Below are 144,179 nucleotides of genomic sequence, written 5' to 3' on the forward strand. Positions count from 1 at the left end.
CTACAATAATTGTTATTTTTCATTTTTTATGCTATATATTGTTTTTCAATTTTTATGCTATTTCTAGATGGTGATATTATACTCGTTTTTATATATAGGTCCTACATCTACAATAATTGTTGTTTTTCATTTTTTTATGCTATTTATTGTTTTTCATTTTTTTATGCTATTTCTAAATGGTGATATTTAGTTAACTTATAGGCCCCACATCTACAATAATTGTTGTTTTTCATCTTTTATGCTATTTATTGTATTTCAGTTTTTATGCTATTTCTAAATGGTGATATTTAGTTTTTTTTTTTTTTGCTATATTTAGTTAATTATATATATATATATATATATATATATATTGTCTATATTTAAATGATGATATTTCTAAATGGTGATATTTATTTTATTTGATATTTAGTTAAATTATTAGATGTTTCATATATATATATATATATATAGTTGCTATTTCACCATTTAGTATCATAGAGTATTTCGTGATATTTAGTTGTTATATCACCATTTATTTGGTGTTTCTAAATGGTGATATTCACCATTTAGTATGGAAGGGGTGGGGAGGGAAGGCTGGGTAGGTGGGCGGAGTGGGTGAGGGGAGGGTGGGTTAGGGGAGGGCGAGGAGGTGAGGGGTTGGGGAAGGTGGGTTAGCGGAGAGGTGGAGAAGGGCGTGGGGAGGGCGAGTGAGGGGAGGGTTGGTTGAGTGAAGATGATCGGCGTGGGGGTGGAAGGGGGCCAGATGCGGGTGAGAATGGGGAGGTTGGCACCCCCCCCCCCCCCCACCGCCTGCCCGCCCGCCCGCACACGTGCACCCCTCTTTCCCACACCCACCCGGCCCGCCCGCCAACCCTGCCCGCCCTCACCCGCCCGGCTGCCCACCCCACCCCGCTGTCCCTCACCCGACCTCCTGTCCGCCCGCCCGCCCGCCCTCTCGTTAGGGGTGGCTGGGCGATTCTGATTATACAAATAAGAAATTTATGATATATTTTTGTTGTTAATTTAAGTTAATATGTTTTTGTTATTTACTAATTTATGTGTTTCTATTTTTCAGGAAAATGGCATCAAAGAAAATTTCTGTGAATCTTTCTGGACCAAAGACTCTTAAAGGTGCATCTTCAAGAAACATTGGTGAATGAACTCCACCTGAGCTCATGGCTACAAATCTTTCAAGTGCCTCAAGTGATAAGAAGATGATTTCTGACTTCAAAAATTCAAAAGAGGTGAAATTTCCATCAAGAATCTGGTATGTGAAAGAAAAAGAAAGCACAAATGTGAATATATATCTATATATTGATATACCGAATGATAATGGAATTTTTGAGGTGATGGGAAGAGTCATAGATATGTGTTCGATACCGGACACTGAAGTTGTTTACATACTTACAAAAGCTCCCAAGTCACATGAAAGGATTAAATACCGACTATCATATTCATTGTATGACACGAGAGAGGTATCTACAAAGTTGTATAAACAAATGGTAAATGATATGACACAAAACATCGTAAGTATTGTTATTTATATTTGTATTTTGCGTTCTTGAAAGTGTTTCGCTATATTTTTTTAACTTTGTTTTTATTGACATATGATATTTTGTTTGGCAGAATTTTGTTGAAAGTTGTTCAATTAGGTTGGGAGGCATTCATTTCATAGAGCATGATATCGTGAAAGTTGTCAGCAAATTTTACTCAGTGTTAGAAGAAGATATGGAAAACAAGCAAAATTTAGTAACTGATGATGCTACAAAACTACATCCAAAGAATCAGAAAAAAAAGGCCTCTGGTGGATAAATTTAGCAAGGGTAAATAAGTTACTTTTGGGGACGATGAAGTTGAAACTGACAGTGAAGCATATGTTGCCATTACTGAATATGACATTGGAACTGAGAAGAGCCGTAAAAGACCAAAATTAAAAATGCCCAAGAATAAATCTGCTGAGAATGTTATGACGAAGAAAAGTAAAGTTGAAGATTTTGAAGTAGTCATTACCAGCAGTCAAGAACCTAGTGAAACTTCAAAAGAAAGCAGAGAAATCATTGCACCAGGAGCTGATTTAGATCATGGCATTATCAAAACAAAACAAAATGCCATTCGACATAATTTGACAAAAAGAAACTTAATTGATGGTGGTCATACATTTCAACTTAATGTTAGACAAACCTATAAGGCAAGTGAAGGACAATGTCAATATCAAGTCAGAAAGCCACATCATCTGCATGTTCACAACTTGAAGACATTGATGAGGTACAATCCATATGCTCATGTGGTTAGTTATGTGCTTCTTGTTGATCCACTTCAAGTTCCCAACAAAGAAGCATTTGATAAGTCGAAATGTTTTGAATAAAATTATTATGTGCTTGGGGGGAACCATTCTGAAGAAGCTCAAAGACAATTGATGGAGGAATATCCTAATAACCCACGTTTTGAAACAATGAAATGTATCATTTATGCTGGTTTATCAGATACAGAAACAAAGTTAGTGGCATGGGATCATAATTCAGATAATGAATATAGGATGTCTATACTTTCATCTAAAGGGTTAGATTTATTCATAGTGAATTTCAAGAAAAATGTGGTGGGGATAGGATAAATGTTACTGCAGATTTCCGAAAAGAATGTTGTATGGAAATAGGCTATCAAATTGAAAAGAAAACAAATTCAAAAGGTGGAAAAGACAACAAAAATAATGATTTATTCAGAGGTGTTGATAACATTTTCCAACTGGAATTTAGAACTAGAGATGTTTGGAAGTTGATTGATGAGATTTTTAGCATGTGGGAAGACATTGCCATTAAGAACCAAAGGGTCAAAAATTCTAAGCCATTGATATGTAGTAATAGTAAATCAGCTTCTGAAATGAAGCAGCTTCCAGACGATATGACTATCACACCTTGGAGGGCGATGCAAGGAGTGAAAGATGAAAAAATTGTCAAAACAATATTATCTCGTGTGAGGTCAGGGGAATTATCATTAGAGGAAATGTCTAAAGAATTTCAAAAGTAAGTTTGTTGAATTATTTTTATTTATTTCTAGATTATATTTATCTTTTAAATAAAACATGTTGTTCTTGGTAGTATTTGTTATACAAATCATTATATTAACTTTTTGTTACTTTATCTATGCAGTCACAAAGTTTACATGAAAATTCAAGAACAAATGGTTAGATTGTTGAATGAAGATAGTTGGGATGATGTTGTACGCAACTATCCAGATTCAAGTTCTACATCAACATTAAAAGCTTTTTATCTTGCATTTAAAAATGTATCTTGATTTATACATTCATTTTTATTCATTTGTGTACTATTTTTAGTTTATAACTTACACATATATTTGTTTATTTTATAAAAGACGAGGAAGGATGATAATGGAGTGCCAGATAGTTTCAAAACCTTTATTGAAAAAATAAAGATCGAAATACTGAGGAAGAACCGTATTAAGAATGTTGAACTTGATCCAACTCTTAATCATTTCATTTGGAATGGGCTAGACACTATTCAATATCAAGTAATACAAGGCGACTGTGAAGACATTGCTAAACTCATGCCTAAAAGGGATTATGCCCTAGTCATTGCAGATATTCCTCATGGTTTCAATATTTCAAACATTGACTATGATAGTGACCCTTATACTTATCAAGCTCTTAGTAAAGTGGTTGCGGGATTTGTAGAAGTCACGTCATCATCATTATGGAGATTTATGACATTTCATTCAGACACACAATTGACAATGATATTGTCAAGTTTCAAGGGGAAAACAAATTCAAGGATGCAGCTTACATGGTAAGACGTTTAAAATGTATATTTGATTAATGTTGAAAAATTAATTTATGTACAAGTTAAATAAACTTTTATTATTTCATGTTACAGGCAAAAGTCAAATCTCCTTAACAATGAAGATCATCAATTCATAAATGATTGTGAGTTCATTCATATTGATAGCTAGGCAAAAGATGATAGCCATATGTGTATGATTTTTTATCGGGTAGACAGAAAGAGTCATAGCCAAATACTGACTTATGGTGTTGTTGTGAGAAAACTAACATATGAAGACAAAGAAGCAAAAGGAGAGATGGTTAACATTTATCAAAAACCACAATTATTGATTAACTATCTTATAGACATATGTTCAAATGAAGGAGATTGGGTTCTGGATTTATTTTCTGGCTCAGGTAAGTTTTATTACATGGAATTGAATTTCAATATGTTATTTTTCAATTAATATGTCATTATACTAATTTAGTTCATTATTTCTTTTGTGCTTGATAATTAGGTACAACATTATCATGTTGTCTTCAAAAAGGAAGAAATTGCATTGCGATTGAAAAAGATCCAGTACAGTACAATTTCATTCAGCAAAGAATTAATGCTCTTCAATATCTTCCAGATGAAATGCAAGAAATTGGGTTGAAGAAAGGGGACTTTAGTGAATCACGTGTGGGAAAAAGGAAAAGGAACCCCAACCACCATTACATTGAATGTTTGGAAATACATACATTAGGAGATTCATAGACATCAAAGATCCATTAGAAGAGGAAGATGAGCAAAAGGAAGCAGAAAATATTGTGGAAGAAGATAATGATGAAACTCTACAGGACGAAGAGTTTGGATTACGTGACATTCTTGATTAAATTTAAGCTATGCTTGGAAATCATGCTTTGCAATGTTTTGACTTTGACATTTTATGAGAAGAATAAACACTCAATTAGGGTTGTTATGCGTTCAATATTTGTAATATGTGATTTTCGCATTGATTTTTAAGTTAATCATTATTTTTTGAAAAAAAAAAAAAGTGATTATTATTATTTTTTTTGACATGAAATTCATAAAAAAAATATTATTTAACCATTTTTAGTTAAAATTTTCGTATAAAAATTGTGATTTTGACATGTCAATTCTAGCAAAAACTCATCAAAACATGTAGTTTTTTTGTTATATTTATGTTAAAAATGGTTATTTTTATGTCCATTGTTAAAAAATATTGTTTTTTTAGAAACAATTATTTCATGTGGATTGAAAAATTAATTAAGGATGTATAAATATGTAGAATATCGAAAATTCAAAATATCTACCTTCTAATTTAAAAATGCAAAACAATAAAAACCTCATTACAAAAAAATAAAAAAAAAATGAAGAAAACGACCACTTCAAAAATTATCAAATTTACAAAATAATTATTTACATTTTATACATTAGAAAATTTAAAACCAAAAAACAGGTCTTTTAAAAAAATGGTCTGATGTAGAATACCCACTTTTTCAAATCAGCATGAAAATCACTACCTTTCTAAAATGTAATGTACATAAAAAAATTAAAGTGCAAAAAATTATGCTCTAAAAAAAACATGTGTGTTCTGCATCACCCCTTTTCAAAATCAGGGCACTTTTTTGCTATCTCTACGAAACGGGTAACAATATCAGTTCCCATTTCAAAGTTTACATTGATATTTATAAAGATGGATCTACCTTTGTCGTTAGGTAACAAGATTTTTTTTTTATTTTTCTACCAATGTTTTTGTAAATTCTTCATGCCACGGGGGATTCACTCAGTGAACCTTTGACATATCACATGCGTTCGTGACATATTAAACAATACCCTTAATTTGACTACATGTTGGAAAATGCCTCTAAAAATCACATTATTTACCCCCTACCAATATGAACCCAATACAACTTACCAATTTAAAAAACCCCTACTTTCACTAGATATTGTAGGTATTCATTTTTTCATTAACAATTTTTATATCACTTTATATTTTTTCATTAACTTTAAGCTTCATTTTTTTATATTTTACAATATAAAAACCCTTTACCCCTATATATCCCCCAATATATGATGTCATTTTTTCCTCAATATATATTCCCCAATATGAACCCACGTGGTATGATATTGCTCCCCCGGTGAAGTCCCCATGCTTTATGCCTACTCCATTTCCTTCCTATTAATATTCGTTAATTGATTTTGCTAGTCCTTCTTGTATATTTATAAGCAAATGCTTTAGTTATTCTTGATTGGTGTTCGAGTATACTATTTGTTCCCCAATACTTTTCATGAAGAATCAATAATGTTAACTTATTTCCGATAAGTACTACATTTGTGCATAGCACTAGAATCCTGACTGTTAGTAATGTCGATTATGTAATGGGCAGAGAAATTAAGTTTGGTTGATTCCCTATAGAGTTTTCTTTTGTTGCTTTTCTTTCTATTCTTGTACGTGACTTTTGTCATGTCGCGTCTTGGTAACTATATATTACTGAAGTTAAGCTTTTTCCGATATTCAAAAGAAACATTGATTAGAGAACTATATATCTAAGACTCTGATAATTGCTTTATAATTTCCCTTGTCAACTTCCTTATCGATTTCATATCGTATTTGACTTCTTCCAGCACACTTGCTTAACAATTGTCTTTTATAAATGTACATGATTATTTTCTACATACCAAAAGAAAAGGAAAATCCTATAAATACAAAGTACTACACTCAACACGCTAGCTTAATACTTAAATTCCTATCATTTTTTTCTTTAATAACAACTAAACTACTATTAGTCGTTGTGACATGCGTTATAGCAACAAATTCCTATTTCACATTGTTAGATCTGCGATAATAAAGTACATGCATTCTAATAGAATAGTAAACTCAACCTTCAAACATAATCACCTTTCGAATCACTGAATACCCACGTTTCTACATTAAATTCAATTTCCTAACAAGTAAATTGGTACTATTAATAATTCTGGGTGCAACATCTACTTAAGACTGATCATGTAACAATGCTGAAATATAATCGAATCAAATGAAATAAAATGAAGTAAAATCACATAGCAAAAGTAATCCAACCAGAATTTCTGATAAGGGAGCACTTGGAATCTCACACTTTTCACCACCCAACCTTGCACTGCAATCCCCTAGTTCACCCTCGAGCTGAGAAGTTCTTCTCAGGGTATCAACAACCTCTATTGATCCCTTCCATAGGTATTTTATGCCTTTATTTCATGATAATTTTTTCCTTTAGTGATGTCCCGCTTTTGTGGTCCTTAACGTCCACTTTCTTAGGCTTTTCCTTAAAAGCCTGTCTTTCTCTCCCGCGGTGCTTTCTGCTTATCCAGGTTTAGCATCTTTCCTCAGGTAAGCATCTTAATGAATTTCCTCTCCTATCCATTAAAACTTATCTATAATCTTTATCATGAAAGAATTATTCCAATCTCATTTATCAATGAGATTTTTGTTTTTCTTTCTTTGGCAAGAATCTCATATTCAAGTGTTTCACTCCCAAGTACTTCAATTCCATTTATTTATTTATCAATAACATTATTTATTTATTTACATAAACATTTCAATGTACTTCATGGCTTTTCCGCCATTCCTATTAACACCATTTAGTCTAAACAAAGAAACAAATTACAACAATGGAGTGATATTACACTAACCTCCTTGAATATTGAAAAAATGAAATTTCATCAACAATTATTTTATCAAAAATTATATCAACAAATTTCAATTAAAAAAAGATAAAATTTAAAATGTTTAGATTCCATCTAAAATATATATTTCTCTTATAACTAGGTCGATAACCATTTTCTTTCGCGTAGTCTAACGAGGCGGAGGAGTTGGCCGGAAAGTTATGGAAATTCCAGTCATATTTAGAGAAAATCCAGCAAGGATTTTTGTAAATCCAAGTTATAGTTGTTAAACGTTAAAATTTTAGGTGTCTTAGACGTTTTTGATGGTGCTGAATCCATTTCCACTATCAAAAACACGATTCAAACACTACCTCTACTAGATTTTTTGAAATTTTTTTACCCGGATTCCGGTGACTTTTGGTCGTCCAGGCAATTCCTTCGCCTCATTAGACGACTCCGTTTTGTTTGCGTGCTTGGGGTCGACAAACACTATTCACCCCGGTCAATAGCAGGCTTGCATTTTCGTCGTTACTCCTAATTAAAAATTTCCATGTGGCACTAAATAGTGTGGCATCGCCCATCACGCGTCCGCTAGATTCCCACCAGATTCACAATGTTGTTTTTTGGTTTTTTTGGGATTCCTTGTATCTCTACAGTTTTCTATATTAAAGGAATTTCTGTCAGCTTTCCATTGGGTGTGCTTGTGGCTGCAAGCAATCTCAGCCTAGATGAGTCCCTAAAGGCGAGAAAACTGGTCGATATTGGCATCGAAATTACTTTTGGCTAGAAGATTGGTCTATATTACTATTGAAATTACTTCATTGGAAGTCCCACTTCTCATACTTCTTTCTATCACCCAACTCAACGTTTCTCTATGAAACCTGAGGTTTTACTCTTCATTATCAGTGTTAACTTCATTGTGGAAATCTTCTCATGTGTGTGTCATTCGTTCACAAATCCTGGTATTTATCGATTCCTTCCACTGACAAGCCTAAATTCATTTGCACATTTATTCACACATTTCCTGTCCAAGCCTAGGGAAATTGAGGGGGCAAGTCAAAATATTTGTCAGCTAGCATGTTTCTGTCACAATTGAACACATCCACGCTTAACAAACATAATTAGAATACATTTGATAGACACTATCAGGTAGACAACAAAGAAACCCACTGTGATCTTGTACAAGATAAATTCTCGATGAATCGTGAATTTATGGTACGAAATTTATCTTTTTACAAGGGACAAAGCTTAATTAAAGAGAAACTTTTCAGTTTTAAATGCAATCCATGGTTATAGATCTTCAGTGGAGGAACTTTTGCAAATATACATTAATTCTGAGAGTGTTTCACTTGTTGTTGACAATCCAACTCTTTTCAATAACCTTGTGGCAAAATTCAACCCATCCACGACTTTAAAATTCGTAATTCTTTTGTGGGGTGAGAAATCAATGGTGGACTTAAGTATTAATGGTGAAGTTCCTATGTACACTTATGATGAATTCATTGATTTGGGTCTAGAAAGCCAGCAGGGTCCGTTTCACAAGCAAAAGTAGGTCAAAGATTCAAATACGAGGCCATTAGAAAGGATGATATTGCAACATTGGTTTATACAAGTGGAACAACTGGGAATCCTAAAGAAGTCATGCTCACTCATGGAAATTTGTTGTATCAGATCATGCACTTGGGTGAGATTGTGCCAGCCATAGCTGGAGACATATCTCTTATTCTTCTTCCACCATGGCATATGTAGGAGCGTGCGACTAAATATTTTACCCTCATTCGTGGGATTGAGAAAGTTTACACAAATGTGAACTACTTGAAAGAGGATCTGAAGTGCTTTTCACCACACTATTTGGTTGCAATGCCACTTATTTGTGAAATACTCTATAGTGGAATTCAAAAGCAGCTTTTAGCAAGTTCAGGTGCAAAAAGATTACAACATTTACTCTAATCAGTATCAGTATGGTGTTCACGGAATAGATGAGAATATATGAGGGTAAATCTTCAATAAAGAAAAAACAACGACAATCAATGTTAGTTGTTGCATCTCAGTGGTTTTGGGATAGAATTTTTGTGGCATTATTTTGGCCATTCCACTTATTAGGGAAGATGTTGGTTTATAGTAAGATTCGTTCAACACTTAGAATAACAAAGGCAAACGTAAGTGGTGGGGGAAGACTGACATCCCACATTCATCGTGAGGCTATTGACATAACCTTACTCAATGGATATGGTCTAACAAAATCATTTCCAGTTATATATGCTCGACGAGCATAATGTAATGAATTTGGGAACAGTTGGTAGGCCCCTTCATGATACAAAACTGAAAGTTGTCAATTCAGATACAGGGGAAACACTTCCAGCTGGGTCAAAGGGCATTGTCAAAGTTCGAGGACCACAAATCATGAAAGGATATTGCAAGAATCCTATTGCCACAGAAAAAGTTCTTGATGAAGAGGGTTGGATTGACACAGGGCACATAGGATGGCTTGTGCATCAATCATGAATAATGTTGGTCGTCATTGTGGAGGAATGTTAGTGCTTGAAGGTAGTGCAAAAGATAGTATTGTACTTTCTAAAGAGAAACACATATTTTAAAGGAACCATGAGCTTGACAAATCATCATATTGTTCAGACGCAACATTTATCTGGGAAAGGGTTAATAAAAACATGAATTTATCTATTTCATATGTTTTAGCTAAAAGCATGTCACATATTGTAAAGTATTTCCTACTTAATAAATTCCATTGCATAAAAAAATTGAATAAATTTCTTGTTACAAATTTTTGAAAAAAGAAAAAATCAACCATTAACGCACAAACAAAAGTTGATTACAATTCTTACCTTGAACGAGCAAAACTTTTTAGCCAACTTGTTCAATACTCCACAAATTTTGAGGCCTAAAATTTCCCTACAAAACTATTTAGCCAACTCATTCGATACTCCACAAAATTCAAGGCCTAAAATTTCCCTGCAAATGCAAATAATGTTGCAATGATTTCAAGATGCTTTGATAGCGTCAAGTGAAGAAATATTAATGTACTTCTTTTCGTTTACAATTTGTAATTTTCTTTCGTGAATATAGCTTCAAACTTTCTTCAGAAAAAATAGCTTCAAACTTGGTTTCTTTTTCTTACCACTTGCTTATTGGCATGCCATATAGAGCAAAGTTTGAGCAAATTACATGCTTTCCAACTAACAAAACAATGCCACACCTCTAAGCTTCCAAAATAATAAAATTGCATATTGAAATTCCTTCCAACATAATGAAATTGCATATTAAAACTCCTATATGGTCAGATATGTAAAGTCCTTATTACATTCGAAAAAATATTTAAATTTCATTAAATCTCAAGTTGAAATATAATTGTTAGATTTAGAAGATTGTATATTTGAGTTGAAAAAATTTAATTTTAAAAATAAAAAGAAATAAATTATTATATATAATGATATAAACTATGAAATTTAATATCCTTGATTTAAAATTACTCTTGATTTATATGTTTTAAATTTCAAATTATTTTTAGTTAATTGACAAAAACATACTCCATACTTCTATGGGTGAAAAATTAATTACACATGAACAGACTTTTGATAAAAGTAAAGTAATTTGCAATATTATTTCTTCTTTTTAAATGCCAGAGCAGCTTTATATTGATTACTCTGTTTTCTTCTTCTAATGAGAAAAAAATAACAAAGATAGTCATCCTGCAAAATAAGATATTCCTTTTCTAAGGCATTTCCTGCCTTTAAAAGCAAACCACAAATGTGAAATAAAAATAGGAACACTTTCTATTAATAATACAATAAATGTGAGATTATAAAAGACTAATTTAGGTTCAGACAAATATAGTTCTATCAACAAATGTAATGTGAGCTCTGAACATGATATTCAAGTTGTTAATTCGCTTGTTTAGCAAATTAGCTAGGCATACGAAAGGGAGTTATAAACTTGTGTTTATAAAATTAGTTAGGCCTAAGAGAGGGAGTTATCAAATTGCCAATTGAGCACCTCCTCTTTAAAGTAAGATATTTACTTAATGTCCAGTTATCTCCCGGTGGAAAATGGAAAAATTTAAGTAATTTATGAGGTGTAGATTTAGAGTTACTATGGTTCATATATATATATATGATTGAAAATGGCTTCAAGTTGTATTTCAGCGGGTACAAATAGCGATATGTCAGTTTAACTAATTTTCTATTTGGCATTAGTGCAGGACTAAATGTTGGTTAATAATATATGTAGTGGTTTATGGTGCTTTCGCTCATTAATGATCCAATAGCTACATATATATTATTTATCATAAATATTATTTATTAAAAATGTTTTTAAAAATATATATATAATAAAGTGAGAAAAAATATTTGTTCTCAATTTTTTAAATATTTAACTAAATAAATGTATTATATAAATTGAAATATTTTTATTAAAAAAATTTATAACTATAAAATTAATTATTAATAATATAAAAAATTAAAAAATATAAATATATTTGTATATATTATTCATATAAATATTTATAAAAATTATAATAATCTAATTTTAAGGTTATAATTAAATTAATTATTAAATTTTCTTTTCTCTAGAATAAGGAATTCTTTTTCATATAATTATTTGACTATTAAGTTTTTTGGAAGTGTGCATTATATAAATATATGTGATAATTTTCATTAAAATAATGATGATGATGATTAATGTCCACTAAGACCAATGTGGTCTATCGGACCTCAAGAAAAGAGAGTCTAATTGTCATTCTTCAAAATTTTGTTTATGTGATCAAAGAGTAGGGAAAGAAGCGTTCCAAGATCGTTATAGTTGGTTTGGCTTAATAAGTCAAGAAGATTGGAGGTGTGATTGATGATAGGGAATTGCGGATGTGGGCAAGAGCTAGACAGTTTAAAAGGAAGTGCTTTCATCTTCCACCTTCTTAGTATCACAAATATGACAAATTCTATTGTCCCAGGGAGTCTTGGGAGTAGAACACCATCCGGTTTCACTCTAAAGCTCATGAGAGTTAGTTCTAATCCTATAGATGTTCATTTTCTTCTTAGTGATAGTCAACATTGAGAGATAATTCTAGTTATCGAGGGTGGGGTTGATCACCTCCTTATAGTACCTTAGCTTCCTTTTACCCTCCAACTCCTTAGCATCCCACATCTTGTCCTTAAAATTGGAGGTGATAGTATCTTTGATATTGTCCTTGCTTCCCATGATGATCTCCTCCTTAATCCCCCAAATGTTGAGCCAAGACTGAGCATCCTGATGCCATCCACGCTTAAGGCGCAGGTGGGGGTTTTGACTAAAATTATAAACAATTTTTGGGAGCCTCTTGGATTCCATATTGTGAAGTTTCTTCTTATACATCAGATATCTAAACATGGCCGCACTTTCAATGGGGGACATGTCAACTTCAATCAAGAGGATATGATAGGGAGTATTTCCCTTGATCTTGAGGTTATAGCTTATGAATTGCTTTTGGATCATCTCAATATTTCTCCATGACTCCATAGGTATACTGCACCCCCAAACTTCACATCCGTATAAGATAACGGGGGTGACGAGAGTCTCTAAGAGGAACCTTTTTACTCCAAATCTAAAGATCAGCTGACTTACAATTGTTTTCAAGCTCATAATAAGCTTTCCAACCTCCAATAATTCTTTTCTCGATGCTATAATTCCAGTTGAGCTGATGAGAAAAGTCAATACCCAAATATTTATAAGAAGAAACCTGCTCAAGTAAATGGTTATCATAAACAAAACTACCATGGGTGATCTTTTTGGATTTAATGATCATGACTTTAATCTTGTTGGTATTACTGTCATACCCATCTTGGAGAAGTAGACATGAAGAGTCTTAAGTTGCTTGTCTAGGTCATTGTGGCCCCTTGCAAGAAGAACAATATCACCAGCATAGAGGAGAAAAGTAATGATAATACCTGCGAGCTTGGTACCTTTGCAGCTCGCAGTTTCTAGACACTCCTTTAGTTTATCGATGTAAATACCAAAAATGGTAGGGGAAAGGGGACAACCTTACTTAACCCCAATATTACATTTAATATCTTTAGACCAACCCCGATATTACATTTAATATCTTTAGGCCACCCTTCATTGGTCTTAAGCTTGGCAATGATAGTCTCGTAGAGGTGTATCACAACAATCCTCAATTCAGGAGGAACCATGATCTCTTCAAGCCTCTCCTAGAGCTTATCTTGGGGGAAAATGTTGAAAGATTTTCTAAAGTGCACAAAAGAGATTGGTTTTACTATTGTGACATTCCTCTGCAATGATCCTAAGGGTGACAAGGTGGTCGATGGTCAAGTGATGTCTCCTAAACCAGCTTGTCCTTTAGCTTTTTTACCCTGGCTCTCAAGCCAAAGGCTAAGCTTTTTTCCCAGAATGAGCCCATAAAGCTTGGCTAGGATGTGGCTAATCATAATGGTCCTATAGTTAGAGGGAATACTTTTGTCCCCATTTTTGAAGATAGGCACAATAAGGCTTTATGTCCAAAGCTTTGGGAGGCCATGCTTTACAGCCAAATTGAGAATCTTGTGGAGATGAGAAATGAGGATAGATTTTCCCATTTTAAAGATCTCAGGTTGGTAACCTTGAATATCTTTATCTTTCCCATTAGTGAGCTTATTAATCCCAGACTCAACATCTCCCAGAGAAAAAATATCATCCTTAATAGGAGTGTTTAAGATGGTGCCCATGGTGTTCGAAGAGTCATACAACTTCCTGAGATAGTTATCCCAATTTTCTATGGGGGTATAATGATTCTCTTTAGTTTTACGAACAAACACATTCTGCCAAAACTTTCTGGGTGCAACTTTAGAAAGGTGGAGAAGATGTGCTTGTCTCTTATTAATATATGATCTCTTCTTCCTCTTAATGAGATGTTTGTATATACTTATATTCTGGAGCTTGATGCTTTCATTAGGGGCATCTCTGATAGCTTTCCTGGCAATTTTACGGTCTTTGTCATACCAATTATTGGGAGTTCTATTATTTTTCTTATACGAAGTCTTATTAGAGAATTTGCTAATGGTGGTGGAAAGGATAGTAGTAAAATGGTAATAGATTTGACCAATGTTGTTATTATAGGTCAGAGAGCCTAAATTCCTTTCCAAATCCCTTACGAAAAGGTCAACCTTACTTCTATCGAAGTGAATGTGACTTTTACTTTCATTGTTCCCCTACGTGTGGGTGGTATGCATAACAAGATTGAGGGATAAAGCCAAAGGTCTGTGGTTAGAGTCACACTCGTACCCGTTAAGAAGCTAAAAGTTTGTAATCTAGTTGAGGACATGGATGTCAGAGATCGCATAATCAACGACGCTGCTATCCAACCCATGGGAACAGGTCATTTGACTGGAGAGAGGCCATTTATTAATACCATTGCAAATGATTAGGTCTTAGGAACTACAAAGTTTGAGGAACTCGGTGCCAAATAGGTTCTCGATTATGTCTTCAGATTTCTAATGAATCTATTAACTAAGTGATCATCCTCATCAAGCCACAAGGGGTCAGGGTTAGATTTTTTACTTAATATAATAGCTTGGTTAGTAGTAGTCTGAGCATTAAAGTCCCCAAGAAAAAGGATATTTCCATCATTCCTTAGGTTGTAAATGTCTTTTTCTAAGGTATTGAAAGGACAATTCTTATCCAGGTTGTTTTTCTTATAGGATGTAGAGTTGATAGGGGTGAAATAACAGATTGCAAGGAAGATCCTATTGGTTGTAGAATCACAGATCTCGATCCAAATGTACTGATTGAAGGGGTCAGTTTTATGAAGTCGGATGTGAGAGGAAACAATGTTCATAATATAACAGGTTATACCACCAAAACCTCTCTTGAAGGATTTCTTATTCCAGGCAGACCAAAGAGTGAACCCATCAAGGTGAGGGACCCTAGATTCGTCTTGCTCCCAAGTTTCAACTAAAAGAATGAGATCAATATCACTCGGGATCCAACTTAACATAGGACCTTTACGCCATGGAAAACCACGACAATTCCAAAAGAGGTTCCAGAGTGATGCTATTCCCTATTTATCATCCGTGTTTGGGACTCTGTCTCTAGTAATAGCTTTTCTATTCGTAATGCTTTCCCTTGTTTTCTTGCCTTCTTCACCTTTTGTACTTCTTTCCTAAGTTCAACTTGGTCTTCTGGAATGAGGTCTTCATTTATAAATATTCTCGTTCCTTTTAGGCTTGGGGATTTCCTAAGTATATCTAATTTATGGTCATTACAACTGACCTTGACACAGATTAGTCTATGTTTATTCTCAAGTATCTTTCCTACCCTTATTGCTTTGGTGAGATAAGTTGTTTGAATTTGAGATTTTGTCTTTAATTGTTCTTTAACTAATTCTAATGTGTCTTCATTGTTTTGTTCTTCTATACCAACAATTATAAGGTGTAAGGCTCTTTTGTGGCGCTCATGGTCGAGTACAATTAGTTTATTAATTTCTTCTTTTATGGGTTTAATATCTAATTTATTCTCTATGTTATTTAGGACTGCGTTATTATGTAGTTGTTCTTTTAGATTTTTAATCTCGTTTTTCAAAGTGTCATTTTCTTTGACCATTGCTTGTTTGCCATGTTCTATTTCTTGAATTCTACCTTTCATACCTTGGAGTTCAGTCTCGAGTGAGAGTATTTTATTTTCTAACAATTTGTGGTTATTGTCGAGCATTGTAGTTAATTCTAGTTTAAAATGATTTTCTTTTTCTTCTTTTCCTCTTTCCAAAGATTCAATGTACTCATAAAGACCCTCTAGGGTAAAATTTTACTTGGTCATTAATTTATACAAAATAAATTAAAAAAAAAGATTTAAACCTATAAACAATTTAAATAATGGTTTAAAACAAATAAGTATAACAATTATTATATAATAATTTGATTAGAGTTTAAATAATTCATGTTACTAGTAAATTAGTTTTAGGTTTAGAATTAAAAATATGATACTTAGTAAGTGCAAGAGATATAATTTTAGTTTATCAAATTATTATTGCAAATTTTGTGTATTCCTCACTCCTCCTATAGAACACCTCTAAGTACAATGGCTAATAATTATTCTTTTACAACATACTTCAACCCAATCAACTTATCATTTTAACCTATATTAATTTTTTATTTTTTAAATCCATTTATATTAATTAAAATTAATTAATTTATTTTTAATACTTAAATAAAAAATTTATTTATTTATTTTTAATACTTAAATAAAAAATAAAATATTAAAAAAAACAACATCACAACATCCTTATAGCTTATATAAGGGTATAACATAAGAGGTAAGAAATATAAAAAAAAATTAACTTATTTATACATTATATTTAAAAAATCCAGAGAGTAACCCGTAACTCTCGGTTGATCCCCAAAGGCTGCCACTGTAACCTCCATGTGCAACAACATCGCCCTAAGTATAATTGAATTTGTGAGTTACACAAAGATACAAATGATTTAGTAGCCCAATAAGCTACACTCATGGGGTTAGAGTATTTGAATGGTTGTTTTCATGGTGGAAATAAATTCAATACTATCAAAAATTTGTAGAGCATTTAAAATCTTGAAATTTAACGACTGTAACTGAAATTTCCCAAATTTCATATCAAATTTTTACCAAAATAATACCAGAAAAACAAAATTGTGACCTTGTAAGATTACTGTTTTCACAAAAGACCAGTCATGATTCAAACATTTGCTGCAACCAAAAAAAATAGTAAATGTCATGGATCATGATCAACTGTTTCATAATGAGTCATGAATATGATTCAAACATCAATTTCAATTGGCTCTGTGAGTAGATCTGGTGTTAAGAAGTGAACGGTGGGAATCGGGATTCATTGCAAGCTGAATCAAACCTACAGGCTTATGTCAGACATTATTTATTACAATAAATAGGATCAGTAGCTCAAGACGGTCGAGTGGGTGATCAATTAAACCTGGAGTTATGACAAGGCAGTGCAATTTAATACGATCGCTATTTTCTCTCAGACCAAACAGGATTTATTGCGTGTTAGGTAAGCGGAGTGTAATGTAGCCACTGGATTTCATCAGAACGAATGTGTATAAAACAAACACGCTGTTCGCTGTTCTCTGCAATTAAATGACTGATATTTCACTGCGTACTTCCTCTGTCATTTCGCTACTTGCTTGGGTTTTAACTTACTACTACATGGTATGTGATTCGCAGGCTAAAACATAAATAATGCCATTTATTATTAAAAAAAATTGGGTTGTTGTGTAATTTCGACTACCATGGATTCGGTTTTCAGCCAACACAATATAAGAGCGTATCTCCATTGTTAAGCATGGACCCCAAATATATATTATATGCTCTGGTTCATGGTTCAGTAGGATTTGTTGTTAACCCTGAAAGAAAATCTGCCGAAGAGCTCAGAAATCCAACATAATGGCATCCAAACCAGGGCCGTTTACACAATGGCCATGGGAAAAACTTGGCAACTTCAAGGTAAGTCTTTGGACTGAACCCATGTTATTATTATCTGAAATAGAAATCTATGGCGTTGGCATACTAATTGGGACTAATGATGTGAAATTGGTTTGTGTGCATGAATTTTGAAGTACTTCCTGTTGGCACCATTGGTGATCAGGGCTATCCATACCAATTTCCTAGGAGGACAAGAGGCAGATAATTTCAGCTTGGGAATTCTCATCTTTGTTGCTGTTAGATACCTTCATAACCAGTTATGGATAAGCATTTCTAGGTATCAGAATGCAAGGAGCAAGCACCAGATTCAATCCAAAAGTATCCAGTTTGAGCAAGTTGATAGAGAAGGAACCTGGTATGTTCATCAAAATATCATTATTTATCTCTCATAGTTTTGTAATAATTTAACATTACTAATACCCTAATAACATGTGGTCGTTTCAGGGATGATTATATTCTGTTATATGCCTTGTTGTTTATTCCAATTCATGCCTTCTTACCTGGAGCTTCCAATCTCCCTATGTGGAATTGGAAAGGTCTGGTCGTTGCAACTTTGGCTCACATTGGGCCATCAGAGTTCATATATTACTGGGCCCATAGAGCTTTGCATCATCACTTTCTATACAACATGTACCATTCACATCACCATTCTTCTTTTGTAACAGAACCAATTACATGTAAGGAGCCAATTACATTAATTATGTTGAATTGAATCTCTGTTAGGTTAAAGTTTTGGTGCTGAAAATGAACTCTGGTTTCTGTTCAGCTGTGGTGCATCCATTTGCAGAACACTTGATGTATGCAGCCATGTTCTCCATAGCTCCCCTCGCTGCAGTTGTCACCAACACTGCTTCCATTGGTCTTGTGCTTGGCTACATGACATGGTTTGATTTCATGAACAATATGGGGCACTGCAATTTCGAGTTTGTTCCTTCTTGGGCATTTAAGATCTTTCCTCCTCTGAAATACCTAGTGTATACACCCTCGTAAGTAATTTACATCTGTGATATTATGTATAGATTTCTTAAAATATGCTTCAATTATCTTCTAAAACAGTAGACCTCTGAAATTTTGGTTCACTGCTCTGTTCTCATTATGTGTTTGCAGATTTCACTCTCTACACCATTCTCAAGTCCACACCAACTTCTGTCTTTTCATGCCACTGTATGACTATTTATATGGAACAGTGGATAAATCTTCTGATACTCTCTATGAATCTGCATGGGAAGGTACCTTTCTCTGTCAGTTGACTAAAATAGATGAATTCGAAATATCTGAATGAAGGTTTTTGTGAGTAAAATTATTCAAAATTTTGTTTTTTTATAGGTTTAGAACAGACAATGTGGTTCATCTCAATATGGTTCTGGTAATGATTTATTGAGTGCTATTGGTTTTGAACCAGGTCGCAAGGAGAAAGTTGATTTTGTGTACCTTACTCATATGACAAGTTTACTATCCTTTTTTCACTTGAGATTCGGTTTTGCCTCATTTGCTGCAAAGCCATACTCTTCCCAATGGTATTTGTGGATCTTGTGGCCGATCAGCAATGCAATCATGCTTCTCCTGTGGATTTTTGGACGAACCTTTACAGTTGAAAAGAATCGGTTGGATCATGTGAATATTCAAACGTGGGTGCTCCCAAGATACATTTTCCAGGTAAGGCATCCACCATTAAATTGACATGGTGTTTGAATCTATTTATTTTTTCCTGTTTATTGCACCTTCCTGTGCACTTAAAGCCAGGTAGAGATTTTTGCAGGGGGTGGGGGAGATCTGGGTTGTTGGGATGTCATGAAAGCAAGGTTTCAGAAAAATAAAATGAATGCAAAACTTGACAGGGATAATGAACCTCGTAGAAATGAGCCGACCTTTTATTGTGTGTTAACTGGGATTTTTTTGAAAGAAGCTATGTATTTGTGTATTCGAGGATAACAAATAACTGATTTGCCAATGGGTGTCAATGAGTAGGGCTATATATGCTTACTTCCAGCCAGTAATAACTGGCTTACCAAAATCCAAAGCATCTGCATTTACTACCTATTAACAAACCAGTTATTTTGAGCCTATCTTAACAAATGGGCCTGATGGAATACAAATATGTACTAAATGTAAACATAAATGATTTAGCTACCATATTTATTTCCATTGCAAAATCTTATAAACACTTCTTTCCAATTTTGGAAGGTCTCAAAATTTGCATTCAATACCATTTAATTGTCATTAAAATTTCAGCTACACTTTGAATAACAATTTGTACACTTTGAACAACATTTTGCATTATTATTTTATTTTATTTTATTTTATTTTTTTTATTTTTTTTTGTGGTTCACGGGGCACCAGAGGTGGGCCGCCGCTACGTCCACGTAAATAATCGGGGCAGCTCCACCCGAAGGGAACTGCCATTCGGCCAGATCGGGCCTAACCCCGAGGGCATCGAGGAGATTTGACCCCGTGACCTCCCAAACCGGGAGAGTACTATCAACGGGAACTCGACCATTTGAATTTTGCATTTATAGTTTTATAAGATCTCGTACATATTTATTAATAGATCTCTTTTAAATGTTTAATTTCCTACCAAGCTGTGACTGCTTTAAAATACAGAGGCTATTTCGTGGGTTAATTTGACTGCTTTAACCTGAATGTTTGGTCTTGTTACTGGGGTTATCAGATCTTTCCAAATATGGTGATTGCTTTAAAATACATAACATTTACAGTGAGGTGCATTGAATTATATTCCATTAAGAAAAAAATAAACTTCAAATAATTATCAATTTAATAATAAAATCAGTCGAGGTAATATGATTTGATTGGATTAAATTTTATTTTTCCCAAATAATTTTAGGAAACATCAAACAATCACCCCACTGAATTCACTTGGCATCTATATAGCCTTACACGATATAATTGCTGCATGTATGCAGTACTTTTTACCATCTGAAAGACCAAGGATCAATGAACTTATTGAAGATTCCATTCTGGAAGCGGAGAGGAAGGGAGCAAAAGTTATAGGCTTAGGCCTCCTCAATAAGGTATTCCATACCAACGATTACATATATATATATTTTAGGTTTGTTTGGATTATATTTTTATTATGTTCAATATATTTTGAGGATTGAGATAAAAAAATAGGTATATTTTATAAATTTGTTCGAATTATATTTTTATTATATTTAATATATTATTTTATTGAAAAAAATTGGATTTATAATTTTATATCAAAAATATTTTAACAAACACTCGTCACTATCTATCCAAAACCCATCACTATTTATCGAAAACCCATAGATCGTCATTTCTATATATCATCCAAAACCTATCACTATCTTTTCTATATATCATCCAAAACCCATCACTATCTATCTATCCAAAACCCATCACTATCTATCCAAAACTCATAGACCGTCATTTCTATATATCATCCGGCACTATCTATCCAAAACCCATAGACTGACATTTCTATATGTCATCCATGACTATCTATCCAAAACCCCTAGACCATCATTTCTATATATATTTGATTAACATGAGATCTATTTAAGTGTCTCCTCTTCATTTCTTGCCCAGACTGAGGACCTGAACGGCAGTGGAAAACTGTTTCTCAAGCGCCACGAGGATCTCAAAATACGTATTGTTGATGGCAGTACATTAGCAGCTGCCTGTGTTTTGAATTCAATTCCAGAGAAAGAATCGGAGGTGCTTGTGACATATGGGGGAGTCTCCAAGTTGGGGTGCGGAATTGCTAAGGTGCTCTGTGAACGGGGGGTGAAGGTCCAGGTACGCATTTCCCTACGCCCAAAAATAAAAATCAGAGATGAAACTTAGATTTAAGTATGTACCCACTTGGCTCCCTTATCCATGTCCATTTGTTTTGATTATGATTATTTTCCTGTGTAGCTTCTAGTGGATTCAGAAGAACAGTTCGAGAAAATACAGCTGGGAGTGCCTCCGGAATTTAAACATAACCTCTTCCGTGCTACAAGTTACCAGTCATGCAGTAACTGCAAGGTGCGTGTAATCTTTATATGTTAGTCTTCCTCACTGCAAATTTCAGGTGTCTCACTGAGGGAGGGAGTATGTCAAAAAGGCAGAATTTTATATTTTTTTTTCCAAAAAATTTAGTTGTAAGAGTGTTTGAATAGTGTTTATGATGATGGAAATGGATTCAATATTATTAAAAATATCTGGAACATCTAAAATCTTGGAGTTTGACCGTTGTAACTTGGATTTTGCAAGATTTTATTAAAATCTAACTAAAATTTTCATGATTTTGAGAGAAAATTTGAACCCTGGTTAGACTAGTTATAGACTCTGAGAAAACTGTTTAGCTTCAATCTTGTGTGTCTAATTTTCAAAATATTTTGAAAACTACAATTAAATTAAATTCAAGGTATATTTTCAAATAGAATATCAATTATAGAAGTTGAAGTAGAATTTTCAAAATATTCTGAAAACTACAATTAAATTAAATTCAAGGTATATTTTCAAATAGATTATCAATTATAGAAGTTGAGGTAGAATTTTCAAAATATTCTGAAATTTACAATTAATTAAAATTCAAGGTATTTTGTTTCAATTACTCTATTATATAAATTGTGATTCGCAGTTTTTGTTTTTGGGATAAGAAAACTGTACTGGGGCTTCACTGTGGTAGTGATACCACACTACATGACTTTATATTGGGGGATATATATTGAGGAAAAAATGACCTAATGTATTGACCATATAATAGAGGGTGAAGAGTTTTTATATTGACGGCTATAAAAAATGGAGTTCAAAGTTATTGAAAAGATATAAAGGGATATAAAAAATGTCAATGAAAAAATATGGTAGTTTTTTAAATTGGGAAGTTGTATTGGATTAGTAGTAGGGGTTAAATAATGTGTGATTTTTAGAGGTATTTTCTAATATATAGTCAAATTAAAAGTATTGTTTAGCATGCCACCAACACAAGTGATATATCAGAAGTTCTTTAAATGTAACCCAATGGAAAACTGTTATTATTTATAATATTTTGGGCTAGTCTACTAACCAGACTGCTTTTTTTGCTGAAAGTAGTGGAAATTCCGGCAAGGATTTTTGTAAATCTTAATTATTGTTGTTAAACTTCAAAATTTTAGGTGCCCTAGACGTTTTTGATGGTGTCGAATCTATTTCCACCATGAAAAACATGATTCAAAAACTGCCTCTACAAAATTTTTTGAAATTTATTTGTTCCTATTCTAACCACTTTTGGTCCAACCACTTTTGATAGTCCAGACAATTCCTGGACTTCCATAAACAACTCCTAATATTTCATTCAATTTTTTTCATCATAAAATCTGTGTTCTAAATAAAGAGTTCCAACGCTGTAAGAAGCCTCTCATTGATATAATATTACAGCTGTTAATGTAATATTTTCATTGATATGATTCAGACATGGATAGTAGGAAGACGGCTTAATCAAGAAGATCAGATGAAGGCACCGAAGGGCACTCGCTTTATTCCGTTTCTTCCTTTTCCGCTACCAAATGCTCGCAAGGACTGCACTTACGAGAACGTTCCTGCAATGCGTGTGCCCAAGAGTCTTGAGAATCTGCATGCCTGCGAGGTAATTAACTTATTTTGTAAATAACATTTTTTTTGTAGAATTGTTTTTTCATTTTGTAGGTTGAATATGTTGTTCATTTAGGTAGGGTTTATTTTCTTTTTCTACTCTATCTATTCAAGATGATAATATTATCGTCACTTTACTTTAAAAAATAAAATGAATCATTTACTTATTGCATGGTGCTTCAATTCACCAATTTCTAACCTGAATTATTCATGCTGACTTATTTATGTTTATTTAACTGCAAAAGAACTGGCTGCCTAGGAGAGTGATGAGCGCATGGCGTGTGGGAGGAATTGTGCATGCACTGCAGGGATGGAATCATCATGAATTTGAATACACCATTGACAATGGCAGCGTTATTAGAGTGTGGGAAGCTGCACTGAAACATGGCTTTCTTCCTTTCCATTCCATTAAAACCAATTAATGAAGGGATGATATATACAAAGGTGGCAGCCAAATAAGCTTTCAGAAGCCAACTAAGCTTTCAAACTATGCGTGTTTTAGAGAAAATAGTAGGTGAAACTTCATATAGTTATACTAAATAAAACGTTGGCCTCCGAATCCCACCACTAAATACGCAGTTTTTAGTTTTATTTTGTGTTTCAGAGATCACAATGATGGATGCTTTGAACTGGTTGTGAGTATTTGCGTTCTACAGTTTTTCTAAGTGAAAAACGTACTGTAATGTGTAAACATTTTGCGTGAAGGATATTTATGGTTTGTTACTTATTGGGTAATTGTGACACTTATTAGTGACTGATTGGTGTTTTTTTCTAAACACCTCTTTATTTTCAATATTTTAAAGATAAAAATCAATATATATATTCGCATATTACCGAGTATTTGTGAAAGCATTCTCAGATATTTCGAAAACGAATTCAAAACATGCATCTTTTAATCTTTATGATTCGTATAACCAGGAAGATTGAGCTTTTTAATGTGAAAGATGATACTGTAATGTAATTCCTAAGTTGTTGGACATATGCTTATTTAAGTTATCTTAACCCAAAAAAATCGTTCAACATATAACAATGTGTTTTTGACATGTTTATTAAGTTATCTTAACTTAAAAAATATATATTCCAACATATAAATAGTATTTTTCTTGCTATAGAATGAATTTTTGAATCATTAATATCATAGTATTAAAACTAACAATTGTACCAAATGTCACAAAGGAAATGATGTAAGGCAGTAGCAGTGGTAACATTGGAAAAGATTGACGCTGAAAGTGTTACGTGCAACATCTGGAGAAAAATCAAGGATGTGCTTAATATAGAAAAACCAATTCAACAATTTGAAACATTGTGAGAGCATACAAAAGATTAAGAACTTTGTTTCTTTGTTGTATAAGTCAAATACAAACCAAAAGGGAAAAATACAAAAAATTAGTAAATTGAAACCATAATGCATATGGGCGAAAGTTTGCATAAACAAAGGTGTCTGCGATTCCACTATCATCATCATCATCATCTTCCTCATCATGGTTGTCGTGGATCCCTAGAGGAGATTGATCATTTTCATCAGAAGATTTCTTCTCTGACACCTTTGAATTCACATCTTTGTTTTTCTTGTTTGAATCTTTTTTGTTTTTCATCTAAAGTATCCCCCTATTCCTTTTGTTTTTCATATAAAGCTTCCCACATCCCTTTTCAACCCTCCTCAGTGACTTCTTATCTTTTCCTCCCTTCTTTTGTTTCGAAGGATTTTTCAAAATCAAAGTAGTTAGCTTATCCCTCATATCTACACCAGTGATGTAACCACATGCAACACATTGCAGGGATATCATTTGTGTCTTTGATATTAGAATATCTTTGTCTAGATTTCCACATCCATAGCACTGGACATATCTTTTTATAAAAACTTCTAGCAAAACAACCATCTTTGCATTGTCATGGGAGCCATTAACAGTAGAAGTTCCAGTATTCTTGTTAAACTTTGACTGGGCACCCAATTCACATCCAAAGAACTTTGTCATGTAAGAAGGTTTCTTTCCAAGAGCTTTTGCCACATCTACCAAAGAAATTCATCTTGTAAGAATGTTTCCTTCCAAGAGCTTTTGCCACATCTACTATATTAAAAATATTGGTCTTGATGCCATTGCCTCGTCTTTCTATTTTAGTAAGAAATTTTGACATCTTATATCTATAGAAAGCATCATCATTCTTGGGAACATGGTATGTTTTTCCATATGATGTAAATTGTCCTTTTTTTATTTTCTTGGATACACAACCCAGGATGGCACCAAGGTAAGGCCTAGTGGAGCTCACATTTTGCATTAATAATTGATCTCGTATCAACAAAAAGACAGTCTACCATACCACACACTATAGTCTAGATCCAACAAACGCGATCTAAAACCAGTGATCTATGCCCATCCCATAGTCCTCACTATGAAATCTATTAAAAAAATTCCTATTATCAAATAGAAGTAACAAATAGAGATATTTGATTTCATTCAATACGCGTTCCAAATTTTAGACATTGACACAATTTTATGAATCATATCCACTACTCAGTAGCTTAATTTTCAAGGTTATATGTTTGTAGAGTTTATAAACAAGTTCAATTTTTTTTTATAGGAGGCAAAATGGAAAATCTCGAGGCATTTTCAGGGTATAAAAGCATCAACGATTTGGAAACTATACACTAATGTCTTTGGTGGAGGAGCTTTCATTCACTGCTACATGAGATATAGGATTGAGCTATGCAAAAGACTTCCATTCCTTTTCTGGTATGACCCACAAAAATAGCATTACTACAAAAGGCATGGACTTAGGTTCACTCGTAAGGTATCTAGTGGATTAAATTATCCACAAGGGTTACACTCAATTTGTGGCTTGACCCAGCCAAACAACTTGACTGAAAAAGGGATGAAGTTGGTGCAAATCGACAGGGTGATTTTGGCGGAACATTTACCCGTCAGACTTGGCATCTAAGCCAAAGGTAATTTGTGTTATGTGGTATGATCCCCGACCTTGCACATGTTTTGATAGTTGTTTCTCCAAGTATTTCTTCAAATTGTTCATCAGATTTAGACGTCGAGGTAAAATTCCACATTTCCCTAATACACACACATATATAACATTTTATATTCTGATGTTTAAGGTTTAGATCTTTCTCCCCAAAATTATTAATGAATAATGAGTTTGTTGATGGATGGCAGTCAACCAAGTCCTTCTTCTATGATAAGAACACAACCCTTGGAAACCTAATTGGACTTGAGTCTAATTTGGCAGTTTCTATCAGAGTTCTTGATGGTTGAGAACATCCATCCTCAGAGACACCTAGAAGACATAAACGCAATTCAAGGTCCAAATCATGATGGGGTTTGCAGTGAATCCCTGCTCGCTATGGTTAAAAAAATATGTCTCCTTCACTCAGGCAATTCTTGAAGTTGAGATAAGGATAGCTACTTAAAATAGACAAGAGATAATGTACCTCAATATGATGTATGTTGAATTTCTTGTAGGAAAGACAACCTTGATTCCAATCCTCTCTTTGCAGATGGTCAAATCCTTCCTCCCCCTCTTACGGACCAAATACCCTCTATCAGTAGAGATCAGATTGATATTCATCCATCATGGGCACAGGGTGAATGGTTCACCAGTGATACTAATTCAAGAGGAAGCTCTGTCAGAGTTCACCATCATAGAAACCATTCTTTCGGATTGTGGGGGCCCACATTCTTTTTTGGCATGTGTGGCTGGACTAGTATAGAGGCTTAAAAAGTATGCTTCCAAATCTGCTCTTCAACAAGGATAGTGCAGGTGTCTGAACTTTGTGATTTTTTTACATGTGCAGATCATAGTATGACGACCAAGACAAGTTGGAAAAATGCTTTGTTTCTCACAGTATGTAGAGTGAGTATCATTGGGTGATCTACATTTTCATCAAATTAAGCATTAGAAGAGTGTAGAGTGGTGTGTAGATTTGTTGTTACTAGATAAGCTCCAGAGTATCAACATGTTAGTTGTTCATTAGTGTAGTGTTAGAAATAAATCTAGATATTTTCAAAATTGCTTCAAGAAATATATTCACACTTATAGCACCTTAAAGAGGAATGAAATGAGTGCTAGCTCTGTAGTTGTCTATAAGAATCTAGTTTCAATTGACAAGTTTTAGTGTTACCTTGCTTTTATTTAGAGAAGAATTGCCAATACTAGCCTTATTGGTGTATTTTGTATTGATAATTTTCTTGATATAAACTTTAAAGAGTGGAGATGGTAACATCAATGAACAATAGTGAGACTAACCAAATTCATAGAATTTGACATTGGGAGAAGAGTCAAATTAAGATTGTTTTGAATTTTATCATATATGTCCTTGTTGCTCCATTCGTGTTGGACTTGGATCCCATTTACTAGAAATTTTCCTAAACAAAAACACAGGCATAGGCCAACACAGGAAACAAATGAAACACCTAAATCACAATGAAACAACAATGTTGAGAAGTTGGCAAGCCTCAAAACAATGCGTGGAAATAAATATAGAACAAGAAGAATTAATCCATTACATGGATCATCACAAATCACTGCTATTGAGGTGTTGCAATCTTCAAACATTCATTAACATATAATAGGCTCCCAAACTAGTCAACACAAGAAACAAATGAAACACCTAAATCACAATGAAATAATATTATCGAGAAGTTGGAAAGCCTCAAAACAATCCATGGAAAGAAATATAGAACAACAAGAATCAATCTATTACTTGGATCAACATAAATGACTACTATTGAGGTGTTGCAATCTTTAAACATTCATTAATATATAATAGCATCCCAAACTAATCTTAATGTACCTCATCAAATTTTGGAAAGATAAAAATCATTTTTGGGTTTGCAAATCAGCTTATGACCTGATATGTAGGTTACTTTCTATCCCAGAAAGTTCTTAAAATAAAAGGTAGATTCAAGCTTTTGTGGATTGTTAAACTATTTGACCTATACAAGTATTCATGGTGTCTCTCCTTCCTGAACAAATTTGATTTTAGGACAAATAGTCTCATCATTGTAGAAGCATTTCTTAATCATTAGCATTTTTTGAATCAAATCATTTTTTGAATTTTTAGACTTCTCTGTGCTGGTTGTGCCTTAACCAACACTCATAGAACTTCTCATATTCTTCTCTATTCAAAGAATGTACGATATGTGCTAAACCCTTGAACATGGGAAATGATATTTTCCTCCTTGTATTGCGATTACTCATCAAGCATGCATCATCCCATGAGAGTGCTTATGCTTCTCTAGTGCTTCAAACTGCACCATTGTTGACATATTCAATTATGTTATACGTTCTACTTCAAAGAAATCATATCTTTGTTTATCATTCTTCCATTCCACTCCATCATCATCATCATTAGCTTCCTTATCATGTATGTCCTGGCTCCCAACCAACACTCACAGAACTTCTCATATTCTTCTCTATTCAAAGAATACCCGATATGTGCTAAACCCTTGAACATGGGAAATGATATTTTCCTCCTTGTATTGGGATTACTCATCAAGCATGCATCATCCCATGAGAGTTCTTTTGCTTCTCCAGTGCTTCAATATCCACCATTGTTCACAGATTCAATTATCTTATCCCTTCTACTTTAAGGAAATCGTATCTTTGTTTATCATTGTTCCATTCCACTCCATCATCATCATCATTAGCTTCCTTATCATGTATGTCGTGGCTCCTTCGAGGAGATTGATCATCCTCATCAGAGGATTTCCTTTTTGACACATTTGAATTCACATCATTGTTTTCTTCTTCTTTGAATCAATGCACAATGTTCCAACAGAAGCGACCGAAATTCGTTACAATGTTTGTATAAAATATATAGCTTTCCCCTTTAAAAATCACATGGATTTGTGTTAAAATATTTATTTTCATTGGTGGTTATACAACTTAAAATTCTTTCCCCTTTAAAAACCACATGGATTTGTGTTAAAATATTTATCTTCATTGGTGGTTATACAACTTAAAATTCTTTATTGTATGTGTCTTATATATAAGTCAAAAGCTCTTGTTTTTTGTAGTAGTGACAAGATGAGGGGAAATTGTGACAAGAGTAACCAAAAAAATCATTACATCATAAGAACTGAACTAATCATATTGCAAACAAATGATTTTAAATATTAATAAAAAATAATAAATTATGTTCGTAATGTTAAACTATGGAGAGACTGCAATTTTTTTTGTGTGAAAACAAAGTAATACTAGGTCAGAGGAAAATTGAATGCATAATACCATGTCTTCATCAAGTATAATAATGACTAATTCTTCTAAAGCCTTAAAATTGCGCAAAACTATCAAGAAAATCATCAAACCACTCACAAAAATTTTCCATCAAACATCCACATTCCTTATATCAAATTTGATATAAAACCACTGCGACAAATGTTTAATTGGATCAGTTATATAGCTCAACCAAAATTGAACATCCTCATTCTCTAATATCAAGTTTGATACAAAAGCATTGTAACAGAGTAACAACTCTTTGATTAGATCAGTTTTAAATATATCCCTTGGTTGTATAATTGCTGGTAACCTATGTAACTAAAAGAGGGACACCAAGTAAAGATCTTCTAGATCTAAAAACCCTAACCAAAAATATTTGTTATCTTATTTATTACAAAAAAAGGCTTCGATTTCTTTTACAATTTGACACTAAACATTCTAACCAAGCACAAAAAGTAGCAGTATGTTGTGTGCCTAAGAGGGCCACAACTCAACCTTAGATCAAAATTCAAATATATAGGATGATTAGAACATATGATCCTATAATATGACCAGAAAAACAATGACATCTCAAATATGAGATGCAGAAAGTGTTTCTAATTGCTCACCTTTTCAAAGCCCCCAATCAAGATTTGGCGGCTTCTTGTTCACTGATGAGATCTTGGACCCCCTCTCAAGAACTCTTTTCTTATATCATCCTTGTATACAATGACTTCAATGAAGCATAAGCAATACTTTTTTGGTCGTAGGGAAGTTTTAATAGCCTCTACAACCGCTTCTTCCGTCTTAACCTACACAGAAAGTAGTAGAGCCAAAAAATTAAGATCATGTTTTAGATATTTCAGCAAAACATAATTGATTGGGCATCCTACATTTTCTAAAGCTTGCACCAAACCATGCAGAGCAGACAAGAAGAGAAAACTTCCATGATAAGAATAAAAAAAAAAGAAACAACAGATAAAGATCATGTTTGAAATAATCAACATGAAGTCCATATTTTCAGAGGCTCTAGCATGATATGAAACCTAAAAATCATGTAGGACTTGTGGGAACAGAAAATACCCATGATAAGAATCAACAAAAGAAACCAACAGATTCAGATCATTCTAACTTTCCAGAGGCACAAGTTATTTTCTTGTTTCAATAGTCCGTCAATTGGTTAAACAACACAGATCGGGAGTGAAAGTAAGAACTACAAAGGTTTAACGGTTCCCAACAATAAACACAGTTGTCCCTCTGTTGACACATTGGTTTGTAACATCATTGACATATCCATAAAAGAAACAAGAATCCCTTGTAAAACTGTTGGCCATGGTATGAATATAGAGAAAAAAATACCTTCGCAGTCCAACATTTCCCTTCACCATTATGAATGGCCTTTACTATACCGGTGTAGTTCCAATTCTTTATGACATTGTATGGTCCATCATGAATTTCGACCTCTATAGTGTATCCTCCATTATTAATCAGAAAAATGATAATATTATGCCCATTTTGAATCATGGTAGACACTTCCTGGACTGTGACCTGTTCAAATAAGGAAGAATAAATTTAGATAAAAAATCACTAATTTTTGGATAAAATAGATAGTTCAAAGGAATTCAATATTTCAAATCTTAGACACTCGTACTCGTTCATTGTTACTAATTAAAAGAATATTTCATAATTTGAAATAAAAATCCTTGCATCTGCACCTCAAAGCTTCCATCACCAATGCATGCAATTACATGTTTGTTTGGTGTTGCTTGAGCATATCCGAGTGTTGCTCCTACAAACCAGCCAATTGATCCATATTTCACTTGGAAATCATGCCTACCAAAAACATGTTTAGTGCAGGGAAATAAAAATATGGAAATATACACAAACAAAGCACCATCAGAGTAGGTCGCTCATCCAGGAACACTTATCTCTCTTTCATATTGGATTTTTAATTAGTATTATTTTTTCATTCATTAACAATAATGTATATCTAAATACCAAAATTTCATAAGTATAGCCAAGAAACTAATGTACATGAGAAGAGAAAATTGTTTTCTTGACCATATTAGTTTAAACACACCTTGAACCTTAACATTTCCTTACGCGATTCATATTTTGCTCAAAAGAATAAATTGTAATTTTTCTTCATAGACAAAACCTTGCAACCATAAATGACAAAAACCATTCAGAAAAAATAATACTCGACAACCAATAGGTTTCCATCTCTTGGCAACAAGAAGATTACTAAATTACGAAGTGTCCTTTATAGAGAAATTACATCTGACTTACCCACACTTTTCTGGCAATTTAAGCTTTTGGCAATTGAACCAAGAGTCACCAGTTTCAACAATTACAACAATTTCATTTGTGAGCATGCCCTGCAACCAACCATTTTATACCAGTGAATATCATCAATAATATCACTGCAAATGTGCCTTCTAAGAAGAATGCCAACTAAAAGACAAATGTCTGACTGATTTTACTTCAGAATCTGGTTAGATTCTTTGAGGCCTTACCTGAATGCGTTTGAATAGCACATTGACCCTTAAGGGCTCATTTGGTGCACTTTACCCTCAGGTACAAAAATGTGTCGATAATTTTCCAAATGTGTTGGGTTGTGCTTTACCTTCTTTTCAAAGGCTTCTAAGAAATATTTCATAAGAAGGCACCCAAAAGTAGGCCCATTTCCCACAACTTTGTTAGGTTGCACCATTATAGCTTTCTCCTTTTTCAATAGCAATGAATAACCCACTGAGCTATAGTCATTGAGAATTCGTCCTGCAAATAAATATGCATCTGTTGATTCAACTATTTCAGCACAGAATGAAGTACTTATTGCACCCTAGTAAGTCCCTATGAAATGAGGATGAGTCTTTGGAACCTACCCCTTAGCAGAGGGAATTATAGCCACGAGATAACCAAATGATTCAAAATAACCTCCAAAGTTTGAAAATTATAAAACAATAAAACCACTAATATGTCGCTCGTTTTTAATGGAAAACATAGGCAGAAGTCTCCTGCGCACATAATTAACTCATCCCGGGGACCGGGGATCGAGGACCAATCTGAGGGGTCTTATGCCCACGAACGTCCAATTCCCCTGTTGGAAAATCAGAAAGGCAGTAAAGATTTTCTCGATTTTGATAATTACTTGTGATGTTACTTGTTATTACGATTCTTTATATCTTCTTTCTTTAGTTCATCAAGCAATTACACAAAGCAACAACACATAAAACAATGAACACAAGATGTAGGCACATGCCATGGAAAAATCCCTCTCGAGGGGAAAACCCAGTGAAAGTAATTCTTCCTTTCAATATTATTCTTTGAGACTCTTTACCCTAGACCTTGACGAGGCATTTCCTCCACACCAAGTCAACATCCAAAATATTGATCTCTTTCTAGCAACTTCGACTATGCAACAATTTGCGGCAGCTTACGACTTCTGACAGCTGTCCAACTTCGAAGACTTCATTCTCCCAATCCAAAGCACAAAATAGAGAGAGACCACCACCTAATTTTTTATTTTCCTTGACTCCTTAGACTCCACCAAACTCACATTCACTTTCATTCCCGACAATAGACTTTCCTAGCGTCCTACTTCGCACTTCTACCCGACAAACAAATTTTCGCACTTCTGCCTTGAAGAGAGAGAATTAGAAGTGATGCTCCAAATGAATTCATAGTCCTTCCTTTTATAGGCTTCTTGTGGGGTAGAACGGGTCCTTAGGCTGAGATGGTGTAGAGGTTCCATAATTCATATTTGACTGAATACTAAACCAATTTACATGATTCAAAAGCTCAAGAAGGGTCTTTTTAAATGTACAATAATTCTATAGACTCGGAATAAATCCTAGAACTCATCAATGGGGAATTTGACCTAAAACATGGTGACCCAAGCATGAAACCCATGCTTTAATAAGTCACAACAATAATGATAAAAATTCTTTTCTTCATTCTTTTGATAAGTACATTACATGATGACTCAAATACATTATTGAAGGCCGAACATAGTTACTTTTTTCGAACACTCCATCTTAACTAGGGAGGTATTCATAATGTACGTATATAATGGAAGATATCAAACTATATGAACCAAGAAGAATTTTAGGCACCGAAATGCCATGGATTAGATTCTTGACCAGGGCAATATATCTAACCATCCAATCAATTTAGGCACCGCAATGCCATGGACTAGATTATTGACCAGGGCAATCTATCCAACCTGTCACTCAATAGTTTAGGAACCATAATGCCATGGACTAGATTCTTGACCAGGGAAATCTATCCAGGTGGGAATAAGATGGACTCATGCTTTCAACCCCTCTAGGTACCATCAGGCTTACTTGCTAACCACCAACACAAAAATCCAAGGGTGTGTCAGAGCTCAATGCCACCTTTCCAACTTTGGGGACTCAGACATCAACACAAAGTATCAGCCAGATGTCTCTTTAGACAATGTTTCACTCGCAAAGCCTCAACACCCCTTGATCCAACATATCAAGAATAACCAATCTCTCCCAATCAAATTGATTGGTAACCAACATGCTTTCCTTCGAGAGATTCACCTGTACAAACACAACCCCAATCAATAACATACTTTCACAAGTACATAATCAAACATAAAGCTCTGGGGTCTTCCAGGCAACATATGTTGCTTCTCAATTCTCCATAGTAGGGCTATCAACCGAATATTTGACAGAATATTCCTCAATCATACATTTTTATTCCTACTCCATATGCAACAACATATTCTTCAGTCAGATCCTGCTTTCCTTCTTTCAGCAGCACTTCAAAATGCATTCTCCAATTTTTGTTTCCTATTCATGGCCCATTCAGACTTACCACTGTTAGTCTTGGTTTAGTGCATGACTCATGAAGTAGAGAACCAAATCTGACACCCCCTCTCAACCAAGAAGCACCTCTTTATCCTGACTCCCTCTTAATATTAGGGAGGTCTCTTCTATTCATGCTTCCTACGGGAGATCAACTTATACTTTGTTGACATAGGAGAATATTTTCGTGGCTCCAAATCATTTCATCAAAGTTATCATCATCCCCATCATGCTCATCACATCTTCACTAAGTTGAAGATTGTGTACCAACGCAACTTGCTTGTTACATCGAACATCTTCACCAAGTTGAAGATTGTGTACCTGCACAACTTATATAGAAAGTACAACCAAAACTATGGAAGCATGATGTTAGCCATATCAGAATCATGGAAACATTTTATACATATATCAGATACCCAGACTTAATTACAAACAAGAGACATATACTCTTCAACATCTTGCTAGGGACTTTGTCATATTTTAGACTTTTCACTAGGTATTTATACAAATCCTAGATTTCATACAAACAAATAAATCAACTTCAATCACATCTTAGTCATTAACCTGACTAGCTTCCAATAGGGTTAGTTCCAAGCGCCTAGTTTTTCAATCAACAATTAATCAATTATTAACATGACCAACTACTACTAAGGTTACTTGAAAACCCTAGATTTTCATTTTCACAAATTCAACAATCTTTTACAAATCTAAAATCATCATATTCCAGAGATTTTACTTTGACTAAGGTTTAATTTCAAAACCTTAGAATTCAATTTTCACAATCTCACATACTAGACAATTTTAACTTCAGTAAGGTTTAGCCACAACACCCTAGATTTCCAAATATCATCATCCTAGAGTCTCAGACAAGGACTTCCATTAAATCCTAAAACTCATGACCATCAACGACTAGGTCAGCACACATATCTAGGAATTCATAACCATACATAAGCGTAGCATATGTGCAATAACATTAATATATATGACCTAGACCAAGCTAGGGATTCAAGCAAAAGGACATAACTCTATATGCCTAGATTTCATCATCATGAAACATACATTTCATATCATGTGTTAGTCAAACCCAACTTCACAACAATATTAAGCAAGAGTTAGACACACAATCATATTGATTACACTAGGGTTTGATCAGAAAAACACACACATACCAAAGAAAACATTTTAAAGACAATGTAAGGGTCTTGCTCACATATTCCACCAAACCCCAATGAGCTAGGGTTCCAATGTTGAAACATAGAAAACCCAAAATTACCAAGACTTCAAAGGTTCGAGATTTTAGGCCTCATCATTCAATCCGAACATGTTAGGATTTCCATATCACACAAAAATCCAAAACAAGATATCATCAATGAAAATTCAACTATCATTTCACAATATTCCTAGGCAGCTTAGGATTTCAGAGATTCACATTAGCATGCCCTTCGATTAGGGTTTTCCAAAACCATCTAGGGTTCTACATAGTTAATCAAGAATATGAGTAGAATATGAGTGGGGTGGGTAGATTTATCAAGAGGTGAATCACCCAAACAAGAATCACTAGGATTCAATATAGCTAGTCATGACAGAGTTAGTAATAGATCATCAATTGAATAGTCCAATCAATGTATTCAAAACATACCTTTGTTTCTTGACTAACCTTGTCTTGAGAGATCCTCCTTTTTGCATATGTTTTTCCTAACCAATACAACAGAGGGAGAAAGGTGATTAGTACTTTAATATAGTCAAAATTAAATAATTACATGAACCCAACACTGAAAAGACATGAGATAGTTATCTTTAAGAGTTGTTGGGAGCTCCTTCCAAAACTTGAGGGAAACCTACAAACTTAAAGCAATATAAAAATGTATTTTCCAAATATATGTTAGAAACCTCTAAATTCTAAAACATATAAAACAAGTTATGTAAAGAAAATTACTTAATAATGTACATGTAAAACAAGTTATGTAAATCAAATGAATTAATAATGTAAGTCCCTAATGTCGGATTCTTCAGGCTTGACTTTCTTTGAGTCTCCTTCTTCAACAAAGTTGGCTTGATCTCTTCCTCTCTTCTTATTCCTTGGATTCTTGGGGTGGTCACTCTTGTAGTGACCTTCTTTATGACATTGATAACACTCTATCTGAGACATCCCCTGGATCTCTTTTCTTTATGATGAGAAACATAAGCATTTGATACTTCTTCAGAATTTACAACCATTGAGATCCTTAATTTTTCTTGACTACATGCGGTCCATAATTCTTCAAAGGTGGAAGCTACCTTCAAACTGTTGAGACCTGAAGAAAAAGCACTCAGAGGGTGGCAATCCTAATATAGCAATGATCACCAATTCTTTGTTGGCATCACTGGCTTCTTTGGTAGGCTTCTTTACATTTCCTTTTACCAAATCTAGCACCTTGTTTTTTTCGAGGATTAGGTCAATCTTTTGGAAATAATATTAAGAGGGTGGGGTGAATCAGTGTTAGCAAGTCAATAATATTTCATTTCCATATTATGATTCATATACGCTACTTTAGTTAATGAAACTTGCATGTATATGCAACTGCATATAAGGAAACTAGTGTATACCCTGTAAACTTGTAATTTAGTTAATTCTTCATATGTTAATCTTTAATCTGTGCATCAGAACCATATAAATAGTAACTAGGAGCAGTAAAAACAAAACAGAGAGTCACACACATGAACACAAGATATAAGGTGGAAACCCAATGTGGGTGAAAACCACCTATTGCAATCGTCTCTATCTTTCTTTTAATAAGAAACTTCTTTTTACAATATTTTGTACTGGTGCAGTGTTATACCAGTACGCAAGCTTCTACCTGTAGAAGGCTACAACCCCTAGTTCTTGTACTAGCAGATGTATTAGTATGTAGGTGCTGACCTACAAAAGGCTACAATCTTCTCTTTTCTTCCAGGGACCATGTTTCATAAATTTTCAAACTGGATCCATTAATAACATCAATTAAACGTCAAATATGTCTGCATCAACCAATCTCCTTTGCACAAACCAAAACTGAATCAAACAATCACTTCTCTGACACAGTAACAGTAACCAGAACCCAAGCCAGAACCCATAACACTGTAACATCATTCAGAGGTAGCTAAAGCATATTTTTATGAGGTGTATGTTACTTCAATGTGATGAACCTGCGTGAATATGCACTTGTATCAAGGCAAACCTACGTATACACACTCTTGAAATTCCGAACCAACGTGTATACGCGCCTTTGCTATAATGAACCTATGTATAGATCTGTAAATGATGATTTTAACCTTTACAATTATTCAGACATTAGTTATATCTAGATCATCATATTTAGAGATTACAACATGCACCAATTATTCAGATAAAAGATCAAAACCACACAAAGATACTTCTCTTCAAGCCTTAAGATCTTGACCTATCAATAGAACTTATCCTTCATTACGTGCTCAGGTTCATCCTTGATTCAGATCCAGCTGTGCACCATAACCTAGTCACCTGTATTCTAGATTTTGCTCTTCATTACATATTCAAATCATGAGTGCCTTTGCCTAATATCTTCTCCTCTTTTTATAGTCTTAGGCCTTACTCAATACCATGGTCCAAAACCACTTAGAACCAATACCTTGGACCAAATACCTGGGGTCAACACATCGGACAAGATACCTTGGATCAATACCATGGACCAAATATCACGGATCAAAACCAAGTTTTCCATCATGTACGCACCTTTCCTTTCATGAAAGTGTGTGTATGCCATACACGTCTTTTGGTCTGCGAACCTGCGTGTACACGCAGCTTGGTTAATGGGAACCTGCGTATACCTCTCTTTCTTCATTCTGTGAGCCTGAATTGAGATCTATCATCTAAATGAATTGCCATCAAGGATAACACCAGTGTCATAGCGCCAAATCTGAGTCATAATGCCAACAATTTCCCCCTTTGGACTTGATGGCAACCACAAGTCACTCTTCCCCTTTGTCATCAAGGGCAAAGGGTTATGCTCCCCCTGAATGTAAGCAAGGTTTGCAAAAATATGTTCTACCAGAAGAACATGACTCTATACATCATAAATGACCTTACTATCACCAAAGACTCATACATACATCCATCTACCAACCAAGTGGGGATATACCACGATTGACTCATCCACCCAACCAAGTGGGGATATACCAAATGTTTATACATGACAAAATAAGAACATTACATCATCCATCCCATGCAAAGTGGGGAAGCAAAATAGGTCGTTTCATGACCTTGATAATAAAAGAAATACGTGACATAGAGACAAAATATCTAAAACAAGACTATGATAGTTATCAACAACTATCAGCAGCGTCTATCAATCACCATCCAAACCAGCAACCACGATCTCCCTCTGCACTTGTTCCACATGAATCAAAACAATTTGTGAATTTGTACCAAGATCTTCTAAGAAAATGCCAACAATGCATTATTAGAAAAATGTGCTCCCCCTGAACCTGTGCCAGATGATCACTATTAGACTCTTTTCATCCTGAGTTTGGCCCACTTTTCTTCTTCAAACCAACACATACGCGCCTGTATCCACAACAATCGGCGTATGTACGCGGATACGCTTCATGAAACTTGCGTACAACCACTTTTCTCTGAAATAGATAAGTTTCAATAGTATAATGATGCATCAACTACTCCCAGCTTCTATATGATATATTCAAATGTCTCTCTGGGCAATGGTTTGATGAATATATCAGCGACCTGTTCTTTGGAGGGAACATACTCCAATTTGAACTTTTGTTCAATCACTTGTTCACGGAGAAAATGATATTTGATAGGTATGTGCTTGGTTTTGGAATGCATAACTGGGTTCTTTGAAATGCTAATTGCACTTGTATTATCACATAGAATGGAGATGGGTGGAGTACATGTGATCTGAATGTCTTGCAATGTTTGCATCATCCAAAGGAGTTGTGTGCAGCAAGATGCAACAGCCACATATTCTGCTTCAGTTGTAGATAATGCAATTGAACTTTGTTTCTTGCTGAACCAAGACACTAATCTGGAACCCATATAGAATGCACCACCACTAGTGCTTTTTCTATCATCCACGCTTCCTGCCCAATCTGCATCTTTGTATACATGAAGTGTAAGATCTGTGTCCCTAGGATACCATAAACCAAAATTCTGAGTTCCTTGAAGATATTTGAAGATCCTTTTGACTGCCTGAAGGTGTGATTCCTTTGGATTTGCTTGGAATCTTCCAACTATTCCCACTGCATGCATGATGTCTGGTCGGGTACCTGTTAGATAAAGTAAACTGCCAATCATGGATCTATAGGTTGGTTGATGTACTGCTGTTGATTCATCATTTGAGCTGAGACTGCATCCTGTTACCATAGGGGTACATACTGGTTTAGATTCTTCCACGCCATATTTTTTCAAGGTCTACTTGAGGTACTTGGTTTGTGATAGAAAGATACCATCTTTATTTTGTTGAACTTGTAAACCAAGAAAATATGTGAGCTCACCAAGCATGGACATTTCAAATTCTTTCTGCATTACCAAAGCAAATTTTTGACTCATGGCTTCTTCATTACTATCAAAAATAATATCATCAACATACACAACAAGTATTAGCAATTTATCACTGTCAACCTTTGTATATAAATTGCTATCAGTGGATCCTTTTGAAAAGCCTTGTTGATGGAGGTATTTGTCGAGATGGTAATACCAAGCCCTTGGAGCTTATTTTAGACCATAGAGAGATTTTATGAGTCTGCATACAAGTTTTGGATCATTTCCAAGGATGAATCCATATGGTTGCTCAATATATACTTATTCTTCTAAGTCTCCATTAAGAAAGGCAGATTTTACATCCATTTGGTATACTTTGAAGTTCTGAAAGCTAGAAAGAGCAAGGAACATTGTTATGGCTTCAAGTCTAGCAACAAGTGCAAAAGTTTCTTCAAAATCTATACCTTCTTGTTGAGCATATCCTTTACAAACAAGTCTTGCCTTGTTTCTAATAACTTCTCCATTTTCATTCAACTTGTTTTTGAATATCCATTTGGTTCCAATGATATTCTTATCATGAGGTCTAGGAACTAATTCCCAAATATTATTCTTTTCAATTTGCTCAAGCTCTTCATTCATGGCCTTGACTCAACATTCATATTTGCATGCTTCATGTACATTTTGAGGTTCGATGGTGGAAAGCAATGCTAGATAGCTTGAAGATTTTGTAATAGTTCTTCTTGTCTGCATCCCTGCTTCTTTCTGTCCCAAAATTTGAGTCTCGTGATGATTTTTCTGAACATAACTGGATGGAGTCTTTTCTTCTAATGTTATCTGTTCTTCTAGTGCTTCATTGGTTTCTTCTTCCGAATTGGTCTGATTTGATGTGGAAGCATAATCCTCATCTTCTTCATACTCTTCGGTTTTTACCTGCTTCATCAACCACAACATCAATACTTTCAACAATTTTCCCTATTCTTTTATTATAACACTTATATCCTTTACTTCGGGAAGAGTAACCAAGGAGAATGCCTTCATCTGCTCTAGGTTCAAACTTGCCAAGATTTTCATCAGTGCTTTTGATGTAACATTTGCTTCCAAAAACTTTGAAGTATTTCACAGTAGGAGTCTTACCATACCAAAGTTCATGTGGAGTTTGAATGCTATTTACCTGAATATTTGTTTTGTTGAGAATAGTGACGGCAGAAAATGCAGCTTCACCCCACAAGGTTGCAGGAGTTCCAGACTCATTTAGCATGGCACGAGCCATTTGTTGAATAGTTATGTTCATCCTTTCCACCACTCCATTTCGCTGAGGAGTCCTTGCGGTAGAGAATTCCCTTTTTATTCCATGTTCTTCACAAAAGTCGAAGAATTCATCTGAGGTAAATTCCCCTCCTCGATCAGAGCTGAGGCATTTGATTTTGCGATTTGATTTATTTTCAACCAATGCTTTGAAGGCTTTGAATTTTTCAAATGATTCATCTTTATGCTTGAGAAGTCCTATCCAACACATTCTGAAAAAGTCGTCAATGAACAATATAAAGTATTCTTCTCCACGAGGTGACTTTTTCCTTGATGGACCACATAAATCAGTGTGAACAAGTTCAAGAGGCTTACTAGCTGATCCTTCCTTCTTAGGGAAATGAGCTCTGGTTTACTTACCAAATTGACATGATTTGCATATTGTGTTTTCTGGAATGCTGATATCAGGAAGATCACAAACAACCTGGTATCTTTATGCTTTTCTTATTTGAGAGAAGCTTAGATGCCCCAATCTTCTGTGCTATAGCCAGTGTTCATCATTTTTGCTTGGGTAGCACTGTTGTTGTCCTCCCTTGAGTATGTATAGGTTATTTGGAGTTCTTATTCCTTTGATCACTGTTTCTCCTATATCAAGCTCACGAACAACACATCCATTTGATCGAAATACCACTTCATTCCCTTGATCGCACATTTGACTAACACTCAATAGATTATGCTTTAGACCATCAACATACATAACATTCCTAGATTTGACCTATTCTTTTAAGAGAACAAAACCTTTACCTTTTATGAGAGCAGGAGTGTCATTTCCAAATGAGACATTCTTTTCCTTTTCTAAGGCATTATATGATTGAAGTTTTTCATTATCACTTGTCATGTGTTTCGAGCATCCACTGTCGATGTACCACTGATTTTCTTATCCTTATGCATATAAAGCTATACCACATCTTTTTGGTTGTGGTTCTTTATTTCTCCAAGTTTTGGGACCCAATGGATTTTGCTCCTTTTGCCGAAATTTACTCCTGCATTCAGAATCTTCATGACCAAAGTTGTTACAGATAGAGCATTCTATTTCATTTTCAAGAAGCGAAAAGTTATTGTAGGGCCTTTTCATGATCCCTGTCACATTCTTTTGATTTCGTGCTTCTCTATTCATGATGGTCTTGTAAGCAACACATTGAGCAACTTTGTGTCCAAAGTTGTGACATGAAAAACATTGGCCATAAAAGAAATTCCTATGATTATCGAACCTACTGACCTGGTGATTGTATTTTCCATTGACATTCTTTCTTGAAGCACACTAAGTATGATTTACCTGAGGTTGGATGTAACTTCTGTTCATCCTTGAAGTAGATTGACCCCGATTTACTTGGTGATCTGCTTTATGCCTTTTCTGACGATTGTCAAAATGTTCACTGCTCTTTACTGCATCAAGATAGCTTTTAGCGGAGGTGGACGGTTTTTGTGCTTCTTTAGTATATCCCAGACCTGTCTTTATTAGAGGAGAACACTGCACTTTGATAATCTCATTTAGGGTCTCTGATCCTTTAGCAAATCTAAAATTGAGAGCTTTTTTTTTTCAATATCCTTTTTTAGACCCACAATTTTACATTCTAATTTTTCATTGTGTTTTTCCCTTTCAGCAAGTTGGAATGTGAGAGTATCTATAATCATATTCTTTTCTTCTAAACAAATTTTAAGTTTAGAGATTTCTTCATAAAGACCATCTTCATCTAAAGCATCCAAGAAATCTTCATCTTCAAAAGCCATCAGAAGTCTATAATCATTACTATTTTCATCTTCACCACTATTTGATAAACCATCGCTATCTTCATGCCTATAGTAGCTCTTCTTACTTACACTGACTGACTCTTCCACAAGCAAAACATTTGAAAGGTAGTTTACCTCTGAATCTTCCAGAACCTCGTTGAAGGTTTTTGACAAAGTTTGCTTCTTCCTCTCCTTCTGAAATATGTCCTGATTCATTGAATTCTTCTCTTCCTGAAGTTTTGAATGCGGCTTCTCTCATATCTGATGGGCCTCCTTTTCTCATTTCGAAAGTAGTTAAGGTTCTGTGCAGCCGTGTCATAGTAAGACTCTGAAGGTCCTGCTTTTCTTCTATAGCAGAAACTTTTGATTCAAACTTAGTAGACAAGGATCTTAAAACCTTTTCAACTAAAGTAGCTTCTTTTATCTCTTCACCTAAGTTTTTCATGCGATTAACAATCTCATCTATACGTAGGAAGTAATTAGCTATACTTTCATCATTGTGCATTTTGAGAGTTTCATATTGAATTCTAAGAGATTGTAGTTTTTCACGTTTTACTTGATCGTCTACTTCATAGCTTAGAATGATCTTGTCCCATATTTCTTTGGCAATTTTGAGTTGCATAACCTTGACAAATTCTGATTGTGACAGACTCTCCAATAATGTATTGACAACCTTGGCATTTGTTTCATACTGCTTCTTACCTGCCGTATATGTAGGTATTGCTGATGGAAATGTATACCCTCCTTCCACGATTTCCCAAACATCTGTTCCAAGAGATTGAAGATAGACTGTGGTTCTTACCTTCCAATAAATGAAGTTGCTCCCATCAAATATCGGTGGTCTAATGGATGCCTCTCTTTCGTAGTTATTCATGATGATAGATCTTCCTTCAAACGATCAAACTTCTTATGAATGACTTGCTCCGATACCAATTGTTGGAAATAATACTGAGAAGTGGGGTGAATCAGTATTATAAAGTCAATAATATTTCATTTCCATATTCTGATTCATATACGCTACTTCAGTTAATGAAACTTGCGTGTATACACAACTACATATAAGGAAACTAGTGTATACCCTGTAAACTTGTAATTTAGTTAATTCTTCATATGTTGATATTTAATCTGTGCATCAGAACCATATAAACAGTAACCAAGAGTAGTAAAATCAAAACAGAGAGTCACACATATGAACACAAGATATAAGGTGGAACCCAATGTGGGTGAAAACCACCTGCTGCAATCTTCTCTATCTTTCTTTTAATAAGAAACTTCTTTTTACAATATTTTGTATTAGTGCAGTCTTATACTAGTACGTAGGCTTCTACCTGTAGAAGGCTACAACCTTCTCTCGTTCTCCAGCTTCTACTAGAAGGGAGCTACAACCCCCTAGCTCTTGTACTAGCAGATGTACTAGTACGTAGGTGCTGACCTACAGAAGGCTACAACCTTCTCTTTTCTTCTAGGGACCACGTTTCATAAATTTTCAAACTGGATCCATCAATAACATCAATCAAATGTCAAATATGTCTGCATCAACCAATCTACTTTGCACCAACCAAAACTGAATAAAAAAATCACTTCTTTGACACAGTGACAGTAACCAGAACCCAAGCCAGAACCCAAAACACTGTAACAGCATTCAGAAGTAGCTAAAGCATATTTTTATGAGGTGTACGCTACTTCAATGTGACGAGCCTACATGTATACGCACTTGTATCAAGGCAGACTTGTGTATACCCACTTTTGAAATGCCAAACCAGCGTATATATGCGCCTTTGCTATAATGAACCTGTGTACAGATTTGTAAATGATGATTTTAACCTTTACAATTATTCTGACATCAGTTATACCCAGATCATCATATTTACAGATTACGACACGCGCTAATTATTTAGATAAAAGATCAAAACCACACAAAGATACTTCTCTTCAAGCCTTAAGATCTTGACCCATCAATAGAACTTATCCTTCATCACACGCTCAGGTTCATCCTTGATTCAGATTCAGCTATGCACCATAACCCAATCATCCGTATTCTAGATCTTGCTCTTCATTAGATATTCAATTCATGAGTGCCTTTGCCTAATGATCTTCTCCTCCTTTTATAGTCTTAGGCTTTACTCAATACCATGGTCCAAAACCACTTAGAACCAATACCTTCGACCAAATACCTGGGGTCAACACGTCGGACAAGATACCTTGGACCAATACCATGGACCAAATACCACGGATCAAAACCAAGTTTTCCATCATGTACGGGCCTTTCCTTTTGTGAAAGTGCGTGTGTACGCCATATGCGTCTTTTGGTCTGCGAACCGTGTGTGTAGACGTGGCTTGGTTAATGGGAACCTACGTATACCTCTCTTTCTTCATTCTGTGAGCCTGAACTAAGATCTGTCATCTGAGTGAGTTGCCATCAAGGACAACACCTGTGTTATAGCGCCAAATCTAAGTCATAATACCAACAATATCCCCCTTTAGACTTTATGGCAACCACAAGTCACTCTTCCCCTTTGTCATCAAGGGCAAAGGTTTATGCTCCCCCTGAGTACATGCTGAATTCTCTGATATGCTGAAGAGTGTTGTCCATGCTCCCCCTGAATGTAAGCAAGGTCTGCAAAAAGATGTTCTACCAGAAGAACATGACTCTATACATCATAAATGACCTTCCTATCACCAAAGACTCATACATACATCCATCTCCCAACCAAGTGGGGATATACCACGATTGACTCATCCACCCAACCAAGTGGGGATATACCAAATGTTTATACATGACAAAATAAGAACATTACATCATCCATCCCATGCATAGTCGGGAAGAAAAATAGGGCGTTTCATGACCTTGATAATAAAAGATATACATGACATAGAGACAAAATATCTAAAACAAGACTATGATAGTTATTAGCAACTATTAGCAGCATCTGTTAATCACCATCCAAACTAGCAACCATGATCTCCCTTTGCACCTGTTCCACTTGAATCAAAACAAATTGTGAATTTGTACCAAGATCTTCTAAGATAATGCCAACAATGCATTATTAGAAGAATGTGCTCCGCCTGAACCTGTGTCAGATGATCATTGTTAGACCCATATCAGACTCTTTTCATCCTGAGTCTGGCCCATTGTTCTTCTTCAAACCAACACATACATGACTGTATCCACAACAATCGACGTATGTACACGGATACACTTCATGAAACTTGCGTACAACCACTTTTCTCTAAAACAGATAAGTTTCAACAGTAGGATGATGCATCAACTACTCCCAGCTTCTGTCTGAGATATTCAAATGTCTCTCTGGGTAGTGGTTTGGTGAATATATCAGCAACTTGTTCTTTGGAGGGAACATACTCCAATTTAACCTTTTGTTCAAGCACTTGTTCATGAAGAAAATGATATTTGATAGGTATGTGCTTGATTTTGGAATGCATAACTAGGTTCTTTGAAATTCTAATTGCACTTGTATTATCACATAGAATGGAGATGGGTGGAGTACATGTGATCTGAATGTCTTGCATTGTTTGCATTATCCAAAGGAGTTGTGTGCAACAATATGCAACAACCACATATTCTGCTTCAGCTGTAGATAATGCAATTGAACTTTGTTTCTTGCTGAACCAAGACACTAATTTGGAACCCATATAGAATGAACCACCAATAGTGCTTTTTCTATCATCCACGCTTCCTGCCCAATCTGCATCTTTGTATGCATGGAGTGTAAGATCTGTGTCCCTAGGATACCATAAACCAAAATTCTGAGTTCCTTGAAGATATTTGAAGATCCTTTTGACTGCATGAAGGTGTGATTCCTTTGGATTTTCTTGGAATCTTCCAACTATTCCCACTGCATGCATGATGTCTAGTCAGGTACCTGTTAGATAAAGTAAACTACCAATCATGGATCTGTAGGTTGGTTGATGTACTACTGCTAATTCATCATTTGAGCTGATACTGCATCTTGTTACCATAAGGGTACACACTGGTTTAGATTCTTCCATGCCATATTTTTTCAAGATTTGCTTGAGGTACTTGGTTTGTGATAGAAAGATACCATCTCTATTTTGTTGAACGTGTAAACCAAGAAAATATGTGAGCTCACCAAGTAGGGACATTTCAAATTCTTTCTGCATTACCAAAACAAAGTTTTCACTCATGGCTTCTTCATTACTACCAAAAATAATATCATCAACATACACAACAAGTATTAGCAATTTATAATTGTCAATCTTTGTATATAAATTGCTATCAACTGATCCTTTTGAAAAACCTTGTTGATGGAGGTATTTGTCGAGACAGTAATACCAGGCCCTTGGAGCTTTTTTTAGACCATAGAGAGCTTTTATGAGTCTGTATACAAGTTTTGGATCATTTCCAAGGATGAATCCATCTGGTTGCTCAATATATACTTCTTCTTCTAAGTCTCCATTAAGAAAGGCATATTTTACATCCATTTGGTATACTTTGAAGTTCTGAATGCTAGAAAGAGCAAGGAACATTCTTATGGCTTCCAGTCTAGCAACAAGTGCAAAAGTTTCTTCAAAATCTATACCTTCTTGTTGAGCATATCCTTTACAAACAAGTCTAGCCTTGTTTCTAATAACTTTTCCATTTTCATTCAGCGTGTTTTTGAATATCCATTTGGTTCCAATGATATTATTATCATGAGGTCTAGGAACTAATTCCCAAGTATTATTCTTTTCAATTTGCTCAGGCTCTTCATTCATGGCCTTGACGCAACATTCATCTTTGCATGCTTCATGTACATTTTGAGGTTCGATGGTGGAAAGCAATGCTAGATAGCTTGAAGCTTTTGTAATAGTTCTTCTTTTTTGCACCCCTACCTCTTTCTGTCCCAAAATTTGAGTCTCTAGATGATTTTTCTGAACATACTTGGATGGAGTCTTTTTTCTATCGTTATCTATTCTTCTCATGCTTCATTGGTTTCTTCTTCCGAATTAGTCTGATTTGATGTGGAAGGATAATCCTCATCTTGTTCATAATCTTTGGTTTTTACCTACTTTGGATTTTTTCCTGCTTCATCAACCACAACATCAATACTTTCAACAATTTTCCCTAGTCTTTTATTATAACACTTATATCTTTTACTTCAGGAAGAGTAACCAAGGAGAATGCCTTCATCTGCTCTAGGTTCAAACTTTCCAAGCTTTTCATCAGTCCTTTTGATGTTACATTTGCTTCCAAAAACTTTGAAGTATTTCACAGTAGGAGTCTTGCCATACCAAAGTTCACGTGGAATTTGAGTGCTGTTTACCCGAACGTTTGTTTTGTTGAGAATAGTGACAACAGCAAATGCAGCTTCACCCCAGAAGGTTGCAGGAGTTTCAGAATCATCTAGCATGGCACGAGCCATTTGTTGAATAGTTATGTTCATCCTTTCTACCACTCCATTTCGCTGAGGAGTCCTTGCAGCAGAGAATTCCCTTTTTATTCCATGTTCTTCACAAAAGTCGAACAATTCATCTGAGGTAAATTCCCCTCCTCAATCAGACTTGAGGCATTTAATTTTGTGATCTGATTCATTTTCAACCAATGCTTTAAAGGCTCTGAATTTTCCAAATGCTTCATCTTTATGCTTGAGAAGTCCTATTCAACACATTCTGGAAAAGTCGTCAATGAACAATATAAAGTATTCTTCTCCACGAGGTGACTTTTTCCTTGATGGACCACATAAATCAGTATGAACAAGTTCAAGAGGCTTACTAGCTGATCCTTCATTCTCAGGGAAATGAGCTCTGGTTTTCTTACCAAATTGACATGATTTGCATATTGTGTTTTTTGGAATGCTGATATCACGAAGATCACAAACAACCTGGTATCTGTATGCTTTTCTTATTTGAGAGAAGCTTAGATGCCCCAATTTTCTATGCCATAGCCAGTATTCATCATTTTTTCTTAGGTAGCACTGTTGTTGTCCTCCCTTGAGTATGTATAGGTTATTTGGAGTTCTTATTCCTTTGATCACTATTTCTCCTGTATCAAGCTCACGAACAACACATCCATTTGATCGAAATACCACTTCATTTCCTTGATCGCACATTTGACTAACACTCAATAGATTATGCTTTAGACCATCAACATACATAACATTCCCAGCTTTGACCTTTTCTTTTAAGAGAACAGAACCTTTACCTTTTATGAGAGCAGGAGTGTCATTTCCAAATGAGACCTTCTTTTCCTTTTATAAGGCATTATATGACTAAAGTTTTTCTTTATCACTTGTCATGTGTTTCGAGCATCCACTGTCGATGTACCACTGATTTTCTTGTCCTTCTGCATATAAAGCTATACCACATCTTTCTGGTTGCAGTTCTTTCTTTCTCCAAGTTTTGGGACCCAATGAAGTTTGCTCCTTTTGTCGAAAATTACTCGTGCATTCAGAATCTTCATGACCGAAGTTATTACAGATAGACCATTCTATTTCATTTTCAAGAAGCGAAAAGTTATTGTAGGTCCCTTTCATGATCCCTGTCACATTCTTTTGATTTCGTTCTTCTCTAATCATGATGGTCTTGTAAGAAACACACTGAGCAGCTTTGTGTCCAAAGTTATCACATGAAAAACATTAGCCATTAAAGAAATTCCTGCGATTATCGAACCTACTGACCTGGTGATTGTAGTTTCCATTGACATTCATTCTTGAAGCAAACTGAGTATGATTTACCTGAAGTTGGTTGTAGCTTTTGTTCATCCTTGAAGTAGATTGACCCCGATTTACTTGGTGATATGCTTTATGCCTTTGCTGACGATTGTCAAATTGTTCACTGCTCTTTACTGCATCAAGATAGCTTTTAGCGGAGGTGGATGGTTTCTGTGCTTCTTTAGTATATCCTAGACCTATCTTTATCATAGGAGAACGCCGCACTTTGATAATTTCATTTAGGGTCTCTGATCCTTTAACAAATCTAAGATTGAGAGCTTTTGTTTTCTCAATATCCTTTCTTAAACCCACAATTTCACATTTTAATTTTTCATTGTGTTTTTCCCTTTCAGTTAGTTGGAATGTCAGAGTATCTATAATCATATTCTTTTCTTCTAAACAAATTTTAAGTTTAGAGATTTCTTCATAAAGACCATCTTCATCTAAAGCATCCAAGAAATTTTCATCTTCAAAAGCCATCAGAAGTCTATAATCATTACTATTTTCATATTCATCACTATTTGATAAACCATCGCTATCTTCATGCCTATAGTAGCTCTTCTTACTTACACTTTGTTTTCTATTCCATTTTGCTGATTCCTTACCTTTATCAAGATTTTCCTTGTGAGGACATTTGACAGCATAATGACCGACTCTTCCATAAGCAAAACATTTGAAATGTAGTTTACCTCTAAATCTTCCAGAACCCCATTGAAGGTTCTTGACAAAGTTTGCTTCTTCCTCTCCTTCTGAAATATGTCCCGATTCATTGATTTCTTCTCTTCTTGAAGCTTTGAATGTGGCTTCTCTCATATCTGATGGGCCTCCTTTTCTCATTTTGAAAGCAGTTAAGATTCCGTGCAGCCGTGTCATAGTAAGACTCTGAAGGTCCTGCTTTTCTTCTATAGCAGAAACTTTTGATTCAAACTTAGTAGACAAGGATCTTAAAACCTTTTCAACTAAAGTAACTTCTTTTATCTTTTCACCCAAGTTTTTCGTGTGATTAACAATCTGTAGGAAGTAATTAGCTATACTTTCATCATTGTGCATTTTGAGAGTTTCATATTGAATTCTGAGAGATTGTAGTTTTTCACGTTTTACCTGATCATCTCCTTCATAGCTTAGAATGATCTTGTCCCATATTTCTTTGGCAGTTTTGAGCTGCATAACCTTGACAAATTCTGATTGTGACAGACTCCCCAATAATGTATTGACAACCTTGGCATTGGTTTCATACTGCTTCTTACCTGCTGTATATGTAGGTATTGTTGATGGATGTATATCCTCCTTCCACGATTTCCCAAACATCTGTTCCAAGAGATTGAAGATAGGCTGTGGTTCTTACCTTCCAATAAACGAAGTTTCTCCTTTCAAAGATCGGTGGTCTAATGGATGCCTCTCTTTCGTAGTTATTCATGATGATAGATCTTCCTTCAAATGATCAAGCTTCTTTTGAAGGACTTGCTCTGATACCAATTGTTGGAAATAATATTGAGAGGGGGGTGAATCAGTATTAGCAAGTCAATAATATTTCATTTCCATATTCTGATTCATATACGCTACTTCAGTTAATGAAACTTGCGTGTATACGCAACTGCATATAAGAAAACTAGCGTATACCCTGTAAACTTGTAATTTAGTTAATTCTTCATATGTTGATCTTTAATTTGTGCATCAAAACCATATAAACAGTAGCCAGGAGCAGTAAAAACAAAACAGACAGTCACACACATGAACACAAGATATAAGGTGGAAACCCAATGTGGGTGAAAACCACCTGCTACAATTGTCTCTATCTTTCTTTTAATAAGAAACTTTCTTTTACAATATTTTGTTCTGGTGTAGTCTTATACCAGTACGCAGGCTTCTACATGCAGAGGGCTACAATCTTCTCTTGTTCTCCAGCTTTTCTTAGAAGGGAGCTACAACCCTCTAGCTCTTGTACTAGCAGATGTACTAGTACGTAGGTGCTGACCTACAGAAGGCTACAACCTTCTCTTTTCTTCCAGTGACCACTTTTCATAAATTTTCAAACTGGATCCATCAATAACATCAATCAAACATCAAATATGTCTGCATCAACCAACCTCCTTTGCACCAACCAAAGCTGAATCAAACAATCGCTTCTCTGACACAGTAACAGTAACCAGAACCCAGAACACTGTAACAACATTCAGTAGCTAAAGCATATTTTTATGAGGTGTATGCTACTTGAATGTGATGAACCTGTGTGCATACGCACTTGTATCAAGGCAGACCTGCGTATACGCACTTTTGAAATGCTGAACCAACGTGTATACGTGCCTTTGCTATAATGAACCTGCGTATAGATCTGTAAATGATGATTTTAACCTTTACAATTATTGAGACATCATTTATACCCAGATCATCATATTTACAGATTACGACATGCGCTAATTATTCAGTTAAAAGATCAAAACCACACAAAGATACTTCTCTACAAGCCTTAAGATCTTGACCCATCAATAGAACTTATCCTTCATCACGCGCTTAGGTTCATCCTTGATTCAGATCCAGCTGTGCACCATAACCCAATCACCCGTATTCTAGATCTTGCTCTTCATTAGATATTCAATTCATGAGTGCCTTAAACTAATGATCTTCTCCTCCTTTTATAGTCTTAGGCCTTACTCAATACCATGGTCCAAAACCACTTAGAACCAATACCTTGGACCAAATACCTGGGGTCAACACGTCAGACAAGATACCTTGGACCAATACCATGGTTCATAATACCATGGACCAAATACCACGAACCAAAACCGAGTTTTCATCATGTACGCACATTTCCTATCGTGAAAGTGCGTGTGTACGCCATACGCGTCTTTTGGTCTGTGTACCCGCGTGTACATTTGGCTTGGTTAATGGGCACCTGTGTATACCTCTCTTTCTTCATTCTGTGGGCCTGAACTGAGATCTTTCATCTGAGTGAGTTTCCATCAAGGACAACACCTGTGTCATAGCGCCAAATCTGAGTCATAATGCAAACAATCCTCTTCTTCCAAGGTATGAAGTTAGATGCTCCTTCAAGCTTGTTCTCACCCTTGATAGATTTAGACATCTTCCTTGAATATGATAGATTCCTTCCTTGAGATAGTGCCTATGTATGGATCTGCCTTTTTTATTCTTTCTTCACCAAAGCTCCGATACCATGTTGGAAAATCAGAAATGTAGTAAATATTTCTCGATCTTGACAATTACTTGTGATGTTACTTGTTATTACGTTTCTTTATATCTTCTTTCTTTAGTTCATCAAGCAATTACATAAAGAAACAACACATAAAATAATGAACACAAGATGTAGGCACATGCCAAGGCAAAACCCCCCTCAAGGGGAAGACCCAGTCAAAGTAATTCTTCCTTTCAATAGTATTCTTTGACACTCTTCACCCTAGACCTTGACCTGACCTTTCCTCCACACCAAGTCAATATCCAGAAGATTGATCTCTTTCCAGCAACTTCGACTATGCAGCTTACGGCTTCCAACAGTAGTCCAACTTGGGAGACTTCATTCTCCCAATCCAGAGCACGAAACAGAGAGAGACCACCACCAAAATTTTGATTTTCCTTGACTCCTTAGACTCCCCCAAACTCGCATTCACTTCGGCTTCTCAACAACAGACTTTCCCAGCTTCCTACTTCACACTTTTGCCTAAAAAACAAATTTTCGCACTTCTGCCCAGAAGAGAGAGAATGAGAAGTGATGCTCCAAATGAATTCGTAGTCCTTCCTTTTATAGGCTTCTTGTGGGTTAGAATGGGTCCTTAGGCTGACTTGATCTTCTCTTAGGCCGACATGGTGTGGGGGTTCCATAATTCATATTTGACTCAATACTAAACTGATTTACACGATTCAAAAACCCAGGAAGGGTCTCTTTAAATGTACAATAATTCTATAGACTCAGAATAAATCCTAGAAGTCCTCAATGGGGACTTTGACTTAAAACATGGTGACCCAATCATGAAACCCATGCTTTAATAAGTCACAACAATAATAATAAAAAAATCTTTTCTTTATTGTTTTGACAAGTACATTACATGACGACTCAAGTACATTATTGAAGATCGAACATAGTTACTTCTTCCAACATCTCCACCCATTTAGTTCCATACTGGTCAACCCAAACACACTTGATCCATTCATCATTGCACCCGGTGCAACATGATCTTCCTTCCTTGTCAACATCCAAATCTTCTCCATAGGGATAAGCCCAAACCCTATATTTTCAACATTTTTTAGCGACAACTTGGGAGTGTAAACATGTACCATCGGTGCGCTAGGAAGAAGGCGGAAGGGAGGCCCTGATGCTGTACTTAGCTGATTGTCAGATAGTTCAACCTACAAGGGCATGGTCGTGGGTCTGCATAACTTCCTTCACCATGGTAGGAGAGGAGATGACCACTATAGTTTTCATTCCAAGAGAAAGAGACACATGAGAGGGCCATATTTCATAGCGAGGTGGAAGAGAGATTCATAGGGGTTAGTGAGTTAGTTAGTCGATTCACATCCTTTCCTCAGTCTTCTCCCCTATCACCTTAACTATTTTTTTTGTCTTAACTATTAAGTATTAAACCAACAACATAAAAAACTTCAATCATCTAACATTCAATCCAATAATACAAACTAATACACATTGAGAACTAAAAAACACGAACGACATAAATATACACATCCCATAACGTTTTCCTTGTTCTAATATCAGATTTTTTTTCGAAATCTAAATCAATATAAAGATCTCATTCCAGAAAGAGTTTACTTCATTTGAATTCTTAAAAATGTTTAAGGTTTTTCCTTGAATATCTATGCTTCAAATAAGGTATGTATAATTTGGATTAAGCGCCAAATTTTTAATGTCACACTTTCCATTTGTCTTCATACGTATTCTCGAATCTTTTTTTAAAAAGAGTTTATTTCATCGGAGTTTTGAAAATTGTTCAAGGCTTTTCCATAAATTTCCATTTAAAAAAACTTTTCCATAATTTGATAAACCTTTTTCATAATTCGAATTAAGTACATTTTTTTAATGATGTACTTACTATTTGCCTAATTTTATAAGTATTTTGGAATTGGTTAGACATTCTAACTTTTTAACTTCTCATAATATTTTATAAGTAATTACAAAGTCTAATAGTTTGTTTTATTTTTAATATATATTTAAACTCATCATAACTCAATTGTTAATAGAAATATAGAAAAATAATCATTTGTTATTACTTATTTCTATTTATTCAAGAAAATCTGCATGATCGATGATCTGGTGGTGTCTAAGGGAGGCAGATGATGGGTAGCTAAATGGTTAGGATTTAGCTCTTGCAAGAGGAAGTCGAGGTGATTAAGAAATAATTAGGTCATGCTTTAAGACCAAAAAGGTGACGACATTTAGCCTTGGCCTCATACATGAGGAATTGGTTAGACATTCTAACTTTTTAACTTCTCATAATATTTTATAAGTAATTATAAAGTCTAATAGTTTGTTTTATTTTTAATATATATTTAAACTCATCATAACTTAATTGTTAATAGAAATATAGAAAAATAATAATTTGTTATTACTTATTTCTATTTATTCAAGAAAATCTGCATGATCGATGATCTGGTGGTGTCTAAGGGAGGCAGATGATGGGTAGCTAAATGGTTAGGATTTAGCTCTTGCAAGAGGAAGTCGACGTGATTAAGAAATAATTAGGTCATGCTTTAAGACCAAAAAGGTGACGACATTTAGCCTTGGCCTCATACATGAGATTAGATACCACCTCCTATTGTTGCGTAACCTTCTCCCATGGAGGAAGGCTCCATTTTTTGTTTCTTGTGCATTTCATATTTCATACAAATATAAGTCTTTTTCAAAATAAAATCATATATATATATATATATATATATATCCCCTTTCCCCACAGATACTTGGAGTTCTTTGATATACCTCATCCAAATGAACCCAAGCTTTAGTTTAGTTAGTGTAAGGTCATTTTATAGTTTGTTGTGCTTTAACATTTGCAAAGCTTCTAGGGTTCTTCACTTGAATCTAGTGAGCTCTTTTTTATTAGGGTAATTTTGATTAGGTCTTATAAAGTAGTTAAGATAACTTTGATATTGTATCCATGTTTGGTTAACTATTCATAATTTATGGTCTCGTGTTATTGGTCATCCCATGATATTTGCTCATGGTCTATCATAAGAGGAAATCTATCTAATGGCTTTGGATGCCTCATGGCATAGGTCTCAGGGGTTTGCCTACTAATTTGTATAGGCTTGGGTGTTAAGTGTAGTGTTGATTTCATAGTTTAGTCATGATTTGGTATAAGGCCAAGCAAGAAGTATCACGTTGCAAAGTACTCCATATAGTACTCCTATTAAGAGCATATTGTTGATAGTGTATTATAACCATTTAAGAATACATAGAAAGTGTATTGTAATTAATGTTCATTGTTGAAGAGTACATTGAGTTTGCATTGGAGTATGGATTTTTTTTGTAAGTTTAGGGTGTTTTTATTACTTTCAAAATCATCCATATACATCAATATTTGTCGCTACTAGTTTGTGACTTGGGAAGCCATAGCAATAGTATAAGAAAAAATGTTTTTGATTATTTATACCATTCTCTACTTGAGAGTTTGATAACAAAAAATTTGAAAAAAAATATAGCATAGAGAACTACAACTAAACTTAAGAACCATGAAATTGAAATGTTGTTGCACATAATTTCTTTGCCGATCTTCATTTTGTAGGGTGTCCTCAAGGCCTGATGGTTGTGGTTTTCTATTAGAATCGGACAAAGATAACATCCATGTTTTTCAGGAGCTTGGCTAGAAGCGTGACACCTCTATTGAATTTGTCCACATTCTTGAGTAGCTCTGCGATGCATATGATTAAATCTCACTATGTGTCTACCTTGTCGCCGAGAAATCTTCCCATTAAAGTTTTTAATGACAACAAAAGATGACAATTTGAATGCAGGATGTTGTTATGGCCTTGGAAGAATTCCTAATATTTGGTATCTAGTCTCTTATCTCCTACTCTACATGCCTATCAAGAATGAACCTATAAGATTCCCTGACTTGTTCCTCCACATCAAAGATGAGTCTTGGCAACTACTTGAGCTAGAGTTCCATGAGTGGAGGGTGGATTGAGATAAAAAGGAGGGCAAAGTTAGAGGTGTCCTCGCTTACCATTGCGGCGTAGTTTAGTTGATCCACATATAATCATAATGAAGGGGAGGGGATTGGGGGGAGGGGCAGAAAAGGAAAAACTCTTGATTAGACAGAGAGGAATGGAAGACTAATATCAGGAAGAGAAAATGGAGAAAATTGAGAGACAAATGAAGGAGGGAGAAAAGTTTGACAAAAAGGGAGGGCTGAAGAAAAACAAGGAAAGGAAAAAATGGAGAACAAAGAAGGAGAGGATTCAGAAGGGGAGAGCTTGGAGAGGAGGGGAAAAATAGGGGAGCATTGAGAGAGATAGAGGGAGCCAAGAGAAGGAGAGAGAAAGGAGAATGGAGGGAGAGGCTTGGTGTCACATATAAAAATTAAACCCATAGAAGGAAATAAAAATTAGAAGCCTACAAAGCCTGAGATGGAACTTAAGCCATTGACAAAAGAGTATAAAACTAAAACAAAATTCTAAATTGGAATAACCAAAAGTCCAAACGTGGAAATGCTAGAGACTTTGTGAGATGGATTTAGCGCTAGAGAGTGTTGCCTGAAAAATATTCCTCCAACGATAAAGACCAAATCCTCTAGCCTCAACAATTCCATGATTTAATTTAGCTAGTGCAATAAACTTCAATTTTTTTCTATGCTCTCCATGGTTGGTTGATTAAATGCATGTAGAGGCATTCATTCTTCACTAGTTGATCTCCATATTGCCACCTCTTCGCATAATTTACTTGGCTCTTCCAACTACATCCCATAATGAGGGGAAACCTTCCTCCGCAGCATAAAAACCAAGTAAAATGTACATTCCCCAAACCTCGCATGAACCAAATTTGTTGCACTACAAACTCTTTCAAATTGCCTCACTGCCCTCTATTCATGCAACGTACTTGTTTGCATGCATACTACTAGGTGGAGGGAAACATGCCTTCCCTTTCATTTTCCTTGGTTATCATCCCAAGTTCAGGTGAGGCACATTTTCTTTGCACCCTCCGTGGGGATTGTAATCATGTTCTACTATTTCTTGAAAAGCCTCCTTGAGTTTCCCAAGAATGGATTAATTCCAATTGGTATCCAAAGCTGCCCCATCATAATTCAGACATGTATTATATGTTTTTTCCACCAAATTATTATTGTTTCTTAAAATATGGAAGGGAATGGAGGCAATGATTTTGGCTAGTTTCTCTACTATTCTTTCTACATTGGCTAGAAGTCTCCGACTTTTAGTGACTTTTTTTGGGTTGGAGCCACTTTGGATTTTTTCAATCATTGTGATAATGGTTATATAGTTCCCTTCTATCATGAGTGTTTGGAAATCTATCCAATTAGCTATTGTTAATCCCTATTCCACTGCATTGTTAGTGTCACTACCTATTGCCCCTATATATAAATGAATTATCTAGCCTTTTTCATTTCCAAAGACTCCTCCATAGATGGATATCCTTAGATTTCCTTTTGAGGCTCCATAAAAGTTTAGTTTCATAAATCCATTCAAATGGGGGAGCCATTTGTTTGGGTTGGAGTGTTTGATGGAACATGTACCTAATTGGTAAATGTGGATTGTTGCAACGCCAGAACTTTGATTATGTTGGATTCCCTTGTAGAGAAGTCCTAGTCCTGAGTTGTCGAAGATGATATTAGGACTATTTCTCTTTCCTCATGATTGAGTGCTATATGATTCTTAGTTCTTTAGATTTTTCCTTGAATATTCCCCTATTGTGCTCTTTCCACACTTCCCATGCAATGAATCCTGAAAAGAGTTGTCAAGATTTTTTTATGATTCTTCAATCATGGAATGTATATTATTCTTGTTCCTACCAGTTTGCTTGAATACTATTTTTAGCTTATCCCATAGCTTTGAAATAAATTGACATCCATTTAGAAGGTGTTCCACTATTTCTATGTTTGAAGTGCATAGTTAGCATCGTGATATCCCTTGGAATCATCTTTTCTGCAATTTGTCCCATGTTAGAGTTTTGTTTTGTAGGAACATCCATATGGAGATCATTCTTTTGGGCCACAATTGTGCTTTCCACTTTTTTCTTTATTCTACTCCATTGCTCCCACTAGTATATTGTAAGCCGCCTTTATATTTAATGCACCTTTATGATTGTGTCCCCGTCAGAGTATGTCATTCTTGTTTTGTTATGATTTTCCTGGATTCTAGTTCTTTTGCCAAGCTTTGCTTTGAAGCAACATTGATGTTATTAGACCATCACATACTATTTTCGCACCGCCTCCATCATTGTCGTTCTGATGGTAGCATCTTGTATTTCTTACTAATGTTTTTCCTTGCAATTGTAGGTTGATCTTGATGTCATTTATGCCTTCTCTTTGCTCAAGTTTTGGCCATTGATGCCAATAGTTTTCCCAAAAGAGAGCCAGGTTTCCTTCGCAATTTTTCTAGAAACCATGACTCTGAATTAGGGGTTGCTGCTCCATATTTAATTCCAATGATGTGATTGTTTTTAATCCATCACCACCACACTTTTTCTCTTAGTGCTTGGCTGAGAAGCTATGGGTCTCTCAAACCAAAGCTGCCTGCCACCTTTGGTTTGCATATCTTTTCCCAAGCTACAAGGGCCCTTTTTTTCTTCGGATTTAGGTGTAAGAAACCAAGAAGACATTAATTTGGGGGAGGGGGAGGATGAATCAATATTCTATAATTTTCACAACTACTTACTCAATCAACCACATTCAACAATATAACAATGAACCAATCACATAAAGCATTTGACATAAGATATTTACGTGGAAACCCATATGGGAGAGAACTATAAATTCTTTTTTATTATGATGTAAAAGAAAGCACAAAATTTTAATTACATAAGATCTTGTAGGCACCAACCTACAAGAGCTCTAATCCCCTTTTCTTTGTAAGCACCAATTGTTACTATTTGGAAACACCAACCCATAGGAGGCACCAACCCCAGATCTTTATAGGCCCCAAATTGAAGGAGACTCCAAGCCCCTGATCTTTAGAGGCACCCACTTGAAGGAGACTCCAAACTCTTAATATAGAATAACCTACATGGTCAAGCTCTCAAGTCTGTTATTTCATACATTTTCCAAATTAGACCTACAAACTCTTTAATCAAAATATCAATGGCACAACTATCAAATCCTAGATCTACTCGTCTTCTTTGATCTATTTTATATTTCTTCACCTCTGGTCCAAATATGATCATAACATTCATATATGCTAAACATATCTACTCCTTAGGGTTAGACTTGATGACAACACTCAGACTTTCTCAACATCTCTTCTCCTTAGGGTTATATCTAATCACAACATTAATATCTAATTATCATCTATTATCTTTACTTTGTAACAACCTCTTTCTTTCTGATACTCTTAGCTAATTGTTGTTCCTCACACAACACACACAAAGGTGTGTTTTACCCAGTCACGTCCTCAGTTCCACTGATGCTTCAAGACAGTGCTTCAACAACTGTCTCATCATTTTTCTATCTTTCATAAACACCTCAGGATTGAGACCACACACTTTTTTGTTTTTCTTACCTTTGTAGCAGAGTCTCACAATTCTTTCCCATCCTAATATCCCCTTTGCATTTTCTCTCCTTTGTGGGCATAATGCGGCCTTCAACGATTTGATCTTCATTGAAAACACACCTCTCTACTTGTCTCAACAACTTGTCCAATGCTTTTGTCTATTTTTATTCATCTGGGAGCTACCGTCCTCACAACACAAGTTGCATTGAAGAAAAAAATTACAACATCTCAATTTATTTAATAAAGAACAACAATGCTTTTGCCTATCCACAAAGCTTCTTCTTGTCAATTTACATTGGATTGCTACCTCTAAAGGCATTATGTTTCTTTTTATAGTTGAGGAGATCAACATTAGATTTAGTCCTTTAACTTATTTTGGATTACTTTGGTGCTTGAACCATTTGTTGTGATCAACTTGAGTGCTCAACGTTTGGCCCCCTTGTGACCAACACTGTGACTACAACTTAAATCAAATCTATTGGATCTCGAATCTTAGAAGTTCTCCCTAACTCCACACACCGACCAAAACATCGAGACCAAATTCCCGAGGTGATTAGCTCTTGGGTTCCTATTGTTGAGCCCTTTCCAACTTGGGGCTATGACTACTCTCTTGAGTAACACTTACTACTTTTCACCACATTCACTTATTACAACACCTTTCAACTGATTCTATGATAGACAAAACCATCAAATTATAGTGTTGCACTTGACATGAAATTATTTGTCTCCCCAATTCATTTTTTTTTCTTTCATGTCTATTAAATACTTTTTCGATGCTTGTCTCTGATTCCTTTGGGATTATAAGCGTGGTTCTTATTTCCTACCCCTTATTCCCTAAGGACTTGTCCATTTTTTCTAGAACAAGAGAGTTTTTATTGATGATTTGGGCCTTGGATATGGGTTGCTCCTTTTCCATTGGAATCATTTCTTCTGCAGGGGATTTTTCATGAATTATCCCCTTCTCCTCTTTTGGACTTACTTCTTCCTCTTTGAGAGCCTCTTTTCTCTTATTGTTTTGTGGTGCTTCTCATATGGTTTCTTCTTGCAATTGAAGGATCTCAAATTGGTTTTCTCAGGTGTGGCTTCATTTATGTTTGGGATTGTAGGGTTTCTATTAGTTGTCACCTTTCCTTTGGTTCCCCCTTCCCACTGCTTTTTCCATTGATCTTTTAGATTTGCATTTATTTCTTCCCCTTTTCCAATCTGCACCTTCTTACAGTCCTTGGGAAGGTGCCCATAGTCATGACATATCTGACATTTAAAGGGAAATTGTTCATAATCTAAAACCTGGAAGTGGCTCCATTTTCCATGTATCAGATCAATTTCTGAGTGCAACCCTTCTTCTAAATCAGCTTACAAATAGATTTTTTCATAGGAAAATTGGTAACCCTCGGGTAGCCTTCAAACAATCATCACTCCAACACAAAAGCGAGAGTCTTAGTAGCTTTAACTAGACCGAAATTGCATTAGGGATGTCTTCATTTGGGTCTATATCCAATGACCACTTGTTTAGATAAATTCCTATAGCGTCGAAGAAATACGTGTTGTTCCTGAAAATCACATCTTGAGCTTCTTTAAACTAAAATAAAATGGCAAGAAAACCATTATCGCATGCATAAAGACCAATGTTCCCTTTCATCATTGGTTTCCATATTTTATCTATACACCACTCCATCGATTTAGTGGATGGACACATTCTTGTGAACTTTCCCACTGGGGCTCGATCCATTAATGGCAGATATGTTTGGTGGAATCATGTGGGTAGGGAAACAAAGGGAGTCTTGTCAACCTTCTTAACAATCTTGATTGCATTTCCTTTGACTCTAATTTCTTCCTGAGAGAGGCCACTGATACTTGAAATTTTGTCGCATCATCCTCAGGAGGGGGAGAAGCCCCCTCTTAGGCATCCACCATGATGGCTTTAATGAAAATCTCATATCCACTGCTGCTAAAACCTAGCCAATTCGACTCTCACTAATAAAATTTAATAAATAAATAAAAATTAAAACATTTCTAAAATTTTATAATTTTTTTTAATAAATGGAATCAAAAAATTATATGTGTGTATGTGAAAAACATTATGTATGTATGTATGTATGTAAATGGAAAAAATAAAATGAATAAAGTATTCATCATCATGTTTCCTAATTGTGAAAATCTGCATGCTAAGATAAAAAATGAACAAAATTTAATAAAAAATCAACAAGAAAAAAAAAGTAAAATTAAAAATAAAAAGATAAAAGATAAAAGATAAATTGAAAAAATAAATAAAATAAAAACAACACATGAAAATAAATGCAAATTTCCCATGGGGCATAGAATAAATGGTGATGGGGTGTAATGTTATGTTACTCCATGATGCGAAGGTTGCCAGTTCGAATTTCTGTGGGAAAAAATTCCAGTCATGTTAAGAGCTGGTGTGGCCCAGGCTAGGTGCGATCCCTGAGTGATTTTGACGTCTTAGATGCCATTGGGTTGCAGTTTATCAAGCCAAAGGTTAAGCCTGTAGTCATCTCTGGAGGGCATAGACAACTTGACAAAAAATTAAATCAAAGCAAACAATAAAGACACACCTTTCAGATTTGATATCCAACTTAGTTATGTTTTATTTTGGAACATGTACACATGCATCACAACCAACTACCCTGAGATGTGTGAGGGAAAGTTTCCTACCAAACCATACCTCATGTGGAGTCTTATCATCCAACATTGATGAGGGTGATATATTACCAATTAACATGCAATATTCACTACCTTTGCCCATAATTCCTATCTTAACCCAACACCATTGAGCATAATCCTTGTTTTTCCATGAAAATTGTGTTCATCCTATCTACAACTTCATTCTATTGAGGTGTGTATGGGGTAGCCTTCTATCATGCTATACCATAGTTCTTACAAAACTCATCAAGTTCCTTCCTGTAGAAATCTCCACCATTATCCATCATTGATACATTTATTTTCTTCTTTGGCTAATTCTCCACCAAAGCCTTAAATTCTTTACATCTGTCAAAGACTTTAGATTTATTCTTGAGGAAATATATCCATGTATTCCTCAAGAAGTCATCTATAAATGAAACATATTACACATATTTACCCAATGATAGAACTAACATAGGTCCAAACACATTATTGTGCACTAACTGTAGTATTCCCTCCACCCTCTTAGCACCAAAGGAGAATATTACCTAATTATGCTTCCCATATAAACAATGTTCACAAATATCAAAATCCAGAGAGAAATTAGACATACCTTCTATCATACCATTACCATGTAATACTAGAAGGCCCTTCTCTCCAATATCTCCTAGTATTTGATGCCATAGAATAATCTTTTCCCTAGAGTCAACATGATTATTTACTTCTTCTACTCCACTATCAAGAATAATGGAACTATTGCACCCATCACTAACAATACTTCCTAGCAACTTATACATAGTTACAATTAGAACTCCCCTCAACAATACCATTTCTCCTTGAATCATTCTGCATGTATCCTTTTCAAAAACTATTCTTACACTTGTATCACTCATATTTCCTACAAAAAGCAAAAGTTTAGCTAATCCTAGGATTTACAAAACACCAATGAGTGTTCTAATCCTTCAACCCATGAGCTTTAACTTAAATTTTCCTCATCCTATAATTCTGGCTATTGATTCATCTCCTAATAAAATGTCACCACCATTGAATCTTTCATACTCATAAAACCACTACCTCTAAGGAGCCTTATATACCAGGGAGTGTTCTAATGAACTTCATCAAAAATCTTGTTCTTGATGAAGTTACCAAATCACGCTTTTGGCCTACAAATGATTAATTTGGAGACATTTTCTCTTACATAAGTGAAGCTTTATAAACTTCGATATATGTTAAGAATTTAGGAAGTTGTCATTAAAGGGGGATAGGCTCCAATGCCTTTGTCCTTCTCTTATTGTGCCACCTTTGTAAATATTTCAACCCTATCCCAAGTTTTTCTTAAGGGGGGATGTTAGGATATTTAGACACTTAAGAGTTAGTTAAGATCAATATGGTCTAATGTGTTTTAGGGAAAAGTGTGTTTCTTTAGTATGGATTAGTTGCATTGTAATCCAATGGTTGAAATATATTTTAAACATAGAATTCTAGATGAATCATATTTTCCTCGATACTATGATCTATGTTTTAATGTGTGATTGCTCCATGATCTCAATTTAAAGATAAAATAGGGCCATTTTGAATGATTGAGTGCAAGTAACTCTCTTGTTTAATTTTTTTTCTTTTGTATTAATAAAATTTGCTCAAGTGGCCATGTGGGTTGGGGCCTGGCATAAACTCCTTCTTAAAGGGTTTTAACCACGCAAAAATTCTTGTGTTATGATTTTGATCTAGTTGTGCGAGTGGTTACTTAAGTTGTTCATCCTTGTATAGAATACTCTATTGTCCTAAACAAACTTGAGGTTTTTTTTAAGGGTGATAATTCACTCAAAACATTATAAGAGATGGAGAAAGAGCTTGCCCACTTTATACGCCAATAAGAACACGAAAATGTAGCATGATTTCATTCATAGATTATTTCTTTTCCCAGGATAAAAGCATAATTTTCATTAAATAATTTAAGAAAATTACATGTTGAATCTCCAACATGTATGAGATGCATTCACTTGTAGTTAGAATAGACAATGTTCAGATACACTATTTACAGATATCATCTTGATATTACAAAAATTGTCATAACTATAATAAACCATATAGTCCATTATGAGTCCAGATAATAACTATAATTGCAAAAAGAAAAAAAAGGAATGATCATGAAGATCATTCCGAGAGGTTTCCATCCCAATCGATGAAAGGACGATGGAAGAACTTGAAGAAAACCCCATCCCTGAATTCCTGAATCAACCAATGTCCTTTGTTCAGCTACGCGGCCTCTTTGGATAGAAGACCAATGACTTCATTCCTTTCCCTGTATATGTGATAGCATACAATAAAATAAAATTTTTATTTTATAGAGAGGACATCCTCTAGTAAATCCCTAAGTGTGTGAAAGTGACAGTGATAAACAACATTTATCCAATTTATGACATGCTATGAGTCCCCAAAAATCTGAATCCTGGTAGTTTTGTTCCAGAGAAAAAAGGAGAAGGTGTCTTAAGTTGTTTAACTCTGCAAAGTTGTTAGTGCCCCTCCCAAGACCCACTTTTATTTGTAAACAAAGGGATTCATTAACATGGAGAACCACACCCCTGCCCCCCCACAATCCTCCGCTTGTGCCGAACCATCGAAGTAAGCCGAGGGGATGCTTTTGTCAATAACTTCAGGAGAGATGACCCTGTTGTTGTGGCAGACATAGTCCTCTGGAATCAAGTTGTAAATGGAAAGAATGTGGTTACATTTTGACAGATCAGTGAATCAGAGTCTCATGAAAAATAAGGTGGTTCATGTTCAACCAGATTCCCTAACAAACGATCAGAGGTAGATTCTTGGCTTTTTGGGAGGCTGTCACCGTCCACCAATGTCGCCAGGCTTCACTTATATTTTGGCCCTACCATTTCTTATCTATTTTTAGAGATGTTGTAATGAAAGACCAAACTTTGGTAGAAACTGAGCAGTGGAGAAATAAGTGTTCCATATCCTCTGCTTCAGATTTACAGAGACAACATCTGGAGGGACCCTGGAAAGTACGTTTGCTTAGATTTTCTTCTGTAGGGACTTTATTTGAGAGGATGCACCACATGAAGAGCCAAGTCTTGTGTGGGGCTTTTATTTTCCATAAGTGATGCCACCACCAACAGCCCACACCCAATGCTCGAGCCCCCATGATGGCAACAAAACCTTCTTTTGGGGTGTACTTTCCTTTAGGTGCATTGGCGCAGATGAGATTGTTCTCCAGGTCTGAGATTCTGATGTTGGCTTCCTCCAGGGCCCCAACGAACCTATGCCAGACCTTGCGCCATCTTTCTGCTAAACCCAAAGTCCCAAATTCCAACCATTGCAGCCTAGGCCAGTCAGGGCCACCAACAGGCGAAATGTGTGCAATCTGGGTGAAGCCAGCCTTCGACAAGAAAAGACGCATTTCTCGTGGGAGAATATGTGCATTCCTGCTTCTAGCCAAAGAATCTGTGCCAATTCTAACCTGCTTGCCATTCCCAATCCGCCAGGCTAATACATCCTTGATAATGCTTAGGGATTGGGAGATGGATTTCCAAATGATCGATGGACCCGGTATATTTTGACAGGGTCTGCGGATTGAATCTATAACAGATAAGGGGTGGATGTACTTATTATAAATCACCTCCTTCCAAAGACGATGATTTTCCAACTCATCTTAGCTGCCATGGCTTTAGCAAAAACCTAGGGTTCCTTTATTCCCCATCCACCCCACTTTTTTTGGTTTTGCAATATTGTCCCAGGGAACCCAAGCAAAAGCACGCCCCGTGTTTTGACCCCACCAAAGGAAGTGACAAAAAATCTGTTGAATCCTGCTGAGAATACCCTTTGGGATCAAGGCAAGGGACATCCAATATACCGGGATGGCCTCCACCACCGTTTTTATCAGAGTGAGCCTACAAGCTCTGGAGAGCCATCTTTGCTGCCATATGTTAATTCGACTTTCAATTTTTGCTATAAGCCACGACCAGTCTGCAATATGGTAACCATTCGGCTTTAGCCCGAATCCTAGATATTTGAGTCCAAAATCCAACTCTTGCCTGACGAAAGAGAAATGTTGTGAAGCATATCTTTACTCATTTTATAGACATGAATTGAATATGATGTTAGATTTGTTATAATTTGGTTCCATACCTATCTCTTTACAAAACAGTGATATAATGAACCTGAAACAAGAGGAATCACTGTATGAACCATTTAAAAAAATAAGTACATCATCTACAAACAACAAATGCGAGAGGGCAGTCCTGTCAGAAATCGAGACCCCTCCTAGGGCTCCAGTTGAGCGAGCATTATTTAACAATCTACTTAAAACTTCCATGATCAAAAGAAAAAGAAATGGGGATAGAGGGCATCCCTGTCTCAGCCCAGGCTCTGCATGGAAGAAACCAGATGCAACCCCATTTATGAGAACACTAAAGGAGGCAGAGGTGAAACAACACATGATCCAATTTATGAAGAGATGGGGGAAACCAATATGTGTGAGAATGAGTTGAAGGTAGGACCAAATCGCACAGTCATATGCTTTGGATAGGTCAATCTTAAGGATAATAGCCTTTTTGGAGAGAGATTTGATTGAGTGTATGCCTTCTTGAGCGGTTCCAATGGCTTCATGGATCTGACAGTGATGGAGGAAGGAAAACTGCTCTTTGGAAATCATCCTAGATAGGATAGGCTTAATACGTAAGGCTATAATTTTTGAAATGAGATTGTAAATACAATTGTAGAGTGAGATGGGACGAAAATCAACAAAGGAAAGGGGCTTGTCAACTTTTGGGATGAGGGTCATGAAAGTTAAGTTGAAACCCCATACTTCCTACTAGAAGTTCTACACTCTTCAATGGCCAAAAGAACATTCGGCCCAATGAGGTCAAAGAATAAGATGTGGAATTCCATGGCCCAACCATCTGACCCTGGGCTCCTGTCCTTGATGAAACATTTCAGATCTTCTTCCAATTCCCCCATTGAAACCGACATGTTTAGAACCTCCACTTCTTCCTCCTCCAAATATCTAGGAAGGACCACAGCAATGTGGAGAATCTCGGTGATGGAGGTCCCCTGTGGAGCCTTGTAAAAGTTTGAGAAGTATCACATTTTCATGTTAGCTAGTTGATTGAAAGAACTATCCTCCCTGCTAGAATGGTCTCTCAGCTCCTAGATGGTATTAATAGATTTCCTTCCCCTAGCATAATGTTGAAAGAATTTTGTGTTCTCATTACCTGACTTTAGCCAAGTCGCTCTACTTTTCAAGGGCCATGTCTCCTCTTTCTGTCGTAAAAGCATGGTCTTCTCTCTTTCCAATAGAATTAATTGGTCCTTTGTATCCGAGGATGCATAGCTAGATAGCTCGGTTTCTTCCAACTATTTGAGAACCCCTTCAATCCTTTTTAAATCCTCCCCATATTTTTTCTGTTTGATCCTAGCCCATCTGATGGTTTTCGACTTTAAATGGGATAGGTTATTAGCAATAACAACATCCGATGATGGATGAATGTCCAGGCTGTAGTGATTCCAATTCTCTCTCATAATTTCATGGAAATTGACTTCAACGGGCCATGTCGCATTGAACTTGAAGGACGAGTGGGGTTTGTGGTTGGAATCCTTAATCTCCAAGAAGATCGAGGAATGATCAGAGTAACCCCCTGATCCCACCCATTGATGAATGTGGTCCATTCGGGTTAGCAGGGGAGCTCTAATGAGGAAACAATCCAACCTTCTAGCCAATGCATCCACCCCAATCTTGTGATTCCTGCATGTCGGCATGATTCTTGTAGAGTCAATATTTAGCAGGTTATGATCATCCAACAAACCTTCAAAGAAACCAGTTAAACTGTTCGCATAGGCTCCATGACCCCAAGATTTTGCTAGTCCGAGTGTGAAGTTAGGATATGCTCCAATAATCAAATTCTCAGATTGCATAAAATCGGATTGTGGAAGGTTTTCCCAACAAATCTTTATGTTATGGCAAGGCCCATAGATGTTTATGATCCTCAAGGGGATGTCGATGTCCGATGAGGTAATATCCGCCCCCAAGAAACCCTCACCACCCCATGCATTTTCCAATCTTATCGATCTATTGTTAAACCCCAGTGCACAACCACCCAATTTCCCTCTCACATCCAGAAATAAGAAATCCCAATCCAGTAGAAAATTATTGAGGACTTTATTGATATGGTTCCCATCTCCTAGAGTTTCTTGCAGAAAAATAACATCCAATCTCTCCAACTTGCATAATCTCTGAAGTGCCAATTTTTTATCTGGGCTGGCCAGACCCTTGTAGTTAAGAGAAAGACACTTCATGTGGCAACCTTTGCAGGGTTCCCCTTTGCTCTAAGGACCTGATCGATGAGAGTCTGGATGCCCGAAGCCACTTCAATGCTAGACCTATTAATGACTTTTGACATGTGAGGTTGTCTTCCCCTGGGGGCTTCGGGTGTAAGGATGGGTGAGGGTCCTCATCCAGGCCGAAGGAAGAGTGCAAGGAAGGGGGCAGAGAACGCAAATTGTACCGGTGAGCTGCAACGGAGGTAGGACTCTCCCTGGAATCCAGGGAAAGGAAATTCTGATCAATGGCTTGGGGGGTGCAAAGGGAAGGAGAAGGAGCAGATGCCACATGACATATAATGGGACACAGTTTTCCAACCCCAGAACCCAGACCCAAAAAACACATAGAAGTAGATGCTACAGAAAACTGATAAGAATTTGAAAACAAAGGAGAGGGAGGAATTGTACCCGAGAATAGAGCAGAGTCTCTGGAGTGAGATCTGGTGACTGGCGCCGTAGAGGTCCCGGAGTCCGTCCTAGGAAGTGCCCCCCAGCAACACCCTAGTCTTGTATTGCCGCAACAGGAAGGGCTGGCTGTGAGGATACCTCCATCTCCACCGTTTGGGTGCTTGTCGAAGCAAAGGATTTCGGGGGACTTGGCCGTCGACCAATTATTAGGGGGCAATTTTTGAACATATGGCTGACCTCATGACAACGCCTGCACCTGAATGGGATACCTTCATAGTCCAACTCCTTCCATCTGATGATCTCACCCATTTGAAAGCGGTAGCTCTCAACTAATCCTTCTTGGGTACCCAAATGCAGAAGGATTCTAGCCATTGCCAGGCAGCCAGTGTCCTGGTACGATCTATCGTGATCCAGGTAAACGCCCAAGTCGTCCCCAATACACCTAAAAATGTCCTCTGCCCAGAACTGAAGTGAGAGTCCAGGGAGGCGTACCCATATCGGCCCGGCCCCCAAATTTTCCTTTTCCGGATAAAAAAGAGTCGACCAATGCTTTAGCAGTACGAGAGTCATCTCTATGTTCCAATATCGCATCAACACCCAATCCACCGGCTCCGGCAAGGGAAAAATAAATGCAAACCAGCCCTGAGACATGGTTAGCACTGCTGGAAGTTGCTCCATAACATTTCCCCAAACCTCTAATGTCAATTTTTTCAACTGCCCCAGGGAGTAGTTATATTTATAGTCCCAATTTTTTCTACTGTCTCACTATTATAGTCCCAATTTTGGGTTTAGTTATGTTGACAAGGTTCATTTTCTTTAGTTATGGACCAACACTACTATAAGCTGGATTGCTATTTTTTTTTCCAGATAATCAAACTTCAAAACCATGCATATGGAAACATCTTTATTCATTGCATTTTTTTCTTCTCTGAAAAAAGAAGTTATTTTTCAACTTAAAAAAAACATACAAACTAGAAAATTTCGCTGAACTTAATAGGGAGTTTTCACCCCCAACAAAATCATCAATAATTTTTTTGTGAAAAAAACAAAGCTATGCATTGTCTTTATCATGGTTTATGGAGTTTTCACCCCCACAAAATCATCAATAACTTTTTTTTGTGAAAAAAACAAAGCTATGCATTGTCTTTACCATGAGTTGGACCAAACTTGCTCAAGATTGATGGCTTGGTGAGATATTTACATTTAAGTATTAAATCTATTTTGTTCAAAATTACAATCATATCATGTCTTATAAGAAAAACAAACATATTATTACTAACCCAACCTTTAGAGAAATGGTATAGGTTAGAAATAGTATATGTAACCATGTAAAAAAATAATTCAAATCATTCCCTTCATTTTGCTTGATCTCCATACTTTGCTCCTAAGGCTTTTCATTGAACCATAACTTTATAAATCAATATGAAGTTTTGTAGAATAGAATAAAGGAAAATATAACCAAGAAAATATGATGATGTATAACCTTGGATCTTAATATATTAATTATGAGTAGCAAGTGTGAAGTCTTACTATCCATTTATGAAGTCTTAATTATGAATAGCAAGTGTGAAGTCTTACTATCCATTTATGAAGTCTTTATAAGCGAACATCAACTACTATCACCATAAAACCATTCTACCTCAAAATTAAATACTAAAAACATAAAATTATTAAATTATTTTTATTATTATTTTTTTTTTATGAAAGTTGAATTTTAGTCAAATATGTGCTTTTTTTTTTTTTTTTTTTTGACTATTATTAGTTTATAATTTACCCATACAACTTATAATGTTTATTTAAATTTGAAAAATAAATATTTATTTTACGCAATAATTTATGGATATAGTTGCAATATTCATGTATGATTTTTAGATATTTGTGTGGTGATTTTTTATGAAAACCATCTATAATTAAATTTCTTAAAAATTGCTCATACTCAAGTAAATAACATATTTACCATTAGTTACTTCACACCATAAATGGATATAGTTGCAATATTCATGTATGATTTTTAGATATTTGTGTGGTGATTTTTTATGAAAACCATCTATAATTAAATTTCTTAAAAATTGCTCATACTCAAGTAAATAACATATTTACCATTAGTTACTTCACACCATAATTACACAGAGAGGTTGTAAAGTAATATAGTAGAGATGTTGTAAAGTAATGTGTTGTTTAACATTTTGAACTATCAATAAAACATTTTGACTTGGTCAAATTACATAAAAATAATTAAACCAACCTAAATACATCTTAACTCAACTCTGCATTTATCAAATGCCCAAAAGATCAAATCTCCTGAGATGCAAGCCTCTTTTAGAGTGAAAAGAGATTTGATCCCTTTCCAAGTTTGGTAGATCATCTCTTAAGATGCAAACCTCTTTTAGAATGAAAAGATATTTAATCCCTCTCAGACTTGGACAGATATGGAGTTATAGATCTAGGTTAGTTCAAGTAAGTCTTTTCATAAATAATGGGTATGAATAAGGTATAAATAAATATACTTACAAGGAGTTACGTCTCAACATTATGTAAGTCTTTTCATAAAGAATGGATATGAATAAGATATAAATAAATATACTTACACGGAGTTACTTCTCAACATTATTTATGTTTTCCTTAGTACTTATGTATTATTAAAATTGTAAATATGTAAACTTACTAGTAGTTACTATAGATTTTCACTTGTTCACGTTGTAAGAGAATATTCATTCATGTTCTAGATAATATTATGAAGAAATTGTATACAAGATTTCTAATCCGTCTAATGTTTTGTGTGGACACTCCACCCATCATGAAAAAGCTATTTAGAATCATTAAACAATTACTAAGAAATTAATTTATCTACTTAATTTTTCAATTTATTTATCATTTTAACAATAACAATAACCAACTTGCCTTTTATTTCTCAATTTAACAATAACTAACATGCTTTACAAGACTTATTATTATGCCTTACAATACGTATTAGGCTTGAAATTTATAATTCGTCTAATGTTTTGTGTGGACACTTCACCCATCATGAAAAAACTATCTAGAATCATTAGACAATTAATTTATCTACTTTTTTTCTCATTTTAACAATAACAATAACCAACTTGCATTTATATCTCAATTTAACAATAACTAACTTACTTTTATTTCTCAATTTAACAATCACTGATAACCAACTTACTTTTATTTATCATTTCCCAATTTAACAATAGCTAACTCACTTTTGTTTCTCAATTTAACAATAACTAAAACAATAACTAACTAACCTGCCTTACCAGACTTAATATTATGCCTTACAACACTTACTTTCGTTTCTCAATTTAACCATAACTAAAACAATAACTAACGTGCCTACTTACTTTCGTTTCTCAATTTAACCATAACTAAAACAATAACTAACGTGCCTACTTACTTTCGTTTCTCAATTTAACCATAACTAAAACAATAACTAACGTGCCTTACCAGGCTTAATATTATGCCTTATAACGCTTATTAGACTTATTATATCTAGATAAGCTCCAACATAAAGTTGGTCATTATAACACTTATGAGACTTATTATATCTAGATAAGCTCCAACATAAAGTTGTGACCTACTTTCATAGAACGTATTAATATCACTCAATAATGGATATGGATATTTATTTCCATGAACGGACATGGATATTTGTTGGAAAAGGAAAAATAATATTTCAGAAGGTTTCATGGTGAGATCCATGTGGGAGTAAAAAGCACAATTCAATGCAAAGTCATATGAAGACAAGATGCATGTGGGAGTAAAAAACCAATTCCATACAAAGTCATATGAAGACAAGATACATGTTGGAGTAAAAATACAATTCCATACAAAGTCATATGTAAGTCATGGGTGTCAGCGTTGTTTGGCCATAACTTACATGGACACTCAAAATAATTTCCAACTTTAAGTATCGACCATACAGAAATTGATTAAATAACAAACACAATTAATTACACCAACTAAAGTTAGAAGTCGACCGAAGGACATAGCGAAAGGCCGTTCACGGAGTAAAAACCCATCTTTATCTAAATTGTAAATTCCGGAAAATAGTTGGGTGTGTATTCTAATTGTGTGAAGTTTTTGATTTTTTTAGTCAATAATTTGTAAGTTAATTTTGTTTGAAAATTAGTGTTTGGGATTTCTTTAAAATCGTAAATTTGAATTTTATGATTTATATATTGTGAGTGTCTTCAAAGTTGATGAGGAAACTGAATTTATATATATATAATGGGAATTAAGAATAGATTGAAATAAAAAGACACGAGTATAAAATTCAATGATATTATATGGCATAGTTGTTGTTTGGAAAAACTGGTCTTATAGTTATTATTATTATTATTTTTAAGTGATTACATTTTATATATATCGTTTTTGGATTTACAACATTATATCAAAAAACAAAATTTACTTTTCATTTGTTCTAGAGTTTTCCATAGGGGTCTCTTCTATCTGGATTGGAATCTCATTGAGCTGAAAGGCTCATTCTACAACCTAGTATGATGTGTAACCCCATCCATCTGTCACCAAAGTTGAAATTTTGCTCATGTCTAAAATAAGTTTTAAAAAAAATCTAAAATAATAAAATAAAATTGAATAACTATACAAACTTAAATAATGTCTACTCATAAAAAAATTTGCAAGTGAAGAAATTGGATCCCTCTCAGTGCATGTTAGATCCGTATTTAAGATGGATTTATGTTGGTCTAGTTGGAAGCTGATGTTATTAGATTTGATGGAGCCCTTTGGGTCTGAAGTCTTCTGAGAATGGTTGACATATGGATGCAATAATCTGAGAGAAGACAAAGGCTTGTTTCCCTTTTTATCTCCACCCAATGATTATTGTTACTACAATTGAGCATAGATGGCAGAGCACTCCTCTCTTCATCATTGAGGAAGGATATAATCAGGGGAAAGAACTTTACGAAGACCATATTGGCTCCACGTTCGAGAATACTAGCAGAACGACAGGTAGGGTAAGATTGAAGAGGAACAAGCAAAATGAGTAGAACCGCTTGGGCGATTAGGCAGAGGAGCTGAGGACTTGGAGTGACTTTGGTCAGGTTGGCTAGAGCAAAAGCAAACCAGGGATAAGAAAAAACATCATGGAGCGACCACACTTCACAAGATGCATAGAATAAAATTAAAGACAAGTAAGTCGAGAAAAGAAAACAAAGAAGAGATTAGAGTAAAGATTTAATTTTGAGTTTTATACATTCAAAACTCAATTTAAACAATAAAAAATACAAAATCTCTCAAATTTTTATAAGCAAATATCAAAATAAATAAATAAATAATAATAATAATCTAATGAAATGATGGACTAAGTTCGTCTTTAGGAAATTTGTAATAGAATTACATTCTAACTGTAATGATATGCAATTGAATTAAAACTTCCATCCACCAATATCCTCTTCCAAAATCTTCAACCCCTTGATTCCATAAATCATCTACATTGTCCTTGACTTGATTGCACCGCCCAATATGAAAGAGATGCGTTGTAATCTTTTGTCCTGCTTGAAAATAAAATAAAATTAATAATTAAAATAAATTTTAGGTAAAATATTCAATTTACCCAAGAGATTTTGACAACCCATGTTTATGGTGTGTGTGTGTGTGTGTGTATATATATAACCATCTACATTCATCTTAACTCCGATGCCAAAAGGGATCAAATCTCTTGATGTGAAATCCACTTACAAAATGAAAAAAAAAATTGATCCTCTTGACACTTGGTAGATCCAGAGTTAAGATGGATCTACGATGATTAAACTACAGACAAACCATTTTGAAAATGCTCACCACAAAATGAATTAGTTAAACATATTATTTGCTTCTAAAACTATTATGGATTTGTACACTTCAATAAAGCTTTTGGGCTAGTAGTTAGATTTAAAACGATTAACAAAGAAGACACAATATTCAGACAAATCATCAAGAAGAACTTAATGTAAATTTTTTAAGGTGAATGATAGATCTCTCTCTCTCTATCTCTTTTAGAAGTGTAGGTTTTAATCCTGTACAAAAATTACTGCAAATGAATTCTTAAAACAAAAAAATAATGACGAGAACATAAAACAAACATACACAAATATTTTCCTCTAGATCCCAAAACTGGGGCTACCAGATTGATTTTTGAATATGTTCCTTTCAATGTTCAGAAAAATAATGACAAGAACATAAAACAAGCACACACAACGATTTTCCTCTGGATCCCAAAACTGGGACTACCAGATTGATTTTTCATTATGTTCCTTTCAATGTTACAATACATATATATACAAGTCGAAGCATTCATAAACCCCAATCTACTAACACTGGATTAGAACATAACCGTAGTTACCTTGACCGGATCTACAAAATACCATGGGAAGAAAACCATCATGCCCAAAACCATGCGCGAAAACCATGCACAAAACTGCCCAGAATTGTTTTGGGTGTTGCCCTAGACCCCAAAAAAATTATTCCGGGCTAGTGGTGGAAATAATATAACACATACCCAACAAGATGAAAAAACACTTTCTTTTCGTTATAGAAAGAGAGAACAATATCAAAGATCTTTCGTAGTGTGGTCACGAGGTCCCCTGTGGACCATAATTAATTACAATGTATTATCTTAAACTATATATCCATAGGTTCCTCCTATCGAATAACTTACATAACATATTGCATCTATACAAATTATCGTTCATACTTTTGCCACATACAAATTCAATCTATAAAAAATATGTAAACAATGTATTTTGCATGACAACCACCATAATTTGTACCAATAATTTCATCTCCAAAAAAAAAAAAAAAACATATAACAAAAAGGAATAACAAAAAATTGATTCCATAATTTCATCTCCAAAAATAAAAAACATATAACAAATAGGAATAACAAAAAAATGACTAATGAGAAGAATTAAGAAAAATTAATGCATCAACATTTGATAAAGAATCCTGGACAAATGTTGCAAAATAGATCTTCCTCAGACCCTTCGAAATACCTCTCTATGACAAGAGATACGCAACTTGATTTTGTTATGTGACTAAAAGAAATATCCTAAAAAGTCTTCTCCAGATTGCGAATTCGAACCATACAATTAGAAAGTATTGGTGGATGAAACTGTGTATGACTCTTGACCCAATCTATGATTCCCTTTGAGTCACCATGAACCTGTAATACGTCTAATCCCAACCATTTCATGCAGATAAGAACTCCCCAAAGTGTAATAATTTCTGCAATAAGGTGAATGATAGATCTTGAAATGCTATGATCGTGGCAATTTCTTTCCATGTGATGAGGTTTTACTTCAATTCGACGCATCCGCTCCACTACTCCACTCCCCCGATGTGGTTTCTCGCTATATGAGAAGGTAAAAGCAACACTACAATAGTCAAAAGCAGAGCGTTATTTGGATGTTTGTTTTTTTTTTTTAGTGGTGAATCGATAATTTTTTGGACTAATTTAGGCTAGGCCCATGATCAGATTTAATGACTACCACTATAACACCAATAATATATCCAACAACATGCAAACAAATATACCAGAAACTTATAACTTAACAAGAACCTAAATTCCACTAATAAATGAGAGAGCCTACTCCTTAAACTTTATTTAAATACCATTAAATAGCATAGTTAGAATAAGTACTAGGCATCCATTTTTAGAGGGATTTAACCACATGGTTCTCTTTGGAAATGGAAATTGCAAATGTGTGCAACTCAATGGGTTCTTGGGCAGCATGCATTTGTAAACTGCAAACGGTCTCTTCCAACTATTGTACGCTGCCAATTTCAATAATTTTCAGTATATGGCAAGGGCTCTCAACATACACCCAACAATACATTTAATGTTTTATATTTTGGAATAGATATCTTATTGGAAAGATATAGTCCAATATTTTATGGGAATATATAAACTATTAAATGTTATGAAACCAGCTCACAAAAGATAGATCAACGCCTTAGAATTCAGCCTGTTCGAGGGGGCAACCTCCTTTACATTACACAAATGAACAATTCTTGGATGATACAAATGACAAAACCTCATTTCTATATATAGGAGTCTAAGGGGTCACAATATAACAAAACCGACCTAACAATGATAATATAAAGGCACAAAAATAACAGTAGTGAGATTCTATGGGGCACAATAATAACAATAAGGGATACAATGATAATAGTAATGGGGGAATCACTAGTATTATAGGGACCTAACATGCCACTCTCCTTCAAAATAGTGTTGTCCTCAATGCTTGAGTAGTTATGGATGCCTCTGTATAAAATTCTCATCCTCCCATGTGGAATCTTCAACGGGTAAGTTCTTCCACTTGATGAGATACTCTGAAATTGATTGATTTCGTACCTATCGATTTCTTGTTTCTTTGACTGCTTTAGGTTCCAATATGATTTTTCCTTGGAATCTTGTCACCTATAACCTTCTTTAAGCATGAAAAATGGAAAACTGGGTGCACTTGGGAAGCTGCAGGAAGCTCCAATTTGTATGCCATAGTACCTATCTTTTGCAACACCTCGTACGGACCACAATACTTTGGTGATAATTTATTATCCTTGTTAGCTTGCTTGAGGGACATTTGTTTATATGGTTGTAGCCATAGGAATACCCAATCACCTACATCAAAACTTCTTTCACTGCGATGTTGATTTGCCTGTTGTTTCATTCTATTCTACGCCAAGGTGAGGTTATCCTTTAAGAGTTGGAGAACTTGTTGTTGATGCTCGATGTGATCTTCCAATGCTTGAACCTTATAATTTTCTCTTAAATATGATGTGATGGATGGTGGATGATATCCATAGAGTGCCATAAATGGGGTCATTTTTGTTGCAGTATGGAAGGAAGTGTTATACCACCATTTAGCTAGAGGCAACCATTTGACCTATTGTGTTTGTTTATCAGATACAAAGCAATGAAGATATCCTTCCAAACATTTGTTTACTATCTCAGTTTGCCCATCAGATTGAGGATGATAAGATGAGCTATGAGCTAACTGAGTACCAAGACAAGAAAATAATTCTATCCAAAAATTTCCAGTGAAAATGGGATCTTTGTTGCTTACAATAATCTTTGGGTTTCCATGTAGCTTTTGACTTGTTTCTATAAATGCAGTAGAAACTGTACTCGCTTTAAATGGATGAGATAATGAACAAAAGTGTGCATACTTGGTAAGTTTGTCAACTACCACCATGATAACACTCTTTCCTTCAAACTTGGGTAAACCTGTGATACAATCCATTGAAACCTCCAGCAAATGTTGGCTTGGAATCGATAAAGGTTGTAATAGTCATGGGGTCTTAATTGTTTCAACTTTATTTTGTTGGCAAACCAAACATTCCACCACAAACTTTTGAATATCTGATTTAAGGCCATCCCAAAAAAAATCCTTCTTAACCCTGTGGTAGGTTTTTAGAAATCCCGAGTGCCCTCCTAAGGGAGAGATGTGCAATTCCCTAAGAATCTTTTGTTTGAGTTGGAAATTCTTACATAGGTATAACCGATCCTTGTACCATAACGAATCAGTTTTCCAGCTAAATTTATCAGATGTACTGGGATCTTGTTGTATCTTTTGAATGAGTTCCCACACTTCCTCATCATTCTTCCATTCATCCCTTGCTTCGTTTATCCAATCAGGTTGGATAATAGAAATGGCGCAAATAAATGCTTCCAAATCCTCATCCTTTCTTGAGAGTGCATCTGCCACAACATTTTGCTTCCCTTTTTTTAGATGATTTCATAGTCATAGCCAAACATCTTTGTGACCCATTTTTGCTACTCTTCTGAAGATAATATTTGTTCTCAAATGTATTTAAGACTATCATGATCTGTTTTTACCTTGAAGTGTCTTCCCATTAGGTAGGGTCGCCATTTCTTAAGTGCATGTAGTATTGCCAGCATTTCCTTCTCATAAATAGCTTTATGTAAATACTTTCCTTTGATTGGACGACTTTCAAAAGCAATGGGTCTTTCTTCTTGCATTAAAACAACACCAATTCCATTTCCTGAGGCATCACATTCCACAATAAAGGTTTTTGTGAAGTTTGGTGTAGCTAAGACTGATGCTTGGCACATTGCCTCTTTAAGATGTTCAAAGGCCTTTGTTGCTTCTGGAGTCCATGAGAATGCATCTTTCTTCAATAATTTTGTTAGAGGTGCTGCTATTCTCCCATAATTCTTAACAAACTTGTGATAATACCCTGTCAACCCAAGAAATCCTTGTAGATGCTTTATAAATGTGGGGATTTCCCATTCCTTAATGGTTTTAATTTTGCTAGAGTCTACCTTAACACCTTCATGAGATACAATATGACCCAGATATTCCACCTCTTGGACTCCAAAGAAACATTTGGAGATTTTTGCATATAATTGTTTCTCCTTCAATAGTTTGAGCATCATGTCAACATGTTGGACATGATCCTTCCAAGACTTGCTGTAGATTAGTATATCATCAAAAAATACTAACACAATTTTTCTAAGGAAGGGTTTGAAAATGGAATTCATCCAAACTTGAAATGTAGAAGGTGCATTAGTGAGGCCAAAAGGTATGACCAAAAATTCATAATGACCCTCATGAGTTCTAAATTCTGTTTTTGGAATGTCTTCAATCTTCATTCTGATTTGATGATATCCTGAACGAAGATCCAACTTGGTGAAGTAAATTGATCCATGCAATTCATCCAATAATTCATCAGTGACAGGAATGGGAAATTTATCTTTAATAGTGAGCTTGTTGATCTCCCTATAATCTGGACACATGCACCATGATCCATCCTTCTTGTGAACCAATACTACTGGAGCAGAGAAAGAACTTTGACCAGGTTGAATTATAATAGCCTCTAGCATTTCTGCAACCATACATTCAATTTCACTCTTTTGGACATAAGGATATTTGTAAGGCATGTTTGGAGGAACACTTCTTGGAATCAAATTGATAGCATGATCATGATCACGAATAGGTGGGAGGCCTTTGGGAGTCTCAAATACCTTGGAATGATTGTCCAAGGCTTTTTGGAGATTTGGAGAAATGGCTGATTTCGACGTGGGAATCTTTAGTGAACATAATTGTGCAATTATGCCTCGTTGTTCTTTCTTTAGAAGCTTTGTCATTCCGTTAGAGCTGATTATCTTTCCCGGTTTCCCTGCGATACCCCTTAATTCAACTTCCTTTCCTTCTGCAGAGAATTTCATGAAAAGTTCTTGAAAATTAAAAGCTATTGTACCCAAGGATTGTAGCCATTGGAATCCTAGTACAACATCAGCACCACCCATTGGAATGGAAAGCATTGGGCTATTCAATACATATTATCCCATGGATAGCTTGATATTATAACACTTTCTTGAGCAATTTATGGTTCTTTCACTTGCAACCATCACTTGACACTTTGGTGCTAGATATAGGAAGCAATTCAATTCCTTGGCTATCTTACAATGAATAAAATTATGGGTACTTCCCGAATCAATCAACACTATTACCTTTTTCTTCTTGATATGCCCTTCTATCTTGATAGTTTGAGAAGTAGTAATTCCAGCCAATGCATTACAAGATATGGCCAGATTCATTTCTTCTTTTTCTAGGGTTTGTTCCTGGTGTATATCCTCTTCTTTTGACGTTTCTTGTTCCTTTTCTTCCTTCTCTTCACAATCTATGTAAAATAATTTCTTCTCGGCACACTTATGACCTTTAGTGTATTTACTATCACAACTATAACAAAGCCCTTTTTCTCTTTTTTCTTCCAATTGTTGTGGTGTCAACCTTGTAGGTTGTGGATGGCTAGGGGCAGAAACACTTCCATCTTTATGATTGTGAGTGTTAGGCTTCCTTGTTGCTATAATTTTGCTTTCCATTTTTCTTGCAAACCTGAATTCCTTATCCAATGAATCTGGTTCCCAAAGGCGAACCTCATGTTGAATGTTATCTTTTAAAGTCCCTATGAACACATCAATCCTATGCTCCTTTGGAATATCTTTTACCCTTATATTCAACTTTTGGAAGTCCTCAATGTGCTCCATCATTGAACCCTTTTGTTTGAGATTTATCAATTGGCTAGAAAAAGTGTTGCTTTTTGTATCCTCATAATGTGCTATCATTTCAATTGTAAAAATAGCCCAAGTGACAATTTGTTTACGAGAGCAAAGCCATCGATACCATACAAATTGATTTGGTTCCAAATATAAAGTTGCAATGCATACCTTTTGTGTGTTTTGCACATTATGGAGATCGAAAAATTGTTCCATCTGTGGTATTCATGTTCTGGGATCCTTGCCATCAAACTTCCTCATATCGATCGTTGGAACATGGTGGTTCTTCGATCCAATGTTAGAGTTTATGAAATCATGATTAACATTTATTTTTTTCTCATCATGAGTATCCTTTACTATCCTTTCGCGATTAGTAAGCATTTCTTGTAGAAACTTTGTCAAATCTGTCTTCAAATCTTCCATGCTTGTCTTCAAATCTGTCTCCAAATCGTCCATCTTAGCTTCCACACCGTCCATCTTAGCTTCCACGCCGTCCATCTTAGCTTCCACGCCATTCATCTTAGATTCTATGCCTTTCTTAAACCATCCATCTTAGCTTCCACGCCTTTCTTTAAACCATCCATCTTAGCTTCTACGTCTTTCTTTAAACCATCCATCTTGTTTTCTGTTACTTTTTATGTGAGTGAAATTTGTTGCACTTGGTCTCATAATTTTAAAATATCATGTTGCATTTCTTCCTCTTCTTCATGAGTCATGCTAGAGCTTTCAGGTTGCTTACTAGGTGTTTCCATTTTCTTTCTTCAGGGCATCAATTACTGATAATAATGCTTCATTATGCCCTTTGAATTCCTTCAAACTAATTTTTCAAACCAAGCTTATGCAAAATTTAAAAAAAGCTACACACCTTTTTTCACTTTGTAGGAGCTTGATATTGAATCTGATGTATCTCTGTAATTTTGGATCTCCCATCTGAAATTTCTTCTTGCGGTAACCCTCTGAGTAATATTTCTAACCGCGCAAGTCTGATCAAGATTGGATTCTCCAATGAAGAGTTATTCCAAATCTCCCACGATGACCTGAGTATAGACTTGTTCAGTAGAGCGAACTTGTACGACGTGCCACAGGTCATTGTTTCACCCTTAGGTTTTGAAAATGGTACCCAAAAAACTATAGTCCATTCTATTTCTGCAAATTCTTACGAAAATTCAATTTGATGCTGAGAGAGAAAGTTATCACGCTTTTCCCGAGGTGACCTGTTTGGAATGTAATTCGGGGGTCTGCAAAAACCCTAACTTCCTCAGATTATATCTCTGAAAATATAGCGAGACAGGATCTGAAATTCAGAGCCGAGGCTCAGATTGTTTTCTTCGCAAATGGGTTTTTTTGTTAGCTTCTAAAACTTCGTAGAGAAAGCGTTATAGTGAAAATTCCACAATGACCTGTTTTAGATGAAATTCTGGAGGTTGCAAAAACCCTAACTTCTTCAAAACATATCTCCGAAAATATAGCGAGACAGGATATGAAATTTGGACGCGAGGTTCAGCAAGATTTCATCTGAAATGGGTTTTTTTGTTTTGCTTCTAAAACGTCGCAAAAAAAAATTATAGAAAAAATTCCACGATGACCGGTTTGGAGCAGTGAAACCCTAGAATCCAAAGCTCTGATACCAAATGTGATGAAACCAGCTCACAAAAGATAGAAATGATAGATCAACGCCTTAGAATTCAGCCTGTTCGAGGGGGCAACCTCCTTTACATTACACAAATGAACAATTCTTGGATGATACAAATGACAAAACCTCCTTTCTATATATAAGAGTCTAAGGGGTCACAATATAACCAAGCCGACCTAACAATAATAGTATAAAGGCACAAAAATAACAATAGTGGGATTCTATGGGGCACAATAATAACAATAAGAGATACAATGACAATAGTAATGGGTGAATCACTAGTATTATAGGGACCTAACATTGCTTGATCTCTATAGTTTGCTCCTCAAGTTTTTCATTGAACCATAACTTTATAACTATTATGAAGTTTTGTAGAATAGAATAAAGGAAAATATAACCAAGAAAATATGATTATGTATAACCTTGGATCCTAATATATTAATTATGAATAGCAAGTGTGAAGTCTTACTATCCATTTATGAAGTCTTTATAAGCGAACATCAATTATCACCATAAAACCATTCCACCTCACAATTAAATACTAAAAACATAAACTTATTAAATTATTTTTATTATTATTTTTTATGAAAGTCGAATTTTAGCTAAATATGAGCCTTTTGACTACTATTAGTTTATCATTCACCAATACAACTTATAATGTTTATTTAAATTTGAAAAATAAATATTTATTTTATGCAATAATTTATGGATATAGTTGCAATATTCATGCATGATTCTTAGATATTTGTGTGGTGATTTTTTATGAAAACCATCCATAATTAAATTCCTTAAAAATTGCTCATACTCAAGTAAATAACATATTTACCATTAGTTACTTCGCACCATAATTACACAGAGAGGTTGTAAAGTAATGTGTTGTTTAACATTTTGACTCGGTCAAATTACATAAAAGTACAAATAAAAATAAAATAAAATAAAATAATTAATAATTATAACTATCAATGAAACATTTTGACTTGGTCAAATTACATAAAAATAATTAAACCAACCTAAATCCATCTTAACTCAACTTTGCATTTAGCAAATGCCCAAAGGATAAAATCTCTTGAGATGCAAACCTCTTTTAGAGTGAAAAGAGATTTGGTCCCTCATCTCTTAAGATGCAAACCTCTTTTAGAATGAAAAGGTATTTAATCCCTCTGAGACTTGGATAGATCTAGAGTTATAGATCTAGGTAAGTTCAAGTAAGTAGATCTAGAGTTATAGATCTAGGTAAGTTCAAGTAAGTCTTTTCATAAAGAATGGATATGAATAAGATATAAATAAATATACTTACAAGGAGTTACTTAACACTATTTATGTTTTCCTTAGCACTTAAGTATTATTAAAATTGTAAATATGTAGAATTACTAGTAGTTACTATAGATTTTCATAGTTGTATGATTAAAATTGTAAATATGTAGACTTACTAGTAGTTACTATAGATTTTCACATTGTTCATGTTGTAAGAGAATATTCCTTGATGTTGTAGAGAATATTATGAAAAAATTGTATACAAGATTTAGAGAATATTTTGAAGAAATTATATACAAGATTTCTAATCCATCCAATATTTTGTGTGGACACTCCACCCATCATGAAAAAACTATCTAGAATCATTAAACAATTACTAAGAAATTAATTTATCTACTTTATTTCTCAATTTATTTCTCATTTTAACAATAACAATAACCAACTTGCCTTTTATTTCTCAATTTAACAATAACTAACATGCTTTACAAGACTTATTAGCCTTACAGCCTTACCACACTTAATATTATGCCTTACAACACTTACTTTTGTTTCTCAATTTAACAATAACTAAAACAATATCTCAATTTCACAATAATTAAAACAATAACTAACCTAACTAACCTGCCTTCCCAGGCTTAGTATTATGCCTTACAACACTTTTGTTTCTCAATTTAACAATAACTAAAACAATAACTAACGTGCCTTACCAGACTTAATATTATGCCTTATAACACTTATTAGACTTATTATATCTAGATAAGCTCCAACATAAAGTTGTTACCTACTTTCATAGAACCTACCTTCCCAGACTTATTATATCTAGATAAGCTCCAACATAAAGTTGTTACCTACTTTCATAGAACCTGCCTTCCCAGACTTATTATATCTAGATAAGCTCCAACATAAAGTTGTTACCTACTTTCATAGAACGTATTAATATCACTCAATAATGGATATGGATATTTATTTCCATGAACGCACATGGATATTTGTTGGAAAAGGAAAAATAATATTGTGACAACTTTGAGAAGGTTTCATGGTGAGATGCATGTGGGAGTAAAAATACAATTCAATACAAAGTCATATGAAGACAAGATGCATGTGGGAGTAAAAACCAATTCCATACAAAGTCATATGCAAGACATGATTGTAGCCCAACATTAAATTGGTGTCAGCGTTGTTTGGCCCTAACTTACATGGACACTCAAAATAATTTCCAACTTAAGTATCGACCACAAAGAAATTGATTAAATAACAAACACAAGTAATTACACCGACCGAAGGACAGCGCGAAAAGCCATTCACGTAGTAAAAACCTATCTTTATCTAGATTGTAAATTCCGGAAATAGTTGGGTGCGTATTCTATTTTTTTAGTTATAATTTATAAGTTAATTTTGTTTGAAATTTAGTGCTTGGGATTTCTTTGAAATGGTAAATTTGAATTTTATGATTTATATATTGTGAGTGTCTTCAAAGTTTATAAGGAAACTGAATTTATTTATATATATATTTAATGGAAAAGAGGTATGAGTATAAAACTTAATGATATTACATGGCATAGTTTTTTGGAAATATTAATTTTATAGTTATTATTTCTAATTTTTTCAAGTAATAAAATATTATTGATTTTTTTACATTTTTTATAAAGCATTACAAATGATCTATCAAAACAAAATTTACTTTTCATTTGTTTTTAGAGTTTTCTGGAGGGGTCTTTTCCATCTGGATTGGAATCTCATTGCGCTGAAAGACTCATTCTACAACCTAATATAATGTGTAACCTCGTTCGTCCATCATCAAAGTTGAAATTTTGCTCATGTCTAAAATAAGTTTTTTTAAAAATCTAAAATAATAAAATAAAATTGAATAACTATACAAAACATTTAAATAATGTCTGCTCATAAAAAAAATTGCAAGTGAAGAAATTGGATCCCTCTCAGCTCATGTTGGATCCGTATTTAAGATGGATTTATGTTGGTCTAGTTGGAAGCTGATGTTATTAGATTTGATGGAGCCCTTTGGGTCTGAAGTCTTTTGAGAATGGTTGACATATGGAGGCAATAATCTAAGAGAAGACAAAGGCTTGTTTCCCTTTTTATCTCCACCCAATGATTATTGTTACTACAATTGAGCATAGATGGCAGAGCACTCCTCTCTCCATCAATGAGGAAGGATATAATCAGGGGAAAGAACTTTACGAAGACCATATTGGCCCTAGGTTCGAGGAGACTAGCAGAACGACAGGTAGGGTAAGATTGAAGAGGAACAAGCAAAATGAGTAGAACCGCTCGGGGGATTAGGCAGAGGAGCTGAGGACTTGGAGTGACTTTGGTCAGGTTGGCTAAAGCAAAAACAAACTAGGGATAAGAAAAAACATCGTGGAGCAACCACACTTCACAAGATGCATAGAATAAAATTAAAGACAAGTAAGCCGAGAAAGGAAAACAAAGGAGAGATTAGAGAAAAGATTTAATTTTGAGTTTTATACATTCAAAGCTCATTTTAAACAATAAAAAATACACAATCTCTCAAATTTTTATAAGCAAATATCAAAATAAATAAATAAATAATAATAATAATCTAATGAAATGATGGACTAAGTTCGTCTTTAGGAAATTTGTAATAGAATTACATTCTAAGATATGCAATTGAATTAAAACTTCCATCCACCAATGCCCTCTTCCAAAATCTTCAACCCCTTGATTCCATAAATCATCTACAATGTCCTTAACTTGATTGCATTGCCTAGTATGAAAGAGATGTGTTGTAATCTTTTGTCCTGCTTGAAAATAAAATAAAATAAATAATTAAAATAAATTTTAGGTAAAATATTCAATTTACCCAAGAGGTTTTGACAACCCATGTTTATGGTGTGTGTATATATATTTATATATAACCATCTAGATTCATCTTAACTCCGATGCCAAAAGGGATCAAATCTCTTGAGGTGAAAACCACTTACAAAATGAAAAGAAATTTGATCCTCTTGACATTTGGTAGATTCAGAGTTAAGATGGATCTACGATGATTAAACTATAGACAAACCATTTTGAAAATGCTCACCACAAAATGAATTAGTTAAACATATTATTTGCATCTAAAATCATTATGGATTGGTACACTTCAATAAAGCTTTTGGGCTAGCAGTTAGATTTAAAACGATTAACAAAGAAGACACAGTATTCAGTCGAATCATCAAGAAGAACTTACCGTACATTTTTTAAGGTGAATGATAGATCTCTCTCTCTCTCTATCTCTTTTAGAAGTGTAGGTTTTAATCCTGTACAAAAATTACTGCAAATGAATTCTTAAAACAAAAAAATAATGATGAGAACATAAAACAAGCATACACAAATATTTTCCTTTGGATCCCAAAACTGGGGCTACCGGATTGATTTTTCAATATGTTCCTTTCAATGTTCAGAAAAATAATGACAAGAACATAAAACAAACATACACAACGATTTTCCTCTGGATCCCAAAACTGGGAATACCAAATTGATTTTTCATTATGTTCATTTCAATGTTACAATACATATATATACAAGTCGAAGCATTCATAAACCCCAATCTACTAAGACTTGATTAGAACATAACCGTAGTTTTTTTTTCCACTGCAAAAATCGGTAACCTTTTATTAAAAAATGAAAAGTTACACAAGCAGATGCACTGAAGCATTTCCATAAGCTGCCCAATGGGCTCGAGTGCTTTCGCACCCCAAGCAACGTTACAAAACTAACGTGCATTTAGAAGAAAGAAGAAAGAAAAGAGAGAAGAAGGGAGAAAAAGGCAGAAAAACTGAATTCCGGAAGTGAGTAAATAACTCACACTTCAAGTTTTTCTCCCCTTTTTCTTTTCGACCTTGCGCCACTCTCCTTGAGTGGGCTCGATCGAAGCTATGACTAGCTGTGTTTCTGCTTTCTGTGAGGCTGTTTCCTTGTCTGAGTCTGAAGTATCTGAGTGGTGATGCCGTTTGGTTCCTCCCATACTCAGATCCTCGCTTGCCTTCTCTGCCTGATTTGAGTAGAGCTGTGTAGCCTTGTTATCTGATGTGGTTTCCTTCTGAGTCTCCATTCCTTGGGATACCTCAGCATTCTCTGCAGGGATCTCTTCCTCTTCTGCTTCTGATTCTTCATCCTCTGAGTTAGGGGGGGGGAAATTGCCATCCTTTCCTCTGCTTCCCTTTCTGCTTCTTTTTACTGTTTGCTTTCTTGGCTTCTGGACATGTGCTTTGCAAGTGTCCTGTCATCCTGCAGAGCCTGCATCTGAAAGCAGTATTTTCATAGTCTAATGCTTGCAGCCAGTTTTGTTGTTTGTAGATCAGCCTTATGTTGTCCGGCAGCCCTTTACTTAGATCTACTTCCACACAAATGCGTGCAAAAGTGTAGACCCTTTCATCAATCCTTTCCAGATCTGTTTTGATATATTTCCCTATGCTGTTCCCAATTCCTTCCAAGACTCGTTCACTCCAAAAGTGAAGGGGAAGGTTATATAGGCGGACCCAGACCGGCACTTTAGATACAGTCATTTTGTTTGGATCGAAATCTGGAAACCATGGGGTCATAAACAGCCCCGATGTTCCCCAAAACCAAGGCCCAACACTGATGATTTTATCTCTGACTTCCTTGGATGCAAATCTAACTATGAAAAAACCTTTGGAGCATAAATGTATGTCACATTCCATGGTCCAAGTGGTGAAGATCCAGTGAAATAGATCCATTGGTTTTGGCCAAAAACTGTTAAAGCGACAGATTAGGGCCTGCGTTTCATAGGACTTAACGAAATCATCAAGCCCTGTAGAATCAAAGTTGAGGGCTGGAGTTTGCCCTAGCTGATCTACTATGTATGGCCTAGGTGTATATCCGCCTTGATCTGGAGAGGACCCTGAATCTCTGTTACCCTGTAAAATGTTTTTGTAGGAGGAGCCTCCCTTGGGTTGTTGCTGAGGTGCTGTCTTTTTCCCCTTATCTCCTCCTAAGGAGCTTGGCTGTCCCTGAGGCAGAGCCCCTCCTCTCAGCCTAAGGTTTAAAACAATGGTTGTTTCTGGACTGATCTCATAGCTTTTCAGGGTTCTACTATCCTGGAGGGACCACCTACCACTGACCAGATGTTGGATCTGAACAGGGTATCCCGTTAATGCCCAAATTTGTTGTTTCAGCTGCATGATTGTGCTTTCTGCATGTACCCACACTAAACAGGATTTCCCCTCAGGGGTTTTAATAAAAATCTGAAAGCGAATTGTTGTTACCTGTAGCCTGGGTTTTGTCTCAGTTCCTGATCCGCCTAAACCGGGGTCGCGGCTGATTTTCGTGTGCTCTGGCTGTAAACAATCTTCCAGATCTGACCTCGTATTGGGTCGATCTTCCATTTGCATGTCTAGTTCTTCAAACCCTCTGCTCGATCTATGCTCATTGCCGCCTGTCTGCTGCCTGGGTTCTGGCTGTTCTCGAATAGTGGCCAGATCGGCTAGATCCAGGCCGGATCTGCAAAGTTTAGGCCATTCCGTTGTGAGAGGGAGCAGATCTGCTTCATGCAATCCCCCATCTTTGATTTCGATTCTCTGAAGCCTGAAAATTTCCTCGTAAAACCACGCAAGGCGAGGTACATCCGTTGTTAACCTCGCCGCATGATCCAGATGGATTCCCTCGTGAGAGTGGTTGTAAACATAGAGTTCCTGCTGTTCTGATCTCTGCAGACGCGAAAGGGAAAAACGAGGGCAATCTGCTTGAGGATGTCGTAGAGCTGCCCATCGGTGACGGTCGGATCCAGATCTCCCACATACAGAGAAGCGATCACTGCATCCGCCGCTGCCTGCTGCTGTTGCTGCTGAACGGGATTCGTCCTTTGCGCCATGTCTTCCAAAACCCTCCACATGCATTCCAAACCTCTTCAACTTCGTTGAGATATCAAACATAACCGTAGTTACCTTGACTGGATCTACAAAATACCATGGGAAGAAAACCATCATGCCCAAAACCATGCGCGAAAACCATGCACAAAACCGCCCAGAATTGTTTTGGGTGCTGCCCTAGACCCCAAAAAAATTATTCCGGGCCAGTGGTGGAAATAATATAACACATACCCAACAAGAAGAAAAAACACTTTCTTTTCGTTATAGAAAGAGAGAACAATATCAAGGATCTTTCATAGTGTGGTCACGAGGTCCCCTGTGGACCATAATTAATTACAATGTATTATCTTAAACTATATATCCATAGGTTCCTCCTATCGAATAACTTACATAACATATTACATCTATACAAATTATCGTTCATAATTTTGCCACATACAAATTCAATCTATAAAAAATACGTAAACAATGTATTTTGCATGACAACCACCATAATTTGTACCAATAATTTCATCTCCAAAAATAAGAAAACATATAACAAAAAGGAATAACAAAAAATTGATTCCATAATTTCATCTCCAAAAATAAAAAACATATAACAAATAGGAATAACAAAAAAGTGACTAATGAAACGCATTAAGAAAAATTAATGCATCCAACATTTGACAAAGAATCCTGGACAAATGTTGCAAAATAGATCTTCCTCGGACCCTTCGCAATACCTCTCTATGACAAGAGATATGCAACTTGATTTTGTTATGTGACCAAAAGAAATATCCTAAAAAGTCTTCTCCAGATTGCGAATTCGAACCATCCAATTAGAAAGTATTGGTGGATGAAATTGTGTATGACTCTTGACCCAATCTATGATTCCCTTTGAGTCTCCATGAACATGTAATATGTCTAATCCCAACCATTTCATGCAGATAAGAACTCCCCAAAGTGTAATAATTTCTGCAATAAGGTGAATGATAGATCTTGAAATGCTATGATTGTGGCAATTGCTTTCCATGTGATGAGGTCTTACTTCAATTCGACGAATCTGCTCCACTAGTCCACTCCCCCGATGCGGTTTCTCACTATATGAAAAGGTAAAAGCAACACTACAATAGCCAAAAGCAGAGCGTTATTTGGATGTTTGTTTTTTTTAAATGGCGAATCAATAATTTTTTGGACTAATTTAGGCTAGGCCATGATCAGATTTAATGACTACCACTATAACACCAATAATATATCCAACAACATGCACACAAAATATACCAGAAACTTATAACTTAACAAGAACCTAAATTCCACTAATAAATGAGAGAGCCTACTCCTTAAACTTTATTCAAATAGCATTAAATAGCATAGTTAGAATAAGTACTGGGCATCCATTTTTAGAGGGATTTAACCACCTGGTTCTCTTTGCAAATGGAAATTGGAAATGTGTGCAACCAATGGGTTCTTGGGCAGCATGCATTTGTAAACTGCAAACGGTCTCTTCCAACTGTTGTACACTGCCAATTTCAACTAATTTTCAGTATATGGCAAGGGCTCTCAACATACACCCAACAATACATTTAATGTTTTATATTTTGGAATAGATATCTTATTGGAAAGAAATAGTCTAATATTTTATGGGAATATAAACTATTAAATGTATGGTTCTGAGATGTATTGATGAGGTTGTCTATATTTCGTTATGGAAAAATAATAAACTATAACGAAATAATAAACTTTTTAAAAGATTAGGGATGTAAATTGTTTACAGTACTTACAAGGTATTTTGTTACAGTAGTACAATTTGTCAATGAAATTACTGGTCCCTATTACTTAAATCATAGTGCTTTAAATTAGAACATACATAACATGAAATGCCTTGTTATTAGATGTATTAACTAGGATGTATACTATTTGCCATAAGAAAATATTCAAGCCTTCACTTAAAACAATATGAAATTAGGTATTAGAGATTTTAATGAGGCTGGATACGGTAGTAAAATAGTCAAGCTTATACTTGAAACAATGAACGTAGGCAGAAGATTGGTGGTTTTTTTTTGAAAAACAATTATATTAATAATATTAAATTATCAATTTGAAAAAGTAATAATAATAATTATTATGTAAAGAGTGTTTAAAAATAATGTTATTATTGACCATTACATTAGTGTATTTCAAGAATCTAGAAAAATAATAAGGTTAACACCAACCATATTGATAGTTTTAATGTATTCCTATAAATAATTTTTATTTAAGATATTAATGACGTTATTTGTCTATAATATGTGTTAAATATATATCTTTTTATATTTAACATATTAATAGTGTGTTTCATATCAATGTTATTGTTAAGTAGAAATAAATTAACTTTAAAATCTAAGGTTGTTTCTTGTTTTATATATTTTTTGGTATATATATTGATAAGCTAGAAGAGTTTTTGGAACATGCAAGTTGTGTTGGCTCTTCACATTTGAATAGTCATTACTTCTCTTTTTAGCTAAGCATATTATTCTCTTGGTTATGCGTCTTTCTAATCTTGACAATCATCTAAGAATCATCCAAGATTTCTATTCCAAGAAGGGTATCATTGTTAGTATTGACAAAATGAAAGTCATGATAATTTAATCCAAAGATCACATATGATACATTCGCATATCATAACAACATTTGGGAGGAACTTCCTTCATACAAATATGTTGGAATATATATCTATCACAACCTCAACTGGAATTATAGAATTGAAAAGAGATAAATGGAAGACAAAAAGTTTATTATGAATTTGAAAAACAAGTCTTTAAATAGATAAAAAAATAATTAATATTACCTTCTGAATAAGAGATTACATGAAAAACTAAGAAATTTAGGTTGGTTGGCCACTAGGGAATCAAACAAAATCCAAAAACAAAGACAAGCTATCTTGAGATTGAAAATACAGTTACATATATTGAGATTTTGGTCTTTGATGCTAGGAATGATCATGGGGATTTTTGAGGATCTTTTCTTCATTTTTTCTTACGAACATCAATCCATCTCGTGATGAATTTTGGAAAAGTGTCAGTGGAGTCAATGGCAAGATTTCCTTCATTCAACCCCATATTTATAGGGGTTGTAACATTGGTTTCTTTCTTATCATTGTCCAAGTGATATGATTCTTGAGACATTTTTGCTCATATGTGGACGGGACCATGATCATGGATGTGTCTCTTTCTTTGCCATTCGAGTGATCCAGACGAGAGTGGGGAGATGAAGGCATAGGGGGAGGGATACCAGAGTCTAAGGCATGAGATGGCACTACGCTGGGTTGAGTCGAGGTTGAAGGACAAGATCTGGCTGCAAAATCTTTTTGTTGTTGCATGTTGTCTTGCTTGTGAACAGAGGAATTTCTTGTGAGCACAGGAATTCTTAGAGCCTTTTAGATCTTTTGGGTCTTTCCAACCTCAATTCTTGGCATCACGAGGGTTAGAGTGCCTTTGAAAAAAGGTAAGCATTTTGGAGATGACTTGGTTGTTGACAAGACCTATAGCAGAAATATGTGTTTTCTTAGTCCACCTGCTGTGAAAAGGATAGGCCATTCCAATTGATGATGAATCTATTAGTTAACCCTTGCTGAGATCTATTTCGACATATATGTGCAAAGGTTACAATACCTCTACGAAGCCTGTCTATATCTATCATAATAAAACATCTGAGAGAGTTTCCTACAATTAAGCTAAGACATCTGGATTTAACAAATGAAAGGGCATATTAAGGAGTATTACCCAAATTGGAGCGGCCATAGCTATCATGGATAGAGGGTTGAAAGAAGGAAACCATGACTGAAAGGAGAGCCCAACACTGCCCCAAAACCAAGGTCCTTAATTAAAAATCCTTTGAAGATCCTCTTGATTTATGAAATAAGCCATAAAGAAACCTTTCGAACAAAAATACAAATCTGTATTCGAGGACCATGTTTGATGTACCCATTCCCAGAACGATCATGTATAAGGCCAAAGCCTATTAAAGCGACAAATGATAGCATTTGACCCATAGGTCATGCAAGAGAGAGCGAATTGGGATCCTTCCACCTCTATACTTGGAATATCTTCAATTCGATCAATAATGAAGGCTATCCTTAAGAGATATTTGGGAGTCGATTGCGAGAGTGTTAGATTTAAAGTATGCTTAAAGGATCATGACTAATAGGAAGAGGGTGCACCCAAGCATTTGACTCCTCCATTAAATTGTGAAGCTAAGAAGAGTTAGGTATCCTTGGATATACCATAACCTTTAAGTGAATATCTTTCTTGAAGCTGCCTACTTGATCTGAAATGGAGCAGATTAGTAATGCTGTGCTAATTCCCCATTCAGAATAAAGCCCAAGATGCTTATCATTTTCTTATCAAGTGCTTAAGGATTCAATATTTTTGCTTAATTAATTGATTCCCATGAGAGTTTCTTGTGTAAATGTTAGAAACAATTTAACATAAAACATATGCTGAACAACAGGAAAATAACAACAAAGAACATCAAAATATAACACACAACAAGCACATGATAAAGAAGTTCACCCCTCTTGGGTTATGTCTCCTTGGTCTAGCTTCAAATGGCTTGGGCCTCTCTATTATGCTCAGATTACAAAAAAGTGTGTTTACAATGCTTAGTTTCCTCTGAAACCTATCTCAATGAGTTCAAAATACTAAAAAATGGCCATCTAGCCTCTTTTTGCGTCCCATTTGGATAAGATCTGAAGAAGTAATGACTTCTCCTAGTTCTCCCACTATTTGTTCCACAAATTGCTCCAAAACCGACCAAAAACCCCATTTCTGCTCCAAAATATGCTAATGGAGCGAGAAATTCGCCGCACGGCGGGCTATATCTTGTCAGCCATATCGCAAATCGCAATTGGCAAGTGCTACGGGCTCTTATGGAACAGAAAAACATTGCGATTGCGATATTGCGGACCCGTCAAGGATAATTCACTACAACATATAAAACCCCGCGTCTGGAACCCATCGCTCATTGTAATTGGCAAAGTTCAGCGACCGAAGGTTTTGTTAACATGGGAACATTGTGATTGTGGTATTGTGGACCCGCCGGGGCATTAAACTGTGTCATATAAAATTCCCGCGTCTGAGGTCTTATTGCTCATCGCAATTGGCAATCGATTGCGGGCTCTTAACACAGAAAAACGTTGTGATGCGATATCGCGGACCCGCCAAGACATTAAACTGTAACACAATAAAGTATCGCGTTCGGGCAGTCATCACAATCAGAACTTTATCAGTGGTAACAAATAACAACAGGGTTTTGGGTGCGATATGTGATTATCGCAAATCGCAACCCAACCTGCCGGGGCCAATTCTTGTCATGCATCCTTTGTTTTTCCTTGATATGCGATATGCGGGACCTAGTGACATCTTGTCACTTGGCGCTTCCCCATTTGCTGGGACCCTTGCCATGTCATCCAATCCTACCACATAGACAAGTCAAACTTGAACTTTGACTTGCTCTAACTTCTGCATACAAACTCAGATTTGAGTTCCGTTCACACCGTTGGATTTAGAATGATGAGCTCTTCAATCTAAATCTGAGTGTAATAGTATTTTGACACTTTGAGTTTGAGCATAATTCTGAGCACCTGATCACTCCTCCCCACTTGAAGCCTTTTGGACCCCAAAATATTTATATTTAGTTATTGAACAGATGAGGGTACTGTTCCCTCACCTTCCCCACTTCAATCCATTTGGCCTTTGATGGATGTGTATCTTTGAGACCCACTCGAAGATAATAATTACTTCCCCTTTTTGTTGTCCTAGTCCTTCTATCAAGTATAGTGTCCTGTTGAAGCACATCAAGGAATTCTGGAGAAATGTCTTCAATATATGGAATTTGAACATTCTCTCCTTGATCTTCAATCGAAGGAGGTTCATAAAATCTCAAATTTTCAACATTAACAATGGAATAGATTTGCATATATGAAGGCAAACCAAGCTTGAAAGTATTATTACCAATCTCTTCCAGAATTTTAAATGGATTATAACGAATTGGTTTCAGCTTTTTACCTTCACCTTGAAGCCTTTCCTTGTTAATGTATAGCCAAAATTCATCACCTACTTGAAACTGATGATCCACACGATGCTTATCATGTCTTACCTTATACTTGCCTTGACTCTTTTCTAGTTGTTCTTGAACTGTTTGGTGAATCAACTGATTTTTCTCAATGAATTTCTTTGCTCTGTCTATGTCACTATGTCCATCTACAACTACATCTTTCTGAAAGATGAAATCCAAAGGTGATTTAGGTAAATAACCAAGACATGCCTCAAAAGGCGAAGTTAGAGTAGAACAGTGTTTTGATCGGTTGTAAGCATGCTGAATATAATGCAATTGTTCATCCCACAACTTAGGTTGTTTGCTGCAATATCCTCTTAGAAAATGAATAACTATCATGTTAACCACTTCAGTTTGACCATATGCTTGCGGATGGAAGGCTATACTTTTCTTCAATTTGGTGTCCATCAAGTTCCATAAACTTGACCAAAAATTTCCAACAAATCGAGAATCACGATCACTTACAATAGAAGTAGGCAATCCAAAATGAACCCATACATTTTGAAAGAAAATTTGAGTTGTTTGTTCAACTGTAATTTGTTTTTTACAAGGCATTAATATGCACATCTTGCTGAACCTTGTAGAAATTCTGCAAATTATCTACAAATCTACCTCTGAGATCTATGTAGAAAATCTTACTGTAGATTAACTCGATAATGCAATATACCAAAGCAAAATACTATAATCTACTTCTACTATCAAACTTGCGGAAGCTTAAATATTGAGCTGAATTAGAGCTGAACACATATAACCATAAGAAGAAGAATCAATACACATGAAACATAGAAAATACTCAGGGGAATGCCTTAGCTAAAACCCCACTATCTGTATTATCATACAAGGTGGAAATACATCAAGATTACACAAAGCTTTAGCTCCCATAGCTAACCAGCTCTCAGTACAATCCTATTGGATGCTCACAGGCAATCAAGGCTTCTCACAAGTCTTCTCCTCTACCCTCCAAGCCTCTTATTTCCTTGCGCTATTTCTCCTGGGTGATCCAGCTGTTACCAAGTGTAACACTGATCTCACACCCTGTAAAATTGCGCAATCCTCAAGGAACGAATTCCTTCTGCATGCAAGAGATATTCACATGGGAATATTCTAGCAACTGATAGTACATTGTCCCTGCCTTTAATCTCAACTGGGTCTTTGTCTAAACTGACATGCATGAGTTATTTATGAGAGAATATTCAGTTATCTGAAGTACACTAGTTGCATGCATGCATGCATTAACTGACTGAACTCACAATTAGTTCCACAAACTGTTTGGAACTAATTTAACTGGACTTAACTCAGTTACCTGAGCTAACTACTTACAACTCAAATACAACTCATCCTTATCTCCTTAATTAAGGGATAACTTCCTCAATCAAAGTGATAACTGTTGCATGTCTTCACAAAGACTTCATGTTTGATTTTCACCAACTAATTAACTCAAGATGAATTAATTAATTATTTTTCAAACAACTGGTGAGACTAAATTCAAATTTTAATTCAAGGACAAATCAAAATTGGAATATATCCTGAAATTCTATCTATGTCAATGCTATTTTTAGCATTTCTTGTTGCTATTTTCAACACTCCCTCTCAACAAGAAAGGCATTCAACTTGAACCTGATCCTGAACCTTTGGAATGTTTTGCATGCAACACTTCTCTCAAGTGTTGTTGCTCCAACAACTCTAGAAACAAAAAAAATATCCAACCTGAATCAGAATGATGCCTTTGTCATCAAAGTCTCTGACTGCTATTGCCTCTATCGATTGAAAACTCTGCACCTCTGTGCTCTTCAGTATTTGACTGCTCTAGCCTCTGTCACTTTGATCTCTGACTGCATCAATCACACTGATTCCTCCTGCTGCATCCGTGCTGCTGCTGGTCCTATCTCCTAGCACTGCATCCGCACTGCACCTCCTCTCATCATGTTGCATCGTGCTGCCCACTACTGCACTGCAACTCAGTTACTGAGAAGTAAGTAACTGATCTCCCAACTGACCTCCCTGTTGGGCTAGAAACACCCTCTGATGCTGAAGCTCCCTTTGCCGCTCCATCTGCATCTGTCTCTACCCACTCAGCCAGTCCTACTACTCCTCGTCGGGGCTCCCGTAGCAAGGTCTAATCAAAGAGGTTGGGTACCTCAAGGATCCTGCCCCTATTTCAGCCTTCTTGGGACTATCACTTCACACCTAGAGGTATGGCTACATGTGATCCTTCTGCCCACTTGGCTCGAAATTTCCCCCTATTGGAAGTCTCTGCATGAGTGGATGCCTCCACTCGGTCTCCTCTCAGTATCTCCAATTGTGGCTCCTCCACAATTGTTTGAGACTTCTTCTAGAGCTGCATGTTGAGAGGTAATGTACTCTCCCTCTCAACCACCAAGTCTCCAACATTTTCCTTGCTCCTCAAGGATTTGCATGCATCTTGAACCTCAAGAGCATACAGGTTCTTGACTCGTGAACCGACCTGCTTCACCTGTCTCGTGTTGATGTGTCTAAGGAAAACTTTTCCCTTACTGAAGACAACATCATAGCCTTTGTCCTCCAACATCGCGATCGATACCAAATTTTTCTTCAGTCCAAGAACATACTTCACATCTGTCAAAGTAATAAGAGCTCCATGCTCCCTCTGAAAAGCAACCATGCCTACTCCTGAAACAATATACTTCTCCTCATTACCCATCTCTATGTGCATCTGGAGGTCTTTCTCCTCCAAGGTACTGAACAAACTCTTGTCGTTAGTCATGTGGAATGAGGCTCCACTGTCAAGAAACCAACCAGAACCCATCATCGATGAAACCATGCATGCGATGAGGGTAAAATCCAATTCAAATTGAGAGGCTAGGGCCTCACCTTCAGATCCTTCCGAGGATCCCTTCTTGGATTTATTCAATGGACAATTAGTTTCATAATGGCCCACCTCATGACAATTAAAGCATCTCACTTTAGATTTGTCAATCTTCTTCCCACCATGGGAAGAACTCGATTTGGAATGAGAATCCTTCTCCTTCCCTTTCCTTGCCTTACTCACTAAGGCCAGATTTTCTTCATCCTCCTTGGATGAAGAACCATCTCTGGTGGTCCCCCTGATCTCCTCCTGCATCAGATCAGATCACAGTCTTTCCCAATCTAGCAGTTTCTCTCTTCCATTCACTAAGTCCTGGTAGCTAAGCTAGCTCTTAGAAAGACCGAGGAGAGCAAGAATCACCATGTAATCATCGACTGTCGTGATTCCTACACTTCCAAGCTCATCTCTGCAGGTGGTGAGCTTGTTCATATATGTAGAGATCATGTTGCCCTTTTCACACTTGATTTTCCGAAGCTTGTCCTTCAGCGCCAACTTCCTTTGGTCGATGTTGTTATGATATAGATCCTTCAGTGTCTTCCACATTGAAAATGGAGTCTCCTTCCCATGGAGACTCGAGACAATATGGTCTCGAACTCCCTCCAGAAGAATCCTCCTCGCTCTCACCACACATTTCTTCCATTTTGCCAATTCTTGGGCATTAGTTGTTACTAGCTTGGGGACTTCTTGATCAATGAAGTCCTTCAAACCATTGCCCTCTAATACCGCTTCCATGCGATCCTTCCAGGCTATGTAATTCGAGCTGCCATCCAGGGCATACTCGAGTCTCAAGCCATTGAACGCCATTGGTGAACTTTGAGATGTGATAAGAAATCGATTCTGTTCCTATAATTAAGAACTTCAAACTTCGAACTTATCCCTTCTTTGTATACTGTTCTCCGCTTTGATCACCTTTGCTCTAATACCATGTAGAAAGTTTGCAAATTCTCTACAAATCTACCTCTGAGATCTATGTAGAAAATCTAACTGTAGATTAACCCAATAATGCAATATACCAAAGAAAAATACTATAATCTACTTCTACTATCAAACTTGCGGAAGCTTAAAAATTGAGATGAATCAGAGCTGAACACATATAACCATAAGAAGAAGAATCAATACACATGAAACACAGAAAATACTCAGGGGAAAGCCTTAGCTAAAACACCACTATCTGTATTATCATACAAGGTGGAAATACATCAAGATTACACAAAGCTTTAGCTCCCACAGCTAACCAACTCTTAGTACAATCCTCCTGGATGCTCATAGGCAATCAAAGCTTCTCACAAGCCTTCTCCTCTGCCCTCCAAGTCTCCTATTTCCTTGCACTATTTCTCCTGGGTGATCCAGCTGTTACCAAGTGTAACACTGATCACTCACACTGATCTCACACCCTGTAAAACTGCGCAATCCTCAAGGAACGAATTCCTTCTGCATGCAAGAGATATTCACATGGGAATATTCTAGCAACTGATAGTACACTGTCCCTGCCTTTAATCTCAACTGGGTCTTTGTCTGACCTAACATGCATGAGTTATTTATGAGAGAATATTCAGTTATTTGAAGTACACTAGTTTCATGCATGCATGCATTAACTGACTGAACTCACAATTAGTTCCACAAATTGTTTGGAACTAATTTAACTGGACTTAACTCAGTTAACTGAGCTAACTAATTACAAATAAAATACAACTCATCCTTATCTCCTTAATTAAAGGATAACTTCCTCAATCAAATGGATAACTGTTGCATGTCTTCACAAAGACTTCATGTTTGATTTTCACCAACTAATTAACTCAAGATGAATTAATTAATTATTTTTCAAACCACTGGTGAGACTAAATTCGAATTTTAATTCAAGGACAAATCAAAATTGGAATATATCCTGAAATGCTATCTGTAGCAATGCTATTTTTAGCATTTCTTGTTGCTATTTTCAACAAACCTATCCACAACTACATACAAATAATCATGATCTTTCCTTGATAAAGGAAGACCTCCTAAAAAATCCATAGAAACACTTTCCCATGGTCGTGAAGGCACTGGAAGTGGTGTGTATAATCCTAGTTTCCTATTACTAGGCTTACTGACTGCACACAATGAACAACCTCTGATAAAACGTGACACACTTTCAAGCATACGAGGGCAATAAAAATACCTCTGAATATTTGCCACTGTTTTACTTACACCGAAATGTCCAACAATAAGAGAAGTGTGCACTTCCCTTGTGACATTTACTCTCTCTCCCTGTGGAACACAAAGTTTTCCCAAATGATACAACAAATTATCATGTACATGGTAGTCTAATTCCTCAACTTGGTGGCCTTGACTCAAGTTTAAATATACCTCTTGAAAGTCAACATCTTGTGCGTATTTTTCAACATAACCTTCAGGCATAACCAAATGAGTCTTGAGTAAAATGCCTACACTAATAGCTGGTCTAGAAAGCATATCAACAAATCTATTATAAATACCTTTCTTGTACCTGATTACCAAGTGAAATTGCTGTAAAATTCCCATCCAATGAAAGTGCCTTGACTGCTGTAATTTGGTTTGAGATTGGAAATATTGAGAAAGTTGATGATCATGTGAATAATGGTTTATTTTCCCATCATGTAATGCTTCCATTTCTTCACACTTTGCACCAATGCATAAATCTCTTTATCATACGTAGGATAATTAATAACAATACCATTAAAAATCTTAGAATGAAATGAAATGGGCTTATCATGCTATAAAAGAATTGCACTCATGGCATAGTCACTTGCATCTGTTTGTATTTCAAAGGGTTGTTTCAAGTCCGGCAATGCTAAAACTAGGGCTGAACTGATCTTTTGTTTCAAAGCATCGAATGCTTTTTGTTGTTTGCCTCCCCATTGGAAGACAACCTTCACGTTGGTCAAAGCATGTAGTGGAGTTGTTATGGAAGAGAAATTGGCAATGAACTTCCTCCAATACTGCGCTGCTCCCAGAAAACTCCTTACTTCTGTGACTGATTTGGGTATTGGCCAGTTCATAATGACCGAAAATTTAGAGGGGTCAATCTTCAGTTCACTGCCTCCAACTATGAGGCCCAAATACACTAAGGAAGTTTTTCCGAATTCACATTTAGACATCTTCAGAAATAACTATTCTTTTCTCATGATATCCAAAAGTTTCCTCACATGATTGACATGCTCTTCTCGTGATTTGTTGAATATCAAAATTTCATCTAAATAGACAATTACAAACTCGTCAAGAAATGATCTTAAAAAAACATTCATAACTCTCATGAATGTAGTTGGAGCATTGCAAAGATCGAAAGGCATAACCAACCACTCAAACAATCCCTGTTTGATTTTAAAAGCAATCTTCTAAATATCCTCCTCAGCTATTCTAACTTGATGGTATCCACTTCTCAAGTCTAATTTAGTGAAATATTTTTCATTCTTCAATTGATCTAGCAAATTATCTATTTTGGGCAGTAGGTATCGATTCTTTATTGTAATCTTATTAAAAGCTCGATAACATACACACATGCGCCAGGTTCCATCTTTCTTGGGTACCAATACAATTGGTGAACCACATGGCAAAGTTGAGGGATAAATTACACCTTTATCTAACAATTCCTGGACTTGTTTCTTAATTTCTAAACTTTCCAGAATTGACATTCAATACATACCGATGTTTGGGAGTGGAAAATCTTGTTGTAGCTGAATTTCATGCTAAATTCCCCTTTTTGGTGGCAATCCCTTTGGTTCTTGAAACATGTCTCCATATTGATTGACCACATCAATCAATTGAGCTTTCAACTTCACGTCACAGCCTGCAAAGGATTCCTGCTCCGTGTCATTCTTCTGCTTGATCATAAGGAGCACGAGACTCTTGCTGAAATTGACCAGTCGCTTCATTTCCCTCACGCTTGCTAAAGGCAGACTAAGCTTTCTACGATGGGCTTTCACAATATACTCCACTCCGTCTTTGAACAAATGATATTTGTTGAACGAATACGATTTATGATGAGGCATGGTTTCCAGATTCAATTTCTTGACCAAATATGTAGAAATTAAGTTGGCATGAGATCCATTGTCTAACAACATATAAATCTTGGTGTGTTTGGAAATAACTCTGATATGGAACAAATCTATTTTGTTTGCCTCATTTGAGACGTTATTGGAGTTATTTGCTATGCTGGTGCTTGCCACGACTTCCTCTTTTCTTGTCTTTTCCATGACTTCTTTCCCTTTAGTGACTGTGGTTGCAATCTTCATTTCATCACCTGAGTCAGAACCAAAGTCTTGTTGTGCAACAATTTTTGTCCTATGTTTCCCTTTATTGTTAGATTTATTCGGTCGTAATTTTGGATGAATCTTCCAGAAATGCGCTTCATCATGGTCCGCTTTGGAACAATTCTTGCACATAGGTTTCTCCCCTTCTCTCTTAACAGAAGCATTTTTCTTCTGCTTTCCTTTCAATTTCTTCCCCTTTTTCACCACTTTGAAACGACTTCTTCTTACCTTCTTCTTGTACATTTTTCCCTCTTGCTTCGAGGTGTGTAGCTTAAACACATACCTCATCAAGATTCATGGGACTAAACATAATAATGGTATGTCAAAGATAGCTATGCAACCCTCCTATGTTTGTCAACAAAGTATCTTGTGACTGTAAGTCTACTCCTAGCATAAGATTTCTTTTCCTAAACTCTTGAGTATACTCTTGCACATTTTGGCCTTTTAACTGTCTGAAAGTTTGCCAATTCATGATAGATTTTTCCATATGAGCTAAAGGGTGGAACTGTCTTTTTATAACAGCAATGAAATCAGACCAAGTAATAGAGATCTTACCATGTTTTTTGATCTTGTCTTGAGTCCTTGATTCCCACCATATAAGTGTTGTACCCTCCATTCTCAATGAAGCTAACTGAATTTTGATATCATCCTCTTGAAGGTCCTGAATTCTAAAATACACCTCCAATTGACGAATCCAGTTATCCAACTTCTTTGCATTCACTTCACCATTGTACATAGGCAACTTGAATTTAACATCAAGCTTTAGAAAAGGTGATTTACCAGTTCCTTCGAAGAATGACGATGAGTATGAGTAGCAGTGGTATTAGTGGAAGAGGGTGAAGATGCTTTCGAAGAAGAAGATGAAGAAGATGGTGGAGATGGTGGAGGTTTTCCTCCATTCCCATTACCTCCTCTTGAAGATCCTTCTCCTTTGGGAGGCTTGGATCTTTCTCCTTGCAATATGTTATTCCTCTCTTCATAGAGGACCTTCACCATCTCTGTCATATCAAAGAAATCATTTCTAAAGGTCTTCTCATCTTTTGTCATGATAGGTTCTCCTTCATGAGACATGGTCTCTGAAGACTCAACTACAACTTCTGCAACTTGAGGATGTACTGGTGTAGAAGATTTTGGCAACCTTTCTCTTCTTCCACTTGACCCAATTTCAAGGCTTTCAACCAACTTTCCTTCACCTCTTTTGAGTTTTAACCTTGTAAGCATGACATAAACTTGCAAACAATTAAATCCTTCTTTCACAAAGAAAATCTAGTAAGCAAAAACCAGTGCTCTGATACCAACTTGATCTGAAATGGAGTAGATTAGTAATGTTGTGCTAATTCCCCATTCAGATTAAAACCCCAAGATGCTTATCAACTCCTTTATCATGTGCTTGTTGTGTGTTATATTTTGATGTTCTTTTTTGTTATATTTTCGTTGTTCAACAAATGTTTTATGTTAAATTATTTCTAACATTTACATAAGAAACTCTCATGGGAATTAGTTAATTAAGCAAAAATATTGAATCCTTAAGCACTTGATAAGAAAATGATAATCATCTTGGGTTTTATTTTGAATGGGGAATTAGCACAGCATTACTAATCTGCTCCATTTTAAATCACTACCCTCATATAGAATCTGCATTGAGACGGAAGGGATTCTTCTATGATTTTGAATTCTGGCTAGAAGTGTAGAGACAAAGTTGACAATTTTCACTTGCATATATAGGGTACCCCTGATATCAACCTCACAAAGACTGAAAAACTCGAGAGATTGAGAATGATTGCATCACTTTAGAGGGGGGGAAGAATCCTGTTGCAAAGGAAATTTCACCTGGATTAATAGATTTGTAGTAATGGCACCAAAATCCCCTAGAGATAGGGCATTGACTAAAATATTTAGGGTTTCCACAAGATGACTGGTAGGAACAACCTTGGAACCATTGTCGATCATGCATTTGATGGTGGATGTGACGACCCTGATACACGTATCATTGGTGGTGTTTTGATTTTCATCAAAGGGGACATTCAAATAAGCCTGGACAAAAACCCTCTTGCTCTTAAGATCAAATTTCGTCAAATCCACGACAATGTTATTGGCCATGGAGATACTGCTAAGGTTAGCACTACTAAACTGCATTGCAACAATGAAGGTGAGATCATTCTTAGAGGCAAACAGGTTGGAGGCATAGATGAATCTGAACCTGGATTTGACCTCTAATAGAGGCGAGGAGGCAATGGAATAGAGACGACAGGGAGGCAAGGTGGACCACTATTTGAATCCAATGGTGATGTGTCCCACAAGAGGAAAAGTGGTCGACAATGACACAACCTGCAAATCTGGTGTCGTAGCAAATCAACCAAGAGTTGTATCAACTATGGTTGTGAAAGCCATTAAGTTTTGTTTTTGTTTTGTTTTTGTTTTGCTTTGTTTTGTTTTGTTTTGTTTGTTTTTTTTTTTGTTTTGTTTGTTTTTTTTTCTCAAATTATTTGTATAAGGATATCAAAACCCTTATTATTTTAGATTAACAAAAATAAATATAAAACATCTTTTCCACTACATCTTCACACCCGCGATATGTTATAGTCTCTCATTGCACAAAAAAACAAAAATAACATTACAATAATGAAACACATATAGTTATTTAAACATCTTTACAAAATATCATCAAAATAAGCAAATGAATATCACAAATACATACACCATAACCAACCTTCCTTTACCATTTTTCCATAACCAACTTTCCTTTGCCATTTTTTAAAATTAACCATGACAAAATAATCATTCTTTATTTAAAATAATATAGATTATTTACCTTAAATTGGAAAATTAATAATATTAGTTACAATAATAATATTAAGAAATATATGTATCGATTAAATAAAACATATTAATAATATTAATATGTAAATGTAAAAGTGTGTTGGGAAAGTAATAATATTAATAACAATTTAATTATAAATATTCAAATGTTCTAAAAAAAATTAATATTATTATTAAAAACAATATTAATATATATGAATAAAAAAAATAACAATAAGATAAGAGTATTTGTTGAGAGTTAAGAACATAAACACAGTGATATGAATGACTCTGTTAGATGAATGAATTTGTTAGATCTGTATATGTTTAGAGAGTGTTCGAAAAATAATACTACTAATAACAACCACTACCACTAGTGAAAACTATTAATATTGCTAACAATCACATTAATATTATATATATGTCCAAACAAAATTTTTACCTATTTTATATATATTAAACTTGTAACTATATATATATTTAATTAATATTAATTAATTTTTAATTCAATAGATACATATATATATATATATACTATAGAAAAAATCCTCACTTCTTGTTCAAGTAAGGCTAACATAAAGACGCCCAACTTTGGTTCAACTTGTTGTTATGTATCACACCATTTTATAGTTGTGTCAAATGATCTTATTTTTCATCCCTAGTATAGGGAAGTATGGGTGCAATTTTGATGTTCCAAAGGAAAAACGAAAAGGGAGAGCCTAAGTCCCAAAGCCAAAAAAGAGGATCGAAATTGAAAAGGGGCCGAAATATTGGGAGCCGATATCGAAAGGACCAGCAAGCAACGTATCGAGATTGTAGGATATCAGAGGAAGGAACACGGAGACCTTGAAGGTTTATTTTAAAAGTGGGTCTGAAATGGCATATCAGAGCTTCGGCATCTCAGGACCTGATGTAGGAAGGAGAAGACTTCAAAGTAGAATGGTATCAGAATCTTGGAGTTTCGTAACTCCTTAGAAATTGAAATTCTTCAAATAACCGCGAGGTTACCAAGAAAAGGATATACAAAGGAAATCATTGAAAATCCAAGGAACCGAGGGCCTTTTTCTCTCTCCTCCGAAGAAGACACATGGGAACTAGTGATTGGCCCTGAGAAACATACATGGCTTATGACACCAGTATGACGTTGCCATACAATAGACACGTGGCAGTCGATTTCAACATTTTTAAGGGCCTAATGGGGAAAATTTGGATGACACATGTCACGACGCAGGAGCGCCATGTGGAGATGATGACCTCAATGTGACGTCATCTCAAAGGTCGACATTTTAGAGGAAAGAGATTTTGTAACCCCTGTTTAAATTGTTTTATAAAAAATTCTGATCTAATGGAGGGGCTCCGATGTTGTTGGCATTTGGTCATGAGGACCCAAAGGACCAAGGGCATAGAAAGAGAGGAGCACCCACCTGTTATGTAGAATATTAGAGGTCGGAGTTTTCAGAACCCTTTTGAAATTGCATTTGGAAAATGTCCTGATGAGAAGGGCTTCCGATGCGGACTAGAACATGGGTGGGAGAGATCCAAAGATCCCAAAGTGGAGAGAAGTTTTAGCACCTAATTGCTATGAACCATATCAGGATGTCAATATCATAACTCATCGACAAATCTTTTTAAAAAAGTTCCGATGAAAGGGGCTTTAAGGTTGAGTGGCGTTTGGTCACGAGGACCTAAAGGACCAAGGGAAGAATGCAAATACAAAGGGAGATAGGCCCTTGACAGAAGCCCAAAGGCTTTAGCACCTAAGTGTTGAGCCTACGATTACGACACCTGGCCCCATAGAGGAGAAACGGTAAGGGGGCCAAACTAAAAAATGGGTGAAGTCACCTAAACTCTGTAAATTCATAAGAATTTTCTAAAGAAAGTTACGACGAAGGAAGGCTCCGATATTGTAGCGCTCAAGTATTATACCGGTGGTCCCAAATGGCAATCCCATGGAGGTAAAACAAGAGGGGCTCGAAGAGAAAAGGGGCTAAGAGCATCGGGATAATATGATTTCATAAATTCTATTTTAATAGAGTTACGATGGATAGAGACTCCGATACAACAGCCCCTAAGCGTTATACCAGTGGTCAGAGGAAGTGGTTCTATGGTATATGAGCAATAAAGAGCTAAGCATAGAGGGGGCTATAGGTGATCGGTAAACTTCCATGGATATTCCACTTGATAGTTCGTCACAATAGATCTGATAATATTATATTAAAAATATGAGATTAAACACTTACAATTTTATTTAATTTCTAGATCTATTGATCTGACTGTAATTAGTGCATGCATGTAAAAGTAAATTATGCAGAAAATAAGAGAATGACAAAATAACCTCACACACATATAATACACATTATATGCTCTTTGGAAAACCCTTTTGGGAGAAAACCCAGCTAGAAGGTGAGGTTGCTTCGCTCTCTTTCTCTATCTGGAAATATGGCTGCAATTACAAAGAAGTAATGTTTGTGGCCCATGGGCTGCTACAGTGCACATATCCTCTGTGTGTTATCTACCTCCTATCTTTTCTCAACTATGGAACAAAATGCTCTTGAAAGAATGGAATGCCTCTTCTTCCTAGCGGCCTAGTTCTAACACAGCCCGATAGCCTACTAGTGGTTAAGTTTGACTAGATCAACTCTTAACTAGAGTTACAAAATAGATTCTTCTAAATTATTCTACATCACAACACGTGGCTAGCCCCTTTTCAATGAATAATGGGGGCTGACGCGGCATCATCCCGAACTATAGGTGTGAAAATAGGAATGTCAACTTCTGAGTGGCATAACTTTTGCATACGAACTCCGATTGACGTGATTTTTATGCCATTGGAATAGAAAGAAAAGGTGCCATTCTAATGCAGAAAATTTTTACCCCTAAAGAACGTCGTCTGATGTCTCAAAACTCTCCTGGAAGGTTTCAGACCCGGTTTTGCCAAACTGGGTCCCGCTGGTAAAAACAGTCCTGTGATCTGATTCCTCCACCTTTTCCACTCCAAATGCATCAAGATGGATGAAAAATAATATAATGATCCAATTCGGATCACATATCCCCATTTTGGGAGGCTTTGGTCCACAAAATATTTTACTGAATGAGGTGAGGAAATTTTTCCTCCACCTTCTCTCTGGTGTACCATTTAGCTTTGCCTAGAAGTTGTCCCTTCAACCCAATATACCAAAGGTCTTATTGCCCTTGTCTTGTAGTTATAGACCTCTTCTGAAAAACTGTATCTTCTGTCAACTCTGCTTGAGAATCTGGTGCCAAATCCTCCACAGAAGGTAGGCGTTGTTCCTTTTCCTGATCTAGCATGGAAGGCTCATAGAGTTTCAAATTCTCTACACTTACAACTGAGTAAAAGCTCATATATGGTGGTAAACTGAGTCGATAGGTGTTACTACCCACCTTTTCTAGTATCTCAAAGGTACCATACCTTAGAGGCTTGATTTTCTTACCAGACCCCTGTAGCCTCTCCTTGTTCAATTGTAGCCATACTTTATCTCCCACCTTGAATTATTTCTCTATTTTGTGCTGATCGTGCCTAACCTTATACTTCACCTGCAACTTCTGCAGTGTTTCCTGTAACTGTAGATGGATCTGCCTGATCTTCTCTATAAAATTTTCAGCCCTCAAAGCATCTCCTGTAAGATCTTCCCTTACTCGTCCTTGTTGTCCATATGCAATATCCAAAGGTGAAGGTGGAAAATATCCAAAACAAGTTTCAAATGGGGTCTTTCCTGTAGAAGTGTGGACCACTCTGTTATAAGAATGTTGTATATATACCATATTATCATCCCAAGTCTTCGAATTCCTCTGGTTGTAACCACTCAGAAGCTGCATCAAAGTCTTGTTGACTATTTCTATCTGCCCATCTGTCTATGAATGGAATGTTGTATATCTCTTCAACTTCATGTCCATCTTCGCCTATAATGTAGTCCAAAATGCGCTGAGAAATCTTTTATCCTTGTCTGAAATGATGCTCCTTGGTATCCCAAAGTGTACCCAGACCTGTCCAAAGAACAAGCTTAGTGCTTCTTGTCCACTGATGGTATTTTTATAGGGCATCAGAACACATATCTTACTGAACCTATCAACTACCATGAACAGGTAGTCATTTCCCTTCCTGGTTGTTAGTAAACCTCCCACAAAGTCCATGGAAATGCTTTCCCAAGGATGAGTAGGTACAGGTAAGGGATGATACAGACCCTGTTTCATATTGCTAGGCTTGCTGGTACAACAAATCATGCATCCTCTTATGAACCTAGCTACCTGCTCTTGCATCTTGGGCCAATACACATACCTCTGCAAGTTAGCCACGGTCTTCCCTACACCAAATTTCCCTGCAACCTTGGAGGTGTGAGCCTCTCTAATCATCTACAAATGCTCACCTTTAGGAACACATAGCTTATCCAACATGTAGAGTAACCCATCCCGGAGATGGTAGTCAATGGTTTTGTCTCCATCATGCACATGACTCTGACTCTGCAACTGCTAATACACTTCCTTGAAGTCCTCATCTTCTGAATATGCCTCTTTGTATGCATCATGGGCGAATGGCTCCATGTGCATATGAGTCCCCAAAGTTGTAATATTTAATGTGGGTGGCCTTGAAAGCATATCGACCAAATTTTTTGTGCTGCCCTTCTTAGACTTGATCACCAAATGAAACTGCTGTAAAAACCCCATCCACTTGTAATGCCTGGTCTGTTGTAGCTTATTCTGGGCTTGTAGGTACTATAACGACTGGTGATCCATGTAGATTATTCTCTCCTTTCCCATCACATATTGCTTCCATTTCTTCATAGCTTGAACCATCACATGAAGCTCCTTATCATAGGTAGGGTAGTTAAGAACTTCCCCATGAAATACTTCAGAATGGTAGCAAACATGCCTTCCTCCTTGCATCAAGACAACTACCATAACATACCCACTCACATCTATCTCCACTTCAAAGGTCCATTGCAAGTATTGTAATGCCAGAACTAATGCTTCACTGATCTTATTATTTAACTCATCGAAATCCTTTTGCTGCCCTTTTCCCCACTGGAAACTCTTGCCACTTGTTGTTATGGCGTGGAGTGGTGATGCTACCGCTGAAAATGAGGCTATGAATTTCCCCAGGTATTGTGTTGCTCCAATGAAACTCCTAACCTCAGCAACATTAGTTGGCACCGGCAATTTCATGATGGCCTCCATATTGGAAGGATCTATCTTCAATTCTCCTCCACCAATCACATAGCCCAAATACAACAAGCACTGCTGCGCAAACTCACACTTCTTGAGATTTTCTAGTTGTCGGTGCTTCTTCAATGTTTCTAGCACCTGCGTCAAATGTGAAATATGCTCCTCCCAGGTAGCACTATATACCAATATATCATCCAAATAAACAATAACAAATGAATCTATAAAATGGTGCAGTACACCATTCATTAATCTCATAAATGTAGCTGGTGCATTACATAGGCTAAATGGCATAACTAACCACTCATACAAACCTTACCTAGTTTTGAAGGTAGTCTTTCATGTATATTCTTCTTTGAATTGAACCTGATGATATCTAGACTTCAAGTCCAGCTTGGTGAAATACTTTGCTTGCTGCAACTGATCTAGCAGATCGTCTATCCTGGGCAAGGGGTATCTGTTCTTGAGCGTGATTTTATTTAACACCCTGTAATCTTATACACATCCTCCAAGTCATATCCTTATTTGGCACAATGATGATGGGTGGACCACATGGTGATGTACTTGGTCGAATGACACCATGTTCCAACAACTGTTGCAACTGTTTCTTCACCTCACTTGCTTATATAATAGAATGCCTGTACAACCCAATATTTGGCAATGGGGAGTCTGGTAATAATTGGATCTCATGCTCCACTTCTCTCTTAGTGGGTAGCCCTTTAGGCTCTCGGAACACGTCTTTGTATGCATGTAACAACTCCTCCAATTGATGTTTTTGTTTCTTATTACACCCTTCTAGGGATGCCTTACCTCTTATTGACTCTTCTACAGATTGATTTTCTCTTAAAAAAAATAAAACATACTTCTTGCTGGAACTGATAAATTTCTTGGCTTGGTTGGCACTTACCAGTGAAATTTTCAACTTGCCTTTGTGCATGTTGACGATGAATGATTTTCCGTCCTTGATGAGCTAATACTGATTACCTCTCCTCATAAATATTGCATCACGCATGTACAAGTATGGACTCCCAAGAATGACTCCACATATATCAAGGGGAACCACATCCAAATCTACTTCATTAATAAAATCAAAACTAATAGCAAATCTAATTTTACACTATTTTGTTACCTTCAACTCTACATCCTTATGTACCCATCCCAATGGATACGGGTTTGGATGATCCTGAACTTCCATCCCCAACTTTTTGACCACATCTGCTGCAATGAAATTTTCCTGCAATCCTTAGTTATAGATCCATCCCAACAGATTACACGGAGCAGACATGGTGGGCGGTGTTGTTGATAGCATGCAAGAGAATTCAACAGCATGCATGTCATTGCGCTTACACATGCGATCCCACCCATTCAGCTCACTCACAGAGGCAAAGACAAAAAGAAAGTCCGACTAGATCTAAATGTGTAGTTGACAATTGGTGCACATGACCACCAACACACACTTGAAGATTAGCACAGACACTATGCATCATTGTGTTTCCGGTTCGGCCACACCCAAGAAGACCATGTGCATGCTAGTAGACGAGTTGGATAGAGGAGCCACAACAATGCACCTGGATGCAACGGAGGAAAGAGTTTTCTTCAACAATATGTCACCATGGAGTGCATGCAAACCATCACAGACGACCAAGCTTGGCATCAGCTCACCACCTTCACCATCACAAGCATGTCAAAGAGTTGGTCTCACCACAATGGACCGAGTGTCAGTGATGTCTTGCATGGCTTGCTCAAGCCATTTTGTCTCACATGGGCACATGTGCATTGTAATGTAACGTCTTGTCAAGTGGAAGTTCAAGTGTCGATAGTTGGATGTAACAATCATAGAGTAGATGAAGAGTCATGAGGGTAGATGAACTGTCACAAAGGGGAATGTCAAGGGTCACCCCACCCTTTGCTATAAATAGAACCTCATAACTCATTGTAAAGGCTTTTGGTCAGCTAAGCTTTCGATAGGACTATCTTAGAGAGAGATTGGACAGTATTGTAATGAGCCTTGGCTTCTCCACTACGTAGAGCTAGTACATCTCTTTGGAGGAGTAGGTGGTTGTGGCTGTAACATTCCGCTATCGGAACTAGTGGTTGGACATGGATGTATTGTATGACTGGAACTTACACTTCTTAATATAATAAGAGCCATCACGTTTCGTGCATACATTGTATTGTATTTCGGCTATTTGTTTACTCTAAATGATATATGTATTTGTTTGCTTGCGCATAAATGTATAGCTATTTTTGTGTATGTATGTATGAATGTTTCTAAAATGTGTTGTTGGTTTAACCATCACTTTGGATTGCTAGCTAACTTGCCTTCCATGTTGTGATGCATATTTTCTCATGTGTTCCCTTCTTAACTCCATGTTATCACAGGTTTCCAAGGGGCACACTCATCTCAACCCTTGTGTGTTTGAACCTCTCCTGCACCTTCCTTGGCTTGCTGCAACTATCACACCCTTGCTACCAACAAAGACATCTTACTTGCCTCTGTACAAAATCTCGGTCAAGGCATTATCGTACGACCCACTGCTCGGACTCCTACACCAAACAATTTGAGGTCTAATTGGGACTTCATACCGAGGAGATCCCCTTATATGTTTGTGGGTCCAGCACTGTCAACATTTTGGCGCTAGAAGGAGGGCCAAATGACAAGTTGAGTCCTCACATCTATTTTTAATCTCTACATATCTATCATGAGTAACTACAAAGTTTCTCTTCTGGAGTGTATGTCTTATGCAAACAACTTCATTATCTCAGAAAATCTCTTGGATAACTTGTCACATAAAACATTTGATGGTGGAGGCCATGTAGCCTTGGTTAGGCACGTGGTTGGCGTTGTAGGTTCATGCGAAAGACATGGAATCTTTGAAGAGTACATGGGCTGCGCACTGTTCGTCTACATGCTCCGAGGGTACCCCATGCACTGGTGTGCCACGCTTCCTGAAAAATCTATTCATTCTCTTTCTCATCTGGTCACAGAGATAGACCATGCTTTCAATCACTTTAACCATAAAGCACTCGATCAAGAAATTTTTAAATTACGAAAAGCACCCGATGAATCTATTGATCATTTTTACACACACTTTTGTAATCAGTTTTACACTTCAGTGATGGAGCTGTGCAATCACAGGAAGGCACAGTTGTTGTCACAAGTGACTGTCCGCCTTCACCTCATCAAATAGCTCCACCACCACGGAGTGATGTGGGAGATCATGCACACACATCTGTTGAACTGTCACATCCTCCCACCCCACCTGCTCTTGATATCTGTGTAGATTTGGCTTGCAAGCCTATTGGTTGTCACGTGGATTCGTTCCCTCAACCTCCGTCCCCATGTTTTGTTGATCCTCCGGATTGTATTGTCTTGTGCTTTCCCATTCTGGACTCCTCACCTGTTGTGAACAAGGATCAATTTGTCGACGGAGTTGGTGTTATGTAGCCAACCTGTGCCATCATTCATGATGAGTGTGTGCGAGAATCTAAAGAAGAACCCACGGTGAAGGATGACTCCCTTCCAGCCGCGCCTCATCCGCTTTATCCTGACATCCCTTGTGATTCTGCCACTGCTAATTTCCCCTGTGAAAACCCATTTCCGGATGTTTCTACTTCCGATCATTCACAGGACACGTCGGATGTCAGTCTGTCATCACAGTGCAGAGAGGACACATCTTCCTCCGAAAATCTGTCCAATTTGTCATCTGTCATTTCTGAAAACACAAAGGGTGAACATCTTTGCTTCTCATCTACCCCTCTGCCCGATTCATCAAATCATGAGGATGCCGACAAACATCTTGAATTTTCTGATCTTGGTTGTTGTGATCTCTCTACTTCTTCATCTGATCATGATGTTGATTCAATCGTTGTTAATCTGTCTAAGGCACTAGTCTACGATGATCTATCTGTCAACGAAGTCGAAACCCTGCAGACTATCGAGGCACTTCAGCCCGAGTTGATGGTTATGTCAGGCCCTCACTGTCCTGAGGTTGGTTTCACTTCCAGTCAGGAAATTGTTGAAACACGTAAGGCTCCTCATCACTCTCTTCTTTGCATTGAAGATCAACCAAACACCCAGATTTTTCTTCCTCCACTCGAACTACATGATCCCATCGCTCATGCACTGGAGGAATCTTACACAGCAAGCACACATGCACAACGTAAGTTGTCTACCTTTCTCACATTTGCTTGCATGTCACGGTCAAGAGATAGCATACAGTCAACATCTGCATGCAGTGTAGCACAACACCATGACAACTCCATAGAGTGCATGTCATGCACTTTCACTCATCTTTGTTCTGTGGTTGCTTGTAAGCTCTGAGTGTGTTCGTCTTCATCGTTATATATTTTATGCTTGCTGGTTTGCGCAATTGCGATGTCCGCAAACCATGTCTTCACCAACATGGGTCAACCAATGCGCCGGTGGCTACATTTGAAGTATCACTTCATGTGAGATGACCCATGCATTGTTAGCTTAGGAGTAGGAGTAGTGTTTCTTTTGAGTTGTTTGCTTGCATGCATGTTTTATTCTTTCTTTGTGTGTTTGTTTGCTTGCTTACTCGCTTTGTTTCCACATTTGATTTTGTTTCTTGCTTTGCTTTTTGGTTTGTTTTCTTGTTGTTGTCCGTAGGATAATTTCGCATGGACCGTGTGTGAATCTTGAAACAAGCTGGGTAAAGTACAAGAGGACTTGTACAACTATCAACATTTGGTTATCTTTTGTCCGTTGTCTTATATAAGAGCTTGTTGTCTTCAGTCTATGATACATCAATGGAAAATACGCACTGTTCGAAGTGAATCTTGGTGAAAACACAACGCTTGCTTGCTAACTAGTATCACCTACTCTAGTCAGTTGTTTTTGGGTTAATCCTTGTCAGCTCAGTCAAGTAGAGTAAGGTGAGGAGGAAAACCTTAACAAGCACGTCAGAGGTATACATAAACTACTTCTCTGAAGGAACAACCTCTTCTTCTCTCAATAAATCAAGATCCTCTTTCGCCTCTGAAATGAATAAGTGCTATGCACAGTTATGAAGATGAAAAAAATGGAAAAGTGAAAAAAAAGTTTGAAAAAATGAATAAGGCAAAAGAAGAGAAAGGCTTCCTACACAGAGAGGTGATGCAAGTAACTCCGCTGGGGTACCAACCAGGCTCGTTGGCAGCGGATGCTTGTGTTCCTGCATGACTCTGCTGGGGTACTCTCCAGGCCTGCTGGAAGCGGAGAAACACCAGAGATGAAACTAAGACTCTTACGACTATACTGCTTGTGCACCAATATACCCCTCAACCCTAATCGAAGCAACTGTGTTGCCTTGGCTTGGAATGTGTGTCAATCGACCAAGAACTTGGCAGATGCTACATCTTACAATCAAGAAAGTGTGGAAACCAAGACGAATTGAGAATTGAACAATACTTCTGGAGGTGTTAGACTTTCTTTACACGAACAAGGTTCATTCAGAGAGCTAGAGTTCTACCAGTGTGTCGCCAAGTGTTGTAGCGGCTACAAACACCCTCCAAAATTTTTCCTTAACTTCGTTTTGGAGCCTCCCTACCAGCCTTTCACAGTAGCATGTCTTTTCTTGTCAAGTACACGAGCTTTAGTGTTTTTCCTACAGAATGACAGCCTATCCATCAAATATTGTTGCATTCCCCTCACAGGATGTTTCTCTGGACTTGGTCTAGCTGTAGGCTGAGCATCTCCCTCCCGGAATTGCGCAATTCTGGAGGGGAACCAACCTTCCCTCTAGAAATTGTGCAATTCTATCTGGCAGCCTACTGGGCTCCAGAATTGCACAAATCTGCTTGTCACTATTCACTGGAAAAATTGCACAATTCCTCCCAGCAGGACTGCTCAGCCCAAAAATTGCACAATTTTGGGCAGCAGTCAACTGCTCTGCCCAAAAATTGTGCAATCCCTCTGGGTAGCCAGCCCAACTCCCTCCTAGAAATGCACATTTTTTTCCTCCCAGTTGAGTAGACTATTGCATGTGCAGTTGAGTTGACTGGTTCCCTCCGGGACCGAGCAAAACTGATTTGCATGCATGGGCTGCTTCTCCCAAGGCATCATGTAAAGGCATCCCCTGATTCAGGGATCTAATTTTAGCAGCTAGAGGTTCTATGCAAGAATCATTTCAGAAACCTCCCACCAAGTGTCGCTCTTCCTAGATTTGTGGTATGTGCGTAACATCTTCGATTTTATCGAAACTCATGAACCAGATGTTGGAGAGCTCATTCCTCACATCAGCCTTGTAGCTTTGACATCCCACATTGCATCTAGGAGTCGTCGGCACATTCAACTCAGCTATTTTGGGATAAGCCTGCCTTCCATGTCTTATGTTGCATTTTTGTTGCTTTTTGTGTTTCGCTTCATATGAATGTTTTCTGCTCGATTTCAGTGAGATCTTGCTGTCGTTTTGATACATACTATCTTGTACTAGCACCATTTTAGTTTTCGTTAACATCTCACTATTGTCACATGCATGACACTGTTTTTTATGGATGGTCGCCATTGTGGCGACTCGCTTCACACACACACATGCTCTCCCATTTTCTGAATCCTGCACTTGCTATTTGCATGAATGATCATTCACTCTCGTTTGCACTCATCTCACCATGCATTCAGACTTCTCATGTTTTCAATCACCCATCGGCTGGACTGGGCTGCCTTGGCCTGGACCGTGCCTTGCCCGGCTAGCACTGTGCATTTCCAGAAGCGAAGGCTCTACCTTCCCTCCAAAAATTGTGCAATTCTAGCCAGGCACTGACCTCTAGGCTTGCATTGTGCAATTCTTGGAGGCAGTGTCCCGCTGGCCCCATAAACTGCGCAATGCAGTTTGCTAGTTGCATGTCACTGCTGACTGAAATTACGCATTGCGCAGTTTCAGTCCTCAGTAGGCTAGGCTGGACTGTGCATTGCATAGTTCCAGCAATCATTCAGCCTCCTGACAACCCGGATTGTGCCTTGCGCAATTTTGGCAGTTAGTGTCTCGACCTCCCGACAGAAATTGCACAACCTTCATGATCAGTCTCACAGGTATGTTGCAAGTCAGTTCTCAAGTTCATTTTGGTTTTCGACTGACAGATTTCTTGCCATGAATGTTGCATTGTCTCTAGGTATCGCAGGTGTTCATCTACCTCTCAGCAGCACAAGTACAATGGCCTTCAGGAGAGCAGAGTCAAAGGACACCATTGAGAGCACAACGTGGGTTGCAGCCAAGCAAGTGTCTATGAGCTTGCCTACCTATGAAGACATCAAGTTGTTCATAGACAAGGACATCAAGATAAGATGGTAGCAACATCATAGCGATTAGCACCATTAGCAGCAACAGAAGGCAGCATACTGGATGCAATGAATGCAAGAGGAAGGTTGTTAACAACACATAGGCGGAACAAAGTCGCAAGCCCACGAAGATCCGTTTGTGATAAAAGAAACTTTTGGAGACTCAGGCTATGAGGTGACAACGTGACATGAAGATCGCGCGAAGATAGAGAATGGAATAGAGAAGGAGTTGTATGTGCTAAAGCAACAACTCAAGGAAAAATAGGAGCTGCATAAACGAGAGAATAAGTTGCAGGAGGAACAGGTGCATCAGTGGGCGAAACATGCACTCACGGATGAAACTGCACCCGTAAAAGTTATAGATCCATCCCAGCAGCTAGCACAAAGCAGACATGGTGAGGAGTGCTGTTGATCACATGCAAGGGAATTCAGTAGCATGCATGTCATTGCGCGCACACATGCGATCCCACCCATTCAGCATACTCACCATGGCAAAGACAAGAAGTAGGCTCGACTAAAGCTAAACATGTAGCTGACAGTTGATGCGCATGACCACCATCACACACTGGAAGATCAACATGGACACTATGCATCAATGTGTTGCTGGAAGATCAGCACAGACACTATGTCACCATGGAGTGCATGCACACCATCACGGATGACCAATCTTGGCATCATCTCACCACCTTTAGCATCACAAGCATGTCAAAGAGTTGGTCTCACCACAATGGACCGAGTGTCAGTGATGTCTTGCATGGCTTGCTCAAGCCATTTTTGTCTCACATGGGCACATGTGCATTGTAATGTCACGTCTTGTCAAGTGGATGTTCAAGAGTGGATAGTTGGATGTAACAGTCATAGATTAGATGTGTTAGTGTCAGTCTTTCCAGCCTTCCTCCAGTGATCAAATATGCTCTTACAAAGTGGTCTCTGAGTGTCAAGGTCAAATTTTGTCATTTCAAAGAGTTTTCAAGCAAAATTTGGTCACTAGGCATTAGGTCTAGGGTTTGCTTTCACTCCTTCTAAAATTGCACAAATGCCAATCTATGTCACTATTCAGCTGAGTCTATCATCATTCATAGGGTTGAAATTATCATGTCAGTGTCTAATGAGTCATTTTACACCTTGTTCATGCTTCAGTTGCGCCCAAGCAAGCTCATTTCCCTCTCCTAGGGTTTTGAAAGCTAATTTCTCTTGGATGGTCAAATCATTAGCAAAACTTGTTTCCTGATGTTCATACACCTTCCCCTATCCTTAAAGTACCTTATTAAATGCTTCCCATCCCTTAGATCCGCCAAATTCCTCATTTTCGCACAAACCCTAGTTTCTTGCTACAACTTGGCAATTTTCTAGGTTGGGCCTGTGTTTTGCCCTTTTGGACCCCTTCCTCTCACTCGATCTTTGAGATTCCAATTTCCCCTGCTTCCTAACATCCCTCCCTACTTCCAAAAATTTCCCCAAGAATTTAGAAGCCCCTCATCCCCTTCATTTCGCTTCATTTCGACAAAATTCCTTGTTTCACACATCGGGATAAGTTTCACTCAAAAGATGTTTCAGAGAAATCAAAGATGAATTTTGGAAAACTGAGAGAGGGTTTTGTCCACAACATGCCAAATAAGAAAAACCTCCTTCACTTTTTGCACAGGTGTCATTGTTTGAGAGAAATGTCAAGAATACCGTTGCCTCAGGAGAATCAAAGACACCTCTGAAGTTACCTTGGGAAAATCAAGTTTTCTCCTAGCTTGGTTGTTCAAATGATTTTCTTAATGGGTAAAATGATAACTAGACACAAATATATTTCCGATGAGCTATCATGAGCTCAATTTGGAGTTGAGAAAGGCATTCAAAAGTTGACTGCAACAGAACTCTTCCTTGAGGCAGCCTCATTTGGCACTTTTTGACCAGTCTTGGGAGATTTGATTTTTGACAAGGAAAATAAACTCCAAATTGAAAAATTGCAGTTGGGTTGGAAAGTAGACTCAAATACATTTCCAACGAGCTATCCTGCACCTAATTCTGACACTGGGAAGGCCTCCAAAAGCTTCCTGCCAAAGTGCGTGACCTGTTGGGTGCGCGCGACCTGTCAGGGGGGTCTTACCAGTTGAGAAAATACACTGGCGCGACCTGTTGGGCGCGCGCGACTTGTTGGGCGCGCGCGACCTGTTGGGAATTCATCCACAAAAAATTGCCTGTAAACTGCCAAACAATCCCAAACTTCTTCAAGGTTGCAGGTAGGCTTCTAATCATCAAGGTTTATTGCTTGCTAAAGCTTGCATGAGCATGCAAATGTGTTTTAATGCCATCAATTTGAAAGGAGAAGTTCATGTGTATTTTGTTAAAAAATGTCAAAGTGCAAGTAAAGCTAGGGTTTTGTTTTGCTGCTCTCAAGGTTATCCCTTTCACTTCCATTTTTTCCCCACATCCCAACCATCTCCCTTGTCATTTTGACCTAATCTCCTTACCAAAAATATCAAAGTCCCTAAACCCTGCCTCCTATGAAACCCCTACAAAATATGATTATGTGATGGTATATGTTTCATAATTGCTTCCCTAAATTCCCCTTTCATATGTATTTTCCCTAAATCCCTTCAAAAGTCTCCCTCCCTAAACATCTCCCTTGTGTTTTTGTCCCCTTGGAGCAGCATTTAAACAGTCAAAACAACAGGGTATCCCATGGGAGGATTTTATCTCTCGAGAGGCTATGTTTCTCCAGGTCAATGCTCATTTGGAGAGGTTGCTGGCCAAAGCACTAAAACGAAGGAAAATGCCCGATCCCCTCCACATCTTGGCTGAGGCTTCCTTGAAGGAGCATGATACTAAATGACTTAACTCCAGCACAAAATTCTAAAAATTTTGAGCATTTTTGGTCATTTGTGGTTTTTTTTTGGCAAAAAACAGGTTTTCTCCACCAACGGGTCGCGCGCCGCGCGCGACCTTTTCGTTGGGCAACTCCTTTTTGGGAAAACTCAGCATTTTTGGATTTTTCATGCAAAGATACACTTGCTCAGCCATTGCTAAGAAATTTCACCAAGTTTTGGGCCTCCAAAAAGTCAAAAAACAAGCAAAAAATGACTTTCTGCCACCTTTTTGACACACAGGAAGCAGTCTTGGGAGATTGCAATTTTTGAGGGGCAAATGACCACCAAATTCAGAAATTCTACTTTGGTTGGAAAGTAGACATCCAAACCTTTCCAACAATGCCACTTTTGTTGGCATTATGATTCAAGTGTTGTCCTTGATGGCAACTCACTCAGAGGTTGGTACAGGTGCTCAGAGACTGGTACAGGTGATGACAACTTAACTAATGGACAGATCTCAGTACAGCAGGACAAGAAAGAGATATACGCAGGTTCAGCAAGGAGAATCAGCGTGTACACGCAGGTTGGCTTCAGAAAAAGCGCGTGTATGTGGAAACGTACCTTTGGTCCATGGCGGTTAGTCCTTGGAAGTTGTGCCTATGGTTTCGGACCATTGTATCTCGACGGGCGTGTCGATCCCTAGTTTTGAAGTTGATGGTATTGTGTTTCTATGGTTTTGGCTCTTGGTATTGAACAAGGCCTAAGGCTATATAAGGAGAAGATCACTAGGCAAAGATGAAGTGTGTGTGGGTGTCTGACGCAGTGAGAGGATCTGGTATTGCTGGTTATCTGTTTGGGACGCTTGGCAAGGGTCGGATCTGACAGCAAAGGCAGAAGTAATCATTTCTAGATCTGCACGCGGGTTGCCTTTGGAGAAAGCGCGTATACACGCGGTTTTGGTACAGTGAAGTAGCGTATGCATGATAAGGGTTGATATTTCAGGTTGTTGCTGATTCTGGTGGTTGTTGCAGAGTTCTAGATTCTGGTTTGGGTTCTGTGTTCTTGATGACAGGGTTTCAGTGATTCGGTATTGGGTTGTTTAATGAATTTTGATGCAAGTATAAGTTGATGATTGTATTGCGGTAATGTTTGCTTTGTACTCTTGGATCCAGTCTGAAAATTGATGAAACGTGGTCCCTGAAGGTTGTAGGGTCAGCACCTACGTACTAGTAAATGGATCAGCTAGTACAAGAGCTGAGGGGGTTGTAGCTCCCTTCCAAAAGTAGTTGGAAAACGAGAGAGAGGGTTGTAGCCCTCTGCAGGTTGTAGCCTGCATACTGGTAAAGGACTGCACCAGTATAATGTAAAAGAAGTTTCTCATTAAAGAAGAAAGAGACGAATTGCAGCAGGTGGTTTTCACCCACATTGGGTTTCCACCTTATATCATGGTGTTCATGTGTGTGGCTCTTGTGTGATGTTCTGTTCTGTTATACTGCACCTGTTTACTGCTAAATTGCTTAATAATGTTCTGATGCATTTACTGAAGATAAGATTAACTGAATCATAAGATATCTGCATATACGCTAGTTGCTTTAGACACAGTCGCGTGTACACGCGGGTTCACTTAACTGAAGTCGCGTATATGTTTCTGAGTGTGAAATTGAAAAGGTTTTATTGATCTGATAATACTGATTCACCCCCCCCTCTCAGTATTATTTCCAACAACTTTTTCCTCATTTGGACACATGGAAGTACCTCAAAATCAGCTCCAAAGTAGCGCGACCCGTTCAGGAAGAGGGCGCGATCTGTTGGGCAGTTTTCACAGGAATTCATCTACAGCTCAGGAATTCGCCCAGCTTTGACCAGTTTTGACTTGTGATGGGATTTTTCACCCTCTTTGATGTAATTAATGTATTTTCATGTTGACATGACACTTATTTACCTACTCTAGAAGATTCATTCATGAAATAGCAAACATTTAATGAATGAATTAGTTTCCTAGCTTATAGAGGCAAGTTGTTTTGACTGCCTAGATTTTAGTGCTCAGTTTAGAATTGGTTGAAACAGCTCCTGGAAGGATGAACTCGACCCCTAGAGGCAAGGAAAGATGTTAGCTTGCCTATATTATGTATTTTCTTAGTCATTTTTAGAGGTTGGAGAGGTTGGACTCTTGAGGGAGAAAGCTCTATTGTATTACTCATTGTATCTCTGCAATTTTGGCAAAGGAAGAAAGACCAGGGTTTTGCAGTCCTTTTTGGGATTCCTGTGGTTACATATATTGATGGTGTGTTTCTCTTTGTACTTGTAAGTTTGTTATGTGAATCATCTCCTTACTTTTCCTTCTGCAAATTAGGCAAATGAAGTGTTAAAGTAGAATTCATGATTGCCATGCTCTGCTTTTAAGTTTGCTTAATATTTATGTTTTCATCTGTCTAAAGAGAACTCTTGAAGGTTTCTTGCTCTCTTTAGCTCCTCACCGTTCATTTCTATTCATTCACTTAATTCAAAGGCATCAATACAGTCTCCTACCTTGCCCCAAAGAACCCCCTGCAAAAACTGTGTCCAATCCCCGCACCCAAAATTGCCTTTCCCCGATTTTCCACCAAAATCTTAAAACTTCTCAATTCAAACATTTTTATCAGTTTACTAGCCTAAAATCAGTGTTTCCTTATTGGTTATCTCGTCCGTTGAAGATCTTTACCGAGATAGACTGGAGAGAGCCCTCTCCTGCCCCGTAGGGCTAGCTACGAGGCTAAGTGGTTTGATGTTGCCTTGGAGTTTACCTTTTTCAGCCTGAGGTGAAATTTCAAGCGCTAACATATTGGCAACCATACTGGGGAGAACAAACTTGTTTGTGGATTGATGTGTTGGTTTCATAAGTCTTAGACGGAGCCTGAAGTTATGCCAGGTAGCCTTCGAAACGCTTTTGCTTTGCATAAGCGGAAGTAGATAAATGCTGCTTCAGTCAATCTCCGTGAGCTTGTGAATACGGCCACTTCGATTGCATTTTACCCCAGTTCATTTGTAAACTCTGAACTTTTGGATGATAAGTTGAGAGTTTTCACAGGCTGAAATCATTCATTTGGCGACTCCTTTCACTGCAAGAATCCAACAATCTGTGCTTCATGGTGACTTCACTGCAGAGAGATCAGTAGCTTTGAGCTTTTCAAGATGGATCGGATTGCAAGAAGATACGCTCCCCTGAGCCGAGATCACATCCCTGGTTTTCCAAATAAAATTCCGAAGGTAGATTGGTCAAGGAATTTGCCTATATTTAAAGATGATGGTAAGAAGGATGCTGCTTTACATCTAGTTAGATTTCATATGCATATTCGCAAGTTGAAGGTGGATTTTCCTGAAGATTGCTTGATGAAGATATTCTTGGCCACTCTGGAAGGTAAAGCCCAATCATGGTATGAAAGCTTGCCGCCTGCTTGTATTTATTGTTTAAAGGATTTTCATGCCTTGTTCATTGAAAGATATCAAGCATCTTATCCATCATTAAATTTAGTTCATGACTGTTGCAAACATGCTTCAACTTTTATTGAAAGCCCATAGAAATATTATGAAGATGATAATTTTATGGACGTTGAGATTATGGAGGCTCTGTATGAGAATCTATTTCAGCAACATGAAGAGAACCTAGTGGATACCCATCAAGATGATCAGGAAATTTTGCAGCAGAATCAAGATCAGCAGCTTGAAGATGGCCATATGGCTGAAAATGATGAAAGAGAGGGTTCTATTTTAGATCTGCCCACAGAAGAAGACAGCGTGCAGGGTGGTCAAGATTCAATTTCATAATGTGATGCAGTCAAGTCAGCTATTTCAGATCAACATTCAGATCATGATGACCAAGAATACCTTGTGCTGAATCCTGAAAAGGAGAATTTTGTTGTTGAGATCATAGACAGCGGTATGGATTCAAATGTTCTCAGTCGTGCTGCCAGTCTGTCATTAGAACCGAGTCTTCATGAGGAGGCCATTCAGTCAGCTCATGAACAACAAGGTGAGATCTTTTCTCAAGCAAGTGAAAAGGTTTCTTTGAGTGAATTTGTGGCAAACGATCTAAATGATAATACTGTGCTTGATAATATTGAAGAATGTAATAAGGAACTTGATAATTTGATTGTGATATCATATGAAGATGACCTACAGCACATTCACACCATAGAAGAACAAAACATTCAGGATTTCCATTCAGATTCCTCTTCATATGTTTCATGTGCTGAAATGCTTTTCCAAGAAGAGATCTGCTCATCCATTTGTTCAGTGTTTTTTGAAGCCCATGAGCATACTTTCACCGAAGCAAAGGCAAATCAGAAATTGAAACAAAGGACACCTTGATCTTTCAGCAGGAGGTGGCAATGGCGAATCTTCATGTTTTTTACGATCCTCTAGCAAGTTTGTTGCAACCAGCAGTGAAAGTGTTTTTTACAGTGTTTTGTTGTAGCCATGGTCAACTATGTTTTTGGATGCCCAGTGATAGGTTTGTACTGTTGACCAGAAGATCTGATCAGGAGAATCAATCAAGAAGGCATCTGCTTGATTGGTTGCATTGGCATTTTGATATAGTTTGATGGTATATTGTCTTGTAAGAAACAAGGTGGTTGTCATCATGATTTCAAATCTTGATGGACTGCTGCCCTTCAATAAGCTTTGTAAGTTCTTGTTTTCGTTAAGTCAGTCATGAGTCATTTATGAGTCAGTTTTCAGTCATGTTGGTTTCATAATTGTGTCGGCTTGAGTCAGGTTTCAGTCAATAAATGAGTCAAAGTCTTGTGTCGTTTGCCAAAATAATGACTCCATTGCCAAATGGTTGGAAAACACTGGTCTGCTCTCCCAGAGGTCAAAGGTTCTTGGCACCTCCAAGGAGCTACCATCCCCATTGGAGCCAATGTTAGTGTCAGTCTTTCCAGCCTTCCTCCAGTGATCAAATATGCTCTTACAAAGTGGTCTCTGAGTGTCAAGGTCAAATTTTGTCATTTCAAAGAGTTTTCAAGCAAAATTTGGTCACTAGGCATTAGGTCTAGGGTTTGCTTTCACTCCTTCTAAAATTGCCCAGATGCCAATCTATGTCACTATTCAGCTGAGTCTATCATCATTCATAGGGTTGTCATTATCATGTCAGTGTCTAATGAGTCATTTTACACCTTGTTCATGCTTCAGTTGCACCCAGGCAATGTCATTTCCCTCTCCTAGGGTTTTGAAAGCTAATTTCTCTTGGATGGTCAAATCATTAGCAAAAATTGTTTCCTGATGTTCATACACCTTCCCCTATCCTTCAAGTACCTTATTAAATGCTTCCCATCCCTTAGATCCGCCAAATTCCTCATTTTCGCACAAACCCTAGTTTCTTGCTACAACTTGGCAATTTTCTAGGTTGGGCCTGTGTTTTGCCATTTTTGACCCCTTCCTCTCACTCGATCTCTGAGATTCCACTTTCCCCTGCTTCCTAACATCCCTCCCTACTTCCAAAAATTTCCCCAAGAATTTAGAAGCCCCTTATCCCCTTCATTTCGCTTCATTTCGACAAAATTCCTTGTTTCACACATCGGGATAAGTTTCACTCAAAAGATGTTTCAGAGAAATCAAAGATGAATTTTGGAAAACTGAGAGAGGTTTTGTCCACAACATGCCAAGGAAGAAAAACCTCCTTCACTTTTTGCACAGGTGTCATGGTTTGAGATAAATGTCAAGAATATCGTTGCCTCAGGAGAATCAAAGACACCTCTGAAGTGACCTTGGGAAAATCAAGTTTTCTCCTATCTTGGTTAGCCAAATGATTTTCTTAATGGATAAAATGATAACTAGACACAAATATCTTTCCCATGAGCTATCATGAGCTCAATTTGGGGTTGAGGAAGGCATTCAAAAGTTGACTGTAACAGCACTCTTCCTTGAGGCAGCCTCATTTGGCACTTTTTGACCAGTCTTGGGAGATTTGATTTTTGACAGGGCAAATGAACTCCAAATTGAAAAATTCAAGTTGGGTTGGAAAGTAGACTCAAGGACCTTTCCAAAGCGCTATCCTGCACATGATTCTGACACTTGGAAGACCTCCAAAAGCCTCCTGAAAAAGTGCGCGACCTGTTGGGTGCGCGCGACCTGTCAGGGGGGTCTTACTAGTTGAGAAAATACACTGGCGCGACCTGTTGGGTGCGCGCGACCTGTTGGGAATTCATCCACAAAAAATTGCCTGTAAACTGCCAAACAACCCCAAACTTCTTCAAGGTTGCAGGTAGGCCTCTAATCATCAAGGTTTATTGCTTGCTAAAGCTTGCATGAGCATGAAAATGTGTTTTAATGCCATCAATTTGAAAGGAGAAGTTCATGTGTATTTTGTTTAAAAATGTCAAAGTGCAAGTAAAGCTAGGGTTTTGTTTTGCTTCTCTTAAGGTTATCCCTTTCACTTCCATTTTTTCCCCATATCCCAACCATCTCCCTTGTCATTTTCACCTAATCTCCTTACCAAAAATATCAAAGTCCCTAAACCCTGCCTCCTATGAAACCCCTACAAAATATGATTATGTGATGGTATATGTTTCATAATTGCTTCCCTAAATTCCCCTTTCATATGTATTTTCCCTAAATCCCTTCAAAAGTCTCCCTCCCTAAACATCTCCCTTGTGTTTTTGTCCCCTTGGAGCAGCATTTAAACAATCAAAACAGCAGGGTATCCCATGGGAGGATTTTATCTCTCGAGAGGCTATGTTTCTCCAGGTCAATGCTCATTTGGAGAGGTTGCTGGCCAAAGCACTAAAACGAAGGAAAAGGACCGATCCCCTCCACATCTTGGCTGAGGCTTCCTTGAAGGAGCATGATACTAAATGACTTAACTCCAGCACAAAATTCTAAAAATTTTGAGCATTTTTGGTCATTTGTGGTTTTTTTCGGCAAAAAAGCAGGTTTTTTTTTCGTTGGGCAACTCCTTTTTGGGAAAACTCAGCATTTTTGGATTTTTCATGCAAAGATACACTTGCTCAGCCATTGCCAAGAAATTTCACCAAGTTTTGGGCCTCTAGAAAGTCAAAAAACAAGCAAAAAATGACTTTCTGCCACCTTTTTGACACACAGGAAGCAGTCTTGGGAGATTGCAATTTTGGAGGGGCAAATGACCACCAAATTAAGAAATTCCACTTGGGTTGGAAAGTAGACATCCAGACCTTTCCAACAAGCCCATGTTTGTCTCATTTTGACACCTGTAAGTACCTCAAAATCAGCTCCAAAGTAGCGCGACCTGTTCAGGAAGAGGGCGCGACCTGTTGGGCAGTTTTCACAGGAATTCATCTACAGCTTAGGAATTCGCCCAGCTTTGAGCAGTTTTGACTTGTGATGGGATTTTTCACCCTCTTTGATGTAATTAATGTATTTTTATGTTGACATGACACTTATTTACCTACTCTAGAAGATTCATTCATGAAATAACAAACATTTAATGAATGAATTGGTTTCCTAGCTTATAGAGGCAAGTTGTTTTGACTGCCTAGATTTTAGTGCTCAGTTTAGAATTGGTTGAAACAGCTCCTAGAAGGATGAGCTCGACCCCTAGAGGCAAGGAAAGATGTTAGCTTGCCTATATTATGTATTTTCTTAGTAATTTTCAGAGGTTGGAGAGGTTGGACTCTTGAGGGAGAAAGCTCTATTGTATTACTCATTGTATCTCTGCAATTTTGGCAAAGGAAGATAGACCAGGGTTTTGCAGTCCTTTTTGGGATTCCTGTGGTTACATGTATTGATGGTATGTTTCTCTTTGTACTTGTAAGTTTGTTATGTGAATCATCTCCTTACTTTTCCTTCTGCAAATTAGGCAAATGAAGTGTTAAAGTAGAATTCATGATTGCCATGCTCTGCTTTTAAGTTTGCTTAATATTTATGTTTTCATCTGTCTAAAGAGAACTCTTGAAGGTTTCTTGCTCTCTTTAGCTCCTCACCGTTCATTTCTATTCATTCACTTAATTCAAAGGCATCAATACAGTCTCCTACCTTGCCCCAAAGAACCCCCTGCAAAAACTATGTCCAATCCCCGCACCCAAAATTGCCTTTCCCCGATTTTCCACCAAAATCTTAAAACTTCTCAATTCAAACCTTTTTATCAGTTTACTAGCCTAAAATCAGTGTTTCCTTATGGGTTATCTCGTTCGTTGAAGATCTTTACCGAGATAGACCGGAGAGAGCCCTCTCCTGCCCCGTAGGGCAAGCTACGAGGCTAAGTGGTTTGATGTTGCCTTGGAGTTTACCTTTTTCAGCCTGAGGTGAAATTTCAAGCGCTAACATATTGGCAACCATACTGGGGAGAAAAAACTTGTTTGTGGATTGATGTGTTGGTTTCATAAGTCTTAGACGGAGCCTGAAGTTATGCCAGGTAGCCTTCGAAACGCTTTTGCTTTGCATAAGCGGAAGTAGATAAACGCTGCTTCAGTCAATCTCCGTGAGCTTGTGAATACGGCCACTTCGATTGCATTTTACCCCAGTTCATTTGTAAACTCTGAACTTTTGGATGATAAGTTGAGAGTTTTCACAGGCTGAAATCATTCATTTGGCGACTCCTTTCACTGCAAGAATCCAGCAATCTGTGCTTCATGGTGACTTCACTGCAGAGAGATCAGTAGCTTTGAGCTTTTCAAGATGGATCAGATTGCAAGAAGATACGCTCCCCTGAGCCGAGATCACATCCCTGGGTTTCCAAATAAAATTCCGAAGGTAGATTGGTCAAGGAATTTGCCTATATTTAAAGATGATGGTAGGAAGGATGCTACTTTACATCTAGTTAGATTTCATATGCATATTCGCAAGTTGAAGGTGGATTTTCCTGAAGATTGCTTGATGAAGATATTCTTGGCCACTCTGGAAGGTAAAGCCCAATCATGGTATGAAAGCTTGCCGTCTGCTTGTATTTATTGTTTAAAGGATTTTCATGCCTTGTTCATTGAAAGATATCAAGCATATTATCCATTATTAAATTTAGTTCATGACTGTTGCAAACATGCTTCAACTTTTATTGAAAGCCTTGAGAAATATTATGAAGATGATAATTTTATGGACGTTGAGATTATGGAGGTTCTGTATGAGAATCCATTTCAGCAACATGAAGAGAACCTAGTGGATACCCATCAAGATGATCATGAAATTTTGCAGCAGAATCAAGATCAGCAGCTTGAAGATGGCCATATGGCTGAAAATGATGAAAGAGAGGGTTCTATTTCAGATCTGCCCACAGAAGAAGACAGCGTGCAGGGTGGTCAAGATTCAATTTCAGAATGTGATGCAGTCAAGTCAGCTATTTCAGATCAACATTCAGATCATGATGACCAAGAATACCTTGTGCTGAATCCTGAAAAGGAGAATTTTGTTGTTGAGATCATAGACAACGGTATGGATTCAAATGTTCTCAGTCGTGCTGCCAGTCTGTCATTAGAACCGAGTCTTCATGAGGAGGTCATTCAGTCAGCTCATGAACAGCAAGGTGAGATCTTTGCTCAAGCAAGTGAAAAAGTTTCTTTGAGTGAATTTGTGGCAAACGATCTAAATGATAATACTGTGCTTGATAATATTGAAGAATGTAATAAGGAACTTGATAATTTGGTTGTGATATCATATGAAGATGACCTACAGCACATTGACACCATAGAAGAACAAAACATTCAGGATTTCCATTCAGATTCCTCTTCATATGTTTCATGTGCTGAAATGCTTTTCCAAGAAGAGATCTGCTCATCCATTTGTTCAGAGTTTTTTGAAGCCCATGAGCATACTTTCACCAAAGCACATGAGGAAGGCAAATCAGAAATTGAAACAAAGGACACCTTGATCTTTCAACAGGAGGTGGCAATGGTGAATCTTCATGTTTTTTACGATCCTCTCGCAAGTTTGTTGCAACCAGTAGTGAAAGTGTTTTTTACAGTGTTTTGTTGCAGCCATGGTCAACTATGTTTTTGGATGCCCAGTGATAGGTTTGTACTGTTGACCAGAAGATCTGATCAGGAGAATCAATCAAGAAGGCATCTGCTTGATTGGTTGCATTGGCATTTTGATATAGTTTGATGGTATATTGTCTTGTAAGAAACAAGGTGGTTGTCATCATGATTTCAAATCTTGATGGACTGCTGCCCTTCAATAAGCTTTGTAAGTTCTTGTTTTCGTTAAGTCAGTCATGAGTCATTTATGAGTCAGTTTTCAGTCATGTTGGTTTCATAATTGTGTCGGCTTGAGTCAGGTTTCGGTCAATAAATGAGTCAAAGTCTTTTTTCGTTTGCCGAAATAATGACTCCATTGCCCAATGGTTGGAAAACACTGGTCTGCTCTCCCAGAGGTCAAAGGTTCTTGACACCTCCAAGGAGCTACCATCCCCATTGGAGCCAATGTTAGTGTCAGTCTTTCCAGCCTTCCTCCAGTGATCAAATATGCTCTTACAAAGTGGTCTCTGAGTGTCAAGGTCAAATTTTGTCATTTCAAAGAGTTTTCAAGCAAAATTTGGTCACTAGACATTAGGTCTAGGGTTTGCTTTCACTCCTTCTAAAATTGCCCAAATGCCAATCTATGTCACTATTCAGCTGAGTCTATCATCATTCATAGGGTTTTCATTATCATGTCAGTGTCTAATGAGTCATTTTACACCTTGTTCATGCTTCAGTTGCGCCCAGGCAAGGTCATTTCCCTCTCCTAGGGTTTTGAAAGCTAATTTCTCTTGGATGGTCAAATCATTAGCAAAAATTGTTTCCTGATGTTCATACACCTTCCCCTATCCTTCAAGTACCTTATTAAATGCTTCCCATCCCTTAGATCCGCCAAATTCCTCATTTTCGCACAAACCCTAGTTTCTTGCTACAACCTGGCAATTTTCTAGGTTGGGCCTGTGTTTTGCCCTTTTGGACCCCTTCCTCTCACTCGATCTCTGAGATTCCACCTTCCCTAGCTTCCTAACATCCCTCCCTACTTCCAAAAATTTCCCCAAGAATTTAGAAGCCCCTTATCCCCTTCATTTCGCTTCATTTCGACAAAATTCCTTGTTTCACACATCGGGATAAGTTTCACTCAAAAGATGTTTCAGAGCAATCAAAGATGAATTTTGGAAACCTGAGAGAGGTTTTTGTCCACAACATGCCAAAGAAGAAAAACCTCCTTCACTTTTTGCACAGGTGTCATGGTTTGAGATAAATGTCAAGAATACCATTGCCTCAGGAGAATCAAAGACACCTCTGAAGTGACCTTGGGAAAATCAAGTTTTCTCCTAGCTTGGTTGGCAAAATGATTTTCTTAATGGGTAAAATGATAACTAGACACAAAGATATTTCCAATGAGCTATCATGAGCTCAATTTGGGGTTGAGGAAGGCATTCAAAAGTTGACTGTAACAGCACTCTTCCTTGAGGCAGCCTCATTTGACACTTTTTGACCAGTCTTGGGAGATTTGATTTTTGACAGGGAAAATGAACTCCAAATTGAAAAATTCCAGTTGGGTTGGAAAGTAGACTCAAATACCCTTACAACGAGCTATCCTGTACCTGATTCTGACACTGGGAAGACCTTCAAAAGTCTCCTGAAAAAGCGCGTGACCTGTTGGGTGCGCGTGACCTGTCAGGGGGGTCTTACCAGTTGAGAAAATACACTGGCGCGACCTGTTGGGTGCGCGCGACCTGTTGGAAATTCATCCAAAAAAAATTCCCTGTAAACTGCCAAACAACCCAAACTTCTTCAAGGTTGCAGGTAGGCCTCTAATCATCAAGGTTTATTGCTTGCTAAAGCTTGCATGAGCATGAAAATGTGTTTTAATGCCATCAATTTGAAAGGAGAAGTTCATGTGTATTTTGTTTAAAAATGTCAAAGTGCAAGTAAAGCTAGGGTTTTGTTTTGCTGCTCTCAAGGTTATCCCTTTCACTTCCATTTTTTCCCCACATCCCAACCATCTCCCTTGCCATTTTCACCTAATCTCCTTACCAAAAATATCAAAGTCCCTAAACCCTGCCTCGTATGAAACCCCTACAAAATATGATTATGTGATGGTATATGTTTCATAATTGCTTCCCTAAATTCCCCTTTCATATGTATTTTCCCTAAATCCCTTCAAAAGTCTCCCTCCCTAAACATCTCCCTTGTGTTTTTGTCCCCTTGGAGCAACATTTAAACAGTCAAAACAGCAGGGTATCCCATGGGTGGATTTTATCTCTCGAGAGGCTATGTTTCTCCAGGTCAATGCTCATTTGGAGAGGTTGCTGGCCAAAGCACTAAAACGAAGGAAAATGCCCGATCCCCTCCAAATCTTGGCTGAGGCTTCCTTGAATAGTATGATACTAAATGACTTAACTCCAGCACAAAATTCTAAAAATTTTGAGCATTTTTGGTCATTTGTGGTCTTTTTTTGGCAAAAAACAGGTTTTTTTTTCGTTGGGAAACTCCTTTTTGGGAAAACTCAGCATTTTTGGATTTTTCATGCAAAGATACACTTGCTCAGCCATTTCCAAGAAATTTCACCAAGTTTTGGGCCTCCAGAAAGTCAAAAAACAAGCAAAAAATGACTTTCTGCCACCTTTTTGACACACAGGAAGCAGTCTTGGAAGATTGCAATTTTGGAGGGGCAAATGACCACCAAATTCAGAAATTCTACTTGGGTTGGAAAGTAAACATCCAGAACTTTCCAACAAGCCCACTTTTGCCTCATTTTGACACCTGGAAGTACCTCAAAATCAGCTCCAAAGTAGCGCGACCCGTTTAGGAAGAGGGCGCGACCTATTGGGCAGTTTTCACAGGAATTCATCTACAGCTCAGGAATTCGCCCAGCTTTGACCAGTTTTGACTTGTGATGGGATTTTTCACCCTCTTTGGTGTAATTAATGTATTTTCATGTTGACATGACACTTATTTACCTACTCTAGAAGATTCATTCATGAAATAACAAACATTTAATGAATGAATTGGTTTCCTAGCTTATAGAGGCAAGTTGTTTTGACTGCCTAGATTTTAGTGCTCAGTTTAGAATTGGTTGAAACAGCTCCTAGAAGGATGAGCTCGACCCCTAGAGGCAAGGAAAGATGTTAGCTTGCCTATATTATGTATTTTCTTAGTCATTTTTAGAGGTTGGAGAGGTTGGACTCTTGAGGGAGAAAGCTCTATTGTATTACTCATTGTATCTCTGCAATTTTGGCAAAGGAAGAAAGACCAGGGTTTTGCAGTCCTTTTTGGGATTCCTGTGGTTACATGTATTGATGGTGTGTTTCTCTTTGTACTTGTAATTTTGTTATGTGAATCATCTCCTTACTTTTCCTTTTGCAAATTAGGCAAATGAAGTGTTAAAGTAGAATTCATGATTGCCATGCTCTGCTTTTAAGTTTGCTTAATATTTATGTTTTCATCTGTCTAAAGAGAACTCTTGAAGGTTTCTTGCTCTCTTTAGCTCCTCACCGTTCATTTCTATTCATTCACTTAATTCAAAGGCATCAATACAGTCTCCTACCTTGCCCCAAAGAACCCCCTGCAAAAACTGTGTCCAATCCCCGCACCCAAAATTGCCTTTCCCCGATTTTCCACCAAAATCTTAAAACTTCTCAATTCAAACATTTTTATCAGTTTACTAGCCTAAAATCAGTGTTTCCTTATTGGTTATCTCGTCCGTTGAAGATCTTTACCGAGATAGACTGGAGAGAGCCCTCTCCTGCCCCGTAGGGCTAGCTACGAGGCTAAGTGGTTTGATCATGGAAAATTTTAGGGGCTAATGTTCGCCCAGTGGGCTAATTTTCCATGATTTTTCCACAAAAAAGATTCGCCAATTTCCAATTTTATAAAAGACGATTCGCCCAAATTTTAGAATATAAAATTATTTTACCTTAAAAATCGCCAACATTATATAGAGACTATATATAAAATCATTATAAATTTGAATAATTTTACAAATATATCAATAAACATTTTATAGTTTGCATATTAGGGATTAGTGAGATTCGCCAATGTTTTTAAACTTCAAGAAAATTCTCCATCCTTAAAATTTTCCTTGGTTTGATGTTGCCTTGGAGTTTACCTTTTTCAGCCTGAGGTGAAATTTCAAGCGCTAACATATTGGCGACCATACTGGGAAGAACAAACTTGTTTGTGGATTGATGTGTTGGTTTCATAAGTCTTAGACGGAGCCTGAAGTTATGCCAGGTAGCCTTCGAAACGCTTTTGCTTTGCATAAGCGGAAGTAGATAAACGCTGCTTCAGTCAATCTCCGTGAGCTTGTGAATACGGCCACTTCGATTGCATTTTACCCCAGTTCATTTGTAAACTCTGAACTTTTGGATGATAAGTTGAGAGTTTTCACAGGCTGAAATCATTCATTTGGCGACTCCTTTCACTGCAAGAATCCAGCAATCTGTGCTTCATGGTGACTTCACTGCAGAGAGATCAGTAGCTTTGAGCTTTTCAAGATGGATCGGATTGCAAGAAGATACGCTCCCCTGAGCCGAGATCACATCCCTAGTTTTCCAAATAAAATTCCGAAGGTAGATTGGTCAAGGAATTTGCCTATATTTAAAGATGATGGTAAGAAGGATGCTGCTTTACATCTAGTTAGATTTCATATGCATATTCGCAAGTTGAAGGTGGATTTTACTGAAGATTGCTTGATGAAGATATTTTTGGCCACTCTGGAAGGTAAAGCCCAATCATGGTATGAAAGCTTGCCGCCTGCTTGTATTTATTGTTTAAAGGATTTTCATGCCTTGTTCATTGAAAGATATCAAGCATCTTATCCATCATTAAATTTAGTTCATGACTGTTGCAAACATGCTTCAACTTTTATTGAAAGCCTTGAGAAATATTATGAAGATGATAATTTTATGGACGTTGAGATTATGGAGGCTCTGTATGAGAATCCATTTCAGCAACATGAAGAGAACCTAGTGGATACCCATCAAGATGATCAGGAAATTTTGCAACAGAATCAAGATCAGCAGCTTGAAGATGGCCATATGGCTGAAAATGATGAAAGAGAGGGTTCTATTTCAGATCTGCCCACAGAAGAAGACAATGTGCAGGGTGGTCAAGATTCAATTTCAGAATGTGATGCAGTCAAGTTAGCTATTTCAGATCAACATTCAGATCATGATGACCAAGAATACCTTGTGCTGAATCCTGAAAATGAGAATTTTGTTGTTGAGATCATAGACAGCGGTATGGATTCAAATGTTTTCAGTCGTGCTGCCAGTCTTCATGAGGAGGTCGTTCAGTCAGCTCATGAACAGCAAGGTGAGATCTTTGCTCAAGCAAGTGAAAAAGTTTCTTTGAGTGAATTTGTGGCAAACGATCTAAATGATAATACTATGCTTGATAATATTGAAGAATGTAATAAGGAACTTGATAATTTGGTTGTGATATCATATGAAGATGACCTACAACACATTCACACCATAGAAGAACAAAACATTCAGGATTTCCATTCAGATTCCTCTTCATATGTTTCACGTGCTGAAATGTTTTTCCAAGAAGAGATCTGCTCATCCATTTGTTCAGAGTTTTTTGAAGCCCATGAGCATACTTTCACCGAAGCAAATGAGGAAGGCAAATCAGAAATTGAAACAAAGGACACCTTGATCTTTCAGCAGGAGGTGGCAATGGCGAATCTTCATGTTTTTTACGATCCTCTAACAAGTTTGTTGCAACCAACAGTGAAAGTGTTTTTTACAGTGTTTTGTTGCAGCCATGGTCAACTATGTTTTTGGATGCCCAGTGATAGCTTTGTACTGTTGACCAGAAGATCTGATAAGGAGAATCAATCAAGAAGGCATCTGCTTGATTGGTTGCATTGGCATTTTGATATAGTTTGATGGTATATTGTCTTGTAAGAAACAAGGTGGTTGTCATCATGATTTCAAATCTTGATGGACTGCTGCCCTTCAATAAGCTTTGTAAGTTCTTGTTTTCGTTAAGTCAGTCATGAGTCATTTATGAGTCAGTTTTCAGTCATGTTGGTTTCATAATTGTGTCGGCTTGAGTCAGGTTTCAGTCAATAAATGAGTCAAAGTCTTGTGTCGTTTGCCGAAATAATGACTCCATTGCCCAATGGTTGGAAAACACTGGTCTGCTCTCCCAGAGGTCAAAGGTTCTTGGCACCTCCAAGGAGCTACCATCCCCATTGGAGCCAATGTTAGTGTAAGTCTTTCCAGCCTTCCTCTAGTGATCAAATATGCTCTTACAAAGTCGTCTCTGAGTGTCAAGGTCAAATTTTGTCATTTCAAAGAGTTTTCAAGCAAACTTTGGTCACTAGGCATTAGGTCTAGGGTTTGCTTTCACTCCTTCTAAAATGTCCCAAATGCCAATCTATGTCACTATTCAGCTGAGTCTATCATCATTCATAGGGTTTTCATTATCATGTCAGTGTCTAATGAGTCATTTTACACCTTGTTCATGCTTCAGTTGCGCCCAGGCAAGGTCATTCCCCTCTCCTAGGGTTTTGAAAGCTAATTTCTCTTGGATGGTCAAATCATTAGCAAAACTTGTTTCCTGATGTTCATACAGCTTCCCCTATCCTTAAAGTACCTTATTAAATTCTTCCCATCCCTTAGATCCGCCAAATTCCTCATTTTCGCACAAACCCTAGTTTCTTGCTACAACTTGGCAATTTTCTAGGTTGGGCCTGTGTTTTGCCCATTTGGACCCCTTCCTCTCACTCGATCTCTGAGATTCGACTTTCCCCTGCTTCCTAACATCCCTCCCTGCTTCTAAAAATTTCCCCAAGAATTTAGAAGCCCCTTATCCCCTTCATTTCGCTTCATTTCGACAAAATTCCTTGTTTCACACATCGGGATAAGTTTCACTCAAAAGATGTTTCAGAGAAATCAAAGATGAATTTTAGAAAATGGCGAGAGGTTTTTGTCCAGAACATGCCAAAGAAAAAAAACCTCCTTCACTTTTTGCCCAGGTGTCATGGTTTGAGAGAAATGTCAAGAATACCATTGCCTCAGGAGAATCAAAGACACCTCTGAAGTGACCTTGGTAAAATCAAGTTTTCTCTTAGCTTGGTTGGCCAAATGATTTTCTTAATGGGTAAAATGATAACTAGACACAAATATCTTTCCAATGAGGTATCATGAGCTCAATTTGGGTTTGAGGAAGGCATTCAAAAGTTGACTGCAACAACACTCTTTCTTGAGGCAGCCTCATTTGGCACTTTTTGACCAGTCTTGGGAGATTTGATTTTTGACATGGCCAATGAACTCCAAATTGAAAAATTCTAGTTGGGTTAGAAAGTAGACTCAAAGACCTTTCCAACGAGCTATTCTGCACCCGATTCTGACACTGGTAAGGCCTCCAAAAGCCTCCTGAAAAAGTGCACGACCTGTTGGGTGCGCGCGACCTGTCAGGGGGGTCTTACCAGTTGAGAAAATACACTGACGCGACCTGTTGGGCGCGCACGACCTGTTGGGAATTCATCCACAAAAAATTGCCTGTAAACTGCCAAACAACCCCAAACTTCTTCAAGGTTGCAGGTAGGCCTCTAATCATCAAGGTTTATTGCTTGCTAAATCTTGCATGAGCATGAAAATGTGTTTTAATGCCATCAATTTGAAAGGAGAAGTTCATGTGTATTTTGTTTAAAAATGTCAAAGTGCAAGTAAAGCTAGGGTTTTGTTTTACTGCTCTCAAGGTTATCCCTTTCACTTCCATTTTTTCCCCACATCCCAACCATCTCCCTTGTCATTTTGACCTAATCTCCTTACCAAAAATATCAAAGTCCCTAAACCCTGCCTCCTATGAAACCCCTACAAAATATGATTATGTGATGGTATATGTTTCATAATTGCTTCCCTAAATTCCCCTTTCATATGTATTTTCCCTAAATCCCTACAAAAGTCTCCCTCCCTAAACATCTCCCTTGTGTTTTTGTCCCCTTGGAGCAGCATTTAAACAGTCAAAACAGCAGGGTATCCCATGGGAGGATTTTATCTCTCGAGAGGCTATGTTTCTCCAGGTCAATGCTCATTTGGAGAGGTTGCTGGCCAAAGCACTAAAACGAAGGAAAAGGCCTGATCCCCTCCACATCTTGACTGAGGCTTCCTTGAAGGAGCATGATACTAAATGAATTAACTCCAGCACAAAATTCTAAAAATTTTGAGCATTTTTGGTCATTTGTGGTTTTTTTTTGGCAAAAAACAGGTTTTCTCCACCAACGGGTCGCGCGCCGCGCGCGACCTTTTCGTTGGGAAACTCCTTTTTGGGAAAACTCAACATTTTTGGATTTTTCATGCAAAGATACACTTGCTCAGCCATTGCCAAGAAGTTTCACCAAGTTTTGGGCCTCCAGAAAGTCAAAAAACAAGCAAAAAATGACTTTCTGCCACCTTTTTAACACACAGGAAGCAGTCTTGGGAGATTGCAATTTTTGAGGGGCAAATGACCACCAAATTCAGAAATTCCACTTGGGTTGGAAAGTAGACATCCAGAACTTTCCAACAAGCCCACTTTTGTATCATTTGGACACCTGGAAGTACCTCAAAATCAGCTCCAAAGTAGCGCGACCCGTTCAGGAAGAGGGCGCGACCTGTTGGGCAGTGTTCACAGGAATTCATCTACAGCTCAGGAATTCGCCCAACTTTGACCAGTTTTGACTTGTGATGGGATTTTTCACCCTCTTTGATGTAATTAATGTATTTTCATGTTGACATGACACTTATTTACCTACTCTAGAAGATTCATTCATGAAATAGCAAACATTTAATGAATGAATTGGTTTCCTAGCTTATAGAGGCATGTTGTTTTGACTGCCTAGATTTTAGTGCTCAGTTTAGAATTGGTTGAAACATCTCCTAGAAGGATGAGCTCGACCCCTAGAGGCAAGGAAAGATGTTAGCTTGCCTATATTATGTATTTTCTTAGTCATTTTCAGAGGTTGGAGAGGTTGGACTCTTGAGGGAGAAAGCTCTATTGTATTACTCTTTGTATCTCTGTAATTTTGGCAAAGGAAGAAAGACCAGGGTTTTGCAGTCCTTTTTGGGATTCCTGTGGTTACATGTATTGATGGTGTGTTTCTCTTTGTACTTGTAAGTTTGTTATGTGAATCATCTCCTTACTTTTCCTTCTGCAAATTAGGCAAATGAAGTGTTAAAGTAGAATTCATGATTGCCATGCTCTGCTTTTAAGTTTGCTTAATATTTATGTTTTCATCTGTCTAAAGAGAACTCTTGAAGGTTTCTTGCTCTCTTTAGCTCCTCACCGTTCATTTCTATTCATTCACTTAATTCAAAGGCATCAATACAGTCTCCTACCTTGCCCCAAAGAACCCCCTGCAAAAACTGTGTCCAATCCCCGCACCCAAAATTGCCTTTCCCCGATTTTCCACCAAAATCTTAAAACTTCTCAATTCAAACCTTTTTATCAGTTTACTAGCCTAAAATCAGTCTTTCCTTATTGGTTATCTCGTCTGTTGAAGATCTTTACCGAGATAGACCGGAGAGAGCCCTCTCCTGCCCCGTAGGGCTAGCTACGAGGCTAAGTGGTTTGATGTTTCCTTGGAGTTTACCTTTTTCAGCCTGAGGTGAAATTTCAAGCGCTAACAAGATGAAGAGTCATGAAGGTAGATGAACTGTCACAAAGGGGAATGTAAAGGGTCACCCTACCCTTTACTATAAATATAACCTCATAACTCATTGTAAAGGCTTTTGGTCAGCTAAGCTTCCGATAGGACTATCTTAGATAGAGATTGGACAGTATTGTAACAAGCCTTGGCTTCTCCACTACGCAGAGCTAGTACATCTCATTGGAGGAGCAGGTGACTGTGGTTGTAATGTTCCACTGTCGGAACTAGTGGTTGGACATGGATGTATTGTATGACTGGAACTTACACTTCTTAATATAACAAGAGCCAACACGTTTCATGCATATGTTGTATTGTATTTCAGCTATCTGTTTACTCTAAATGATATATGTATTTGTTTGCTTACGCATGCATGTATAGCTATTTCTGTGTATGTATGTATGAATCTTTCTTAAATGTGCTATTGGTTTAACCATCACTTTGGATTGCTAGCTAACTTGCCTTCCATGTTGTGATGCATATTTTCTCATGTGTTCCCTTCTTAACTCCATGTTATCACAGGTTTCCAAGGGGCACACTCATCTCAACCCCTGTGTGTTTGAACCTCTCATGCACCTTCCTTGGCTTGTTGCAGTTGTCACACCCTTGCTACCAACAAAGACATCTTACTTGCCTCTGTGCGAAATCATGGGCAAGGTATTATCGTACGACCCACTGTTGGGACTCCTACACCAAACGGTCTGAGGTATAATTGGGACTTCTTACTGGGGATATCCCCTTACATGTTGGCGGGTCCAACACCATCAACACCAACATTATAACCATCTTTCTAAATTCTGTGGTGTACTCCTGCCTGCTTTGGCCCAGATTTTGTCTAAAGTAATGCCACCAGATCCACTGGTCTTCCACTTACCCAATGGGATAAAACTGTGAGTTAATGAGGGTTTTGAAATCCTCCCACTTAGTCACTAGAGTTTCTCCCTCAAACCTCAGGGTTTTCGTGTGGCTCTCCCACCAAGTCAGTGCATGGCCCTCCAATTTTAGCAGTGCGAATGAGATATTTTGCCCTTCCTTGATCTGATGGACATTGAAATAAACTTCTTGTTGCTGTAACCAATGGTTTAACTTCAGAGCATCAATCTCGCTATGGTATGTCTTTATATCGACTTTTTCTTCCACTTTAAACAGGGATTGGTTCATGACACTCAAACTGGGTTGATCTTTCCTGGGTTCTTTCTTTGACTGTTTATCTGTGTCTTCCTGATCTCCTGATCCCCCTTCTAATTTTTCCTCTGCATTTGAACCCCCTTCTTATCCAAATATCCCCCGCTTATTGCTTAGGGCCTCCATGAGGAGGTTTACATTGTGGTTTATATCCGCGACTTGTTCTTCGAGCTGCGAAAACCTCACCTCTGCAGGATCATGAGGTTCGTTTATAGATTTGTCGCCCATGATTAGGGTTTTACGATTTTCGGCCCCACTGATCTAGATCCTTGCAATCTCCACAAAATACCCAAAGAAACCTGCTCTAATACCAAATGATCCATAAAATTTCATGGATATTCCACTGGATAGTTCGTCACAATAGATCTAATAATATTATATTGAAAATATGAGATTCTACACTATTACAATTTTATTTAATTTCTAGATCTGTAGATCTTACTGTAATTAGTGCATGTATGTAAAATTAAATTATGCAGAAAAGAAGAGAATGACAAAATAATCTCACACACATATAATACACAAGATATGCTCTCTAGGAAACCCTTTTGGGAGAAAAACCAACTGGAAGGTGAGGTTACTTCACTCTCTTTCTCTGTCTGGAAATATGGCTGTAGATACAAATAAGTAATGTCTGTGGCCCATGGGATGCTATAGTGCACAGATCCTCTCTATGTGCTCTACCTCCTATCTCTCCTGGCTATCTTTGCTCAACTATGGAACAAAATTCTCTCGAAAGAATGGAATGCCTCTTCGTCCTAGTGGCCCGGTTATAACACAACACGATAGCCTACTAGTGGTTAAGTTTGACTACATCAACTCTTAACTAGAGTTACAAATTAGAATCTTCTAGAGTCTTCTACATCAAAAACACGTGGCTAGCCCCTTTTCCATGAATAATGGGGACTGACGTGGCATCCTCCCGAACTATAGGTGTGAAAACATGAAGGTCAACTTCTGAGTGGCATAAATTTTGCATACAGACTTCAATTGACGCGATTCTTACAACGTTGTAAATATTTATGTGTGTAGAATAGCATGAAAAGGTGCCATGTATAAGCGGTAAAGTTTTACCCCGAAAAAACATCATTTTATGCCTCAAAACACTCTTGGAAGGTTTCAGACCCCGTTTTACCAAACTGGGTCTCGCGGGTAAAAACGGTCCCATGAGCTGATTCCTCCACTTTTTCCACTCCAAATGAATCAAGATGGATGTCAAACAATATAATGATCCAATTTGAATCAAGAGGCATAAATTTTTATTTTATTTTATTTTCATAACGTCATTTTAAATAAAGTTACGATGTGCCTTAGCTCTGAAATTGCACCATGGAAATGTTAAGAGATGCATTGGGCTCTGATAGTGTACCACAAAGGTAATAAAGGGGTGGATAGGTCAGAAACTATGTCATGAGGCACCTTCAACACCACCACACCTGATCATGGCCTGCTCCAAGAGGGGAAGTTTCAGGCTGGTGGCTGTGGAAATTTTCATTGAATGTGCCATTCCACGTGTTTCAAACAAGCATACAGATGGTTCAAATGAGCCTCCAAGCAAGCCAAATTTTCCTTCATCCACCACTAGTTTATTTATAAATAATTAAGGAAAAATATGGTCTCATTGCGATCATCATGTTTCTCATTAAACACTTGTCTCAACAAAGTATTCAACTTTCTATGTAAGATTACTAAATG

At 36.8% G+C, this 144,179-nt stretch overlaps 1 protein-coding gene and 3 pseudogenes across 1 annotated transcript; 3 read left to right on the plus strand and 1 right to left on the minus strand.

Moving 5' to 3' along the window:
• Positions 1 to 9,997, plus strand: part of LOC149141315 (putative acyl-activating enzyme 16, chloroplastic pseudogene) — a 10,744-nt pseudogene extending 747 nt beyond the window's left edge.
• A 7,537-nt stretch (positions 9,998 to 17,534) lies between these two features.
• On the plus strand, positions 17,535 to 24,179 carry LOC149141316 (very-long-chain aldehyde decarbonylase GL1-4-like). The gene is made up of 11 exons (XM_089453166.1): positions 17,535 to 17,873; positions 17,987 to 18,207; positions 18,297 to 18,529; positions 18,619 to 18,838; positions 18,960 to 19,081; positions 19,255 to 19,508; positions 20,774 to 20,881; positions 21,417 to 21,626; positions 21,747 to 21,857; positions 23,266 to 23,439; positions 23,690 to 24,179. Exons 1-11 carry the CDS (start codon positions 17,814 to 17,816, stop codon positions 23,864 to 23,866), a joined length of 1,890 nt encoding a protein of 629 aa, XP_089309292.1. The 5' UTR covers positions 17,535 to 17,813; the 3' UTR covers positions 23,867 to 24,179.
• Positions 24,180 to 26,407: 2,228 nt separating this feature from the next.
• LOC149141317 (uncharacterized) lies at positions 26,408 to 27,170 on the plus strand (annotated as a pseudogene).
• Positions 27,171 to 30,284: 3,114 nt separating this feature from the next.
• Positions 30,285 to 66,419, minus strand: LOC149141318 (pyruvate decarboxylase 2-like; annotated as a pseudogene).
• Positions 66,420 to 144,179: the final 77,760 nt, after the last annotated feature.

The sequence above is a fragment of the Pinus tabuliformis genome, chromosome X (genome assembly GCF_031772625.1).
Source record: "Pinus tabuliformis cultivar Carrire ecotype Pingquan chromosome X, CPIR1, whole genome shotgun sequence".
NCBI classification, from domain to species: Eukaryota; Viridiplantae; Streptophyta; class Pinopsida; order Pinales; family Pinaceae; genus Pinus; species Pinus tabuliformis.

Coding starts and splice junctions, on each gene's coding strand:
- LOC149141316 (XM_089453166.1), top strand. CDS start 17,814: ATGGCATCCAAACCAGGGCCGTTTACACAATGGCCATGGGAAAAACTT. Junction 18,839..18,959: donor TACCTAGTGTATACACCCTC/GTAAGTAATTTA, acceptor ATGTGTTTGCAG/ATTTCACTCTCTACACCATT. Junction 19,509..20,773: donor TCCCAAGATACATTTTCCAG/GTAAGGCATCCA, acceptor GCATGTATGCAG/TACTTTTTACCATCTGAAAG.